This window comes from Dermochelys coriacea, chromosome 6 (assembly GCF_009764565.3).
Source record: "Dermochelys coriacea isolate rDerCor1 chromosome 6, rDerCor1.pri.v4, whole genome shotgun sequence".
Taxonomy (NCBI): Eukaryota; Metazoa; Chordata; order Testudines; family Dermochelyidae; genus Dermochelys; species Dermochelys coriacea.
This window is the reverse complement of record NC_050073.1, coordinates 8,823,932-8,955,785: the sequence shown is the minus strand read 5'-3', so window position 1 is coordinate 8,955,785 and position 131,854 is coordinate 8,823,932. Positions and strand designations below refer to the sequence as shown.

Here is a 131,854-nt window from a genome sequence, read left to right as displayed (position 1 = left end):
CCTCTGTGGTGCAGTGATGCATGGACAGCACATAAAGTTCAGGGCTAGCATCAAATCGCCCAGATCCAAGATCAAATGAAACATGGGCTGACAGCACAGATGGGGTGGGTAATGTGGGGAAAGGGGGACACAGCATTACTCATTTAATTCTATTAAAGCATCCACTTTTTCAAATCTTCATGCAGTTCCTGGGTAAAGCCCCAGACTTCTGCACAGGAGACAACCAGATCCAGGGGTCTCAGAGCATTGGTCCGGTTCCCCACAGAGTGCACATGCAATTTTCTGTGCTGTGCCAAGCAGCAGAAAAAAAAAAAAATCTGTGGCTGCACAATAAAGCAGCAGTTCCCAAATCTTAGGTGTACAGTTACTTGCAATATATGATTTAGCCACTAGAGGTCTCCATGTGCTGTGGAGATACCCAGGCAGGGTGTGGTGTCTGGTGAACAAGAGAGACAAAGCTGGGATGTGAGCTGCGGCGGGGGGGTGGGGGGGTGCGGAAGCCTGTTCCTGTCATTACCTGTTTCAATAAAAGTCTCCCTTTAAAGGTGGAATCGGGAGAGTAAGAAGGGAGGATGGGACCAATTTCAGAGTCCAGGCCCACAGCTGTTTCAGGGAAAAAGGTCCTTTGCCACCAACTCTGCTTCATTGCTTCTTTCAGACAATGGCCTTTTTTGCTCACACACGTGAGATTGCAGCCCCAGTGAGTATCAGATACTTCCTGAGGGCCCCCGCCTGTCCCTGAGCTGGCAGAGCTGGGGTGTTAAGAGGTTCCCCAACCACCTTGGTTCTTTCTGCTGAATGCTGGAGGTCCCGAGAGAACAGGAACCAGAGGATATTGGGGTGAAAGCAGAACAGGGCTCTGGGGGCACTGGCCAAAGCACATAAAGCCCAGAGCCTCAAAAGGTGTTTAGGTGCCCCTTTCTGACTGATTTCCCATCAATGGGAGTTAGGTGCCTAAATACCTTTGAGGCTCTTGGCTTAAGTGACCCAGAAGACTAAACCCTGGTCAAAGTCAGGCTGATAAGTCATGCTGGTGCATTGGCCAATGTCCCTTCAATGCTGAATCTAAGGCATTTCAGCAGGTGGGAGCAGCAGAGTCATTCCTGCCCACTGACCTCCCAAAGCTAACAGCCAGACAAGGACCCTCCTGAAGACCATGTTCCTCCTTGGCCCTTTGCATACACAGCCTCACCTCCCCCATGCAAGCCCTGAGGTTTGCAATGGCAGATGAGGGAGCTGATGCAGATGGAGCCCATTTCTGGAGGATGGCACAGGACAAATTTCATCTGTGTATGGCACCCATGTATTCCTTGGCATCAGGGGGATGCTGTCACCGCTACTAGGCACCTGGGGAACACGCATGCGGGCTGGGATCACTGCTGGATGGAAAGAAGGGTTCTTTGGGTGAGTGATTGCAAAAATCTGTGTCTTTTAGGGTGAGGAATCCAGAATCAGAATGTGGAACCTTGCAAATTTAGGAGTTTGCTCAAGGACATGCTCTTGCTCTACTGGAAGTTACTGCTCTGGGGGGGAAGGATCCTGTAAGATGGTGTCTGGCCTGGGTTATGTAGGAAGTCAGGTCTCCATGATCCCTTCTGACTTGAAAATCTGGGGAGATGTGAATGTCACCTGCTGGGAGGAAGGAGTGTCTCTCTGGAGCAGCTTTCCCCTCCAGGCAGCTGGCATCTCCTCTCCAGCACTCACCCTGAATGAGGAACTCAGAGCATCTGCTCTGAGCAGGGTGAGGGGAGGATTCCCTGAGAAAGGGCAGGCGAGAGGGCATGAGTGGGATCTGGATCAGGTCTCCAGACTGAATCAGTGGTCTGCAGAGGCCCCACATGTCAAGGAAAAAGACTGGAGAGCCTCCAAAAGGGAGAGGAAGGACAGGGGATGCAGAGTGGGACGGGGCTCCTGGACAACCCATCAGATCCAAGGATGGACCAGCAGGAGAATCAGGAGGCCAAAGCATCTCTCCCTGCCCTGTCTCCTCTACAGTTGGTGCAGCAGACGAGGCTGGAGGGGGCTGGCTCAAGATGCAAAGGAGCCAGAAGGAGGGTTTTGTTTCTGGAACCAAGAAGATCACCAGGATGGGTTCCTTCTCCTCTGGCTGGAAAACGGGCTGTGGCTCTGGGTAACCCTTACTGAAATCAGTTGGAGTTTTGCCATGGTCTTCAATGGGGCCAAGACTCCAGTCTCTACCCTCTTCTACTTTCTCCAGATCATCATCATCTGCTCTGCCCCCATGCAAACCTTCACCGAAGGGAGATGGGCCATCTGGCCCAAATCGTGGGTACAGCAGGCAGCTTCGAGCGGTGCAGCATAATGCCAGACACCACATCTCTACGTCATGCGTCTGCTGCAAGATCCAGAGCTTGGCAGGCAAACATGCACCCGTCCGTGGCCCTCGGGGTGGTGGATAACACCTCCGGGCAGAAGGTCTGTTTTAGAGATGGTGCAATTCCCTAAAAGGCAATAAGGTTGCACCCTCAGGAATCTGATGGGTGCTGAGCGTTTGCTAGGACGATGCATGGACCAGGCTGAGGGTCTGGGGCAGGCTCTCAAAGCCTGATGGCTGGACTCCAATCCTCCATCTAAGGACAACTATGTTTGTTGTATGCCCAGCACAGCAAGCGGTCTCTGGGCTTCCTTAGAAGCAACGGTGGGCAATTGTCAAGGTTCCTTCCCTACTCTGAACTCTAGGGTACAGATGTGGGGACCTGCATGCTTATTTTTACCAGCTTACGTTAAAAGCTGCCACCACCAGAGTGTTACACAAAGAACAGGGGAAGTGCCCACTTGGAAATGTCTCCCCCCCAAAATATCCCCCCAAGCACTACACCCCCTTTCCTGGGGAAGGCTTGATAAAAATCCTCACCAATTTTTCTAGGTGAACGCGGACCCAAACCCTTGGATCTTAAGAACAATGAAAAAAATAATCAGGTTCTTAAAATAAGAATTTTAATTGAAGAAAAAAGTAAAAGAATCACCTCTGTAAAATCAGGATGGTAAATACCTTACAGGGTAATCAGATTTAAAACACAGAGAATCCCTCTAGGCAAAACCTTAAGGTACAAAAAGAGACAAAAACAGGAATATACATTCCATTCAGCACAGCTTATTTTATCAGCCATTTAAACAAAACAGAATCTAACGCATATCTAACTAGATTGCTTACTAACTCTTTACAGGAGTTCTGACCTGCATTCCTGCTCTGGTCCCAGCAAAAGCATTACACAGACAGAGAGACCCTTTGTTTCTCCCCCATCCCCAGCTTTGAAAGCATCTTGTCTCCTCAGTGGTCATTTTGATCAGGTGCCAGCAAGGTTATCTTAGCTTCTTAACCCTTTACAGGTGAAAGGGTTTTTCCTCTGGCCAGGAGGGATTTAAAGGTGTTGAACCTTCCCTTTATATTTATGACACGCCCCCCCAAATCACAGATAGGGTGAAACGCTGGCTGGGATTTCTTTCTGGAGCTCTAGGAGAAAACAGAGTTAATAAGACACATGCATCTCTAAATATACCATCAAATATATAAAGACTAACAATATTTTCCACATCTCAAGGACGATTTTAACCAGTTGATTCTGGGAAACTTTCACAGGAGAGTGCATCAGCCACTTTGTTAGAAGCTCCTGAGATGTGTTGCATGTCAAAATCAAAATCTTGGAGAGCTAAACTCCACCGAATAAGTTTTTTGTTATTTCCCGTGGTGGTATGAAGCCACTGTCGCGCAGCATGGTCGGTTTGCAGGTGGAAACGCTGTCCCCAAATGTATGGGCATAGCTTTTCCAGAGCGTAGACAATGGTGTAACATTCTTTTTCCACTGACTGACCATTTGTTTTCCCTCTCAGACAGCTTCTTGCTGAGAAACACTACCGGGTGGAATTCTTGATCCAGTCCTTCCTGCATTAAAACTGCTCCCACACCACGCTTGGACACATCTGTGGTTACTAGGAACGGTTTGTTAAAGGCTGGGGCCCTTGGCACAGGGTCAGACCGAGTGTCGCTTTAAGCTAGTTAAAGGCCTGCTGACACTCTTCGGTCCACTGAACAGCATTTGGCTGTTTCTTTTTGGTTAGGTCTCTCAGTGGGGCGGCGATTTGGCTGTATTGTGGTACAAATCGCCCGTAATAATCGGCCAAGCCTAAGGAGGATTGGACCTGTTTCTTTGATTTTGGGACAGGCCACTTTTGGATAGCATCCACTTTGGCCTGTAGGGGGTTGATAGTTCCTTGACCCACCTGTTGTCCAAGGTAAGTCACTCTGTTTAGGTCTATTTGACACTTCTTAGCCTTAAGAGTTAGTCCTGCCTCCCTTATGCGCTTGAAGACTTTTTATAGATGTTCCAGGTGTTCTGCCCAGGAATCCGAAAATATGGCCACATCGTCAAGGCGACTGCATATTCTTCTAATCCCGCTAGGAGACCATCTACAAGTCTTTGGAAGGTGGCGGGTGCATTCCACAGCTCGAAAGGGAGTACATTAAATTCATACAGCCTGACATGTGTGATGAAGGCTGACTTTTCCTTGGCAGATTCTTCTAGTGTTACCTGCCAGTACCCCTTGGTTAAGTCCAAGGTAGAGATGAACTGGGCCCGTCCCAGTTTCTCTAATAGTTCATCTGTGCATGGCATTGGATAGTTGCCTGGGTGAGTTACAGCATTTAGCTTATGGTAGTACATGCAAAAACGTATCTCCCCATCTGTTTTGGGAACTAGAACCACTGGAGATGCCCATGCACTGCCAGAGGGGCGGATTACACCCATCTCTAGCATCCTGGATCTCCTGTTCTATAAAAGTTTGAGCTTGAGAAGACACCCAGTAAGGTTGGACTTTAATTGGGTGAGCATTACCTGTGTCAATGGAGTGGTATGCCCGTTCAGTCAGTCCTGCGGTGGCTGAGAATGTCTGTGTGTAGCTAGTGCACAGCTTCTGGATCTGCTGTCGCTGTATACGCCCGAGGGTCATGGAGAGGTTCACCTCTTCCATACCACCAGCACTTTTCCCTTCATAGTAGACACCTTCAGGCCACTCAGCGTCATCTCCTCCCTGGGCTGTAAACTGACAAACTTTTAATTCTCTGGAATAAAAGGGCTTTAGAGAATTAATAAGGTACACCTTAGACTTTCGGTTGGAGGTGGGGAATACTATGAGATAAGAGCTCCCAGGCACTCCTGGACCGTGAATGGCCCTTCTCATAACGCTTCCATGTTATGGGCCTGGAGCACTTTAAGACCATGACCTGGTCCCCTACTTTGAAGGAATGCTCTCTGGCATGTTTATCATGCTTTTTGCTCTTTTTGAGCATCCTCTAGGTTTTCTTTAGCAAGGGCTAAAGAGGTTTGGAGGGCATTTTGGAGGTTGGTTACAAAGTCCAGAATGTTAGTTCCTGGAGAAGGTGTAAACCCCTCCCATTGCTGCTTCACCAACTGTAATGGTCCCTTAACCTTGTGGCCATATACAAGTTCAAATGGTGAAAACCCTAAATTGGGATGTGGTACAGCTCTGTAGGCAAAGAGCAACTGTTGCAACACTAGGTCCCAATCACTGGAGTGCTCATTTACAAATTTACGTATCATGGCCCCCAAAGTTCCGTTAAACTTCTCCACTAGGCCATTTGTTTGATGGTGGTGAGGAGTGGCAACCAAGTGATTCACCCCATGAGCTTCCCAAAGGCTTTCCATGATTCCTGCCAGGAAATTAGTTCCTGCATCTGTAAGAATATTGGAGGGCCAACCTACCCTGGCAAAAATGTCTGTTAGTGCCTGGCATACACTTTTAGCCCTGGTGTTGCTTAGAGCTACTGCTTCCGGCCATAGGGTGGCAAAATCCAAGAAGGGAAGAACCCTTCCCTTTATATTTATGACAGCAATCTTCCCCTGAACTAACCCACCTCAACCCTTATGGCCCCAATCCAACAAGGCACTTAAGCACGTGCTTAACTTTAAGGACAGTGGAAGCCCATTGCTTTAAAGTTAAGCATGTTTTATCTGCATTGTGGTAGCACCTAGGAGACCCAGCAATGGAGCCGGATTTGTGCACAAACCCACACACAGAGAACTTGTTTGTATGCTTAAACTCTTGGCAGGGTGGAGGAATGGCGTCTGTGGGAATGTTTAATTTTCCTTTCCAAACAAGACCCATTGTCAGGTGCCTGGGCCTTTGCATGGTGTAGATCAGAATGATAAACACAAATACATGGGACGACATGGCTCATCAATGCTGGATTATTTTCATGAACCCAGACTCCAATAGTAGCGTCTTATCCAGCAATGAGGAAACAAAACTTGACGCGAGGATGTTTCCATTGAGAAGGACAGGCGATGTATCCAAACCGGAAACAAACTGGGCATGAGCCTAGCTGGAGGGATTACATCTGCTCAGGGCATGCCGGATATCACCAGGAGCTTTTAGGGGAAAAGCAGTTCTTTTCAGTTTAAGAATGGCTTATTGGAGATTAGTTTAAACTGGTTCCTTATTGATTTAAACTAAGATGATCTGAGCCTGGGTAAACCAGAAGGGAAAGCCTCTTCTTGTAGGGATTAGCCCTAGTTTAAATGGATGCTGTACGTTAAAAGGCTGCAATTTTCTCCTGAAGCCAAGTTCTAACTCTCAGGGGAGACTGATTCCCAAGGCACAGTTTTAAGGCTTCCACCAGGTCCAGATTACTTCTACCCAGAGGACTCAGTGCCCTCAAGGAATCCTGTCACCCTTCGAACATTTCCTCTTCTAGTCTCAGATTCCAAGGCCAAAAGGGACCATTAGATCTTCCAATGTGACATCCTCTAGAGCACATGTCAGAGACAGTCATAGAATATTAGGGTTGGAAGAGACCTCAGGAGGTCATCTAGTCCAATCCCCTGCTCAAAGTAGGACCAACACCAACTAAATCATTCCAGCCAGGGCTTTGTCAAGCCAGGCCTTAAAAAACCTCTAAGGATGGAGATTCCACCATCTCCCCAGGTAACCTATTCCAGTGCTTCACCACCCTCCTAGTGAAATAGTGTTTCCTAATATCCAACCTAGACCTCCCACACTGTAACTTGAGACCATTGCTTCTTGTTGAGTCATCTGCCGCCACTGAGAACAGCCGAGCTCCATCCTCTTTGGAACCCCCCTTCAGGTAGTTGAAGGCTGCTATCAAATCCCACCTCACTCTTCTCTTCTGTAGACTAAATAACCCCAGTTCCCTCAGCCTCTCCGCGTAAATCATGTGCCCCAGCCCCCTAATCATTTTCATTGCCCTCCATTGGACTCTACAAGTTTTCTCACATCCCTTTTGTAGTGGGGGGACCAAAACTGGACACAATACTCCAGGTGTGGCCTCACTAGGTCAAATAGAAGGGAATAATCGCTTCCCCCCCGATCTGCTGACAATGCTCCTACTTATACAGCCCAATATGCCATATGGCTTCTTGGCAACAAGGGCACACTGCTGACTCGTATCCAGATTCTAGTCCACTGTAATCCCCAAGTCCTTTTCTGAAGAACTGCTGCTTGGCCAGTCAGTCCCCAGCCTGTAGCGGTGCATGGGATTCTTCCTTCCTAAGTGCAGGACTCTGCACTTGTCCTTGTTGAACCTCATCAGATTTCTTTTCGCCCAACCCTCCAATTTGTCTAGGTTACTCTGGATCCTATCCCTACCCTCCAGCATATCTACCTCTTCCCCCCCAGCTTAGTGTCATCTGCGAACTTGCTGAGGGTGCAATTCATCCCATCCTCCAGATCATTAATAAAGATGAACAAAACTGGCCCCAGGACCGACCCCTGGGGCACTCCGCTTGATACCAGCTGCCAACTAGAGTTTGGGCCATTGATCACTACCCGTTGAGCCCGACAATCTAGCTAGCTTTCTGGCCACCTTATAGTCCATACTTCTTTAACTTGCTGGCAAGAATACTGTGGGAGACTTATCAAACACTTTGCTAAAGTCAAGATATATCACATCCACCACTTTCCCCATATCCACACAGCCAGTTATCTCATCATAGAAGGCAATCAGCTTGGTCAGGCATAACTTGCCCTTGGTGATTCCATGTTGACTGTTCATGATCACCTTCCTCTCCTCCAAGTGCTTCAAAATGGATTCCTTGAGGACCTGCTCCATGATTTTGCCAGGAACTGAAGTGAATCTGTAGTTCCCCTGGTTCTCTTTCTTCCCTTTTTAAAATATGGGCACTATATTAGCCTTTTCCCAATCATCTGGGACCTTTCCCGATTGCCACAAATTTTCAAAGATAATGGCCAATGGATCTGCAATCACATCAGCCAACTCCCTCAGCACCCAGTTACTCCTGTAATGACCCCAATAACTCAGGTTTGACTCTAGTGCAATTTCACCATCATCATCACTGTTGCAGTCATCTCCAGGTTGCTTTTTAAGCTGCAGCATTGCTCCATCACCTGGGAATTCGGTCTGTCCAGTCCTGCTGCGAACTCTTGACACCAGACATGTTGCTTTCTGCCATCCAGAGAGTCTGGCCATTTTGATTCTTTAGGTCACTTCTAGGATGGGGCTTTCGCTCTTCATAATCATCTGTCTGATCTAGCCAACTCACCTGTGCCACTTTTTGAGGTGCGGCTTCTGAGTGGCAGGGAACAGCTGGGCAGCACGTTGAATGACCTCATCTGCCTTTGTAGCCCTTCGCTCTTTGTTCTGAAGCCAGTGCACGTTTCAGAGGGTCTCCAGAAGTTGGTGAGGTCTCCAGGGCCCAGCTTCTTAAAGGTAAAGGTATTTAGGCTCCTATTCATTTCAGAGCAAGTTAGCAACCTAAATCTCTTCAAAGATCTGGTCTTAAATGACTCAGCTCCATTAAAGGCAAAGCAAAGAGCAAAGGAAAGAGCAGTGCGTTCTGTGGATAGAAAGGCAGGTCGTGACTCATCTCCGGCTGGGCCTGCCAAGACCCCATTGCTAGAGTCGGGTTGATGGCCAAAGGTTTGAAGGTGACTTGGGTTGACTTATTTGAGACACTTTCAAGGGACTAGGATTAATTTCAGATTCCCCTCCCCGCAGCTGAACACCCACAAATCAGGTTTCTTTAAAAGGGCACCCAGAAGAGTCACTTGGGGAAATCTCAGCCAGAAGGTAGGTGATAGGAGACTCCTGTGGCAGGCAGAGACCCCAGGAACGGGGGCAGGGGGAAAGGAACACCCATCAGGAACTGGGTTGTGGGGCAAACTAGGGAAGGTGGAGGAGAAATTAAAGGCGGCCAGGGTGGGACACAGTGCAGGCTGCTAAGTTGACTTTGGAGGGTAGAGAAAGTGAAAGGAAAAAAAAACTTTCCCTCTCACCCTTCCCTGCTCTGCAGGGGGAGGGATCAAAAGGAGGAACCAGGGCAGAGCCTGGCAGGATGTGAAGCTGAGGAGGTTGCATGAGTGAAGGACACCAGGGGAGAAGCTCCAGCAGGGCACAGACCACACGAAAGGGTGCAGGCAGCAAGACACGGCAGGGAGCAGGAACATGGCCTTGGTTTCTGAGCAGCGGAAAGCAGAAGCATGAAGGGCTGTGGCACAGCCGCCAGGGGATGGGGAAGAGCGCACACACCTCCAAAGGGACCACGTAGTAGGGGTGGGGAAATGGCATCCAAGGGGAAACTGGCAACCCCATAGGTGAGTCTCCTATGACCTGAAATTGTGCTGCACAGTGTGCAATCAGGCCACTAGCAGAAGCCGGAAGCCCAGCAGGGGTGGCCTGTTCCGGTCTGGCAGCCCCTGGGTTTAACTCCTTCATCTGCTGTTAGCTAGGCAGAAAAAGTTCCCCCATTCATCAGAGAGTGGGATTGCGACAGTTCTCAAAAAGGATCTACAGAGAGACCCTTTGTTTCTCCCCTACCCCTAGCTTTGAAAGTATCTTGTCTCCTCATTGGTCATTTTGGTCAGGTACCAGCAAGGTTATCTTAGCTTCTTAACCCTTTACAGGTGAAAGGGTTTTTCCTCTGGCCAAGAGGGATTTAAAGGTATTTACCCTTCCCATTATATTTCTCATTGCCCGGGTTACACTGCCATCACCTGGCCATTTTGGGAAAGAGCAGCTCCCATGCAGGAAGCCCATCAATTTCACTGATCAATTTCCTTATACCTATACCTTACCTATGGGGTGGAAAAAGGGCTACCTCCATTGACAGAGTAAATGTTTCTGCAGGGAAAGGTCTGAGCAATGGCAGTTTCATGAAGTGGATCCACTTTTAGCTCAGAGGTGGCTAGTGCCCACTGAGTTGTTTACAGCTGTCTCCTCTCTTCAAAATTCATGCACATCTTCCTAACTGTGTTTCTAGCAAGGCATCCGGACAGGTAGAGAATCCTATTTCCCCACTGGTTTGCACAGGGCCAGGAAGGACAGCTCCATTTCTATCATTCAGATAGCTTCACGGGATTCCCAAAAGGCCTTTTACTCCCCAGCTTCTATTCCCAGATTGCAATCAGCAGTCGAATAGTCAACGAGTGTCTTTGCATTTAGCACACTTGATTCTAAGGGGGGTGATCTGAAGCCCGCGGCAGGGGAATATGAAGAGTCACCGTGATCAAGGCACAGATGACAGCTTCCCCTGAAAAAGAATAAGGAACAGGACACGGAGTTCAAGTTACTGAGAGAGCGAGAGTGCAGATGATGCCATGGATTGGCAGTGCATACTGCCCTAGCGGATGATGCTGACCAAAGGCAATGTTTTCAGAAGTGGCAAGTGACTCCGGCCCCTGTCTCCTTTTCCAAGGTGATTTAAGTAATCCCATTGACTTTAGAAAAGCATTCCTTTGTCACTTGCCATTGCTGGGTCTGCTTTCCCTCTCTTGGCTTTGCCTATTCTGACTGAGCTCTTTGGGGAGGGACTGTCGCAGTGTGTATCTGCAGCTCATCATGCAACGGGGCCCCTTGGCCAAGGGCTCTTTGGGGCAGAAGCTGTCTGGAAAAGCATGTACAGCTAGATATTCACTATCTAGAACTATAACATTAAAACAGGTATTAAAAAGGGGGAGGGAGGAAGATGACTAAAACCATCCCCTGTACATTGGTATATGAGTGATGAGTTAGACTGTAAACTCTGGGGAAAGGAACATCTTTTTGGTTTTTTTGTAGAGCACCTAGCGCCCTGGGTCTTGTGGTCCATGACTGGGGTTTGTAAGACCTCAATAAATGATCATAACGTGAATGGGATGGGTTGAAGTGGGTTCTAGCCCATGAAAGCTTATCCTCAAATAAATCTGGTTTCAGAGTAGAAGCCGTGTTAGTCTGTATTCGCAAAAAGAAAAAGGAGTACTTGTGGCCCCTTAGAGACTAACAAATTTATTTGAGCATAAGCTTTCGTGAGCTACAGTTCACTTCATCGGATGCATTCGGTGGAAAATACAGTGGGGAGATTTTATACACACACACACAGAACATGAAACAATGGGTTTTATCATAGACACTAAGGAGAGTGATCACTTAAGATGAGCTATCACGGGGGGGGGAGGGAAGGAGAGGGGAGGAGAGGAAAACCTTTTATGGTGATAATCAAGGTGGGCCATTTCCAGCAGTTGACAAGAACATCTGAGGAACAGTGGGGGGTGGGGTGGGGGGGAGAAATAACATGGGGAAATAGTTTTACTTCGTGTAATGACCCATCCACTCCCAGTCTCTATTCAAGCCTAAGTTAATTGTATCCAGTTTGCAAATTAATTCCAATTCAGCAGTCTGTCGCAGTCTGTTTTTGAAGATTTTTTTTTTTTTGAAGAATAGCCACTCTCAGGTCTGTAATCGAGTGACCGGAGAGATTGAAGTGTTCTTTGACTGGTTTTTGAAGGTTAAAATTCTTGCTGTCTGATTTGTGTCCATTTATTCTTTTACGTAGAGACTGTCCACTGAGGGTTACCAAAAGAAACTACAGCATTTGCTCAAGAAACTCCCTGAAAAAGCACAAGAACAAATCCGCACAGACACACCCCTGGAAACCCGACCTGGGGTATCCTATCTGCTACCCAAGATCCATAAACCTGGAAATCCTGGACGCCCCATCATCTCAGGCATTGGCATCCTGACAGCAGGACTGTCTGGCTATGAAGACTCCCTCCTCAGGCCCTACGCTACCAGCCCTCCCAGCTATCTTCGAGACACCACTGATGTCCTGAGGAAACTACAATCCTAAAATCTTCCTAAAAACACCATCCTTGCCACTATGGATGTAGAAGCCCTCTACACCAACATTCCATACAAAGATGGACTACAAGCCATCAGGAACAATATCCCCGATAATGTCACGGCTAACCTGGTGGCTGAACTTTGTGACTTTGTCCTCACCCATAACTATTTCACATTTGGGGAGAATGTATACCTTCAAATCAGCGGCACTGCGATGGATACCCGCATGGCCCCAAAGTATGCCAACATTTTTATGGCTGACTTAGAACAATGCTTCCTCAGCTCTTGTCCCCTAATGCCCCTACTCTACTTGCGCTACATTGATGATATCTTCATCATCTGGACCCATGGGAAAGAAGCCCTTGAGGAATTCCACCATTTCAACAATTTCCATCCCACCATCAACTTCAGCCTGGACCAGTCCACACAAGAGATCCACTTCCTGGACACTACAGTGCTAATAAGCCATGGTCACATAAACACCCCCCTATATCGGAAACCTACTGACCGCTATTCCTACCTACATGCCTCTAGCTTTCATCCAGATCACACCACACGATCCATTGTCTACAGCCAAGCTCTACGATATAACCGCATTTGCTCCAACCCCTCAAACAGAGACAAACACCTACAAGATCTCTATCATGCATTCCTACAACTACAATACCCACCTGCTGAAGTGAAGGAACAGATTGACATAGTCAGAAGAGTACCCAGAAGTCACCTACTACAGGACAGGCCCAACAAAGAAAATAACAGAACGCCACTAGCCATCACCTTCAGCCCCCAACTAAAACCTCTCCAACGCATCATCAAGGATCTACAACCTATCCTGAAGGACGACCCATCACTCCCACAGATCTTGGGAGACAGGCCAGTCCTTGCTTACAGACAGCCCCCCAACCTGAAGCAAATACTCACCAGCAACCACACACCACACAACAGAACCACTAACCCAGGAACCTAACCTTGCAACAAAGCCCGTTGCCAACTCTATCCACATATCTATTCAGGGGACACCATCATAGGGCCTAATCACATCAGCCACACTATCAGAGGCTCGTTCACCTGAGCATCTACCAATGTGATATATGCCATCATGTGCCAGCAATGCCCCTCTGCCATGTACATTGGTCAAACTGGACAGTCTCTACATAAAAGAGTAAATGGACACAAATCAGACGTCAAGAATTGTAACATTCAAAAACCAGTCAGAGAACACTTCAATCTCTCTGGTCACTCGATTACAGACCTGAGAGTGGCTATCCTTCAACAAAAAATCTTCAAAAACAGACTCCAGCGAGAGACTGCTGAATTGGAATTAATTTGCAAACCGAATATAATTAACTTAGGCTTGAATAGAGACTGGGAGTGGATGGGTCATTACACAAAGTAAAACTATTTCCCCATGTTATTTCTCCCCCCCATCCCACCCCCCACTGTTCCTCAGACGTTCTTGTCAACTACTGGAAATGGCCCACCTTGATTATCACCATAAAAGGTTTTCCTTCCCCCCCCCCCCCCCGCTGGTAATAGCTCATCTTAAGTGATCACTCTCCTTACAGTGTGTATGATAAAACCCATTGTTTCATGTTCTCTGCGTGTGTATATAAATCTCCCCACTGTATTTTCCACTGAATGCATCTGATGAATTGAGCTGTAGCTCACGAAAGCTTATGCTCAAATAAATTGTTAGTCTCTAAGGTGCCACAAGTACTCCTTCAAATAAATCTGTTAGTCTTTAAGGTGCCACCGGACTCCTCGTTGTTTTTGGAATGAGTTGGTGAATTCTCATTTTTCAATCCCTCATTGAGGGGGCGGGGGAAATATAGGGAATCTAGGCCTGTAGCCATCACTAACATGTTTTGGTCCACTGTGCTGTTAGACAAGTCAGTCTTAACATACAGATGGGTGCAATGGACAGTGAGATTTCAAGCTAGCTTTCAAGTTAGCCCTGTCTAAGCCCAGGCAAGAAAGATTTCAAGGCAAAAAAGCTTGTTTTTCAGGATGTCAGGAGCATGGGAGACAAAGGGTTGGAAGGAAAGTTTGGACATGATCTTAGCCAGAAAGCTTGAATGAAACAGTTGTTAAGAGGATGGAAATAAATCTGTGACAAGCTCACGGAACCAAGCAGCAGCAGTCAGACACTGAGTCAAAGTCACTTGTTTGCTTTTTATATGCAAACCCCAAAGTGATTGAATGAAAGGAGGAGATGGAAAAGTTGGGTTTCAGTTGAGCGTAGGACATAGGAGTGGAAGGGCCACCCCAGGTCATCAATTCTGGTTCCCTGCAATCACAGGCAGCCATGTCATATAATCCATAAATCGATCAAGCTCAATTTTAAAAATAAGTCAAGTTGTTCCCCCTTTCCAACTCCCGCTAGTAGGAGGCCATCCCAGAATCTCACTGCTCTGATGGTTACAAAGCTCCTAATTTCCAGCCTAATTTTGTTCATGGCCAGTTTATCCCTATTTGTTTTTGTGCCATTAGCTTCAACAGCTCTTCTCCCTCATTGGTGTTTACAACCCTGATGTATTCAGAGAGAGCAATCAGATCCCCCTCCTCCGCCTTTGTTTTGTCAGGCAAAATAGCCAAGCTCTTCAGTCTCCTCTTGTAAGCCACACCCCAATCATGCTAGCAGGCCTGCACCTGGTCCAGTTTGAATTCATTGGTCTTGAACCTGGATGACCACATCTGGATGCAATATTCCAGAGGTCTTACCCTGCCTCCTAAAGTGGTATTAATACTTCCCTCTTTCTATTGGAAATACCTCTCCTGATTCATCCTACAATCGCATTTTCCTTTTTCACAACCACATCATACAGTTGGCTCAGTCATTCCATGGTCAGCTATACACCTAGGCCTTTCTCCTTCGGCCATTTCCAACGGAGAAGCCCTGAGCTTATAGCAATTTCATTAGTGTCTAAGTGCATGATCCTGAACTTTATACTATTACATTTCATCCCATTTCTATTGCTCCAGTCCTCAAAGTAATCCACTTCTTCCTGTATAATATTGCAGTCTTCTGTTGTATTGACAATGCCTCCCAACTGTGTCTCATCAGTATACTCCAGCTTTTTGTTCCAAGGTCATTATTTGAAAGTCATTCCAAATACTAGGGTATTAACATGATTGTATGGCCACACAATTAGGTCTGGTTTAAGTCCAGTCACAGATCTAAGGGCAGAAGGGACCACTGTTGTCATCTAGTCTGACCTCCTGTATAAGAGCCCAGAGAACTGCCCCAAAATAATTCCTCTTTGAACTAGAGCAGAGAAAAAACATCCAATCTTGATTTTAAAATGGCCAGTCATGGAGAATCCAGCACAGCCCTTGGTAAATTGTTAATGGTTAATTATACTCACTGTTAGACTCAATGGGCAGATGATGCTAAGTTGGTGCAATACACCAGCTAGGAAAGGCAAAGACAGTTGAGCAGTACATCATCAGCCAATAGGCCACCTCTCCAATGAGATGGAGAAACGAGGGCAATAGTACCTCTGAATGGTTTCATAGCAGCCGCCGTGTTAGTCTGTATTCGCAAAAAGAAAAGGAGTACTCGTGGCACCTTAGAGACTAATCGATTTATTTGAGCATAAGCTTTTGTGAACTACAGTGGAGTCCACTGAATGCATCCGATGAAGTGAGCTGTTGCTCACGAAAGCTTATGCTCAAATAAATGGGTTAGTCTCTGAGGTGCCACAAGTACTCCTTTTCTTTTTGCTAGTACCTCTGAATGATGCTCAGGGTGCAAGCCAAGAACTTAGATGGAGTTTGCAATATTGCATGGTAGCAGAGATCACTGCAGGATACGCAGAGGCACCATACCTGGATTCCAGAATAACTTCTGCATGCAGAGTGATTAAGACCAGAATGTACCACCCATATCATATAGTTTGACCTTCTGTATATCACAGGCTAAATAAATATCACCCAGCTCAACAACCAGAATTAAAATATTACAAGCCTTCAGAAAATGACACTACTATGCACCACAGGCAGAGAACAGGATAGAAGCCCTAAATTACAAACACCTAGGGAACCCAATGCCCACAAAGAGCATGAAGCGTGCAAGCTAAGTGGAGAGAAATTGAATTCTCTAGTTCCTTCCACCTGAGCCTCTCAAAGCACTTCCCTGCTTCAATGGCTGTTCATATATAGTGACTGCAGCTGGTTTGAAAAGCTTTTGCTTCTCTGCTAAAACCCCATCAAGCAAGTTTCAGAAAGGCTTTTCTTCAGTAAAACCCAAAGCTACGAAGGAACCTAGGAAAGGACACCGTGTACTGAGCCTCCCAACAGACTTACGGCATTAGAGGTGCCTACACGAGTCAAAAGATGACATCCAAACAGAACATGCATAATGGGAGCTTCATCTTTTACTTTACAAGAGCCTGAAGAGTTGCAGGATCTCAATAACATTGTTTTTTCCATAGAAAATATTGGTATGAAGACTGTCTAATCAGAGAACTAGCAAGGGTCTGACAAGGGAAACACCATTAACAGAAATAGGCAGAGCTAAATATGCACAATAAATTGCCTGGTAGGATTCACAAAAAGAAAAGGAGGACTTGTGGCACCTTAGAGACTAAACAAATTTATGTGAGCTACAGCTCACTTCATCAGATGCATGTGAGCTGTAGCTCATGAAAGTTTATGCTCAAATAAATTTGTTAGTCTCTAAGGTGCCACAAGTCCTCCTTTTCTTTTTGCGAATACAGACTAACACGGCTGCTACTCTGAAACCTGGTAGGATTGTTATACTCTTCTGGTCACTGGAGGGGTTGCATGATGACGGCAGTGAAACTAGGAATCTGAGTGGTACCATCGACTTGACTTCACCTCCCTCTCTTGGGACATCCAACTCCCACACAAAAAACATGCAGACCTGACAGTGTTTTCTTTAAACTTTTATTCCAAAAATCCACCCCCAAGAAACAAAATATTTCCCTTCAGAGGCTGGTATCTTCCCCTCCCTCCCCCACAAATGTCTCTCCTGTTCATGTGGTAATAGGTTATGAGCAAAGATTCTCTCTAAAACCAGTATTGGAGAATGCTTACAAGAGAAAATAAAAACAAAAAAATTCCAACTAGCTCCCCCTCCCTTTGCCCCCAAATAATAACCCCCAACCCAAACAGCATAAGACTTGTTTTCTTTTACCCTTAATGCTTACATTTAATTTTAAAGCACGAATGTTGGAGATGGACTCTAAATTGCCAACAAAAAATATATATTTACAATATTTCTCTGGGGGGAAAAAAAAACAAAAAAAACACAAAAAACACAACCAAAACCCTTTAAACCAAGTGACTTTCTTCAGGGAGTTTTATTTAGGGAGCAGGGTTGTTTTTTTTTAAATCACTAAGTGATTTCATATATATATATATTTTTTTTTCTTTCTTCTTTCCTTTGTGGATTTTCATCCCTTGCCCTCCAAGATGGTGGCCAGCTACAGGAACGAGTATCACACCTTTAATTTTTTAAGTCTCTGAAGCCACAGACTTAGTGGAAGGCTGTGTCTCAGAAGGCTGTGGCACAGCAAAGTTAAAAGACTGACCACTTCCTCCACCCAATCAACTCGACTCCTCCTCCTGCCTACCATGGACACCTGATCTGCTGTTGCTCAGCGCTGAATGCATATGTGACAGTAGCTAAGATGCTTTTGTTTTTCAAACTGAAAATGAAAAGCCAGCCCAAAAATCCTTGGGCCCAGAGCGTCCCCCAGGTCAGATGCACGTATGTCTCCTGTGTATAGCTTCCCCTGCCTTTCTTTAAAAAAAGAAAAAAAATAAGTAGTTTGATTCTTCTGTTTTCCACAGGAGTAACCAAAAACAAAAGGGCAGAAAGCTTCCACTCCTAGGTCAGATAAAGTGGGCTCCCCCACCCAAAACTCTAAGAATCCATTGTAGCAAAACTCCCACGTACCGAGGCACTGCGGAATTCATCACACTTGCACGTTCCAGTCAGCAAGCAAGCAGGCTCACGATATGGAGGCGGGGGAAGCACAGGACCTGAGCCCTCCACTGGGCGTTCAGTGGATCTAAACAAAGACACCCCCCCACCCCCAGCCAACACTGCAGCAGCAGAAGTCATTGGTGCCAGAGAATTCGGAGCCAGCAGGCTGTGGGGAGAGCTGGAGGGGTGACAGCTGCTTCTGCCTCCCTTATTGCTTTTGAAGCAGTGAGGGTGCATCTGGTCGATTCTCCTTTGAGGTTTCACAAACGCTCGTCCCTCCCCCTTTTCCCTGCTGCTTAGAGAGTTCCTTTTTCCCCTGTAAGGCTGGAGAGGGGCTGGGGGAACACGTGGCAGGCTGGTTTTGTGCTATCAGTATGCTTAGGAGGAGGGGATTTGGGGGGCAGAAAGAGAGCAGAGTGCAAACTGTGCATTAAACATCGACAAGCTCAGGCAGTCAGGGGAGCGTCCAGTCACTTTTGGGGGGAGGGGAAATAAATGACCCAAAATAAGATTCCAACCTTTCTTTTTAAAGTGCAAAAAGCTCTCTGCTGCCCAAGAGAGAGGGTTCTTTGGACCGACCATTCATTGCAAAGGAAAAGTGGCAGCTAAAGGGGTAGGGGGATGGGGACTTTCACACCCCCCTCCACGTCTCCCAGTTTGAGAGCAGACAGCTACACGCTGGGTGACAGGATGGAGAAGGATCCTCTCCTCTGGTCGCAGCATCCCAAGAGTGCTCAATGATACTAGCCTGTCCCGGGGGGGGGGAAGGGGGGGAAGAGCATGTAGCCCACCCTGTGCAGGATCTAGAAACCCCTCTGGAAACCTTTTGAGTTCTCCCTGAGCTCTGATGGACTTGGCCTCTGCAGACACCCACCTCCAGCCCTTCCAGAAGGGCTGAACACTCATCCTTATGGGGGTGTGGATAGATGGTGCTCTGAGCAGGCGAGCGCTGCTCTGGAGTGGAAGCTTGGCTAGCCATGGGAGATACCTAGCCTTGAAAACCCACTGCCATGGGGCTCTTGCCCTCTGCATACAAGCTGCAGGAGGCAAACCCTAGTCACTTTAGTGAGGCCAGGCCAAGAGGAGGAAAAGCTCAGGGGGCAGAGCTGTGGCACGTGTGCCAAGTATAACAAGCCATAGGTCCAATAGCCACACGTGATGGTGGTACTGGAGAGACCAGGCATGCTTGTTTCATACCATCCAGCTCCAATCTCTTTTCCAGGGGGAGGACACTCCCCTTGCCCATTCTGAGTAGGAAGTGAAATCTGTTTTGGGGTGCCAAGGCAGGGAGAAAAGAGGGGCACATTTCCCTGCACGGATACCTCTGCACAACCTCAGACTAACAGCAGCCAGGCTCCAGAACGAGCTCCCCTGGCCACAGCCCATTCCTCCTCAGCTATGGGTCAGTCTGGCAGGACCCCCTTCCCCTGCCGAAGTCCCAGGAAGAGGAGGAGGAGGAGACCCAGTGGAGTGGGGCTGGCCACTGCCCTGCCTGCAGAGGTGGGTGATGGAGGAGTGCATGATGTTGGCCTCACAGCAGGACAGGGCTGGGGAGGAGGAGCGCCTCTCCGAGAGGGGTGGGGTGGGATCTTTCCTTCTCTTCAGTCTGCCTGGGGTTGGTCTCTAGCTGATTTTCTGGATCAGCTTCTCGTCGGACAGGCAGTAGAGGCTGCTGATGGACAGGTCTGAGATGAAGTGCTCGCAGGCCTTGCGGGTAATCTGCTTGCAGCCTCGCAGGTCGATCAGGGTGAGGTTGGAGATGCGCCGCAGGTACAGCAGTGACTGGTCTGTCAACTTATTGCAACCTGAGCAGAAGAGGAGGAAGGGGTTACAGCAGAGCATGCAGGACCCCACCATGCCACGAATAGCTCTGCACACCCCATAGGAAGCTGGGACAAGTTTGGCAGGAGGCTGGGGCACCCAGCTGGGAACATGGGGTAGTTTAGAAGAAGGGAAAAATACACTGAGGTTTATATTCAACATGAAAACATCCCAGCCAGAGCAATATCCCCCAAATATCCCAGTCAGCACAGCAAGCTCCCCCCCCCCCCCGCTAACATCTGCCCCTGCCCCATAAATATCCAAACCAGCACCCCCTGGGGAATTTAATTTGATGTCAAACTCCATCTAAGCATCCCCTAAATTTTAATCTTTTCCACCTGCCATGGACTGGGTCTCTACCATTCACCCTGCAACTGTCAAGAGGAAGATGGTGAGTTCTGGTAGCTAAGGGAACCCTTGGGTCTGGAATGTAGAGCTGGCTGGAAATTGTCAGACAATGTTTGTCAGAAAAGGCTGATTTCACAAAATCAGAATGTTCCATGGGGATGTGTTCACTTTATCCACTGTTCCAGTGGAAGCCTGCCTGATTCCCAGCCATATCGCCTGCTTCCCCCACACCCGCTGGGTCAGCTACCACAGAACTGGGAGCCTGGCACAGCCCCGGCTCAAGCTGGGGGTCCTGGTTATTATATGCCAGGGAGCCTGGAAGCAGGGCTGACTGGCGTCTGGGCAGCTCGGAGAGTTTCAGTTATGAAACAGTTTTGATCTCATGTGGAATGAAGGTTTTCATCCACCTGAGCATTTCCTCACAGGATGGGAATTGTGGGTTCCAATCAGCCCTACTCGCCCTAAGGGCTATCAACTGAATGTGTTTAAAAGGCAAGGTGTTGATTTCAAAAGACAATCTTGGAGCAGATGCTGAGGAACATCTGGGGCACTGGAGATATGAGCCCATCCCCTTCATTTGGCCTTGGGAGCAAATTCCTAGCTGCCAGGTATTGTCCAAGACCCACAGCTCACTCATCCCTCTGGAGAAGGGCTGTGCTGAAGGCCATGACTGAGCCAACATGGAAACTGACCCCCACCCGCCACTGTCCCCCAGCAGCATGATACCCGCCCGAAGCGAGGTAAATGAAGGCAGAGCAGTGGCCCTGTCTAGCACCACACAAAGTGCCAGTGGAGGGGTGCAGAGGTTGCAGGCACCTGCCATGTTGATCTCAGTGAGCGAATTGCGTGTGGAAGACCCCACGGCCGTTAGGAGGTTGGCCGACTGGTCCGTAAGGTGGCTGCAGTGACTAAGGTCGAGTCGTGAGAGCAGGGGCATATGGCGGATGATGAGCCGGAGCGTGGCATCGGTGATGTCCAGACCAGCTAGCCGGAAGTCTGTCATGTTACGGAGTTTGCTGCGATTGTCTTGACCTGCCGAGGTGCGTGGGAAACAATCATGTCATGGCCACCCCTAGCTGCATTCCCGCCTGCTACATGCCAGTACCTCCCACTTCATCACATGCACCAAGATGTGAACTTTGAATAAATAAGTGCAGCCCAATCACCCTGCAACACTACCTGGAGACCACAGCCCTCATCTCGTTCCCAGATATACGGATCCCTGAGGAAATACCCCCATCCCATGGCAACCACAGCTTCCACCCCATTCCCTGAACACTGTCCCCTGGAGATTCTTCTTGGTAACTACAACCCCTGCCCACCTGAACACAGGCCTTCCTTGCACAACCACATCACCCACCCTTGTATGACCCAGGAACCAACATACTGGGTTTGTCTGTGGGAGGCGTGAGCAAGTCCCGGATCTGAGGGTCCTTGATTCCTACTGCCCACCGAAGATCGAGGGTCCTGAGAAGGGGGCAGCTGGAGGTACTGAGCGCACAGACTGCAGACCAGGAACAGCCTGCTAAGATGAGGTCTTTCAGGCCTGCCGGGAAGAGGGGGAACCAGTGAGTCAAGAGAGCCCTCAACTCCAAGACACCCCTGTAGCTTCCTTTCTGATCTGAGACCAACAGGACACTTTGTCCACACCCTCGCCAACACATTCCAATGACTTCACCTCTTGCCCACCTCTGGGAGAGAGAAGGCCAGGATGGGATGTACACAGACCCTGAATTCCTACCTCATCCTGGCAGGATAGGGGTGGGGAGGTCTACCTCTTCAATGCCGTGGAGACTGGGGACACAGGGAACTTACTGCTAGAGCCGGCTTCCCTGTGTGACTCAGGAAGATCCACAAGGACTCCTGGGAGTGGGTGGTACCATGAGATACCTTGAAGATACATGAACATGGCAACAATCCTAGATTACCTCTGACATCCACAAGGGGCACAGGGCTATGGCACCCACAGGCTGGCTGGCTATTCAGAGTGGCGGTGAGGCTACCAGACAAGGGGCAGTTCAGCATGTGAGTTTTAATGCCGAGGGCAAAGCAAAAGAGACAAGCCCCCTCACCCCACCCCAAGCACAAGGCCCACTGACCTGGCAGCCTGTTGACAAGCCAGGTGAGCTGTTTTTTGGAGATATTGGTCCAGCTAAGGTCGAGGCTGACTGGCTGCCTCTTGATGATGCCACTCAGGGCCTGGGGAGTGATGGACTTGCACCTGCTCAAATCAATCTTCGTCCACAATCTCTTGTCACAGCACCTGATGCACAGAGACATGCTGGTTGGACAGGAAGAGCCCATTGCCCCACCCGATACAGACTGCTGGATGCCAAGGGAATGAAGGAACTCCAGTGGTAACATGTTCCAAAAGACCCAGGGGCTTGCTGTACTAATCAGATTTCTGCAGGCTCTTCAGCTCCAGTCTGTCTCTGGACACACTCCAGATTGTGCTGGAGGAGCCATTTCAGATGCCAGTCACGCAGCTCATGCCCCAGAACAGGGGTTAGGCTGCCCCGGGAACCAGCAGCAGGGCAGTAGGTTATCTCAGCACTGCTGGTTACAATAAGAACTGGGGAATGCCTGGAAGAGAAACCATGCTGGGCCAGCAGCTAACAGAGTCTTGCAGGCCTGTAGGATCTAGTGTGCTTGTGCCTTCATGGGCACTGAAGTCGCTAAGGCTGAGGGGTTAGGGAAATATGGGTCCCTGCTTCCCACCTCACTAGCTAGGAGGCTGCATGTTCTACATGAGGGGCCAGCTCTCCTCACACAAGCTACAGGTAACTCAATTATCTTGATGAGAACCATCACGTAGCCTGAAGTGAGAGAAAAAGGCCTCTGGGTGGAATAGGTAACCACCACATGCCCATCACAACTGGGGACTGGAGGGGGCAAGAGATATTCAGGACCCCATGGGAGACATCACTGCAACAGTGCAGAGCCCAGAGACAGTCCCCAGCGCCTTCCACAGAGTTAGTTTGTACAGCCTGGAGACAGTTCTGCAATGCCACCAGGAGAGGACTGGTGGACACAGGACACTGTCAACCACAGGAAAGGTAAGGAGAGTGCAGGATTGGTCACCGTGGGCACTAGCAAGGATGGAAGTGGGGGACTGGAACTCAGGAAATGCTCTCTGATGGAGAGGACAACCCACTGGTCACGGCCCAATAGAGCCATTCAGAGAAGTGTATTTCTTGAAGGGACAACAGGTATGGCACAAATAGCAGCATGACAAGCTTCCAGCACCAACATACCTCACCTAAGAGCCAGAGGGACACGGCACCTCTGCCAGGGACCCAATACACACTAGCTTTGATGGGGCTGCAACTGACCCTGAAACAACCCTCCCAGCTCTAGTCATCTCCTATTTGGTACTGATCAGCTGGCGGGGGTCCACTGCCTTTGATGAGGGCGGGGGTGGCACCATGCCCCACTTACCATTTGTACCAAGTCTTGCACACCCGCATACACTCGCAGAGCTCTCTGCGGCTGAGGTAGCGGAAGACGGACATCCACACCTCGCGCTGCATCCAGCTCTCTTCGCCATCCTGCGCTCGGCCGCCTCTGCCATTCAACCGGGCCGCCCCACCCTCTTCCACGCTTTCCTCCTCCTCCTCCTCGTCTGCTGCCTCCTCCTCGTCTGCTGCCTCCTCCTCCCCAGCCCGCTGGGGCGTCCTGGCCGGGCAGTGGCGCACGACCACACGGGGAGAGTGCCGCAGATTAGTGGAGGAGGCGGTGATGGCCTGCAGCTTGGGCACGATGGAAGTGCTGTGCAGGTCTTTGGCGGGCCTCTGCAGCGTGACCGTAAGGTAGGAGCCATGCAGCTTGGCCTTCTCCACTTCTGACAGCTCCTTCTTGCCACTAGGGTTGTTCTCCTTCTCCCGCACCATAGTGCGCTCCGTGACCTGGAGCCGCAGCAGCTGCCGCCGCTTGAAACGCTCATCCCGGCTGGCGCTGTGGTGATCACTGGGGCCAGCCCCCGGGGATGAGCGCGTCACCACACCTCGCGGTGATGCCGGGTCATGAATCAGCTGCAGCATGGAGGTGGGTGAGTGCGGTGGGGGTGTCAGGGGCTCCTCGCAGCTCCGCAGGGGCCGCAGGACTTTGGCCTGCACTGTGTCCTCATCACTCTCCTCCATCTTCCGCTTCTGCAAAGCGACCAGAGAGGGGAGTTAACACCTCACCTATCAACAGTGTCAGGCCCAGACAGCATCCCCTGATGGCACAGCAGACAAAACCCCAGGGTTATCAATGTGCTGATACAGGGCCCCACTCACCTGGGCAAGACCACCTTTCTCTGGGCACTTTGAATAGTGGGGTCCGCACCAGCAGTGCCCAGTATGTGGAGGAGGGACTTAGGAGAGCGTGCCCAACACTGTCCATATGGCAGGTCTGCTCTCCCAATACTGAGCTGTAGTAACCAGGGTAGGTAGTGCAGGGTGTTATAACATAAAGGGCAGAGGGGCTCAAGCCAACCATCCAGGCTGCGGTCATCTTCTTTACAGTAACCTTGCATCCAGGCCATGGCAATCACCAGGCCTCACCCACAACTGGTTTCCAGGGTGGGGCCAGTGGCCCCTCCACCATTTGCAAACCCACCTGCACAGGGGACTCAGTCAAACTGTTGGGAGTCACACTGACTGGAGGGGCAGAGATTTGGAGGCTGGCTGGGAACAGCACCAGCTTTTAGGAGTTATGTGATCAGAGCTCAGCTCCTAAATCCACACCTGGCCACCTGAACAAGCATCCTGACTTTCAGGATGGCTAAGTACCCACTGAGGTCCTTTGCCTAAGGGAGTGGTGGTGGAAGGATGAAGCCACATGGCTTTGCTATGTCTTTGAGGCCAGTGGGAAACTTCTCCCTTCCCACTGCTGAGACCTGCACCCAGGCTGGCCACATTCATCTCCTCCCGAGTTGCAGGCCCACTCCCTGCAGGAGGGTCCCCCACCTTGCTTGCCTCTGCTGGGACACTGCTCTCTGGGGCAACAGGCACAGTTCTACGGATGAGCTGGTAACCGTAGTTCTGCCGCCTAGGCAGCGCTGCCAGCCTCCACTTGGCCAGCCGGTGCCGCACATAGTCTGCTCGCTGCTTGGTGGCAGGATCTGGGCGCCAGTGCCCTTTGAAGAGTCGTTTCTTCTGCAGGATTCTGGAGTTTGCTTGTTGACAGGCTCTCTGTGAACGTCGTGGGGGGTGGACATGGAAGAGCTATGAACCAGCTCCACTGGAAGTTAGCAACGCGCAGCTTGACCAGTGCCCACAAGCCACCTGGCCCCACCGAGGTGCCACAGATCCACCAGTGCCCACCTGCCTGATGTGGCATTCGCTGCCCTCAAGAGCTTCAGTTCCTGTTGACCCCATGTGGCCATGCATATACGTGCACATGTGCCTGGCTCCATGGCATGACGACCTCAACAGAGCCTCCTCAATTTTCCCTGCAACTCAGTGTCCAGAGTGAGTAGCATCCCACAACCAGCTGGGCTCCCCCTTTCCCCACATACCTCCCCACCTGAAAAGAACCGAGTGAGATGTATGTTTAGAGAGCAATCCAAGTGCTCCCATTCTCCCCACACTGGTGCTGTCCAGAAGAGTGGGTCTCCTCTTACCTGGCCCTTCTCCAACTCATCACCCTGGTAGCACTTTGGACACTCCCAGCAATTGGGCAATTCATCATTCAGCAGCCCTTCTCCGTCCATCTGCAGATGGGAGATGATATGTGGTTAAGCACCGCCCTTCAGCCACTCCCCTCCCTCCCCACACACGAGTGTGGACCAAGAACCCATGTCCCTGAGCCCACCTCACCTGCAGGCAGCCAGGGTGAACTATCTCATTGCAGATGCAGCATTCCATGAGCTTTTTCTCAAAGTCCTGCGAATCCTCATTCTGATCCACCTCCCCGCAAAGCGCGCACGTAACCGAGTGAGGCAGCCTAGGCTACAAAGGAAGCCAAGAGTGAAACCAGGGAGACATTCGCACCAAAGGAAGTACCCTCAAGCTTGGGGGATGGCTAGTTCCAGGAGCTCCCTTGTGTTGACCTAAATTCTGCTCTGACAAATTCAGATTTGGAGTGGAAGGCTCAAGCAAAATTCCCTGTCATCCTTTCCCCCAAGTGGCCAGCCACGGCTCCCCCACAATGTAACTTGCCACTGAACTCACCGCTAAGCACTGCCGGAGGACGCAGGACTGCTTCATGCGACCAGGCCCCCCAAACTTCTTCATGTCCCTGCAGTAGTGGCACATGCCACACTCGCCCTGCATGCAGGCCTTGCATTTACGGCACCGCACCCGCCTCCGTCGTGCTCCTGACACTATCGGAGACACTGTGGGTCTCACAGGTGCCGGGCGTGGGGCTGGCTTCATGGTGTGAGGCTTGGTGATGGGGATGGTGGGCAGGCGCACCTTCGGCCGGGCCTGGAGTTTTAGCTGGCAATAGAAGCACAAAGGAAAGGTCAAAGATTGGGAGGTTCATGGCTCACAGCTCTCTGTCATGCTCAAGCAGCAGGAGCATCTCAGCAAGCCTATGTCTCACACCTTTCATTTGGATCTCAAAGGACTGCACAGACTCAGCCCAGTCAGCATTTTCCCCATTTACAGAGCTGGGAACGGATGTATCCAAGGGAAGGCAGGATTAGATCCCTAGCCACTAGACTGCTACACCCCAGAGTCGGGTGTATACCATGAGCCAAGGAAGGGAAATGACTGTTTGCAGCACTTATCTTCTTTCCCAACCCATGCCCCAATCTCTTCCTCCAGTCGAGCTGGAGCTGCAAAGGGCCCCTACATCTCACTATGACCTTAGAAAGTGGCTCGCTCCCTTCCAGCCTTCCCCTGGTGAGACCTGTTTCCTCTGACCCAGGGCCAGCGGCTGGGAAAGTACACCAAATCTGAAACTGTTTATAACCAGCCCAGCTGCTAAGCACTTTCACAACAGTCTTCTCACACAATTGCAGAAAATTCTCCAACTGCCAGGGCTTTATACCACTGGGAAGCTGGGATCCAAGCTCAGCCTGTTAGGGCTGGTCAGCAGTCTTTTGATTTAGCAAGACTTTTTGGTCCACGCTTGAATACTGACATGCTGCCTCTTGGAGCAGTACAATTCCCAAATTCTCCTCTAAGAAACATCATATTCTGACATTTCTAAGAGCAACACCCATGGCGAGAGCAGCCAGAACAAAAGGGACAGACTATCAACCCTCACAGAGCTATGGGGCATAAACTAATCCTCAGTTTTGGGGTAAGCTGCAGACCCACCTGGCCAAAGGGCTTGGGTGGGGGGCTTATTATATCTCCCTTTCTCCAAGTCAAGAGGTAGGAAGGCAGAAAAACTACTTGGCCAACTGCCAACACAGTAATTTCTGTTAGAAGGAGCCCGTTATCCAGCACACTCACTCCCTTTTAGAGAACAAATTCTGACTTATGGATGTACAGGCAATTTTTTTTTTTTTTAAAGAAGTGTTTAGGTACCTAACTCCCACGTACCTTTTAAAATCTAGGCCTTACTGCTTATTCCTATATATTCACCGAATAGGTTAGGCAAACATTTCAGCCTATGAGACCTTTCACTAAGTTTTTCCTGTGACTATTCACCACTAGTGGCAAGTGATTGGACAAATAAATCACATGGCATCACTTCTGCTCCATGACTGGATGGCAAAGTATGGATGGAACTGGCGGAGAGTGGTGACTCCCGTTTGCATGTGAATGACTGGTATTCAGACCAACACACTTAGATTCATGGATAGGATATGAGGGCAGAGTCTGAGGCAGTCACTCTGGATCGCTAGCCAGCTGCCACCTCTGGGAAGCATTCCTTTGCAGGAAGGCAGGAGCGTAGCTGGGACTGATCCCCATGAGAGTGGGGAAGCTGCCTGCTTCGCCCTGCTGTGGGCTTGTTAAGAGAGCAGACATTAGATAAAGGCCGTATCTGTGGGAGGATCACACTTTGCTCCAAGACAGCCGCTTATGAAAAGTTCACTGGCTTAGAGTTGCTCGTCGGTGGGTGCCAACTCTTGTGCACAGAAGCGCAGTTGGGTTTATGTTTATCTTTCACTTCTGCACTTTGCATTTCACTTGAAGTGGGGCATGTAACAGCACCACTTTCTCGAATCCTGCATCTCGCTGCCTTCTCCCAACCACATTCCTGCATTTAAGCAGCTCTGGGAAGGGCTCCTGGGAACATGACTCCCCTCCCCTATGGAGGGTCACTAGGCAGTTAGGCTCCAGGGCTCTGCTCTCCACTTCCACCACTAGAATCTCTCCTCAGAAGCAGTAGGGAGGTGAGAAGCCAGATGAAACCAAAACTGCCAGCAGTTGGCTGGGCCATGGTATAGCCCCGTCTCTTACCTTGTCTCTCTTGGGCCACTGGATGATAGGGACTCCTGTAAGTGCCAGTTTTGGGTCGCTGTTCGCGTGCTCTTCCAGCAGCAGCTATTGGAGAGTCAGGAAGAGAAAAGGAAGGAGACAAACAGCAGCACAGGTACGTAAGCAAGGGAACAAGAAACTGCTGCCAGCCTGGATCTGTCCAGATGCCAGGGAGAGAACATTCCTTTCACATACTGCTGCAGTGGCTGGGGAAGAGATGTCCTCCACCCCCAGCAGAGACACCTGTTCATCATTAGCTCAGCTGAGCTACACAAGTGATAGTTATCTAGCCATTTCAGCCCAGCAGTCCCTGGCAGACCATGCTGAGAGGAGTGTGCACTTGTGCGGGGACTAGTTCTTTTGTAGAGGAGCAGAAGCCCAGCTCCTTTTCCAGAGGAGCCGAGTTGGGGCATGATGCTTCCCTGTAATTCGAACGCTCTAAGCAGCAGACAGAGTGCAGGACAGCCAGCCCCTGCTCTGGTGTAGGAGGCAGTCACTCTCACAAGGAAGCCACACAGCCCTGTGCTGGGTGCCAGGTAGCTAGAAGCGTCTTCCCATTCTGCCTTCCAGTTTGGATTTCACAGTAATGAACAGTTCCAAAAGGCGGCAGGGCTTCGAGGCTTCTGGGAGAACGTTCCCAGGGCTGACCCTCTTGCCTTTAACTCAAGGACATCCTACAGCCAGGTGTTAGCGACAAGCAACTGCATCCCCTGGAAGGCTCTTGGGCTACCAGTGCCAAGCCTGGCCTCTGCTCGCTACCCCACCCACCCAGATTGCCCTTGCAGATGTGCTTTATTTACTTGGCTGTTGCTATGGCTACGGTTTTCAGGAGCCTCCTGCTGGCACTCCCATGTGCCAGGCAAGCGCAGTGTTTCCTGCTGCCAGGAGGAAACAGGGCATGGGCTGGGCTCACATCCACCCCAGGGGATGCACGTCCCCCAAAGGGAGCTTCTGCTGGGGAAGGCTGCTTTCCAGTTACTCCCCGCCCTTCTAAGAAGGCTGCGGGCGCGGGCGGAAGTGGCTGTCTCCACTCCCAGAGCAGCACAGCGTGCTGTCCACAACCAGACTTTCCTCCCTCAGCCAGCCTTCACATGAGCACACACGGAAAAGAAAGGTCAGGGTCTAGGGACATTTAGACACACACACCCCAATGCATATCAGAGCAGGGAGGGGGAAAATGCCCACTCCCCCTGCCAGGGGTACTCCAGGGGGTGGGCTGGCTAGCTGTTCAGGCACGAACACCCTGCTCTGAGTGGGAGGGGGCACACCGTGATCCAACATCTAACCAAACAAGGCAATATGGGGCAATAAATGTGTCCCCTCTGTGCTCATCTCAGGAGGGAGAACGCCAACTCCCGGCCTTGAAACACCCCGCTGCGAGGATCGCTAGCACAAGCGGAAAATGCTCCCAGACAGGGAACGGGCGACGGGATTTCCACCCCCAGAACGCCCCCCCCTCAAAAAAAGAGGTGCAGGGACCCCACGTAAGCAAGCCAACCCCAGTCAGAGGAAAAGGGAAAGCCCGAGCCCCAGCAGGGAGCTGTTTCGAGAGGGCAGATCTCAGAAGGACGCCAATAGCATTGTTCTGCGGAAACGTGGAAGGCAGCTAAGTGCCCCCCCGGAGGTTCCCATCCAATCCCCCCAAGGAAGCTCTGCTCGCTGCCTGACCTTGCGTGCCACGTCCCTCTGGAGCTGCCGAGGCTGTGCGGAATGAAGTTTCCGAGCCCCTTTGTTCCGCTCCGTGCACTGCGAGCGGCGGGGCTCTCCCTGGCTCCGCTCCCTCCGAGTCACAGTGCGCAAATCAGCAAACGCCCCGCTCCTCGGGAGACATGTTCCCAAGAGCCGCCCCCCGAAGCCAGGCAGCCGCCCCGGCAGAAGCTCGCTCCTTTCCAGACCCCGTCCGCAGCTTCCTGTGCCTGCAGACAATGCTGCTGCGTCACCCACATGCGGCTCCCAGCAATGCTTTGCAGCGGAAGATGGCAGAAGAGAAAGAGCGAGCGAGCGAGCGAGGCGGGCAGCGCGTAGAGGGCAGCTCCGTTCTGCTGCAGAGTCGGAGGAGGCTGGGACAAGCGGCTGGCGGCTCGCTGATTGGCAGACAGGGCGGCCCGAAGAGCCCCCCCCCCTCCCCTGTCCCCTCCCCTCCCCACTGCAATCGGAGAACCCAGGGCCAGACCCCCGAGGGCTCCGGCAGTGTGGCTGGCTTCAGAGAGCAAGAGAAAAGCGTTAACCCCTTGCGTGCGCTGCGGCTGGCCTGCATTTGCCCCTTGTCCTACCCGCCCGGGCTAGCCACCGTCCCATTGTCTTAATCGGGCTGCTTTACGGGCTTCCTCTGAACGGACACCCAGGCCCTACACAGCATCTCACTGAGGGGCGTGGGGGGAGGGTTATATTCCTACGAGGAAGGAGGTGGTCAGAGTCGATTGCAGACTACTGAACACAAACTGAGTCTGCAGGCATTGAACCTGGGAACCTTGGGATCTAAAAACATGAACCTCCACTACTTCAGCTAAGAGACCTCATCTGATAACTTTTAGAGGCAGTTGCAGCCTCGAACCAATTTATATGTCCCCCTCTAGTGGCTACCTCAAAGAGCCATACTGGGTTTACCTGAGTTACACAAGGGGCTTACATTTTATAGCGCTCTAAATTGCTGGCTCAGGGGTGTGAAAAATCCCTCCCCCCCCCCACCGAGCGCAGCAAGTCTGAGTGTTTTAAAGCGCAAGTATAGACAGGCTCTGAGCTAATCCCCTTGTGGAGGTGGATTACCAGGAGCGCTGGGAGAGCTATCTCCCAGTGTTCATATGTGACCACACTCGCGCTTCAAAGTGCTGCCATGGGAGCACTCCCGCGACAACACTTTGAAGTTTCTAGTGTAGCCATGCCCAAGATATCTCAGTGCACCCATCCCGTTCCCAGCACTGGTGAATCTCAATACAATACATTGTGGGACAGCTTCAACTAAAAATGGATGATGTTATTAAAGTATGAAATATACAAGGAAAATGGTACTAATTAAGGTCTATTAAATTGTGTTATGCTGCCCCCAGATTAATGTATTACATACCACAGAACCTTCACTCTTGTAGAAGCTAGCAGGGAAAGCTAAAAGTCTGGCAGGTGAGCAGGGGACAGTTGGATTTTTTTTTTGCACCCAAGAGGCATGAGGAGCAGTTTGAGAAGGATGTGGCAGGGATGCACAGATTAGCTAGATGTTTCTGCTAAAATAATCCAGTAGCTAACAAGGCTGTGGTTTGAACTGCCATCGATATGGGGCATCAGTATTAACACCATGGTGAACTGACCCTATCAGGTCTACTGTTGCAGGCTGTCCGCAGACTCAGGAAGACATCTCTGCACTGATAAAGGTTAGAAGCTTTGTATAATAAAAAGCTGAGATGCTAGATCACAATTCTCCAAAAGTCTGCAAATCATGGAGTACATGGGGTCGTTCACCAACCAATCACATGCACCTCCTGTGAAACATGCCCTGCATTCCTGTCCCTCAAAGGGAAAGGTTTCTTCAGTCTCATTAGGTAATGATTCTGACATATTCAATACATATGCCTTCTTACTCATCTTGTGCTGTAGGAAGCTACCACCCCTCTCATCACATCCTGATATTTCAAGGTTGACAGTTTAGTTGGTTGTCTACTGCACTTTACAGGTGAATATGGAAGATTTAACCCTCCCTTTCACAGCAGGAGAGATGAGAAGTGGCTGTTTTTTCAGACCAAACACCTCTTTCAAGCTACATCCTTCGCAGATTTCATTTTAGGTTTCACTCTGCTCTGTGGCATGGGAACAACTTTCCATGTAGCCAGTGACCTCCCCTTTGCTGCAGAGGGTGCCTATTTTATGCTTCTGGGCAGCCTCCAGGACTGAGCAATGGCCAGCTCCCTCCAGACATGGATCCTCTATGTCCTAACTTTTTCTCCAACCATGGCTATCCTTGCTCCAGTATGAAAAAGGGAGGATGTGATGACCAGAGGTCTAGTTTAGCAATTTTGAAAGATGTGGGCTTCAGTGACTGAAGTCCTCGCCACCTCTTTAACAGAAACAGGAGAGAGCAGCTCTAGACACTCAGAACCTAGAGGGAGAATGGTGAGGCAGGAACCTAAGTGATCCTGATTTATTGCAGGGGGGGAGAAGACTGGGGTACAGGAGAACTATCCTGCTTTGAATGAATGGTGACCACCCTTGCATGGCAGACAGATGGCTGACAGATGGAGTGGACTACAGGCCCTGCAGGCAAGGGGAAGCAGTAGCAGCCCATCATGCAATGAAGGAGGATTTAATTAGTGACTGCAGAGGTAACAGAAAATAGATTGGTGAAGAGACTTAGAGCAGTTCTGGGCAGCAGTTAGACTCTGGAATGAATGATTAGCTCAGCTACACACTGGCGGCAGCCAGATCAGAGAGGAGATCCTGGATATGGGACCTTCAGATTGTTCACCTTTCAGGGTAGGGAGTCTCTCTGTGTTTGTACTGTACCGAGCTTAATGGGGTCCCAATCCCAGTTAGGCCTCTGGGCACTACCAGAATATAAAACATTTACTACTGCAATTACTAAGAGGTCCAGACTTAGGCTTATGAACCATTCAATGAGCAGGTAATAGATAGTTTCTCTGATGGCCCACTGAACAGCTACACTACTAAGAAACCACATCCCCACTAAGAGTTTGGGGAGCATTATGTGTGGGAAGACTGAGGACAAGGGTGATTGGAAAAAATGGGTGTGTGTGAAGTAGGTTTTAAGACCATAAAGCGGGGGGAGGGGGGGAAGGAGCCTCTATTATTGAGACCAGATGAGACAAACTAATGGCTGCTCTGTTAAAATCTCAATTGCCAGCTTAGGTTATGTATCTTAAGAGGAACCAGATATTAGCTATGCACCAGTAAGATGCCCAAGGCTTTGCATGATGGTCAGGAGGTAAGAGTGCTGCTGGATAAAGGGAGTTCTGAGAAGTTTGTTCTTTGCAAGAGATCTGGACCAAGCTACCATGCTCAGGTTGTATGTATGAGGGCTGAGGGATCTATGCAGTTCCTGAAGTACACATCACTGTTCTATGATGCAGGTTAAAGTAGGAACACTCCCTTCCAATAGGGTATGAGGACAAGGTTTTCCAGTTCTCATAGGCCTTCTAAGTGAAGCCATTACAGCTTGCGTAGTGATTCAATCACAAGACAAGAAAGGAAAGACCTGGAATCACACCAAGAGGTTTGTTGAGGAGCCAGGAAAAGCTAAAACACAAAGCCTTGGAGAAAAGGGTAGGGCATGATGAGGCAAGGTTAAGAGAAAGATGAAGGTGGATGTGGTACAATCCTCTCAGTATTGATGTTCTACAGTCAGATCTCACTCTTCAGCCTCTATACTCCCAAGTGGTGTAGAAGTCAGGGGTATACTAGTGAAGGTATAAACTATGTCCCAGTATGGGACCACAGATAAGTATGTATCAGAGTGGCCCATAAAGGGAAGAAGCCAGTAATCCCTAAAGCTTGTAGAGGAACGGTCCTAATGGTTTGACACAATTCCATAGGCAGGACCCCCTGCACCAACAAGAAGAAACCTAGAACAGGATAGCACTAAGATTTTATTGGCCTGATTTGTATCAACAAGTAGAGGAATGGATTCAAGCCTGGCCTGAAATTCCAGAAAGTTGCTTTCACTAAGAAAAAAAGGTGATTACACATCTTGTGACATTTCTACTTGTAGGAGGTGCCACTTTCCTCACATAATGATGGATGCCACAAGACCCCTAGAATGCAGTTATTTGGATAACCAGTATCTAGTGGATGTTAATGACTACGTACCCAGAAGCCTTTCCCAAAGAAGATATTAAAAAGCTGGCAGGTGGGGAGAGCATTCGTTCAATTGTTATCCAGGACACACCGCAAACACCAGAAATGTCATGTCCAGGGTTATGCAGCCACTGTACAGACAATTGGAAATAAAAGGGATTCAAATGTGAAAAGTGTGAATTGGGAGAGCTTTGTTCCAGGTGAGCCCTGAGTGGGCCTGACTGTTATGAAAAGCCAGTCAGTTGCGAACCAGCTGAGCGGCGAACAGCGGAGAGACTAATAGAAGGAGTTTGCCTGGGGAGAGCCCACTGAGGCTTTCATCTTGCAGGCTTCTCTGAGTAGTTACTACAGCACCTGAGGAAGCTCTTAGAAGGAAGGTAATATGGATAGTGAGCGTTCAGCTGTTACAAACATGGTACATCCTGTGCAGGTCTTTCTTCCACAGGACAGAGGCGACTTTGTCTGTACAAAGTGCAAGCTGTCTCCATAGTGGAAGAGAAGGTTCAAGGTCTGGAGAAACAAGTATCGACCCTGCGTTGCATAAGAGAAACTGAAGATTTCCTGGACAGACGTCAGGATATGCTTCTACGGGTACAACATTCTGAAGATTCAGAGCAGGCTGCGCAGCAGGGACAGGAGGACGGTGAAGAAATTTGGCAGCATGTGACCTCCAGAAGAAGAAAGGGGAGCGTCCATGTACCAGCAACGCAGATACAGGTAAGTAACAGTTTTCATGTTCTCTCCACAGGTACTAATGTGGAGAGTGGACTAGATGATACATCTGAGGGAAGGGAGCAGAAGGAGACCCCGCCGATTGAAAGGCATGAGATGCACTGTCCTAGGGATAGGGGTTCCACGACCCCGCTTCCCAGAGACGTCGCCCTGACCGGGAAAACCGAAAAGTCTGCTGCTTGCCAGGAACTAGGATTCACGATATGACAGAGAGACTACCGAAACTCATCAAGCCCTCGGATCGCTACCCCTTCCTCCTTCTCCACCTGGGCACCAATGATACTGCCAAGAATGACCTTGAGCATATGCAGACTACGTGGCTCTGGGAAGAAGGATAAAGGAGTTTGTGGCACAAGCGGTGGTCTCATACATCCTCCCTGTGGAAGGAAAAGGCTGGAGCAGAGACCATCGAATCGTGGAAGTCAATGAATGGCTACACAGGTGGTGTCGGAGAGAAGGCTTTGGATTCTTTGACCATGGGATGATGTTCCAAGGAGGAGGAGTGCTAGGCAGAGACGGGCTCCACCTAACGAAGAAAGGGAAGAGCATCTTCACAAGCAGGCTGGCTAACCTAGTAAGGAGGGCTTTAAACTAGGTTCACCGGGGGAAGGAGGCCAAAGCCCTGAGGTAAGTGGGGATGTGGAATACCAGGAGGAAGCACGAGCAGGAGAGCACGAGAGGGGAGGGCTCCTGCCTCATACTAAGAAAGCAGGACAAACAGCAAGTTCTCAAGTGCCTATACACAAATGCAAGAAGCCTGGGAAACAAGCAGGGAGAACTGGAAGTCCTGGCGCTGTCAAGGAATTATGATGTGACTGGAACAACAAACACTTGGTGGGACAACTCACATGACTGGAGTACTGTCATGGATGGATATAAAAACTGTTCAGGAAGGACAGGCAGGGCAGAAGAGGATGGGGAGTTGCACTGTATGTAAGAGCAGTATGACTAATCAAATCTCCGATAGTATGAAACTGCAGAAAAACCTGAGAGTCTCTGGATTAAGTTTAGAAGTGTGAGCAACAAGGGTGATGTCATGGTGGGAGTCTGCTATAGACTACCGGACTGGGGGATGAGGTGGACAAGGCTTTCTTCCGGCAACTAACAGAAGTTACTAGATCGCAGGCCCTGGTTCTCATGGGAGATTTCAATCACCCCGATATCTGCTAGGATAGCAATACAGTGGTGCACAGACAATCCAGGAAGTTTTTGGAAAGTGTAGGGGACAATTTCCTGGTGCAAGTGCTGGAGGAACCAACTAGGGGCAGAGCTCTTTTTGACCTGCTGCTCACAAACCAGGAAGAATTAGTAGGGGAAGCAAAAGTGGATGGGAACCTGGGAGGCAGTGACCATGAGATGGTCGAGTTCAGGATCCTGACAAAAGGAAGAAAGGAGAGCAGCAGAGTACGGACCCGGGACCTCAGAAAAGCAGACTGACTCCCTCCTCAGGGAACTGATGGGCAGGATCCCTTGGGAGAACAACATGAGGGGGAAAAGGAGTCCAGGAGAGCTGGCTGTATTTTAAAGAATCCTTATTGAGGTTACAGGAACAAACCATCCCAATGCGTAGAAAGAATAGTAAATATGGCAGGCAACCAGCTTAGCTTAACAGTGAAATCCTTGCTGATCTTAAACACAAAAAAGAAGCTTACAAGAAGTGGAAGATTGGACAAATGACCAGGGAGGAATATAAAAATATTGCTCAGGCATGCAGGAGTGAAATCAGGAACGCCAAATCACACCTGGAGTTGCAGCTAGCAAGAGATGTTAAGAGTAACAAGAAAGGTTTCTTCAGGTATGTTAGCAGCAAGAAGAAAGTCAAGGAAAGTGTGGGTTCCTTACTGAATGAGGGAGGCAACCTAGTGAAAGAGGATGTGGAAAAGGCTAATGTACTCAATGCTTTTTTTGCCTCTTCCTTCATGAACAAGGTCAGTTCCCAGACTACTGCACTGGGCAACACTGCATGGGGAGGAGGTGACCAGCCCTCTGTGGAGAAAGAAGTGGTTCAGGACTATTTAGAAAAGCTGGACGAGCACAAGTCCATGGGGCCAGATGTCCTGCATCCGAGAGTGATAAAGGAGTTGGCGGATGTGATTGCAGAGCCATTGGCCATTATCTTTGAAAACTCATGGCGATCGGGGGAGGTCCAGGATGACTGGAAAAAGGCTAATGTAGTGCCCATCTTTAAAAAAGGGAAGGAGGAGGATCCGGGGAACCACCAGCCAGTCAGCCTCACCTCAGTCCCTGGAAAAATCATGGAGCAGGTCCTCAAGGAATCAATTCTGAAGCACTTAGAGGAGAGGAAAGTGATCAGGAACAGTCTGCATGGATTCACCAAGGGCAAGTCATGCCTGACTAATCTAATTGCCTTCTATAACAAGGTAACTGGCTCTGTGGATTAAGGGAAAGCAGTGGACGTGTTCTTCCTTTAATTTAACAAAGCTTTTGACACGGTTTCCCACAGTATTCTTGCCAGCAAGTTAAAATAGTACGGGCTGGATGAATGAACTATAAGGTGGATAGAAAGCTGACTAGATCGTCAGGCTCAACAGGTAGTGATCAATGGCTCCATGTCTAGTTGGCAGCTGGTATCAAGTGGAGTGTCCCAAGGGTCGGTCCTGGGACTGGTTTTGTTCAATATCTTCACTAATGATCTGGAGGATGGCATGGACTGCACCCTCGGCAAGTTTGCAGATGACACTCAACTGGGAGGAGAGGTAGATATGCTGGAGGGTAGGGATCGGGTCCAGAGTGACCTAGACAAATTGGAGGATTGGGCCAAAAGAAATCTGATGAGGTTCATCAAAGACAAGTGCAGAGTCCTGCACTTAGGAAGGAAGAATCCCATGCACCGCTACAGGCTGCGGACTGACTGGCTAAGCAGCAGTTCTTGAGAAAAGGACCTGGGGTTACAGTGGACTAGAAGCTGGATATGAGTCAGCAGTGTGCCTTTGTTGCCAAGAAGGCCAATGGCATATTGGGCTGTATAAGTAGGAGCTTTGCCAGCAGATCGAGGGAAGCGATTATTCCCCTCTATTTGGCATTGGTGAGGCCACACCTGGAGTAGTGTGTCCAGTTTTGGTCCCCCCACTACAGAAGGGATGTGGAAAAAATTGGAGAGTCCAGCAGATGGCAACAAAAATGATTAGGGGACTGGAACAAATGACTTATGAGGAGAGGCTGAGGGAACTGGGATTGTTTAGTCTCCGGAAGAGAAGAATGAGGGGGGATTTGATAGCTGCTTTCAACTACCTGTGTCATAACTATAAAGGGAAGGGTAAAACACCTTTAAAATCCCTCCTGGCCAGAAGAAAAACCCTTTCACCTGTAAAGGGTTAAGAAGCTAGGATAACCTCGCTGGCACCTGACCAAAATGACCAATGAGGAAACAATGTACTTTCAAAGCTGGAGGGGGGGAGAAACAAAGGTTCTCTGTCTGTGTGATGCTTTTGCTGGGAACAGAACAGGAATGGAGTCTTAGAACTTGGTAAGAAATCTAGCTAGATATGCGTTAGATTCTGTTTTGTTTAAATGGCTGATAAAATAAGTTGTGCTGAATGGAATGTATATTCCTGTTTTTGTGTCTTTTTGTAACTTAAGATTTTGCCTAGAGGGATTCTCTATGTTTTGAATCTGATTACCCTGAAAGGTATTTACCATCCTGATTTTACAGATGTGATTCTTTTACTTTTTCTTCAATTAAAATTCTGCTTTTAAGAACCTGATTGTTTTTTCATTGTTCTTAAGATCCTAGGATTTGGGTCTGTGTTCACCTATGCAAACTGGTGAGGATTTTTATCAAGCCTTCCCCAGGAAAGGGGGTGTAGGGTTTGGGGAGGATTTTTTTGGGGGGAAAGACGCTTCCAAGTGGGCTCTTTCCCTGTTATATATTTGTTCGACGCTTGGTGGTGGCAGCAATGAAGTCCAAGGGCCAAAGGTAAAATAGTTTGTACCTTGGGAAAGTTTTAACCTAAGCTGGTAAAAATAAACTTAGAGGTTTTTTCATGCAAGTCCCCACATCTGTACCCTAGAGTTGAGAGTGGGGAAGGAATCTTGACAACCTGAAAGGGGGTTCCAATGAGGATGGATCTAGACTGTTCTCAGTGGTACCAGATGACAGAACAAGGAGTAATGGTCTCAAGTTGCAGTGGGGTAGGTTTAGGTTGGATATTAGGAAAAACTTTTCCACTAGGAGGGTGGTGAAGCACTGGAATGCGTTCCCTAGGGAGGTGGTGGAATCTCCATCCTTAGAGGTTTTTAAGGCCTGGCTTGACAAAGCCTTGGCTGGGATGATTTAGTTGGTGCTGGTCCTGCTTTGAGCAGCGGGTTGGACTAGATGACCTCCTGAGGTCCCTTCCAACCCTGATATTCTATGATCCTATGAAATGCATTCATTGGTTAATGGCCCTAGAGAAAGGTTTAAAAGATGCAGTGGGAATCTGTAAATGCTACATGGGCAGTTCGGGATAGGTGACTGCTCATGTGCAAAATACCTCAGGTATCTATGGCTTTTACTTTGTTCTATTCTGTCTGACAGATGTGAGGACTGCTACACATTCTTAAAGAAACCTGGGAACTGTAGCTAAGCCTGGAAAGTAAAGCAAGTCAAGACCTTCAGGTGAGAGATGGACTCTTCCAAATGAGCAAGCTGGCACAAGAACATTTTAAGGAAGCCCCCACTTCCAGCATAATGAGGAAGCAAAACCTACTAATACCAGGACAGAAGGTTTTATTTATTAATTAGTGTTGCAACCAGGGCTGACCTTACCATGAGGCGAACTCAGGTGGCTGCCTCAGGTGCCAGATTGGGCGGGGATAGGGTACGGCGCCACTAGGACCCAGAGTGTAGAAAATTGTGTCTGCTGCTGGTGCATATGTATTCTTTCTGATCTAGATGCAGAGATGGTGGAGTGCCGTGCTGGAGGAAGGAGGGCACAAGAGACATAACAGGAAGGCAGGAGAAAAGGTGAGAGGGAACAACAGAAAGTAGCAGGAGCTGCAGGGAGAGAGAGGAGGAGCCTCTTGTGTACCTCTCTAGCACCCCAAGGTGCCTGGACTAATTACCACCACTTTCTCAGGGACCTTCCTGTTTCCTGCTGCTTCCCTGAACCCACTTAAGGAGAACAGACAATCAACTGAAGTAGTAGGAGCCAGTTAGGTCCTTAAGACACTGATATCTTTCCTCACTCAGGCCCTGCTAACAGCCTGCTTTGTCCCCTTCAATTGAGTGTTGAGAGCCACTATAGCTGGCACAGAACAGCAGTCATGAGTGAAAGAAGAAAATGCCCCTCTGGGGCAGCATTCAGAAAAAGCAAGCAAGCAAGCAAGCAAGCAAAGGAAGCTTTTCTATCTAAGCAGGAAGGAGCTCTCCTGAGATACATAGACACAAATGTTCACGGTGAGCCTTCCGGCCCCAGTGAGGATGCGAGTGGTGAGGAGATGCCCGATCTTCCAGTTAGTCAGAGTGCAGGTGACCTGGCAGCTATTGCAGCATCCATATCTCCATCTCAAATGGATGTAACCATGCACATTCCTGAAGAAAAGTGTAGATCAGAGAAGAGTGTGGTGGAGGCTCAAGAAACAGCTGCTGCTGAGTTTAGCTCCTTAAGCCTAGATGATCCAGGACCATGGACCCACTTGAGCAGTAGCCTGAGGGACTTCCTTGTAGTGCATGGGCCACAGCAAGTGAAAAACTTCATGTTCCCCAAAGACAATGAAAATAGAAGTTTTCATCCAACATATTACTGGTGTGAAATCCCCAATGGTGACAAAGTGGAGGGGCCATAGCTTATGTACTCAAAACCCCAGAATGCTGCATACTGTTTTTGTTGCAAACTCTTCCAGTCTAATGTTCCAGCCACATTGGGTTTTACAGGAACAAAGGATTGGAAAAATCTGACTAGAAATCTGGCATGCCATGAGAAGGCAGCAAATCACCAGAGAGCATTCCATAGGTGGAAAGAGCTTGAGATGAGACTAAGGTTAAAGGCCACCATAGATGATCAGCATCAAAAGAAGATTGCATCAGAGTCTCTTTACTGGCAAAATGTTCTGAAAAGGCTCATTGCCATTGTGAGATGCTTGCTACCAAAAACCGAACACTGCATGGCACTTCAGATCAGCTGTATGTGCCAAACAATGGAAACTTCCTTAAAATTGTGGAGCTGATGGCTGAATTTGAAGCTGTATTCCAGGAGCATCTAAGAAGAGTCACCACGCAAGAAATGTACACACACTACTACCTTGGAAAAACAATTCAAAATGAGATCACACAGTTACTGGCAACAAAAGTCAAACAGAAGATTGTGGCAGATCTGAAGTTTGCAAAATGTTACTGTTATTCTGGACAGCACACCTGACATCAGCCATACGGAACAAGTTACTTTAATGGTGCGTTTTGTAACAACAACAGAACCTAGTGAAAATGTCCCTGCAATGGTGATTGTCAGAGAGCATTCTCTAGAATTTATTGACATTGATGATACTACAGGAGCTGGTATGACAAATTTGCTTCTTAAAAAACTGGAAGATACGGGAATTGCGATAGCTGCAATGAGAAGTCATGGCTATGATAATGGTGCCAACATGAGAGGAAAGAACAGAGGAGTGCAGATGCAGATCCGAGAGTTTAACCCTTGAGCTTTTATTGTCCCATGCAGTTCTCATTCATTGAACTTGGTGGTCAGTGGGGCTTCTAGTGAGGCTGCAGAATTTTTAAATGTAATTCAAAGCATATATGTATTTTCTTCTGCATCAACTCATCGATGACAAATTTTGAAGCAACATCTGGGAACATCCTCTCTGATACCGAAACCACTGAGTGCCACACGATGGGAAATGTTAGAATATAGATATTCAGGCCGGTCTGTAAAGGCCTATACTTTAAGAATTTAGGTGTATTCTTATCACTTAGCTAGTTATAGAGGTACAAAAGAGAATCAAAATCACTGGCTGTATAAGGCCTTTTCTCACTGTGACAGTCTGAGGCCCTGTTCTTAGGCTAAGGCCTTTGGCTAAGCAGCAGAGGCAGCCATAAGCTGAGAAGCGACCGGTCACATCCTTACATTCCCAACTCGTCACACTGAAATAAGGCAATCTGGAGCTGTTGGAAAGATGATCTGATCTATCACCTCCAGAGAAAGGGAAGTGCCTAGAAAATGTAAAAGGAAACTTAGTTTGATAGCATCCTGTCTGGCAAGAACTCACTTATCAATAGCTGGGATGTGAAATCCTCACTTCTGTATTGTTTTGTCATTATAGTTCCCACTTTGCTATTGTTTATTTGCATGGTCTCTGTCTGGTTCTGTTATTGTTTCTATCTGCTGTATAATTAATTTTGCTGGGCGTAAACTAATTAAGGTGGTGGGATACAATTGGTTAAATAATCACGTTACAATATGTTAGGATTGGCTAGTTAAATTTCAGTAAAACGATTGGTTAAGGTATAGCTAAGCAGAACTCAAGTTTTACTATATAGTCTGCAGTCAATCAGGAAGTGTGTGTGTGTGGGGGAGAATTGGAACAGGGTTGGGGAAATTGGAATCATGTTTTGCTAAGGGGGGGAAAATGGGAACAGGGACACAGGTAAGGCTCAATGGTGTCAGAGCTGGGAAGGTGGACACTAAGGAAGGAAACTGGAATCATGCCTGCTGAAAGTTCACCCCAACAAACATCAAATTGTTTGCACCTTTGGACTTTGGGTATTGTTGCTCTCTGTTCATGTGAGAAGGACCAGGGAAGTAAGCGGGTGAAGGAATAAGCCCCTAACAGGAAAGTCAAGTGAAGGTGATAAAGCCTATCAAACACCAAATTGGGAAGGTAGATGATAGTTGCCATTATAGAGGCTAATGCTATGACAGGAACTGTTTGTGGGAGAACAGTGGCAGAGGGAAATGGAATCAACGGAAACATACATGACTTCAAATTTCTGCATGGCTTAGTGTTGTGGCATGACATACTGTTTGAAATAAATGTCGTAAGCAAGAGACTCCAAGGTGTTGACCTTAATATATCTGGAGCAATGGAACAACTGGACAAAGCAAAGTCATACCTACAGTCTTACCGGTCAGATGAGGGATTTCAAAGCATTCTGAAGAGTGCACAGAAGTTGGCAGAGGAACTTCACACTGAAGCTATTTTCCCACCCATTCAAGAATACAAGAGTCACCAAAGAAGACTACATTTTGATTACGAGGTATGGGATAATCCTACAAGAGACCCCAAACAACAATTCAAAGTTGAATTCTTTAACCAGGTGCTAGATTGTGCAATACAGTCAGTTGAAGAACATTTCATGCAGTTCAAGGAACACAGCAGTATATTTGGGATGTTGTATGATATTTCAAAACTCACTATACCTGAAGACGACCTACACCAGCAATGCAGGGCACTAGAGACCAGGTTGACACATGATGACATGTGCGATATTGATGCGAGTGATTTAGGTGATGAACTGAAAGCCCTTTCAAGATACATTTCAACAGGATCAACTCCAAAGGATATTCTGAAATATATGTGCACAAATAAGATGACCAAGAAAGAAAGCAAGGCTGTTAAGTTATTAGGCAGCTATCCCAGACAAATGCCAAGTGTGGTGAGAATAGATCTTAACTTTTTGTGAGCAGAGCAATGAGCCAGACAAGGGTGGAGGATGGAGAAGATTTAGACAGGCTAGGGTTACACCAGGAAGAACCTCATTTGAGCCACATTTCACAGAACAAAGAACTGCAAGGGAAGACTAAGCATTACTAGCAGAAAGACCAGTCAGAACATATCACCACTGTAAGACTCCACTCAGATACAGCAATAGTATCACTATTTCTGAAAAGATGGCTGCAGTTCTGCAGGAAGAAATACAAACCATGCTGAATATGGGAGTTACTGAACCAACCAACTGTGAACAGGTAAGACTCACAGTACTAGTACCAGAGAGATGGGAAGATATTCAGGAATATTTGCAAATTAAACACAGTATCTAAGTCTCATTCATCTTTATGCCATGTATTGAATTATGGAGGCATCGACAGCAGCTCCAAAGTTAAGGTTTGGTTCAATTTTGCTACATAAGGCAAAACCCCTTTGTTTTCCATAAAGAATGGAGCGTATCTCGTCCAAGTTCTCAGCACATAATCTGAGAGTGAAGATTTAATGTTGAGGGTTCTACCAAATTGATCAAGAGATTTAATTATAATTTGTTAAAAATGGTCCCTTTAACTTTATTCAAGTCTCAAGCTTTTGGTAAAAAGTTACTCGCTTAAGATTAAAAGATGATTATCTTGTAGATTTTAAGTGCATCTAAGGGAAAGCTGACTTTAAAGTTTATTAGTCTGTTATTTTGATTTAACAATATTCATCCGAACTGTTTTTTCCTCCATGATGTTTGTTGATTAATATTTTTGACGACAAGTAGTTGCTCCAGAATCAAAGCTTTCATTTGAAGAAGTTTCTAACCCTCATGGCTGTGGAAAAAAGTTCTGAAAATATGGATTGAGTTTATATGCACACTTCAAAGAGGTTCTTTCACAAGAGGTAGGATCTCTGTTGAAGTTCACAATTGGCTCAGGAGTTCTACTGCATGTTCTGGCCAGTCGATACTCCTTTTCACCTGCAGTCCTTTCTGTTGATCTGCAAGGCATGATCGACCAGGTTGTTTTGTGGATTTAAAAACCTAGAAAAGTGGCCAAGAAGTTCCTATACTCCTTCTGGAGCGTCCATTTACTGACATTTAGAATGTGCCTGGTATGCCATGTAATTCACAAGATACAAAATCAATTGGTGCAATCTGCGAAAGGATCTAAAAGCAGCACTCCTATAATATTCAGACGGTAAGGATACGCAGTAAATCCCTTATTCAGGTCAAGAGTGCAGACACACTGCTTTCACAATTCTTATATCATACAACACTATACTGTGCATCGGTTAAGGTTGCGACACAACATACATGACAAAGCCACAAAAGCAAAATAAAGTTAAACCATCCACCAGTTCACTCTATGTAGACACCTCTCCACTAGCTAGTTACCATAAATCACAGCCTCGGCTCATTTCTCCAAACTGGAAGGACCATGTTTTTTCTAAATTTAGTACAGAAGGAATGGGTGGGAATCATACTTGTGCTGATGGTAGGAGTATGGGCAAAGCTTGGCTAGAAGGCTGACAGTGCTACCTGTGGAGAGGTAAGGCTAAGTTTGCCTCTTTATCTGCTTCAGAAGGGACAGAGAGCATAACATAGGAGTGGACAATGAGGAAGGGTGGGACAGAAACCCAGCCTTCTAACCTTGGTTTTAGGATTCAAAGCTGATATTTTCGGAAAAGGGTGGTCTGGAATTCCCTTCTTCCTTCAGTAATGCAAGGGTTAGAGACCTGGCTCATGGTGACCATCTTCATAGGCCTACCTATTGCAAAGCATGGTGGGATACAGGGTGAAAAGGAGAAACATGCATATAATAACCCACCTAGCGAAACCTGCAAGAGATCATATATCCTGGGCAAACAACCAAACAAAAATACAACCAAGTCCATCTGTAATGGGCAATGAGGAACAGAGGAGATTGTTCTGATGACCACTAAGGAGGATTAAGACTAGTATGGAGAATACATTGTGCCATGAACAATCTTGCAGTGGCACCTGAAAATGGACCAAATGGGTCCCAAGATTATTTTCAGAACTCGTGTCCATGATGGCACCAGAAAAAACTGCCTTGGTAGAGATGGTTAGGGGTGTAGAGATGCCAATGTGACTAAAGAAATCAAAATTAGGTTGGGTTCTGTTTTCCCCTTTGGGCCCAGATCCCCTCTAAACATCATTTGGTAGATTGAATACCTACATTTTATCTCTGAAATACGAGTAAAAACCATCAGTTCCCATCGGAAAAGGGGGGCACCAAGTTAGAGGTAGCACATTTAGAACTAACTGAGCCTTTGGGGGATATAGGACACTTTTGGGGCACCTCTCCCAGAAAGTCACCAAGACAGATTTGGACTCAGTAATGGAAGATGTAGTTTTATAAACACTGTAACTATGTGCCAGCTTAGATCATGTAGTCAGACCTCATGGTTTCAGGCACAAGCTCATCAGCTGCAGGAGAAATTCCTCCCTGAGCCTCTCTTGCACTGCCCCCAGCAAGCCAGGAGCATCCTGGTACTCCTTGCTTTTGTATACGAACAATGGCAGGCAGGGATATGGGACTCTGTGGAGCGGAGGTTCTCGGCTTCTACATACCTTAACGTCAGCAATGAGGGCGTCCTCATCCTCTATGCCCGTGGGGACACATTTCTTGTGCAGAGGCAGCGACTCCAGCTTGTCCACCAGGCAGCGTAGACCTTCCAGTTCGAACTGGGTCAGATGCACCTTCCTGTACTTGAAAGGACTGCTGCCATGGGGATCCCAGGCCTGACCATTGTGGGAGCCCCGGCTGGAGTCAGACGAATCCATAGACAGAGTTCTCTTGAGGCCTGGCAGGCTCCTGCAGCCTCTGCTTAGTTCATCATAGTCTAGGTTGGCACCGTTAGCCACAGGGCTTGTGAGAATTGATCGTCTGGTGACTGGGCGCCTGGGGTCCCTCCCTGCTGCATCATCCTCTTCATCCATGTTTCCCGGCTCCAAGCAGCTCAACTCCATATCTGCCACGAGGGTGAGGGGAAAGATTAGAGAGAGTGAGAGGAGCAGAATAGCAGGCCTGCCAAGCGGACCGCTTACAGGAGATTGAGGGTTTTCAGGCTAATCATCTGAAGGAGACAGGAAGGAATCTCCCTCAACCACCAGAGAGAACAGCATGTAAAGCCAGGAAAACAAGCAGCTGGACAGAGCAAGACACTGAATGGATACACCAGTGGGGCTGATCCAGAGTGACCGCTGTGCGGGAGTGGCAGAAGAGTAGCCTGATTTCCAATGACTGCCAAATGTAAAGCACCCCTCCACACCAAGGCGGAGAGAGGAGAAGGGCTGTGTATACTGCTGCTCCTACAGCTGTCTCATTAACGCCATCTCTCTGTTCATTATTTCACCACACTCCACTGCTGGGGGAAGCTAATCAAATAGATATGGAGCCAAGCTGTAGAAGAACAGGAGTTTGAGAGCAGCAGGCTGTGCTGAACTGACCATCTTAAGCTACTAAAGAAAAATGTTCTGAAATCTGCAGGGGAAAGAGGAGTCACAGGGCTTTGCCTTTGCTGGAGCCCTTTGGGTAGAAGTTCTAGCCCTGGAAATGCTACAGGTATGATAAGAGGGCATCCTGCAAATGATTTTCGGATCCCTTTTGAGAGCAAGGTCTCATACATCACCTTTTATTGGATTCCTGGCTCCAGCTATGTTGCAAGAGGCCCCTGCAACCCTCAATATAAAAACCCACAGACACAGCAACTTAATCTAACACACCATGAGGTTCTAGGCCACAGGAAACATTTTTCCCATGAACATAGCAGTAGGGACTGCATTGCCTCTTCCCCATTCACTAGAGGCTGCATGCCACTAACTGGGCACGTACACAGTGATATCTTGGGCTAGATTATCTGCAGCCCTTTTGAGCAGAGATGACTGGCCTAGCACTTCATGGGGGTAAAGGAAAGCTCCAGGACAAACTGCAGCTTTTGACTCATAGATCCTGTTTGCCCTCTCCCCGCGGATTCCCTTAAACATGACTAACAGGAAAGATAGAAAGTGTGAAATTTAAGGAAGTGAACCTCCTGAATGCCCCCCTGCCCTGCTGTATTAGCAGTGAGGGAACTGAAAGAAACCCCTTCAGTATGACAAGGAGGAGATGGGGGCCAAGCAGCTGCTCTTACCCATGCTGAGTGATTCCTTCTGGAAGTCCTTCGTCAGGTGGGAGTGACTGGTGATGCAGTAAACATAGCGTTCCAGCACATACCAACACATCTCATAGTAGAAGGGGTAGCGAAACTTATTTGGGACCTGTCATGTGGTGAAAGAGGCAAGACTGAGCCAAGGGAAGAGATCAGTTACACTCAAAAGGAAAGCACAGTGACGACACTCCAAGCACAGCTATCTTGGTCCCAGAGTGAGCCTCTTGTGGGGGTTGGGAATTGCAGGTACATGGAACAGTATATACAGGGAGTGCTTCCAGCATCCCAACATTTTATCTCACTTCAGGAAACTGCCCACAGGCAGTGCAGGCATACCTCACTCCCAGGCCATTAACATTTTATTCTTGTTTAGGGTCACAGATCTGTGCTACATTTAACATCGAACAAACCCTCCCTCATTGTTGCAGGGATAGTAGCAAGGCAAGCACGCTACACAACACCTTAGCTGCGAGTACCACAATTTGACCTCAAGCTAAAATCTAATATAAGTTACATGTTCTGAAGGATGCTTTAGAGAAGGGAAGGCTATTGCCAATAAGAGTCTGCGTAGTGCTTTTGCAGCTTCATGTTAGGAGCTGTGTGCTACACCTGGCAAATCCTCAATTCACAGCAGTTAACTGGTGGGGATGCATCAGCCTGCAGATCCAAGAACTCTCTCTCAAGGTCACAAGAGGCCTTTGGCCTCAATAACCCTCTCTGCCTGGTCAAAACTTAGCATAAGACTCCAAAACAGCAGAGGAAGGAAAAGGAAAATGCAGAAACACCACATTTGAGCGACTCCAGTAACAAGTAATCTTCCTTTTCCTACGAAGAAGGGCTTGGAGAGCCCCACTCAGATTCACTGTACCCAATTCCCTTCTCCCCCTGGTTCTCCCCAACCTGGAGTTGGATTAGAACCAGTGCCCTAGAAGTTAATACCCCATATCCCATCCTCCCCCGGCTCCAAACCAGCCAGTCTTCCCATTTTCTTTGACACAGTAAGCTGCAGACAGATCTTTTTGGAAGCTTGGTAGCCTGTATATGTTCTCTTGTGCTGAGGGAGGGTCTCTGATTCAGAGGTTGCCTTCAGGCCCTCCTGATGTTCCTTACCCTTGTGCGGTCTTCAATGTTGTAGATCCTTAGCTGCATGGGGATGTTGAAGCTGTGCAGGAAATTGCCCCCAAAAACCAAAGTGTCAGTGGGAGTATACACAGCATGGATCCAACCTGTCAGAGTAAGACAGTAAGCAATGATCTCAAGTTGCAGTGGGGGAGGTCTAGCTTGGATATTAGGAAAAACTATTTCACTAGGAGGGTGGTGAAGCACTAGAATGGGCTACCTAGAGGAGTGGTGAGGTTTTTACGGCCCATCTTGACAAAGCCCTGGCTGGGATGATTTAGTTGGGGTTGTTCCTGCTTTGAGCAGGGGGTTGGACTAGATGATCTCCCAAGGTCTCTTCCAATCCTAATCTTCTATGATTCTATGAAATAGAGAGTTCATAGACTAGCTCTAACAAATGCATGGTTGAAGCATCCACACAGACCACATTAATTTAAAATACCCCTCCAACTCTGAATCCAGCTGCCTGATCCCACCCCTTGGAAGGATGTGGACAGTGTGTGCCTTGCGGTGCTAATCCCAAGCTTAGTTACACCAGCCACCCCCACTCATGTATGTCTAAAAATTCTCATTTGTCACTCACTCCCTTACCTCCAGCAGCACCTTCTCTCCCTTTTCTACTTCTTCCTCGCATGTTCGGCAGATTAAACAGATTTGGGGCAGAGCCTGTCTGTATTTGCGTGGAACCTAGCACACTTATGGTCTCAAAGAAATAGCAGGCAGTCTACCTCACCCATCTAGAAATTAAAGCGTTTCTGATCACACTAGATTCTCCAGTAGGATGTGATCTTGGTCATGGGTTCCCTCAGCTTGGATAGTTCGATAGCTGACTTTAACCAATTCGCTCCAGTGAAAGTTTGCAGTTCTCTGTTTTGAATGCAGGCCAGCTATAATAGACCCTAAGTCAAACAGGTCAGTGCCTTGAGAAAAAGGAGATGGAGTATGCAGTGTTTACTAAACCAGAAGGTCTAGAATGCACAGATCTGCTCAGTAGCAATGCCTTCTAAAGAGTGGTCTAATTCCTGATCCTCCCATTTTTTTCACAGGTACATGTAATTCTCACTCTTTCATACCATTAGTACTCTTCACTCTCACAGCTCTGTCTCCTTGCTGAAGCCTTCCCACAAGCAGCAGGGAGGAATTTACTTCCTTCCAAGCTGCGGCAGCCATGGTTCAGGGAAGTAACTACCTCCAACTCCACTGATACCATCTCCTTCTTTCCCCCTACCTTTCTATCATCCAATCTCTTAGAAAAGCCACCTCTGCAACATTTGTCCCTAACACCCCATATTCCTACCACTCTGCTCTTTTATTCAGGTATCTTTCCGATCTGTTCTCTCCTTTAAAAACCTCTCTCACTTGCTACTTATTTGTAATCTTTGCTTTCACTGAAGAGATGTTAGCTTTCCTCATCTCTCCAACCACCTCTTACAAACCAAGCCCGAGGCAAATTTCAGCAACAAATTTCACTGCAACAAGAGCCCTTTGAGGCAACTTAGATGCTAGGCATTATGAGCACAGTTGAAAAATCCTGACACAGTATTCTCCATTCCTTGTCCCAGGAGGAAGCTGCATATGGTAATTTATATGCTTTTATTAGTGAAGGCAGGCTAGTGTGTGCCTAGCATTTGGGACAAAGTAGTGGCTCGCAGATCCTGCAGCAGTTCCATAGCCTTGGACCAGCTCTTGAGAAAGCTCTCTTGCTCAAACAAGCTTTGATTTGCAGTAGACCATTCTATTTGCCAGCACAGCCTAGTTGACTGTTAATTTTCAAGACATACCCGACTCAAATTATCAAGAGTCTTGAAGAGAAGTGTTCAGACCTATAGATTTCCACAAGGATCAACTCAACTTTCTGCTCTATCTACCTTTTCTCTCCGAGTTCTCATCTTCACCTTCTCTAACACTTACTTGGATCATACTCAGCAATATGTTTAAGAACTCAACACCTTTCTATTTACCCTCTGCATGCCCTGGCAAAGTCAGCCTGAAGCTTTGTTTCAGCTCCCTTTAGCTGAATGTCCCAACGTCTCAAAGGACAGAAGGGTTTCTCTTGGACAGATGGACCAACCTCAAAACCCACTTCTCATTTACCTTCTCATCTGTTTAGAGCTCCCAAATGCTTCCACAGCTCCTAGCCCTTGAACCATCCTTGGTTATGAACTCCCTTTTGCCACATGTTTGTTCTACAAGTCACTACACAGTTAGCCCTCAAAGTCTCAAGATCCTCTGACCTTCACTCCTGCAACTCCCATCTCGATGTTTCCAGCTCTCCAGATTCCAGCATCTGCCGGATGCTGCTGCCACCTTCTCACACACAAAGCAGTGCAGTCACATTACTCATTTCCTAAATACACACACTCTCCTCCCCCCAGCTTTTGTTACAGGACACAGGTCAAAACTATCCTTATTTTAGGAATGTCCACGGAGTTATTATAGCCAACCACACACCCTCTCCCCTATTACCCTACCTTGCTTCCTCTATCAGGACTAGCTTCCATTTTGCACCTCCTACCAAGCACCTTCTCTTCAGCTTCTGCCATCCGGAAGAGCCTCTCTTTGTCCAGCTCATTTCAAATATTCAGCTGAACACATCTTTCTCCTCTGCCTCTTAATTACTGACCCCTGCTTTGTTATTTAGATTTAGTATCTATTTAACTTGGTGATCCATTATGGGAGTTTGTATGAAAGATGCTAGAGAGAACAGAAGTGTATCATATTTTCCTCTCTCACAGAGGCTTGCTATCCAGGAAATTCAGGGAGAAATCATCCTGCTCTGAACTGCCCAAATTTTATGGGCGTGTCCCCCAGAGATTCTTTCCCCCCACTGCCTCAGACTTCCTGACTCCTAGAACAGATCATATTCCTTTCAAAGACAAGGACAAATGCACACTTCCAGGGTTCTCCCCACCCCCCAACGCCTTATACCTGAGGGGATGACGAACGTGTAGCCCTGCTTGAGCTCAATTCGTTGACAGTCTGACACTTTGTCACCAAGAAAGATGTCCCCCTGTTTTCCTGACAACAGCCAATTCTCGTATAGCTCCAGGTTCTGGGTCGTTGGCGGGATCAGCCAGAAGATCTGCAAGGTTCATTGGGTAAAGATCCTTCAACAGTTGTCAACAAAACCCTCTTCACTCCTTTTCTATTATTTCTTTCAAGCACTAAACATCCAGCTCTTTCCATCCACAATAGGATCCATACATAAAGGATGGCTCTAACAGAACCATCAACAGGTATTCGGTTAGAGATACCAGCAACTAACAAGAGACTTCATGTCAGAATGACATGCTGAGTACTGCAAGCATCCAGGGTATGTGGAAATTTATCACCTTACAGGCAAACCAAAAAGACAAGAAATACAAAACCCAATGGAAATTCTAGATCCTTAGACACACACAAGATGTATAGCAATCTTTTCTGAAGTGCAGTTCTACTATTGAAAATGTCTAAGATTAGTCTCTTATTAGCCTCTGTGTACCCTACAGTATGGAAATACAGTAATTCCTCACTTAACATTGTAGTTATATTTCTGAAAAATGCTACTTTATGTGAAACTATGTTAAGCGAATCCAATTTCCCCGTAAGAATTAATGTAAATGGGGGGGGGTTGTTAGGTTCCAGGGAAATTTTTCCAAAATGGCTCATATTTTTGTGCACCTCTAACAAACAGCAAGTTGCCTGTTACAACTGAACATCTTGGGATGACTTGCAAAGGCAAAGATGAGAGTTGTGTACCTTTCAATGGCAGACGGATGCCTTAGCTGCCTTGGGTGTTAGAAGACCTTCCCCTTCCTGTACATGTCAAACTCCATAAAATGTAGTGCATAATTAAAATAGTGTTTACAAAAATCTATCACAAATCTTTGGCATCCATGACACAGAGGCCTCACCTAAACTAGAAAGGGTTAAAAACTCCCAGACGAGACAGCTTATACCAGCAAAAAAAAAAAAAAAAAAAAAAAAAAAAAAGGTGAGCAAACTACAGTCCATGGCTGGATTAGTTTTAAGCTGGCCCGCGAGCCACACCACATGGCTCAGCCCTGCTCCGGTGCTCCGGCTGGGGTGCAGTGTCAGGGGCTGCACCATTAGGCTCCTGGAAGCTGCAGAATGGTCCCACTCTGGCTCCTACGCACTCCAATGGCCCCCTACAGCGCTCCAATGGGAGCTGCAGGGGCAGTGCCTGCAGATGGGGCAGCATGCAGAGCCGCCTGGCTGTGCCTTCACATAGGAGCTGGAGAAGAGACATGCCACTGCTTCCGGGAGCCGCTTGAGGTAAGCGCTGCTCTGAGCCTGCACCCCTGAGCCTCTCCCCACGCCCCAACCCCCTGCCCCAGCCCTGATCGCCTTCTCACACTCCAAACCCCTCAATCCCAGTCCAGAACACCCTCCTGCATTCCAAACCTCTCATCCCCAAGCCCACCCCAGAGCCCACACCCCCAGCCGGAACCTGTACTCCTTCCTGCACCCCTGCCCCAGCCCTGATCCCCCTCCCGCCATGCGAACCCCTCGATCCCAGCCCAGAGCACCCTCCCACACCCCAAACTCCTCATCCCCAGCCCCACCCCAGAGCCCTCACCTCCTCCTGCATCCCAGCCCCAATTTTGTGAACATTCATGGCCCGCCATACAATTTCTATTCCCTAATGTGGCCCTCAGGCCAAGAAGTTTGCCCACCCTTGGCCTATACCAAATTCCCTGAATGCAGTAAGCTATACTGGCAAAAGAACATCATTCTTGCGGGAGTGCTGTAAGCAAGACACAAGGAACAATTCTTCCACTCTACTCTGCACTGGTAAGGCCTCAACTGGAACAGAGTGTCCAGTTCTGGGTGCCACATTTCAGGAAAGATGGATAAATTGGAGTAAGTCCCAAGGAGAGCAACAGAAACTATTAAAGATCTAGTAAACATGAGGAAAGATTGAAAAACCTGGGTTTATTTAGTCTGGTGAAGAGAAGATGGAGGGGGGAATATAATAGTTTTCAAGTACATAAAACTCTGTTACAAGGAGGAGGGTGAAAAATTGTTCTCGTTAACCTCAGAGAATGGGCTTAAATTGCAGCAAGGGAGGTTTAGGTTTCACATTAGGAAATATTTCCTGTAAGGATAGTTAAGCACTGGACAAAATTGCCTAGGAATCTTCTGGAATCTCCATCACTGGAGGTTTTTAAGAACAAGTTTGACAAACAGCTGTCTAGTTATTATTTGGTCCTGCCTTGAGTACAGAATCTTGGACTAGATGACCTATCAAGGTCCCTTCCAGTCTTTAAAACATGGAATAACAAAAGTGTAAGTCCTAGTGTAGACAGAGCAACATGGTATTTAACGTATCAGGCAGGGTGCTGGGCCAGACGGATCCTGGGTTTGCCCAGTCTGACAATTCCTACATGAACCCACAAGGATTCAGCACAAGAAGTTAACACATGTTAAGGATTAAGACCAGGCCTGAATCAAGACAAAAACAAAGTATAGTTTCAGGACCAAACCCCCCCCCCCCGCCAAAAAAACCCACCCCACACATTTAAAAACACTTTCTATGCAAGGAGATCTATCATGCTAGGAAAATGTAGCAAATCTGTGGCTGCTTACTACACATTATGCAAGAGACTGCAGGAGCTGGGGGGATCCAGCTCTCTTTCAGGTGTGTCTGATTTCATCAGATGATATCTTAAGTCTGGGGTTCCAGACCTACAATTCCTCTAGATACTGGTGTTCATGTGGTCAGAGCTCTGTGCATTTTACCAAAGACTACATCCTCTGTGATGGAGTATAGACCAGGGATGAGACAATGATGTTTGTACAGGGAAGAATGCTTTGAATAATCCAGGTTTTATACGCAGGAGTCCATGCGATGCCTATGCGTCTTTCAGATATCAATAGCCCAGGACGGCTTTTCAACATTGAGTTTATACATATAAAATTTTATGCACTGAAGTTTGTTTATGCTTTATAGTATATCTTGAAGATTATGCTTGGGTAGTTTCATTATTATTGTGTTGCCTTGTACCTTTAAGTGTTACAAAAAGCTAACATTCTTGTTAATAAAGACAGTTCAGTAGAACCTCAGAGTTACGAACACCATAGTTACGAATTGACCAGTCAACCATGCATCTCATATGGAACCGAAAGTATGCAATCAGGCAGCAGCAGAGACAAGAAAAAGCAAATATAGTATTGTGTTAAATGTAAACTACTAAAAAAATAAAGGGAAAGTTGAAATTTTTTTGACAAGGTAAGGAAACTGTTTCTGTGCTTGTTTTATTTAAATTAAGATGGTGAAAAGCAACATTCTTCTTTTGCATAGTGAAGTTTCAAAGCTGTATTAAGTCAATCAATGTTCAGTTGTAAACTTTTGAAAGAATGGCCATAACGTTTTGTACACAGAGTTGCAAACATTTCAGAGTTATGAATAACCTTCATTCCCAAGGTGTTTAACTTCTGAGGTTCTACTGTAATACAATATCAACAAATATGAACTACACAGAAGTCTAAACCAGTGGAAAGTCACATTAGGCTTTCAAAGACATCCCACAACCTTAACTGTAAATCATGAGAAGTCTATTATACAAAGCTGAGAGACTTAATGCTAACCAATCAGAGATGAGCCAGAGAAATTTGCATCCAAATCCATCCAAGGCTTGATGAAGTTTGACAGAGTTGGGTTCAGCTATAAAAAATGAACTAAAGCTGAGAAGCTCAGAGTTGGATACTAGTTCAAAGGTTTCATATTCAAACCCATCACCACCCATCCTGAGCTCTGATCCTTATACTTTTAACCCATGTGTTACTTTAAGGGTACCTGTTTGCAATTTAAGTTCTTTAGTCAGCTGCAGGTTTGAAAGCACTCCAGCTAGTCTTTAGGAACCCCAGATCAGCGTTCTGGGACCAGCAGAAGAGACTATCATTATGTCACACCCACCCTGGAACAGCATCCCAGTTTAGAGATCAGATCTCCCCTGAAGCACATGGCTTTGTAAGTTTAGCTCTACTCTGGTTGCTTTCTAAAGACCAACATAAAACATCTTTAGCAGTCCCCACAGGGGCTGCCCTCATACCTTTCCCCCTCGGTGGATGTGGTACCAAACGGAGGTGCCGCCAAAGTCCACATGGAAATCTGTGTAGCAGCCCTTAACACTCATCAGACAATACCTAGCCAGAGACAGGAAGAAGAGATGAGCAGGATGAAAGTGAGTAGCACATACCTCTGTTTTAAAGAGTCACTTGTGAAACCCCAACAGCTGTAGGGTGGCAAGGGGCAAGATGGGGTGGGCGGGCACAGGGACAAATAGTAGCGTTAGGCTCCAGGGAAATGCAGACGAAGCAGCAGTTCAGGCTAAATCAGGGGTTGGCAAACTTTTTGACCGTAGGGTCACATTGGGGTTGCGAAACTGTATGGGGGGCCGGGTAGGGTAGGCTGGGCTCCACAAACAGCCTGGCCCCTGCCCCCTCCCACTTCCCCCCCCTCAGAACCTCCAACCCATCCACCACCCCCGCTCCTTGTCCCCTGGACTATCCCCTCCCAGGACCCCTGCCCCTAACTGCCCCCTGGAACCCCACCCCCTATCCAACCCACCCTGCTCCCCATCCCTTGACCACCCCACCTCATCCAACTGCTCCCTGTTCCCCGACTGCCCCTTATTCAACCCCCCCCCCCCGCTCCCTTATGCCGCTCAGAGCAGCAGGAACTCGCAGCCACACCACCATGCTCCCCAGCAGGAGCAGTGGGCAAGAATGCTGGCAGCACAGCAAGCTGAGGCTGCGGGGGGGCGGGGTGGGGCAGCAGGGGAGGGGCTGGGGGCTAGCCTCCACGACTGGGAGCTCAAGGGCCAGGCAGGATGGGCCCATGGGCCATAGTTTTCCCACCTCTGGGCTAAATACTACAGTGATTCCTACCATTGCCAGCAATCTGTTGAGTTAATTTACATCAAGAAATTAAATAAACAGGAGGAGCTTTAGCCCAGACAGGAGAAGGAAGAGCTTCCCTCCTCATCTTCCTAAAAGCTCTGGGATTCTAAAAGATCACTTAAGTCTGTCATTGCCTAGTCTTGCTTGCTATGGCAGGACAGTAAATACTTGGCAACTTGTCCAATTCAACATGCTGTATTAGAATGACAAGCCATGCAAGTTTTACCAAATGCAATGAAGAAAGGAACATGTGCAACTGCCCAGAGGCTGGAGGAGTTAACAGCTCTGCTATTTTAACGATATATGCAGACAGTACCTGGGGGCAGGTATAGAGGGACACAGACTCCCACATCTCTCCTCAATACCAGGCTGCCTGCCACATTCAGTTTTCCTTGAATGATTGCCTCACCCCCTAGATTCACCAGAAGGAGAAGGAGCTGGGTACATGTGCTTCATGAGGTCACTTACTTTTGCACCTTGGGATACTGCATCTCCAGAATGGCATTTGTAGACTCTGTTTGACTCTCCTTTAGGTGTCTTGGCCACATGTTGTCGACCCAGTCGATCAAATCCACCTGCAACCAGAGAGGAATTAGGCCCAAGCCTCGGTAAGATGGTCCCTGGCTCTCTTCGCATGCTCGAGTATTTCTAGGAGGTCCTGTGGCCAATCTGACATCTGCAATGGCCAGGTAACAAACACAGGGCTACTAAAGTAGAAATACTATCTATGGCTGTAGTGAGACCGCCTCCCAGGTATGATCACAGTTGCAAGGATGAACAGGTGTCACAGTTCCTAGCCACTTTGCTGCACACTGCTACTTCAGGCTTGGGACTGGAATCCAGGATTTCATGCATTTCACAACTCTGCAGAATCCAGTGTGTAGATCACCCTTGCCACAGAACTGTGCTCTGAAATCTAACTTATTTAAACAAACTGCTGTAATTCTTATGGTTGCATAAGATACCTTCCAAATGTGAATGAAAAGTACATAATACAGCAGTGTCCGAGTCCGCAGAGAACCTGACACTATAGCTGAGGTATGAACCACTCTGCATTTATCTCAATGGGACCTTGTTCTTAGGTTTAAGAGTTAATTTAGTTGTCAAAATTCACTACTCCATTATATTAACAATATCCTGCTTGTGTGCTTCTCTCACATTCCCAACTGTTTTTTACACATTCTCAAGACACCCCCTGCCCCCCAATGCCTTTATCCAAGCTGCAGAAATCTCCAGCTCCCCTGCCCCCCACTGCAACCTCTACATAGCAATGTGCATTTGTAACACAAGATTCTGAAGCATAAATAATCTGAACACAGGGGATGCCGCCCTGTCTGGGTTATTTTCATATGTCATGCAACAGACGTAATACTTTGCAGCTTTGCTGGTATTCCCACCTTCCATTTGGCTGCTTGTGCTTTCACTAACAATGGGATTGAGGCTTCCTCCAAGATGCAGGAAGGGGTTCTACCAAGCTTCATAGCAGTTCAGTGCACACAACTGAATGCGGAAGCAGGCACTGATTGGAAGACGGCCACAGTCTTGTCAGGCAGTGGAACCAGCTTAACAGGATGAGGTTGGGAGTCAGTGACCCAGTCCATGGACTAAAACTTGGACTAGCCCAAATGTATCCTTTATTCAGACCTGAATGTGTTCTATCGTGTATCTGTACTTGAACGCCTTCCAGCAGAGCAGGTTACTCCGCTGTCTAGTTAACCATCCTCATTCATCGGAATGCATCCGATGAAGCGAGCTGTAGCTCACAAAAGCTTTTGCTCAAATAAATTTGTTAGTCTCTAAGGTGCCACAAGTACTCCTTTTCTTTTTGTCCTCTTTAGGAACGGCTTACATTTCTCTCACCTGCAGGCCATCACTCCTCACTGTGGCTTTGTCCCCGACCTGCCTCATTAGCTACAAATAATTCTGCCTCCACAATGACTGTCTTGAGGATTTAAATAGGATTACTGTGGCCTCCTCTGACAGACCAGCCTACCCATTCCTTTCTGCACTTCTCACCAGTTTAGCAAGGTCTGCAATGGCACAGGCGCTCAAAACTTACATATTGCTCCAGCTGCTCTTTGGGTTGGAGAAGCAGCAGCAATCCTATCTGACCCCATAAGTATTATAGGGAGGCCTCTGGCTGCTCTCTTCTTCAGTACGGAGGGGCCAGGCTCAGAGCTCTACATCTACCAAGATGAAAGGAAAAAGGGGAGACGACGACAACTTTACTGACCGTAGCAGGTCTCTGCACCAGGTTCTCCAGCCTTGTGTGACTGAACTCCAAGCTGATGACATTATACAATTTCTCCCGCTCCTCCTCTGGGGTCTCATAGTAGCGTGCCCACTGTGCCATGGACATCTCAATGTCCCTTTGCGTGTTCACATCCATGACATCCACCATCCGCCGGCTCCCTGCCAGAGCAAAACAGACATCACTGCTGTGCACAAGGGCCCACTAAGAACAGACAAGCCAGGGCACAAGAGGACAGCCCCTTTCTGAGGGATGAACTTGTTAGCCCCACCCATCTATGTGTAAGGCCAATCCCTCTCCTGCAGGAGTACACCTAGGCCCTCATCCACGCCAGGGCAACCAGAAGCTGTTTAGAGTTTCCTGAACAAAGCCCATGGCTCAGCTACTCCTGGTCACAGATTAGATTCCTTCTCAGGCAGTAAAAATCCTTGATTATTTGGACTGGAGGGGCTGTTAGAGCCCAGCTAACAATGTGCTAAGGGAGCCATAAAGTTGTAGCTCATGGATTCAACAGCCTGAACTACTACTCCCACCCCTTCTGAAAGTCACCGCGGCCAGTTACTACCATGCCACAAGGCAGCAGGAGAGACACTTACCTACATACAGTCGCACGTCATTCACACTGAAGTCAGGATCTGGCATCCTGCAAGACAGACGACACTTAACTAAAACAAACTAGGGTCTCCGCCACAGGCCTCTCCCCCTGTAGCCCTTGGCTTCATAGAGGCATCTCAAAGGCTCCATCCCTCCACAATTGCCTTCCTCTCCCCTTTAGAATGCTACACGCTTCCCCCTCCCTCTTTGAGGGCAGCCAAGAGAGCCATGATAGTAGCACACAAACCGATGTGTGCAAACAGATTCTTCTGCAAACAATAAATCCACTCAGGTGCCTCAACAGACAAATGCTGGGCACAACTGTCACAAGGGGAGTAGTGGTAGTTTAGGAATAGGAGAAATTGTCACCAGCAAGTACATGCATTGTATAGTGGCTCTAGGAAAAGGTCAGCCTATACTTGAGAATCACTGGGCATGTCTACACTATAGACACTAGCCGCACAGCTCCACTTATGCCACTGTCACATAGATGCTTCCTATAGCAACCCAAGGGGTTTTCCAGGTGATGTACATAATCTGTCTCCCAGAGAGGCAGCAGCTAGATTGACAGAAGAATTCTGCCGTTAACCTAGGGGTTAGGTTGGCTTAACTACAGTGCTTAGAGGTGTGATTTTTTTCATACCCCTGAGTAACGTAACTAGGTCAAACTGCAGCAGCCGAGCCCTGGGCCCTTTAAAGCATCGCCAGAGCCCTGCCGCCACTACCCCAGGGGCTCCAGCAGAGGGGCTCAGGCAACGCTTTAAAGGGCCCAGGGTGGGGCCCCTGGGGTAGCGGCAGCAGGGCTCCAGCAGTGATTTAAAGGGCCAGGAGCTCCAGCCGCTGTGGGGAGCCCCAGGCCCTTTAATGCGCCAGCCTGGGGAAGGCAGTCCAATATGGCGTACTGGCTCTTGCCGGTACAGCGTACCGGTTTACTTTCACCTCTGGGTAATTCCCTCCACCCAAGTCAGGAAAGAGCCATACCCAAGGAACCTACCAGAGCTGAGAGCAGGACATTTGAACCCCACTAAGGGAGAGCCAAACCCAAGACCTATAGTGTGCTCGTTATCATATTCTGAATGGTCCTAAGCTATCGACTGGCCTCTCCCTTTAGCAACTCAGGCAGGCAAGAGCATCTTCACTCCACTGATTAAGCCATTCTTGTAACTCTCGCCCAACTCATACTCTCTCAGACAAGGCTCATAAGCCAAGCTACTGTCTTCATTCTGTGCTGATACAGAGCCTCGCACAATGTGGTCTGGCCCACAACTGGGGATCCTAGGCACTGCAGTGATACAAATAAAACCACCACCCCAGATGGGCATCCAGTTAGAATGGGCACGCATGTCAAAAGCACGGTAAAAACAAGTTGGACACCGCACTGGGGCAGCTACCAGAATCTTCTTTCCCAGCGTTGGATGTGTGGGGGACAGTGGGACTAGATTCTGAACTGGGCACTTTTAGGAGAGCATCCACAGAAAACAACTTAGAATAGAAAGACCACCCTCAGATGGAAAGGCCCCGTCAGACTGCTAGGTTATTTCTCTAGTACAGTCAGCGGCCAGCTAGGCTAGAGTCACCCATCCTTCCCTATCCTCAACACTTACTTTATTCCAAGCCCATCGGAGTTCTTGAAAATCAGAGGGTCTCTCAGGCCACCCCGCTGGATGTACTCAACATTGAAGTCTGTCATGAGGTGAGAGAGAAGAGGGGATGTATTAAGGGGAGGTTGCCAGCCACAGAGATACTGGGGATATTAACCAGGGAAGGGGCAGGTAGCATGAGGAGTGGAAAGAAGAACTGGGTTTAGCCATCCTCTCCAACAGAATTTAATCTCCAGGCACTATTCTAATCAGCTGTAGGCAGCCTGCCATAAGCACAGGCCAGACAGGCACAAGCAGGGCAGGGCATGTGGGGTCTTATAGCTGAGTCAGACAAACAGGAAAATAGAGTTTATCATTTTCCAAACAAATTCAGTCAAGCAAAAGAGGCCTTAAAGAAACCAGTTAGACTTCTTCCCCCCCTGAGGGCTCTGCATCTAGAGCCTAGCTCACATGAGCTGAGTGAGGATCAGGGATCCTAGTTTTCCATGATTAAAAACCCACCAAAATTCTCTGATAAAAGACACAAAAGTCCATGTTTTTCCATGATTAAAATGAAATGCTGAACTTAGTTTCCTTAGCCACAATATATTTAGGTATCAGTTGAACACAAGCTTTTATTGATGTATTTAAAATTTTTAAGCTGACAGCCCGAATCCCGCCCATTCTCCTGATTATCTGAATTTGATTATCCGATCTGGCTCTGGTCCCAGTTAGATCAGATAACTGGAGTTCCACTATATATGTTTTTATTTTTTCACAAAATGTGAAAATTAAAGATTCTCTGTAAAAATGCAAATCCAACATTTTCCCACAGCAAACCGATTTCTAGGATCCCCAGTGATCATAGGTAAGGCTAAGATTTTGTCATGGTTATTTTTAGTAAAATCACGGACAGGTCAGGGGCAATAAACAAAAATTTGCGGAAGCCATGACCTGTCTGTGACTTTTGCTGTTGCAGCTCCATGGTTTCCCCTGCCACTGGGTAGCTGGGAGCTGTGGGGTTCCTCTCCCCCCACCTCCCCGCAAGGCTGTCCCCAGTCACTGGAACCCTGAGGAGGCTGTCACCTGTCGCTGGAACCCTGCGGGGGGACCCTGAAGAGGCTGTTGCCTGATCCCTGCCGGGGCCCACACTGGCTGCCAGCTCCTGGGGCTGAAGCGGAAAATGTCACAGAGGTCTCTGGAAGTCATGGTTTGTGACTTCGTGACCTCTGTGACAATAACGTAGCCTTAATTATTGGTGTCACATGCAAGCTTATATTTGCCCCTCACTCTCCCTTTACCCCACCCCACCCGGGTATGCAAAATTAGGGACCTGGCTCTACTCTTACTCAGTATGTTTCAGGTAGAGGTTTGCTAGGGAGCAGCTTCAAAAAGCCATTCTTAGGAATGGACTCCCAGCTGCTGGCTCATTAGCCAGAGAGCTGTGTGGGGTAGAGCTGAGATTTCACTTAGCATGTTCCATTCCATGCCACTTAACAGTAGCTACAGGAGGGCTTTTTTGCAGCGGTGGGGCAGAAAAGCCACATTTACTCTGCTGCATGTGCTAGGAAAGCAGAGCAGCTCAGAGAGGAGAAAGAATCAAAACAGAAAGGGTGAAGGGAGGAGCTGGAAAATATAAATAGAGGCAAATCTCTGGATTTAAATACCAGTAGTTGTGTCACCACTGATCCAACTGGTAGCTAAAGAACTCAGCAGTGAGTTTTGTCCTCTATGGCCCTAAGCACTCAGGGGGGGGGGGGGGAGGAAGAGCTCCTCTCCTCCCAGAGATTATATACATGACCTACTAGAGAAGAGGTTCTCCTCCCTCACACAGGAACAAGGACTGTGGAGGACACACAATGACAGACAGTTTGTTCACAGGGGCACTTTTCCCCAGTATTTCTCTCTAGGAACTTTGCAATAGTATGGGTGTGGGCAGCAGAGGGGACACAGACCTTTGCCTTCCATAAAGAGGACGAAGTTGGCATTGAATTTGTTGGTGGAGAGTTTCTCCTCCAGGTCAAATGTCCTCTTTCCTTCAATTTCATCATCCGAGATGCCATCATCTTCATAGCGCCGCCTCATTGTGCCACGCTGTGGAGAGAACGAAGAGGAGGATGAGAACAGCTGTAGACGTGCCAAGCACCCAGCTGACTTCCTTTTCCAACTGTCACAATAACCCCAAATTAGACACCTTGCTTGAAGATGCTTTCCAGATTCACTTAAAAAAAAAATCTAGCCTGTGTTTTCAGAGGGCCTCACATCACCTGATTGGTATTACATTGGAAATGAGCACCCACCCTCTCAGAAAGGAGGAACAGCTATGTTAGCATGTCAACATGTCATCCCGGTATTATTCTGGGATATCTATCACTGGCTCACTGGTGCACACATTTATTACCCAGTTCCTTTTGCTCAGGGAAAATCATCAGCTATTGTGGTCAGTTCCCTGGATGCAGGTCATGCAACAGCAAGAACAGATAAGCAGTCTCTGCCCCCACTACCAGAAAGCACACAGCTGTAACTCCATATTTGTTCCCCCTGTTGCCTATAAACTCCCGCACTTTAGGCAAGATGGGGGACAGATGGGATTAGAATCTTCACTGGCCCCAAGTGTTGACCACACCTCAACTCACAAGGAAGGGATGGGAGAGTGGTTCATGTGCTGTGAGGCTAGTGCCCCCCAGTCTTTGCCAATTTTCACCAAGAACATTAGCTGGGCTTTACAAGCTCATCAATATTTTGTATTGAGATGGGAAACAGAATTTTGTCTTTTGTACATTTAGGTTCCAGCACGTCTACCATGTTATTGATTAAAACGTGCCTGAATTCTGTATGCCCAATGTAATCTTCAACCTTGTTGGCACAAAAAAGTAGTAACAGACAGGGAATCATAGAATCATAGAACCATAGAATATCAGGGTTGGAAGGGACCCCAGAAGGTCATCTAGTCCAACCCCCTGCTCAAAGCAGGACCAAGTCCCAGTTAAATCATCCTAGCCAGGGCTTTGTCAAGCCTGACCTTAAAAACCTCTAAGGAAGGAGATTCTACCACCTCCCTAGGTAACGCATTCCAGTGTTTCACCACCCTCTTAGTGAAAAAGTTTTTCCTAATATCCAATCTAAACCTCCCCCATTGCAACTTGAGACCATTACTCCTCGTTCTGTCATCTGCTACCATTGAGAACAGTCTAGAGCCATCCTCTTTGAAACCCCCTTTCAGGTAGTTGAAAGCAGCTATCAAATCCCCCCTCATTCTTCTCTTCTGCAGACTAAACAATCCCAGCTCCCTCAGCCTCTCCTCGTAAGTCATGTGCTCTAGACCCCTAATCATTTTTGTTGCCCTTCGCTGTACTCTTTCCAATTTATCCACATCCTTCTTGTAGTGTGGGGCCCAAAACTGGACACAGTACTCCAGATGAGGCCTCACCAGTGTCGAATAGAGGGGAACGATCACGTCCCTCGATCTGCTCGCTATGCCCCTACTTATACATCCCAAAATGCCATTGGCCTTCTTGGCAACAAGGGCACACTGCTGACTCATATCCAGCTTCTCGTCCACTGTCACCCCTAGGTCCTTTTCCGCAGAACTGCTGCCGAGCCATTCGGTCCCTAGTCTGTAGCGGTGCATTGGATTCTTCCATCCTAAGTGCAGGACCCTGCACTTATCCTTATTGAACCTCATTAGATTTCTTTTGGCCCAATCTTCCAATTTGTCTAGGTCCTTCTGTATCCTATCCCTCCCCTCCAGCGTATCTACCACTCCTCCCAGTTTAGTATCATCCGCAAATTTGCTGAGAGTGCAATCCACACCATCCTCCAGATCATTTATGAAGATATTGAACAAAACGGGCCCCAGGACCGACCCCTGGGGCACTCCACTTGACACCGGCTGCCAACTAGACATGGAGCCATTGATCACTACCCGTTGAGCCCGACAATCTAGCCAGCTTTCTACCCACCTTATAGTGCATTCATCCAGCCCATACTTCCTTAACTTGCTGACAAGAATGCTGTGGGAGACCGTGTCAAAAGCTTTGCTAAAGTCAAGAAACAATACATCCACTGCTTTCCCTTCATCCACAGAACCAGTAATCTCATCATAAAAGGCGATTAGATTAGTCAGGCATGACCTTCCCTTGGTGAATCCATGCTGACTGTTCCTGATCACTTTCCTCTCCTCTAAGTGCTTCAGGATTGATTCTTTGAGGACCTGCTCCATGATTTTTCCAGGGACTGAGGTGAGGCTGACCGGCCTGTAGTTCCCAGGATCCTCCTTCTTCCCTTTTTTAAAGATGGGCACTACATTAGCCTTTTTCCAGTCATCCGGGACTTCCCCCGTTCGCCACGAGTTTTCAAAGATAATGGCCAAGGGCTCTGCAATCACAGCCGCCAATTCCCTCAGCACTCTCGGATGCAATTCGTCCGGCCCCATGGACTTGTGCACGTCCAGCTTTTCTAAATAGTCCCTAACCACCTCTATCTCTACAGAGGGCTGGCCATCTCTTCCCCATTTTGTGATGCCCAGCACAGCAGTCTGGGAGCTGACCTTGTTAGTGAAAACAGAGGCAAAAAAAGCATTGAGTACATTAGCTTTTTCCACATCCTCTGTCACTAGCTTGCCTCCCTCATTCAGTAAGGGGCCCACACTTTCCTTGGCTTTCTTCTTGTTGCCAACATACCTGAAGAAACCCTTCTTGTTACTCTTGACATCTCTTGCTAGCTGCAGCTCCAGGTGCGATTTGGCCCTCCTGATATCTTTCCTACATGCCCGAGCAATATTTTTATACTCTTCCCTGGTCATATGTCCAACCTTCCACTTCTTGTAAGCTTCTTTTTTATGTTTAAGATCCGCTAAGATTTCACCATTAAGCCAAGCTGGTCGCCTGCCATATTTACTATTCTTTCGACTCATCGGGATGGTTTGTCCCTGTAACCTCAACAGGGATTCCTTGAAATACAGCCAGCTCTCCTGGACTCCCTTCCCTTTCATGTTAGTCCCCCAGGGGATCCTGGCCATCTGTTCCCTGAGGGAGTCAAAGTCTGCTTTCCTGAAGTCCAGGGTCCGTATCCTGCTGCTTACCTTTCTTCCCTGCGTCAGGATCCTGAACTCAACCAACTCATGGTCACTGCCTCCCAGATTCCCATCCACTTTTGCTTCCCCCACTAATTCTACCCGGTTTGTGAGCAGCAGGTCAAGAAAAGCGCTCCCCCTAGTTGGCTCCCCTAGCACTTGCACCAGGAAATTGTCCCCTACGCTTTCCAAAAACTTCCTGGATTGTCTATGCACCGCTGTATTGCTCTCCCAGCAGATATCAGGAAAATTAAAGTCACCCATGAGAATCAGGGCATGCGATCTAGTAGCTTCCGTGAGTTGCCGGAAGAAAGCCTCATCCACCTCATCCCCCTGGTCCGGTGGTCTATAGCAGACTCCCACCATGACATCACTCTTGTTGCACACACTTCTAAACTTAATCCAGAGACACTCAGGTTTTTCCACAGTTTCGTACCGGAGCTCTGAGCAGTCATACTGCTCCCTTACATACAGTGCTACTCCCCCACCTTTTCTGCCCTGCCTGTCCTTCCTGAACAGTTTATAACCATCCATGACTGTACTCCAGTCATGTGAGTTATCCCACCAAGTCTCTGTTATTCCAATCACGTCATAATTCCTTGACATCACCAGGACCTCCAGTTCTCCCTGCTTGTTTCCAAGGCTTTGTGCATTTGTATATAAGCACTTGAGATAACCTGTTGATCGCCCCTCATTCCCAGTATGAGGCAGGAGCCCTCCCCTCACTCAGGGAATAGGGGATACCAGTATAAAGATGCTTCTGAGACCACAGTGCTCTGCAAGCAGGTTTATAGCACTTGGAGCAAAGGAAGTGGGATAGGTGGCAGGTGTTGAGGCTCATCCATAGGCCCTCTCTACAGGTTCAGATCTGAATCTCCACCCCAGCCAAGTGAGCTGGGAAATGAGGGAGTAAAAGCAGCAACTTGCATGGGAAGAGCAAATCCCAGGAGACACAAATCCCCCAGCAGGAGGCACTACCACCTCTGGACATAGAGATGATGATCAGAATAACTAGCTTAGATTCTGGACTCAATTTGCCATTTGAATTGACCTCCTTCCCCATCCTTCACACTCTCTCTGCTGCCAGCTTCACTCTCCCCAGATCCCATGATGCATTATAAAGCCAGATCACAAACACAAAACCAGAACATTTAAAGAAGCTACAATTAACTTGCCAACCATCACCCTGATCACTGTACGGTGTATCTTTCATCCTTATCGTCCTTCAGTCTTGTCTATTTAGACAATGCTCTTTGGTACAAGGAGAATCTTAAGGCCATATTCACATGAGAAAGTTGCACTGGTTTAGCTTAAGGTGCACTTCTTAAACCAATTTGGCTAAAATGATGCAAAAGGATGTGGTTTAAGAGTGGATTACAGTAAAAGCTTTGTTATTCAGCATGTTGGGGGAATGGGGGGATGCAGTAACTCAAAAATTCCAGTTAACTAAAAGGGAGGGAGTTTGGGTGTGGGAGGAGACTTGGGGCTGGGGTGCAGGAGGGAATGTGGGACACTGGCTCTGGGAGGGGGCTTGGGGTAGGGGGTGGGGTATGGGAGGGGTTTCAGGGTGCCAGATCCAAGCGGCACTCACCTCAGGTAGCTCCTTGAAAGCGGTGACATATCTCTGCTGCTCCTAAGCGGAGGCACAGCCAGGCAGCTCTGCACACTGTCTCCACCTGCAAGCGTCGCCCCGCAATTCCCATTGGTCGCGATTCCCTGCCAATGGGAGCTGCAGAGCCAGTGCTCAGGGCAGAGCGGGGGCAGCACAAAGAGTCCACATGGCCATTCCTCTGCCTAGGAGCAGCAGGGACATGTCACTTCCACACAGCCATGCAGAATGCCTGTTGGCCCCAGACCAACCAGACTTTTAATGGCCCGGTCAGCAGTGCTGACCAGAGCTGCAAGGGTTCCTTTTCGACCGGTCATTCTGGTCAAAAACTGGACACCTGACAACCCTATTGAAGATCAAAAATGCCGATTTATAGAGTTTTCTGCTTGGTAAACTGCCAGATAACACTTAACTGTATTTTGACTACCTCAACTTGCAAGTAATTTACAAGTTTGATCTAACAGCATCTTCAAAATCACCGATCAATTTATAAAGTATTTTCTACCATCCAGCCAGAGAAATTTACCCACTGATAACACCTCATTAACTGAGCTTCGCTTTCATGAAAGCCAACACAGTTTGAACAATAAGGTTGGAGCCACCTTATCAGCAAGACATGCAACAACATGCAAATTATGAATGATGGTTTTAAAAATTACCTAGCTAAATATTCTACAACAATTTTTTTGGTTTTCAAACTTGTTTGCATAGTTTGTTGATGGTTAAGCGTTCAACTCCAGTGAAAGGTAATGTCAGTCTGAGAAGCCACATTTCAAGAACAGATTGCAAACATGAATAGTATTCTTAATTCAACAAAAGTTTGTTTTTTAATAAAATACAGTAAGATAAAGCTAGTTTACATTTAAGGCCATCTTAGGACAAATTAAGACTTTAGGAAGTCTATTTTTATTATATAGTTAACAGTGTACAAACATGGCCAAATTATGGTCTCAATACTAACAGTTATAAATGAAGATTTCATATTGAATAATTTTAATGTGGCAGTTTCAGAGCCATATTTTGCACACTAGCCACTGGGAATAGCACTTACTATTATTAGCCCCAGTAAGAATACTCTCAGTAGTTCTGCTATTGTTTTTAATAATAATACACCTAGATGTATTTGTAGGACAAGACCAATAGGCTCAATTCCCAATCTCATTGTTGGATTCTTGATCACCTGAAATCTTTAAAAGGCCGGGTATCTTTCCAAGAGATATGCTATACGTCAACAGAAGCTATGAGCTTAATGCAGATGTTAATGGGTGAGCTTCTAAGGCCTATGTTATACAGATCAGACTAGATGATCATAATTGACCCTTCCGGCCTTAACGTTTTTTTTTTTTTGGTCATCCACACATACCTAACAGTTAAACACAGCAATTAAGAGTTTAATTCTATGCAACTTTGGTCCAGAATTTTGAGCTGTAGTGGTACAACATCTGTGGTCTTAAGTTCAAGGCTTGGTAACCAACAGCATTTCAGGAGGCAAGAAACATTAGTGCCCGTATGCTGATTCAGGAAAGGTTTGTTTCAAGCCTAGATCTTCTGATCACACTAGCAGTTAATGTACTTTAGGAAGTTGTGCACCAGTGTAGCTGTACCACAGCTGAAAAAACAGGTAAGAAGCTCCTTAGTGAAGTTAAGGCCAGAGCTACACTACTGCACAGCAAAGTGCTGTGCTTTTTGCGTAAGTCTTCAAATATTTAGAAATGCAAATCTCCTGTAAGTGAGAAGCCCTGTGATCCCACCTCCCAGCTGCAGTAAGCCTCCCATCAGGAGGGAATGCTAGGATTTGACAGGAGTCAGAAGAAGCAATAGTGACTGGCTTACCACATTGTTCATTGCAAGATGCACACTTGCAGCGTGCCACCTCCTGCAAGATGGGAGTGAAAGAGACCAGCTCCTTTTAACCCCTTGGGATCTGGCTCTTGTCCCCTGGGAGGGTCAAAAAGAGGAAAGCCCCAGATCAAGAAGTGAAGCATATCCTAGTCTGTAACTGTATCACTGGAAAACAAGTTGAGACTATACACCCTCCCCATCTCCAGTGCACATATGATACATTTCTACAATGTAAGTCTGGATCCTGCCACTGAATCAGGACTGGCACAGCATCTCATTTTCCCTAGAAAGAAAAGAAAAGGATTTCTTTTACAGTTCTGCCCCTATCCCCGCCCTTTGCACAAGCTAAGGGAGGGAATGATTTGACAGGATTCTTACAAAATTGGGACTTTCCTGAAAAACCAGAATGTTAGTCACTCTACATAGCGGGGTGAAGCAGGCCAAGGGAAGTATCTATAGTCTGGCAGCCACACAGAACCAAAACTCAGTCCAGACACTGGAAGTTTCATTTCTGCTCACTTTCTGGGAAAGCTGCATAGCTGTAGATTTTAAGGACACTGACTGGGGCACACCCAGCCCAAAACAAAGTGAAAAAATTGAGACAGCTTTATTCGTTGGGCGACCACATTGGAGATCTGGAGCGCTATTTTAAAATAATTCCTAGGCGGAAGAGAAAGTGTGAGGGTGTTAAGGAAGCCTTTCACAGTTATATTTAAAGGTTCTTTGTGCCAGCAGGCAAGTCAGTTAGGCTTGATGTTTTCCCCTTCTTTATGATATTAAAGAAAACCCAAAGGTTCTCTTCTGGTTGTTACATTAGAAATTAAGGTCCTATCTATAGTAGGAATTTTAAGAAATAGCTCCCTGTGGCAGTCAACAGTTCAGCTGCACCAGTGGAAACGAAGCAAACAATGCTTCAGCGACTTCTGGTGATTTTACCACTGTGTTGGAATGAACCTGCGTGTGAGAAGGTTTAACTAAGGGTATTTTTGTGTTCATGGTTTCTCCCTTATTAATAGACTACAGGGAAGCGGACTACATACAAAAGTACTGTCAAATGTCCTATCAGAAAACAGAGCCTCCCCCCCAGCATTACTTTTTACTTACATGTAACACATAAGGTTACTATAACAATAGTGGACAGTATCTCTTTAAATACAGAGACTGAAGAGACTACCAGTCCCAGGGTGCAATGCTCTATCTGAACAGAAGATGAGCATATTGAAGCATAACAGCATGCTAGGCTCGATAGTCTACGGGCAACACCCACATATAGAACAGGAGGGTGGAGGCAAACTGCAGTGTCAGACTGTGGGCGGCATTGGGCTTGCACTCTGCCCAACTCCAGATACATCACTAGTCCCAGATTACTGAAATGCTCACTTCAAATGCTTTGGAAAGCGATCTCACTTTTGCAATGCAGTTTCTGGTACAAACTGACAATCATTAAAAAGGCACAGGGGCATCTGTGTTGGGAGAAACAGGCTTCTTGCAAACTAGTCCCAACAGAAGGAAAATCTGCTTGCCATGCCAGAATCAAGAAGGGTGTTTCAGGGCTTCGAAGATGAAGCTATACAAAGGTAGGTAATAAAATGGACTTGACCTGAGGCATATCAAGTCAGATCATGAGTATTTTGCCTCAAGAGGCCAAGGCTGAAATTCAACTTTCGTTGCAAGTGACATGACTGGCTACATAAGTTTAGTTTCTGAAGCAGTCTGCAGCAACAAGCACAGCTATTCAAGATAACTAGCAACCTCTGCTCAAGGATGGCAAAAGATTGGAATAGCAGGGAGTGTACAGTACAACAGGAGAGCTACATGTGAGTAAATAAATGGAAGTTACTTCTAACTGGAAGTTCTTTGAGATTTGTAGCCCCATCTGTACTCTATATGTGGATATGCAAGCACAACAAGTACCCGAGACCGAAAAAATCTAGCAAATAGTGTCTGTTGGTTCACATCTGTGCCCTGGATCTCCTCATGCTCAGCACTGAGAGCACAAGGGAAGGTGCAGACCAACCACCTCTCCAGGTCCTCCTCTACCATGAATCCAGTCATGATCTGAAGCAGAGGGAAAGGAGGATGGGTAGCAGAATACAGAGAGAGACCACACACCTCTAAGCACTTCCAGTTACAGGCACTTAAAGAAGAAATGGAGGTTAAGTGCTGGTCCCTCTAGTTATTCCATGTGTGGGTGGCTGGCAAGCTGTACTCAAATAGGAGGAGGGGAGTGCAAGGATGCCAGCCATATAGATGTTTGAAACACTGCCATTCCAAAGGCTGCATCAGGAGAAGAGGCTTGAACCAAAGTGCAGTGCTTAGTGAAAGCATGGATGAAATTCAAGATTGCTGCTGTACAAATGTCCAGCATAGACACTTCCTGAAGAGTTGCTACTGAGGTCGCCTGTGCTCTAGTGGGATTCTGCAGACTATGTCTAAGATTTCCGAAGTGGTCCACACCTCCATTCAAAATTATTTTTTTAGGGGTCCACAAATGAAGAGGTTGAAAACTACTGCTCTAGTGGTCCAAGGGAGGGAGATAACCCAACTGATAGCAAATGAACATACAGTCAACAACCAACTTAGTCTCTGAGCAGATATTACTTGTTCCACTGCTCGCTCTCCCATAGCAACAAATAAGCCAGATGATTTTCTAAACAGTTTTGTTCTTTGCAGGTAGAATGCGAATGCTCATCTGATGCCGAGAGAATGAAATCTCTTCTCCTGACTTGAGGCATGAGGCTTCAGCGTAGATACCAGTGAGTTGACTGATTTATGTGGAACTCGGAAGTTACCTTCAGGATGAATTTCAGGTGGAGGCAAATGGATTCCTTCTCTTTATGAAAAGCAGTGTATGTCACGTCAGCCACGAGGGGATCCAGCTCACCCACCCTCCTGGCTGATGTAATGTTGACCAAGAAGGTGACCTTCAGAAACAGGTGGGACATGGAGCACATGGGCAATGGTTTGAAAGTATGAGATTGAGGTTCCACTATAGCAGTGGTTTCACTACTGGTATGAAGGCAGTCACGCTCTTCAGGAATCTGGTTATTACTGGATGAGTAAAAGTAGAATAGCCATCTACTGGAAGAGGGAATATACTAACTGTTGCTAGGTGAAGCTGCAGTGACCTAATAAGACGCAACATCTTGAGAGTGAGGAGGTAGTCTAAAATAGCAGGAATACCTACTGCCCTTGATAACTGGTTCTGTTGCAACAGAAACACACACCTCAATTTGACTAGATAACATTTTCTGGCAGAGAGAAAAGGTAGGTGAAGTAATATCTTCTATTGGACCTACTTCTGTTGGTGAAAGGGGCAGGTTTTTGAACTACATAGAGCTCTTCTTCAGATCTGGGAAACCTAAGTACCTTTCTCAGACCTGAAGAATAGCTCCGTGTAGCTCAAAAGCTTTCAGAAAGCTTCAAAAGCAACAGAAGTTGGTCCAACAGAAGCTATTACCTCACCCACCTTGTCTCCCTAACACCCTAGGACCAGTACAGCTACAACATTGCAAACAAAATTTTCTGGTAGTTTTTCCTGCTGTAATTAAGAAGAGTTTGAATGGCCATGAACACTCTTGATATTAGGATGGGAGTCAGACCTAGCTGTGAGTGAAGAGAGTTTGGGTTGGGATGTCTGATTCCACAGCTCGAGTTAGCAGGTCTGATAAGGACAGAATGCGGATGGGTTGACAGGTTGACATTTGTAGAAGGTCTGGAAATTAGCATGGTCTGTGCCAATAGGGTGCACTGAGAATGACTCATTCTTCATGGTGACGAATCATCCATAGAACCTGGGGTTGTAGTGGGATGGAAAGAAAAGCATGCTTCAAGTGGCTAGTCCAGTACAGTAGAAGAACATTGCCCCTGGAATCCTGACCCCATGCTGCTCTGAAATAATACAAGTGAACTTCTTGTTCATGAACAGGGTCCAAGATGGCATACTACACTGAGTGAATATATTGTTCAAAAATGAATTCTGCAACTCCCACTAATGATCCATGGCAAAATGCCTGATGAGGTTATCTGACAACAAGTTCTGAGTGCCTGGGAGGTACGTCAAAGAAATTGAGGTGGCTCTGGATACACCAGTGCCATAAGTTGCTCATCTCTATGTGCAGTGGGAGGGATTTTCCCCTTGTTTACATAGAAGATGATTGCCGGATATTATCCGGACATGACAGGATCATGTGAATGGGAGGAATGCACTGTAGGCCTGTCTGACTGCTCTTAGTTTCAGGAGATTGATGTGCATCATGGCCTCCAAAAGTATTCAAGTACTTTGTGCCGTGTGACTGCCCATGCAGGTTCCCCAGTCTGTGAAGGATGCATCTGTGATTATTGTCATATCACATGTGGGAACTAGGACAGGAACTCCAATGCCCAAGTGTTCTGGGTTGTCCATCTGGTGAGTGAAGCCTTGACACTGGACAAGGATTGTCACAACGAAGTTCATGCTGTGTCTGGCATATACACCAACCGGAGACAAGGCTGCAGACAAAGGAGATAAAGCCTGGTGAATGGCTTTATGTAGGTTCAGGTGGCCATGTGGCATAGCCAAGAAAGACAGACCAGACTGTTATCCACAGTCGTGATGACTTTGGTTTATCAGGTTTCAGAGTAGCAGCCAAGTTAGTTTGTATCCGCAAAAAGAACAGAAGTACTTGTGGCACCTTAGAGACTAAAAAATTTGAGCGTAAGCTTTCGTGAGTTACCTCCCACTTCATCGGATGCATAGAATGGAACATATAGTAAGAAGATTGCGTATGCATATGTACACACACACACACACACACACACACACACACACACACACACACAACATGAAAAGGTGGAAGCAGCCATACCAACTGTAAGAGGCTAATTAATTAAGATGAGCTATTATCAGCTGGAGAAAAACACTTTTGTAGTGATAATCAAGATGGCCCATTTAGACAGTTGACAAGAAGGTGCGAGGATACTTAACATGGGGAAATAGATTCAATATGTGTAATGACCCAGCCACTCCCAGTCTCTATTCAAACCCAAGTTAATGGTATCTAGTTTGCATATTAATTCAAGCTCAGCAGTTTCTTGCTGGAGTCTGTTTTTGAAGCTTTTCTGTTGCAAAATTGCCACTTTTACGTCTGTTACTGAGTGACCAGAGAGGTTGAAGTGTTCTCCTACCAGTTTCTGAATTTTAGGATTCCTGATGTCAGATTTGTGTCAATTTATTCTTTTGCATAGAGACTGTCCGGATTGGCCAATGTACATGGCAGAGTGGCATTGCTGGCACATGATGGCATATATCACATTGGTAGATGTGCAGGTGAACGAACCCCTGATGGCGTGGCTAATGTGATTAGGTCCTATGATGGCGTCACTTGAATAAATATGTGGACAGAGTTGGCATCGGGCTTTGTTGCAAGGCTAGGTTCTGGGTTAGTGTTTCTGTATATTGGCTGACCCAACATGATTTAGATAGAGTGAACTAAAGTCTAGTCCAAACTATGATTTAAAAGATGTGATGTTAGATTGAGTTACCTACTTTGATCTAAATTACATGTTCTAAAACTATAGTCAAACAAATGTAATAACGTTTTACAGGTTGTCAACACACTCAAGTTATACACTTTATACTGGTGTAGTCCAATTGATACAACTCCTAGTGTAGATGCAGTTGTACCACTACAAAGGTGCTTATGTTGGTACAGCTTATTCCCATGAAGAAAGTGGAATAAGTTATATTGATAGAAAGGTGCCTTATACCAATGTAACTGCATCCACACCAGGTGCTGGACCCGTATAACTATTTTGATAAAAAAGTCTCACTCAACTAAAGTAGTTATGCTGCTACAAGAACTGTATTTAGACCATGCCACAGACCATGCTAAAGATATTAAAAAGCCTAAACTCAACCAGTTTTATGTATTCTAGAATACAATTGCTTTGTGTTGACTAGAGTTTTAGGTGTTAATTACACTGAGTTAAGTAACTCCATCACACCTTTAAATCTTAATCTAGACAAGGTCTAAGTGTTTATATCTCATCAAACAGGGTCAACTACAAAGGGCTCAGACTCCATTTACCAGGATAACGAAGCAGAACAAAGTATTTTTCTTCAAATAGGCAATTTCCCCCACTCCTGTTTTCACACCAATATAGACTCTTCAGGAGAATGCTCCTCCCCACTGGCACAGTCTCTTCCCAGATCATAGAAAAGCCCTCCTGTTTTTACTTTAACTAGTAAGGGATCTAGTTCTTTCAAAATGGTCTGAAGCAATTCACAGAACATTTGAGGGAAATAATTGTTTTTCTTTGACAGACTGGAATTGTACATAGTCCAATTCTACTATTTTGTTAACAAATAATCTTACAAACCCTGAGATTCACTTTGCCTATAAACTCTTTGAGGCAGGAACAGTGTTTGTTATGGGTTTGTACAACATCTAGCACAATGGGGTCCTCACCCATGACTGAAGCTCCTAATCACTAACACAATACAAACACTGTCAAGTTAAAAGAAGCCTCTCATGCACACAGTAGGACAACACCACAGCACTTTCACTTCATTGTCATCTCATGAGTAAGGAAGAGGAAGACACTTAGGTGCATTTGTGGAGGGGGAGCAAGGAAAGAATCGACTGCTAAGACAACTATGGTCATTAATTGCAGCGATAATCAGAATTACCTCAAATATAACCTGAATCTTAGTTATTTTTAGGTGTCTATCACAGTAATATCTAGTGGATGCACTGAATTATTTACAGCAGACTTCTCTCCTAGAGTTTGCAGTATTCCTCTGTGCAACTAAACAATGTTATTGTCTTCTCTTCTCCCTCTGGGATTTTTTTCAGTTGACAACAATCTGGGATATTTATTGATCCCCCTCCCCGGATCAGGTCTGCAGAGTGGAATTGTTGCTTAGTCAGCTTCTAACTTGCTCCTGGTAAGCCTGGAAGACTCTGTGCAGTGACTTTTATGCAAAAACTATTTTCACCCTGATACTATTCTGATCCTCACCTGCCTAACCAGATAATGACTATACACTTACATAACTGAACAACAGTTAATCATTGCAAGGGAATTTTAAAAGTGGGAGGGGCAAGAAAAGAAGAAAAGGCAGGTACACAAGATACTGACAGACCAAAACCATAGCCAAACCTCTGTTCTAGCATGCATTTAGTATTAATTGTACAGACCCTTTTTCAAGGGGAAGGAGGCTGCCCAGATGTTGTTTATTTGCAGGACCAGCCTGCACTGTACACCCTGCACCCCAAACCAAGACATGGCAGGCAGTGAATAAGGAGACATCAGGCTGTGACCTGATCTGTTTTTGAATACACCCTAGCAGATTTCTCCATTTTAAACTGAAGTTTGTGGCCCAGCTGCCTTGCTGTGGGCATCTGTGTATGGTTTGACAGCCCCAAGGTGGATAAAAATCAATGATTTTATAAAAAAGAATTTTTTTTTTAATTTAAAATTGGATTTTTTTTATAAAATGCTTTTTGAGCAAAAAAGCTAAAGATAAAAATACATTATAGCTCAAAGATATCTCATCATGGAATAAGGATTATAAATTCTATAGTATGAGATAATATATTCATTTAATGTTTAAAAAAAGTTTTGTAAATGTGTTCCAGTAGTTTATGGATTAGGGACCCAATCTTCTGAGGTTCCAGGGGTCTCTGTATAGATTATTTAGGTTAATCTGTCTATCTACCCAATGGGACTCAGTGGTCAGTCTAGAAGATACCATCAGAGATGCTTAGTTTTGCAATTCTCAAACTGTGGATTTGTATCTCCAGAGATAACATGCTTGTTAACAGCAAAAATGTTTTAAAATAAATAAATATATAGAGAGAGGTGAGAAACAACAGACCTCAGCCCTATTGTCCCTCTGCAAATCTGTGTACACAGAGACAATCCCTTACCTCTCTCTGAAAGTGCAAAGTTTCAAAAAGTTCAATGAATAGAAGATTGTTAGGGACGGAATAGATCTGGACAAGGAGAAGTAGTCTGGAGATAAATGTGAGAAGGGAGGGACAGGCAGTAGAAACAAAAGTGAAACTGTTTGCGCAGTATATTTCAGAAGTCTTGAGGTCTTTCTGAGTGTAGCCTTCATTGATTTGAGATCTATCATATCATTCTCTCACCAGAAGGGAAAAACCTATAATGGCAGCAGGCGGTAAGAGAGACCCAGTTTGGGAATATTTTAATGAAGTTAATCAACTTGTGCAAAATGCATGCGTGCAAAATACAAACAGTGCAACAAAGAAATGCAAGGCCTTGTTGCCTGAATGAAACATCATGAGAAGTGTTCCTTCTCAGGAGGAAGCTGCTTTGAAGATGATGAAAGGAACATGTCAAAGCATGCAGGATCTTCAGGTTGGTAAACTTTTTTATTTCATACTTCTTTCTTAAGGACTGCCTTCCTTCCTTCTGGACTATTCTTGAATTCTCAGGTTTGAGCAAAAAATATAGTTGTTACTCTATGGTACTACCATTTTAGATGCAGTTGTGATTAAAAAAATAGCTGAAATAGGCAGATCTTCCTTTTACAATTTCACCTTTAAAGTAGTACTGAGTGTCAATGAATGCAATGAGTAATACTAAATGAGCAATATGGTGGTAATAGTTAAATAACTGCATTGACTTATTTTGTTTAGGAGATTCCATCCTCAACACACAGGATTCTGAAGACTATCCACCTTCAAGATCACCATCATTTTCTACAGTTTCAGAGTTATCTGCCAATGATAGTATTTCAAATCACATCATGTATGTCACATAGCCACAGTTTATAACCTGGAGCAAAAAGAAAAAAAAATCTCCATCATCCAGAAAAAAACAAAACAAAACAAAAAACACAAGATAAGTTTGCGATAAGAACCAGCAGATTACAAAAAGAGGTAATTGATGAAAAAATTGCCCTGTTTGTTTATACAACAAACTCTCCTTTCTTTATGATTGAGAACCCACACTTCATTAACATGGTACAGTCAATAAGACCAGGATACAGTCCACCCAATAGAGCAGATGTCACAGGCAAATTGCTGGATAAAGTGTACGAAAGAGAAATTGAGCAGTGTGCAAAAGGTCTAGAGGGTGAAATTGTTAACCTGAGTCTTGATAGATGGAGCAATGTCCACAATGATCCTGTTGTATGTGCTTGTGTGACAACAGAAGAAGGGAATCTCTTCCTTACAGAAACAATTGATACATCAGGAAATGCATGCACAACAGAATACTTACAAGTAGCAGCAGTAAAAGCTATAACAAACTAAAAACAATTTCAAAATGTCTAGTATGCAGCTTGGTCAGACACAATGCTGCAAATGTATCCAAGATGAGAAGAAATTTAGAAGAGTGAGAAGAGAGTCCCAAGCTAACAACATACGGTTGCAGCGCTCATTTGATGCACCTCCAAGCCAAAAAGACTTCAGTGTTCCAGAAATAAAGGCTAATGTTGTTGAAATTGCAAAATACTTCCGTAACAACCACTTTGCAGCAGCTGCTCTGAAAAAAGTCGGAGGAACCCACAAGACGTGCGATGGAACTAAGTAATGAAATGTTCTGAGCACTATATCAAGAACTGGCCTAATCTGATAACAGTTTGTGAACAAAATTGTGAAAAAATAGATGGCACTGTCACATCCAAAGTTCTCAACATTGGGCTTAAGAGAAATGTTGAACACATGCTGAGTACCCTGAAGCCTATTTCTGTAGCCTTGAACAAAATGCAGGGAAACAGCTGTTTTATTGCTGACACTTTTGAAATTTGGAAGGAACTGAGTGAGATCTTAAAAAGAGAAATATGCAATGACAGAGTTAAATTACAAGCACTATCTGCAGCCCATTTTCTTGCAGTTATTCTCAATACTCAGTACCAGAGTCAAACCTTAGCTGCTGAAGAAGAGGAGCTGGCTATGACATGGACATCCAGCAATCATCCCTCCATAATGCCAACTATAATAAACTTCAGAGCTAAGGGTGAACCATTCAAGAAATAGATGTTTGCTGATGTTTTAAAGAAAGTCACACCAGTGAACTGGTGGAAGTCACTTAAACAGTTGGATTCAGAGACTGTTAAAGTGATAATCTCACTTTTAATAGCAGTAGCTTCTTCTGCCGGTGTAGGAGGAGTTTTTTCTTCTTTTGGACTAATTCATTCCAAATTGAGAAACTGTTTGGGACCTGAAAAAGCAGGAAAGCTTGTTTTTCTTTTCCAGATTATGAACAAACAGGAAAATGAAGGTGAAGATGACTGAGTTAGCTGCAGAAGCCAATATTTTAAGTTTCACATGTTGATTTAATTTTTTTAAAAAAAATATTTAACTATTTTATTTAAAAAAACTTGAATGTTTAAATTCAAAAATTCATATGCTTATTTTGTTAATATATTATATGTTTGCTGTTGAAGAAAAAAATCCAGAATACATAATGTTGTTTTAGTTAAATAAAACAAATTAAATGTCTGTCTGGTGATGTTCTCCTCCTAAAACAGCATGGCAAGAAAATCCTCCAAATATTAGTGATTAACCTGTTGAATTGGAGATATTTATGAAGTCATTGGGAGGTGAACTATCTGCTTCAATTACCTTTCATAAATGAAATAAACAATCATTCTTTTTCCGATATAGCTGTAAAACTAATCTGAAAAGATTTCAAAATAAATCACTTTAAAAATCACTTTAAAAATGTTGTGAGTTGTAAAGAATATGTATTAAGGTTAGAACCACCAACAAGAATGCACTTTTATGTAGAAATCCATGATTAAATTGAGTCTTCCTGACCAGTGATTTAAATCAAATCCACCCTGGCCAGCCCACTTCTTTGCTTGAGCATAACGGAGCATAGCAGAGACTGGAAGCTCCAAATCTTGAAGCAGATAAAACTCTCCTACACATTTGGTGCTCTGCTGTTTGGAGTATTTGACTCCATTGGCAGTCAGAATCCTCACAATTTACTAGGGAGGCCAATTTTTTAATGGGACAAAGATGCATAGTTTATGGTACAATGGTGGACAGGCACACTGGAAGCTATTGCATAAAAAGGGCAAACCTAGGGAATTCAGGAACCTCTCATGACATACCCCCTCAATCCAATCTTCTAATCACCTTCCCACACTGAGCAACCCAGCTAAATCCACCCAGCCATTAAAATTATGTCCTATTGTCACTCCCTCTCCATGTCTATTGAACTCTCTCCAGCCCCCTGCCTTACATAGATGACTCACTTCTTCACACCTCAACACACTTCTCCACACACTTCTCAACACACTTCTCCAGCAGTGGCAAGATCCCTGCTCTCCTCACCCACCAAGTTGTCAGTTATTCCATTTCCCATCCCACAATATTACTCACAACAGGCAGCTTGGGATCCCATGTGCATATTTTTGCATAAGGTGCCCCAAATCTAAGACACTCTACATATATAGATTGTAGAAACCACACACCAAAGAGCTCTCAATGACTAGGGAGCAAGAGAACTTCACTGGTTAGGCATGTTGCCTATGGCTGCCACATTACCTTGACATTTAACAGATCTCAGCCCCAAGTGAGGATAGCTGTAAAAGTATTTCAGTTATGTTAGCACAATAGTATCTGAGTGTTCTTCAAACTAATGAGCGCTCATGTAAGGAGGGGCTGGATTGAAGCCCAACAAAGCAGCTGTCACTGCATTAGAGTCCAAGCTTGAACCAGTTAGAGAAGGATAAATAATGGCAATTACACATTCTCCATTCATCCCAACACTCAGAAGCCAGTGGTCACCTCTTAGATACCTTCTGCACATCCCTTCCCCATTTATTCCTAGAGGTAACATACTCTAAGGAAATGGAAGGCATGGATCATACTTCTACACAGATAACACAACTCTGCAGTACTCCCTACTCACGCTGATCCTTCCACCTCCCATCTAATCTCCTTAAGGATGGCATGGCTGAGGCTTACACCTGTCTGAACAATGGAATTCTTCAGACACTACTTCCTTTAATACCCACATCACCCCTCTGCAGGTTACTTCTGCCTTCCAAGAGTCAGACCCATCTCTAATATGGAAGAAAATTAAAAATCCAGATTTTGAAACAAACTATGAATTGTGTTCTTTTAAATACAAGGTCACATTTAAAAACAGATCAAGCTTGCCCAACCCACCTCATGTTTTAGGAATGAAGCCAGTCAACACGACAATGCTTTAGTCGCTTCCTGCCTTATTTGTTGCAATTTCCTCCACGACATTCCTAAATCTCTGCTCTTGAAACTTCAGGGGGCCCAGAATGCTGCCCCCAAGTTCTCTCCATCATAGGAAGCAGGAGCACAACATGCATCTCTCCCCCACTTCTCTCCCCGCCCCTTCCCTAGCTTATCTTTTGCTTTCAGTTGAGAACTGCTCTCCTGGTTTGAAACTCTACACAAAGTGTTCCATGAACTTCCATACTCTCTCCCTTCCCTATACATTCACACAGTCTGCATTTCTCTAATCTTCATATCTCCTTTCCACAAAAGGAATTTTTCATTCATTTGTGCATATTTTTCTGAACTCTCTCCTTCAAAACTAAACTACACACACATATATTATATATACATACACACACACACACACACACACACCCCCCTCTACATCACACGTCTACCGTCACATGATATTTACAGGTAAACATGCATGAAAACTAGTAGCTGTTTCTTTGCTCATAAGCAACATCCTCATTAGCCACGCACACCCCATTCACCTTTTTCCATTTTCACCTCTCTAACTAAATTTGGATCTTTCTAATGTACTTTGGCATCCATACATCCCCTAAATATTTGAAGATTTAAACTCAAGGCCTCTGATGAGGCAAAGTAGTATTATCTATAAAAATAGGAAACTGAGGCAGAGATTAAGCAACTTGCTCAAGATTGAAATGCCACAGAATTTTTGTGCAAAAATTAAACCCAGATCTCCCAAGTCTTAATTAACCTTAACCACAAGACCATTTTTACTCATCTCTAACCCTTCCCTCAGCTCCTCCCCAATTTACCTCCACCCACTGTTCCTTGATGACAATGACCTGCATTCTAGAGCCTAACCAACACTATATCATGTGTTGCCAGCTTTGGTGGGGGACAGTATAGTGGTCTTAGCACTCTTTATTCTTTCCAGCATTAGTGCTTTTATAGTTTCAGCTCTGCTTTTCCTGAACTCCATTTCTGTTCATCTTCTCCCTCCTTAGCTGTAGGAATAGTTGCACCCAATTCTGCAAGGCATGTACTACTACGTCTCTTGCTGCAAAAGGGTGCGTGAAGGACCTTACACAGCTGAATTTTGTGTTGTAAGGTTAATAATATCCTGATTCCCTGTGGCAATTTGGCTCAACCAAAACTGCTGGACCCTTGAGGGAATTTATTAATACAGCAGTGTTGTGTTATCTACTGTCGAACTTGAAGTTTCAAACCTTAGCATAATAAATCATGCAACCCTCCATACAAGTGACCCTAGATACACTCTGCCAACTACTGCATAGATCTGAATGCTGACCTTAATCTGGAGTGCAGCCTGACACTGGGAGAGACAGGTGGCTAATTTTAGTAGCACAACCCATCCTCCAAAGAAGGGTTTCTGGAGAGAAAGCCGTATTAAACTAACCCTGACACTGGCTGGTTTCACATGAAGAAACCTTGAACTAATCCAGTAGATTTTTTCCCCCAAGGTCTAATATTACTACTTATTGCTTTATGCTTTCAAAGCCCTATACAAGCTAACTAGCATTTCATATATTAGGTGTTTATCCAGAATAGGATAGCCTCAAGTACCAGGCTCATGATTTTGCAGGAATCTAGTCAGAACCTGGAGACCTTCCAGTGTTTAAAGTTCCAGGATGGATTCCTATCACAAGCAGGGCTGGCACAGGTTCAGAGCAAGTGGGAAGGAGAGCGTGTGGTTTGTATGTCTTCTGGGCGACTGATAGTTGATAGTGCCAAGGAGGAGCTAGACAATTCAGTGGGAGGGGCATACAGTCAGGCTCTTCAACACCCACAGGCTGAAGAAGACTTTAGCAGCTGTTTACACAATGTGTACTGATGGGCAACACTGTTTAACTCTAGGACCCATGATGAGTTTGGCCAGGTCAAAGACAGATTCTTGGCAGCTGCCCCGGATACAGGAATGCTGTTCCCAACAAGGAACGTGGCAGTGCCATCCTCTGCACAAGCTGTTGGTTACATTGTACTTTACACACTCTTCCATAATGTTGCCCAGTTTCTGATTGGCTTTTCACTTCAAAAACAACATTCTGCCTATGGAAATGAGAAGAACAGTCACTCACTCACTAAAACCTGCTCCCTTTACTGTGAAGTTTTTTTTTTGCTTTTGCTTACATTTGACAGCTTAAGTTTAAGTGAACCATGAAAGACTTCCCTGGAGATGATATCCTCTAGTAATAGGACAGGTAACAAAACCTTATTCCATAATACCCCACCAATATGCCTCAGCCTACCATAGTAGTTAAATATTAAATTGGCAGCGCTACCAAACAAGGGCTGAGAAACCAGACTGCCAAACAACGAGTGACAGCATACTGGAGTTGAGACAGAAATTCAGCATGGAGGCTATCAGAGCTAGACGAGGACTCACTGAGGCTTTGTCTACAATGGAAGCTGAACAACAAAACTTTTGGCATTCAATGGTGTGAAAAAAGAAAACAAACCCACACGCACCCCCCAAGCAACAAAAGTTTTGCTGACGAAAAGCGCCAGTGCGAACAGCGCTTTGTTGGCAGGCGTGCTCACCTACTAACAAAGCTACCGCCGCTGTAGTTGTACAGCCGTGCCGCTACAAGGCGCAGTGTAGACAAAGCCTAAGGCTATGAATCATAGAATATCAGGGTTGGAAGGCACCTCAGAAGGTCCTCTAGCCCAACCCCCTGCTCAAAGCAGATCCCCAGATCCCTAAATGGCCCCCTCAAGGATTGAACTCATAACCCTGGGTTTAGCAGGCCAATGCTCAAACCACTGAGCTATCCCTCCCCTAAGTCTGTACTACAGAAAAACAACACCCCCAACTGACAAAAGTTTTGCCGACAAAAGTGCTAGTGTAGATAAAGCCTCAGTCTCTGTGGTATAAGTTTTGGATATAGTATCCTTCTGATTGCTCTGTGTATGTTAAAGGCGTCGCTTTGATTCAGTCTTCTTCATTCTTCTGTAGTAGATGGAACACAATCCATTTCATGCCATCACACCCCAACCAGAAAGAGTCCAAGAGTCCACATTACCCACTAGACCTAACCAATAGCATGTTGGCTCTTATTCTATACTGGTGACAAAGCACCTTAAGAGTGGACAGACTTCTCCAAATAAACCAGAAGGTAAGTAAAAATGTGTAAGCTTAAATTACTCTGCCTGTCCTCTCTCATGACACCTTGATAATTTTAAGTTGCAATGCTCGCAAATCTCACAATCTAGACAAGGCTGGACCAGGACAGTATTTGTGGAAAGATGTCAACAGCATGGGAAAATTTGGGTTGCCATTACCTCCAAATCAATGCCATCCATGAAACAAGACATCCCAAGGCCCTTACCACTTTTGCTTCAAGGGCCCATCCATGGTGCTTTTTAACTGAAGTAGGGGAACTAACTTCAGTGTCCTTTTCAAATTCAAATTGCATGAATATGGCCAGTTGGAGCCCTTCATATTCCCCCCACGTGGAATGAGAATCTCACTCTCATTGCCTTATGCGCAGTGTTAGCATGTAGCTGTCATGTTCCATTCCAGAAGTAGCTGCATTTTATCTTTAGGTGAAGCATTCAATATACATCCCTTTGTTACTTCACAAGGTATTAAGCAGATTAGTGAGCATTTACAAAGCACTTGGAAACACTCAGATGAAACATGATAGAGAAGTTATGGTAGTTAAATACACAAGCTACACACTTCTCAGCCCTCTCCTCTCCACTCACAGCTACTAAAACCTTCTAGTGCTAGCTTCTATACCTGACTCCCAGAAGCACATCCATCCTGTGGCTGGCCCATGTCAGCTGACTCAGGCTCATGGAACTTGGGCTATGGGGCTGTAATACTGCAGTGTAGATGCTTAGGCTTGAGCCCAAGCCCTGGGATCCCCCTCCCCTCTCAAGGGGCCCCAGAGCCCAGGCTCAAGCCCAAGCCTAGACATCTACACTGAAGTTTTACAGCCTCAAGAGCCCAAGTCAGCTGATCTGGGCCAGCTGCAGGTGTTTAATTGTAGGTGTTTAATTGCAGTGTAGACATACCCCTTTTGGCTGTCTCTTCACCACCAAAAAAGGGTGTAAGCTACCCTGCTGCAAAATCCTAGTGGAGATAAGACACAGATAGTTTTTATTGTGATACAGCTGGGTGAAGTGTTAGTACTGACCTTGCTTAACTATGTCACAGTAAAACCTGCCTGCATCTCGTCTCCATTAGTATTTTATAGTGGGATAGCTAACACGTTTGTTTTTTAACAACATGATATCTACCTATTTTGGCAGTGAAGAGGCAGCCTGAAGGATGCAGAATCCTTCCCGGTGCACAACTTGTGCAGATGTGAAACAAAGAAAGACACCTCTCCGTAAAACTTCTATTCAGTTTAAAGAACCTGTGTCTGACAGAACTGAGTGAAGGAGGATCAACACCCATTATTTACTACCATACTGTAACCTGTTGCACATTTCACAACTCCGTACTTCAATCCAGTTTGTTTTAGTTAAGCTCCTGGTGTCTCCACCGAGATTCAGAGTCCCTGCATAGAGAGCTCAACACTGTTTACTGCAAGTACTGTTGCTACAGCAATAGAGACAAGCAGAGCATAAAGGCACCAACACTGCCCTTATTCAGTTCTCTTTTAGGGAGCATCTGCACAAAATTTGAACAGGTATAGTCCTCTCTAAGAGAGGTCTTCAGAGCTGAAGGCGAGAGAAATCCAATCAAGTGGACTCAATCTTTTCCTGCTGCCTATACACATTACTCCCTCTCTCCTTGATGATCAAGTCACATGCTAGGTTTCATTCAGGTTTCTCAGAACCATCTAAAATATTGACAAAAGTGCTATGAGCAATGTGTGCTGGTAGCCTGTGGGCTGCTATGGAGTCTCTCCCTTTTCCACCACTGTTTTCAAAGGTCTCCTTGTTCACAGTTGCAGGTATAGAGCTAAAAGGTAGATCTGGAGTAGATACCAACCTAAAGGAATTTCTATGAGCCTACCTTTTCCCCTTCTGTATGCCCTGGATTAAGCCATACCAGAGTAAACCCTCATTTGATTACAGCATGTGAATTGCCTTAATGTAGACATGGCTTAAGTGTTTCCCCCATTGGCTTCCACAAGAGGTGTCAGCCTGAGCAGAGTGTTGAGGTTTCCCACCACAGCAAGGTGAGAGACTGGGAACCTCCATCAACAGAACAAATACAAACTTGGAAGCATCAAAGCATGCTTATGAGTGAACACATGCCACCCAGCAACTACACCTCTACCCTGAATCAGCCAGAGCACGTCTAGGGTGAAGGGTGCTCTCAGTTCCTAAGGACGATCTAGATCTTGGCATCTCTGCTGAGATGGAACCCAATTGTGGCGGTAGTTTTAGGTTTCATTTATAGACACACTCATTGTGCGAGTGCCTCATATAGAGGTGTTTAGGACAAATCCATTAGTATTCCCATTTTCCAGATGGTAAGATTGAGGTACAAAGAAATTCAGTAACTTGCCTATAGTCAAACAAGAGGTCTCTGGCAGAAGTTATCAACAGAACTAGATCTCCAATGTTGCAGACCAGTGCCTTAACCAGCCATCTTTCCTCTCAATATAACTATTACTTCACTAGGAACTGGACTAAGACTGACTCATGTCTCAGACCATTGAACAGTTGTGGGAGGTAACCACTTTCAGACACTACCAAGTTGGGCCATATTGGAACTGAAAGACATGAGAAAAAAGTTCCATATCCCATTTCCAAATACTTGTGCCATTCTCTGAATGCTCCCCACAAAGGCCGACAACAGTCCACATTTGTTCATTATGTGCATCACCTTTTGACTCCAGCTGATTCTCTTGATCAATTTGAACTCATTCTCCCTCAAACCTATTTAGCATTAGGATGCCTGTCTCCTATTCCCATCTTGCTTCTCTGAAGTATTGAGAATGGGTAAATATCAGAGGCTGGAGAGACTCCAGCCAGCAGGGGCAGAAGCAGCCAAAGCAGCGACCTTTGGACTTTCAGAGAACTGTCTACAGTTTTGACTGGACTTTCTCTACCCTGTGCTGATTGGCTGTTTGCTCCAACCTTTCCACTCCTGCTCCCTCAGTCTCTTCCCCTCAGCTTCACCTCCAGTGTCCTCTTTTCTTCTCTCCTGCCCTGTCCCCCTCTGCCCTTTTTGTTTTCTTTAACCCCAGAGTTAGTTTTTTGGGCACATCTTTAACCAAACCTCATATCCACAGAAATGATCCCCCTTCTAGTTAAACCCACCCCCAAAATAATCATGGAAAAAACCTGTCATTTGCTGTCATTACATTGCATGCTCTGCTTGTGTGTTGTACCCCTTCTCCCATCATCTATTTAGATTGTAAGCTCTTCAGTGCAGGGGCCATCTGCTACTTTCTATGCATAATACCTAGCACAATGGGTCCCTACACTGAGTTGCCCGTAGGCACTACCATAATAAACATGTTAAATACATTAGCTAGACCAAAGATCTGACCTACTATGGAATTTCTTATACTGCTAGAAGGGAGAACTGGCTAATAGTGCTGTATTAATATACTAGAGACCACAAATAAGAGCAGAGCTCAATATTGCACATATACAATACTGATTATGGCAGGTCTCTCAGATCCTTAACTTCCTTCTCTTTCACGGTGATGAGTATCTCTGGGCATTTTCATATGATCATAGGATTTAACTACAAATCCAAACAAAACAATGACTGCATAATTCTGAAAGCCAATGAACTGAAAGGTCAACAATGGCCATTGAATTAACTTTCAGAGTTCATACTAGCCATTTAAAGCCCTCCACTAAGCTCATCCTTGTCCTCTCCTTCCCTAGGATCAGCAAATCTGGTCTGTGCATCAGGAGTGCTAACAGCTTTCCCCAATGGCAGGGAGCAATTGCCCCAAATGTTTGCACAGACAATGACCTAATTCAGACTGAGGTAAGAGCTTTTGTTTTTCCTCTAAACACAGTGCCACTGCCCCATCACACGAAGTATCTGTCCCAAAGGACTACCTGCTGAACTGCAGACCCAGAGCTGGGACTAACAAATAAGGATTAGTGAACAATAAAAAGCCAGTGGGGAGGAACAGGTATCCTAAGGAGTTAGTACAACCTCCAGCAGGGATAACCCCGTAAAACCTGTTCGAGCTCATTAAGAGGAAACACTGATGCTACTTGCAAACTTTGTTTAGTATCTGACAGGCAACTGAAAGTGCTCATCTGCGTCTCTTCAGCTCAGTCAGCACTGCAGCTTACAAATCATGTTAAAGGGACAGTCAGTTTTTAAAAACAGCTGTGTTAAATAGTAAAGAGCAAATCAGCCTTTTAAATGTTTGTTTAAAGCATTATCTCCTGCACATCTCAGAGAGAAAATGAACACAACAGTCAAATTTTAGTCTTTTTTCTTCAGATTCTGTCATGGGCTAGCACAAGGCTGCAATGTTTAGGATGCAAATGCTGCAGGGAAGTGCTTTTTTAAACATACTGTAACTGTTCCACTGACATTTCAGAGCATTCCAAGTAATCATTTCTACTGAAATTAGGTTCCATTAAAAATATGTCCATAAACCAAGTTTGGGGCTAAATATGAGTAGAGTCTTTACAAGACAAGATAGTTTTCTACTCACACATTGTTAGCGAAGTGAGCCTGACACCCATTTTTTGAGGCCAAGGGGAGGAGTGAGTTGGTTGAAGTAATTAGTCTCACAAGTCCTGTCTAGACTAGGAAAGTAAGGTGTGTTTAGCAGCTATGATCACATTACAGCTGAAGAGCATTCAGCCACACAAGGTTTCACCTAATGTGCTTGAGAACCACTTTGGTTGGTCCTCTTAGGTGATTTAACAAAGTATAGCCTGTCAAGGTAGGTGCTCACAGAGCATCTGTTCCAAAACTGGGAGGGAGACAGTCCTAGAATATGAATATGGGGTGAATGTAACCCCTCCAGATTCACATGCAAGTATATTTGGCACCTCTCGCCCCCCCCCCAAACATCCACAGCTGCATGCATTTGGCAATCCAAGCCACCTCCCACCTCCCACCCCCACCCTGCCACCCCAAGCAGCCATAGTTGTAAGCACTTGAATAACTGGGATCAGGACTAGATGTGCTACTACACATGACACTGATCTCTTTTGTAAAGCACTTTGAGATCTAAAGTCAATTGCTAGCTATTACTACTTGGTACAGGCCAATACAAGAGACCCTAAGGCCAACAGAAGCCAGAGAAATCATTCTGATGATCACCCCAACATCCCCCACTGCTAGGAAGCCAAAAGCTACTTGGCTTCCTACCACTGGGGCTTATATTTTGATGCTAGCCTAGGTATGATCAATTTAGAGGTGGCAGATGACAGAGTGGAAGACCCTGCCCAATCTTAACTCCCTATATCTATGATTGCTGTAGAGCAGTGGTTCTCAACCACGGGTCTGGGACCCCTTGAGGGGCCACAAGCAGATTTCAGTGTAAGATTTTCTGGGCCCAGGGCAGAAAGCCTAAGTCCCAATGCATGGGGCTGAAGCCTGGGGCCCTGATCCCCACCACCTGAAGTGGAAGCCTGAGCAGCTTAGCTTTGCAGTGCCCCCTATGGTATGGGGCCCTGGGCAGTTGCCCTGCTTGCTACCCCCTAATACCAGCTCTGGCTTTTATATGCAGAAAACCAGTTATTGTGGCACAGGTGAGCTGTGGAGTTTTTGTTTGAGGGGCCTCAGAAAGAAAGGTTGAGAACCCCTGCTGTAGAGGATGGGGATGTGCCCACTCTTCCATTTCTGTTACTCCCCCCCATCCCCACCGCAGTGCTTTGGGGTGCACTGATTTTGCCCTTTTTCCTGTTCCTAACTCCCAGCATAGCATTGTAACTCAGGTTACAATAGTCTAGCCACTGCTACTCAAAAACAGGAAGTATAAAACATACTGTACTTGTTTTACTCTGCTGCAAAGGGCATTTTTCCTAAAGAAAAGTCGGTCTCTCATCCCTGCCTTGAGTGCTTCCCCAAAACACAGACAGTGATCCTTTGTACAGCATAATGGAGGTCAGTGTCAGGAACTGTGGTTGAGCACCTTCCCTTATCCTATGACTCCACACACTGTAAAGCATATCTGAACTAGTGCCTGGGGGGGATACTGCGGACATCAAACATGTCTAAGCCGGTTCACGATTAGTATGGAAGAGCTCTCACTTTGTGCTGGTGGGGACAGTTTCTCTCATACAGAGCATCTGCAGATTTCACACATGGATCTAGTCAGAGGTCAGGCCAAACCAGTACTTAAATGGGAGACCTCCAAGAACACCTAGGGTCAGGGGGAGGAGAGTTGGTGGAAAGCAGCATCGGCGATTCAATAGGAGGCATTTTCTACTATGACAAAACAGCCATCATGGGATGTGTGCAATGTACAAACGGAGACGCAGCCTTTCAGATTAAGTATTGCCGTAGGACCCAGAGGCCCCAATCAGCAATCAAAGCACCCATCGTGTCTGACTATGTACAAACACAAAGAGATAGTCTGAGACAAAGACCCTTTGCCTTGATGATTTGACAACATAAAAGACCCAGTGGCCTGCAGAATTTCCAGTTAAGGTAATGACACTTTATTGCTCTACATTCTAGTCAAACTGCTTTGATTAGATACAATGTTATTGCTCTTTATTTCCTAATTTAAACTACATTACTGAACAGTTGTGGAACAATTTCAGTGGTGAGTGAAACAATCCCTAATTTCTCTCCCAAGGGTCTTGCAAGTCTTAATTCGTGTGTATATGGATAATGCTTTAAGTTCCACTGAGTAACGGAGAAGGTGAGATTTCTTATTCCTGTGATTCAAATATTCACCACCACCACCCACCCCCATGGTGTCCCTAGATTTCTGAAGGGATTAAAAATATGGAGTCTTTCACACATTGGTTCTAATCCACCCCTCTAGTGCCAACTGCATATAGCTCCCACCAATGACTATTTGGCAACTGACAGTATACGAAAGGCAATGCTTGTTTTTCCAGTGGAACATTTTTACGCTATTAAAACTACTCACAATTATCATCCCATGCTCTTACTGACATCAGAGAAGACAAGGTTTGAGTAGGCCTTGAAGACTGAATTCTCTTTTCACTGCTATAAATCATTAGCCAGAACGGAAATTCTTTTTTATACCAATACTCTTTAAAAGTCTGGTTGAATCCACCCAAACTGATCTGGGAAGCTGGGATTATTTTGCTCTTGTGCACTGAAACCAATGATGCTCCACTGACAGGAAAAGAATCTCCAGAACTAACAATACCTTGGCTCCATAATACAAGAGTAAGGGGCAGTAACTTTTCAAACTACAGACCCATTTCTCTCCAGGATAGACTGTAGAACTCACTACTAGAAGGGACCACGGAGACAAATACAACACTGGGAGGGCACAACATGATAACTAAACACATTTGTGGCTCTGTGAACTCAGATAGTGATGAAAGAGTAATAAAGTATCACGTTTCAGCCAATAAGATGGTCATAGAGGAATCTTCCTCTTGTACAGCACTCTACAAGTGGCCAAGTGCAATATGGAAAGGGTTTTAATTTCTGTCTGAAGCATCAGATACTGGTTGCTGTTGAAGATATGATCCTCAACTAGCTGGACCAGTATTCTGATGCAGTATGACAAATCAGACTCTTCAAAATGGCCAGATGACTAACCGGAAAGCCTTAACTCTTGTATTCCCTACAATGTCCATCTGTACATGTCTGCATGAAAACGGAATTAAGTGGTGTCTTTGAGTGTGAAAAGTATTGGATTGACAGCCCCAGGAGAATGAATTTCTCAGTTCATTCTTCATAGGTAGAGCCTAAACATCTGCAGTTCATGCTTCCTACTCACACTATCATTCCTGCCAGCATAGCCCTGCAGGCGCTAAGTGGGAAGTTCAGTCTCCAAAGTGGTCAAATGCCTAACCCATAGACTTGATGTCCAATTGGTGTCATGCTGCTCACTCAAATACATTTAGGCCTGGTCTACACCTAAAAACTAGAGGGACTTACCTACACCGCTCAGGGTTGTGAAAAATTGTGTGTCCTGTGCAATGTAGTTATGTTGACCTACCCGCACCACTCAGGACTGTGAAAAATTGTGTGCCCTGTGATGTAGTTAAGTCAACCTACCCACACTATATACACAGCTAGATTAAAGAAGCGTTCTTCCATCGATCTAGGTACTGATTCCCGGAGAAGTGGATTAACTACAGCAATGGAAAAACCCCTTACATCAACGTAGGAAGCATTTGCACTATGGTGCTCCAGCACTACAACTATGTCCCTGTAGCAGACATGCTCTTTGACTCCTCAGACTCAAAGCTTGCATTTAGAAGAGTTTCTAGCCTTCTTTGCAGCCATGATAACTTTACAGATAAAACCAGAATGTAAACTGATGAAGTGCAGTCTTCTTGACTCTGCTACAGCCCAACGCATTACCTAGGACAGAGGCTCTCAAACTTTTTTTTGCTCAGACCCCCTTTGAAAATATTTCAGGCTGTGATGACTGGCCCAAAAAAGTGACTCCTCCTCCCCTTCATACCATGCTACCTTTACTGCTGGGCAGCGCTGCCGTTAGAGCTGGGTGTGTGGCCAGCAGCTGCCGCTCTCCGGCCACCCAGCTCTGAAGGGCTTAGACTGTCAGCTCCGCACATGGCTCACAGCAAAAGCCCTGGCATGCAGGGGGCTGACACCTCAGGAGCCCCTGAAAGGTTGCAACTCCCAGTTTGAGAACCCCTGGGCTAGGAGAATTACTTTTCCATCCCATTCATCTCAACAAGATGTTAAATAGTTAATGCTGGTACTTCAGAGTTAACCCCAACAGATCTTCAACCATTGATCACTTTTAGCAGAGGAGATTAGGAAGGGGATGGCAGTGAAGTCCATATAAAGTGGTTGCATGATAAATTCGAAGTCAATACAGAGAAGAAAGCAGCAGACATTTACAAAACATTAATAAATTAAACGTCATGATCCCCATGTGACAGATCTCCCTATGAGACAAAGGGTTTGCCAGTACAGATATACCAGTAGAGCTATACAAGCCACCCCCTCCAGTGGAGAAAGCTCATGCTGGCAAAATAACTCTTTGTTTACATCAGTTAACGCTATCAGAATAAGCCATTTTGATGTTATAGCTGCATCTACACTAGGGTTTTTACTCACCTAGCTATGTTAGTTGTGGGTGTGATTTTTCTGGCAAAACTTTCACTGAGGTTTACTGCTACACTTACTTACCCAAGACCACAGGAAGACCTACAAAACCAGGTAGAGAACCAATCTAGGTCTCTGTCCTCTGCTCTAATCCCCAACCATGCTCCTTCTCCTGTGGTCTGAACTTAGTTCAACACTGCTATTTATTCAGCTCATATTGGCGATAAATCACCAACACTACTACAGATATAGATAAAAGAACCCAAAGTTCTTGGTAATTTTAAGTTTGATGACTACAGCCATTTTTAACAGGCATGGCTGGCAAACGCGACTTAACTATACAACCTGTAGGAGTTACTTCAGAGTTTCCCACAGAAGTCACAAGGGGCTGGAAGTATGAAGAATTTGTGTCTTTCACGAAGATGTTTTCTGCACCAGATGTTTAGCCTGAAGATTATATCCACAACATTTAAGATGCAACAGACACTATCCCCTGCCATACACAGTTCTCAAACTAGAGCTTTATCATTAAGTCAAGATGAAACATGGCCCTACTAACTTCTCCTTCCTCTAAGGAACAAATTCTTTAGTGGGAGTGAAACCAATTACCCTACAGAATACAATTGCTACCTCACCCTTACAAGGTGAACACTAGTTACAACTCTCCAGCATGCTCTCTGCAGGCAGTTAAGGCACAGAAGTAGCGATTGACTAGATGACAAGGAAAGTGACCTCTCCGGGAAACCTAATCCTAGAGACCAGTGCACCACTTCACTAGACTTCATGCCAACTGATTTTATTTTGAAGAGTTAAAGGATAAAGATTTAATTGCAGCAGTCACAAGCTTGAGGGTTAGGGCAAAAAGACCAAGCTGACCATGCAGCTTAGCACAACTTCTCCAAGAAGTGGGAATGAAAAAACACCAGCTTTTCTTCTTCTCTCTTAATGGGAACGCTGTCCCAGACACAGACACCATTAATAAAATCTCAGACTCTCTAAGGGAAGGTCTAAACTTAAAATGCTGCAGTAGTGCAGATGCATTGCTGCAGCTGCGCTGCTGTGGCACTACAGAGAAGATGCTACCTACACCAATGGAAGGGATTCTCCTATCAGTGTAGGTACTCCACCTGCACAGGAGCTGGGAGCTATGCTGATGGGAGAATTCTCCCATCAATTTAGCACTCTCTATATTGGGAGTTGGGTCAATTTATCTGTGTCGCTCACGGGTGAAGGGTTTTCACACTTAAGCTACGTAGTTATAGTGACCTACTTTCCTAGTGTAGATCTGGCCTCTGGAGTGCGAATACTAAAATAAGACAGACACACACAACCAGTTCAAACTAACTTCAGCGTAAAGCCTATTTCCTTCGGGCTGGTCTACACTGAAAAAGTACGCCGGCATAGCTGCGTTTCTCAGAGCAGTAACTATGCCAACCTAAGCCTGGTGTAGACAGTGCTAAATTGACAGAAGAATTCTTCTGTCGACTCAAGGAGGTGGATAACTAAACGACAGGAGAAGCACCTCCTGTTGTTGTACAGTGCCTACAATGAAGCTCTATAGTGCTACTATAGTGTTTTAAATGTTGACAGTCTCAGGTTAAAAAGTATACTCAAGTCAGATCTGGGCCAATGTAATGCCAACAGAAAGCCACCCCAGTTTAAGGTACACAGCATCCCAACTCCTCCTCTCCCCATCTGCCCCAAATACTAAGAGATGCCTGTTTTGTCACAAGTAACAACTATACCAGTTTCTTATCATAGAATATCAAGGTTGGAAGGGACCTCAAGAGGTCATCTAGTCCAACTCCTGGCTCAAAGCAGGACCAGTCCCCAATTTTTGCCCCAGATCCCTAAATGGCCCCCTCAAGGATTGAACTCACAAGCCTGGCTTTAGCAGGCCAATGCTCAAACCACTGAGCTATCCCTATGTCTGAAAGCATATTCTTTGACCTGTGACTTTTCCATTTTTGAAGATTAAATAGTCATAGAATCATAGAATATTAGGGTTGGAAGAGACCTCAGGAGGTCATCTAGTCCAACCTGCTGCTCAAAGCGGGACCAGCACCAACTAAATCATTCCAGCCAGGGCTTTGTCAAGCCAGGTTTTAAAAACCTCCAAGGATGGAGATTCCACCACCTCCCTAGGGAGCCCATTCCAGTGCTTCAACAAGTTCCTAGTGAAATAGTGTTTCCTAATATCCAACCTAGACCTCTCCCACTGCAACCTGAGACCATTGCTCCTTGTTCTGTCATCTGCAATCACTGAACAGCTTAACTCCATCCTCTTTGAAACCCTACCTTTCAGGTAGTTGAAGGCTGCTATCAAATCCCCCCTCACTCTTCTCTTCTGCAGACTAAACAAGCCCAGTTCCCTCAGCCTCTCCATGCAAGTCATGTGCCCCAGCCCGCTAATTATTTTCGTTGCCCTCCACTGGACTCTCTCCTATTTGTCCACAACACTTCTGTAGTGAAGGGACCAAAACTGGACACAATACTCCAGGTGTGGCCTCATCAGTGCCAAATAGAGGGGAATAATCACTTGCCTCGATCTGCTGGCAATGCTCCTACTTATACAGCCCAATATGCTGTTGGCCTTCTTGGCAACAAGGGCACACTGCTGACTCTCATCCGGCTTCTCGTCCACTGTTATCCCCAGGTCCTTTTCTGAAGAACTGCTGCTTAGCCAGTCAGTCCCCAGCCTGTAGCAGTGCATGGGATTCTTCCTTCCTAAGTGCAGGACGCTGCACTTGTCGTTGTTGAACTTCATCAGATCTCCTGTGGCCCAATCCTCCAATTTGTCTAGGTCATTCTGCACCCTCTCCTTACCCTCCAGCATATCTACCTCTCCCCGCAGCTTAGTGTCATCTACGAACTTGTTGAGGGTGCAATTCATCCCATCATCCAGATCATTAATAAAGATGTTGAACAAAACCAGCCCCAGGACCGACCCCTGGGGAATTCCACTTGATACTGGCTGCCAACTAGACATCGAGCCATTGATCACTACCCGTTGAGCCTGACAATCTAGCCAGCCTTCTAACCACCTTATAGTCCATTCATCCAATCCATACTTTTTTAACTTGCTGGCAAGAATATTGTGGGAGACCGTATCAAAAGCTTTGCTAAAGTCAAGATATATCCACTACTTTCCCCATATCCACAGAGCCAGTTATCTCAGCATAGAAGGCAATGAGGCTGGTCAGGCATGACTTGCCCTTCGTGAATCCATGTTGACTGTTCCTGATTGCATTCATCTCCTCCCAGTGCTTCAAAATGGATTCCTTGAGGACCTGCTCCATGATTTTCCTGGGGACTGAAGGGAGGCTGACTGTGCGGTAGTTTCCCGGGTTCTCTTTCTTCCCTTTTTAAAATATGGGCACTATATTTGCCTTTTTCCAATCGTCCAGGCCATGTATTGGGCTGGTACCAACCATGATTATAATGTTCCCCCACAATAAGACACTTGTATGATGTGAATTGGAGGCCTCAAATGATCTGATTGACTGCCCACCTAAGTGGTTATATGTTTCAATGGATAAGCTGGAGATGCTAGTCTCATTGCTACATGGGGTGGTAACGAGCCTGCTCCCACTATAAAGCCAGGGAGTTTTTTGGGGGTCAAAAGGCAAATAAAGAGACTAACAGTGAGAGTTTGATGGGCAAAAGTGAATACTGACCAATCTTTGGCTGTAACGGATCCTCTCTTCCTCAGGCTCCATCTCTGACTCTTCTGAAGAGAGTGAGAAGGACACTCCGGGGCTACTGTCTTCCTCCTCTTCCTCCTTAGTAACCAAAATGAAATAGTGAAAGATTGCACACATATTAGAAACTCTCCTTTAAGCCTTCATTTCTTCATTCGTAAGTGACTGTAACATTGTGCAATAAAATGTACAGAGGCCACAGAAGAGCAATGGGCTAACTCCTGAAAAGAGTTACAAAGGGATCTCATTGAACTGGGCAACTGGGCAACAAAATGGGAAGTGAAATTCAATGCTGATAAATGCAAAGTAATGAACGTTGGAAAACAATCCCAACTATACATGCAAAATGATGGGGTATAAATTAACTGTTATTACTTTAGAAAGATCTTGGAGTCATCACGGATAGTTTTCTGAAAACACCCACTCAATATGCAGCAGCAATCAAAAAAGTTAACACATTAGGAACTATTACAAAAGGGATACGTAATAAAATAGATGATATCATAATGCCACTATATAAATCCATGGTATGCCCACACCTTAAATACTGCATGCAGTTCTAGTCACTGCATCTCAAAAAACTGTATTAGAACTGGAAAAAAAGTACAGAGAAGGGCAACAACAATTATTAGCTTCCACACGAGGAGACATTAAAAAGACTAGCACAGCTCATCTTAGAAAAGAGACAACAAAGTGGGGATATACTCATGGTCGATAAAATCATGGTGTGGAGAAAGCTAATATTTACTCCTTCATAAAACAAAAACTAGGGGTCACCTGATGAAATTAATAGGCAGCAGGTTCAAAACAAAAGGAAGTATTTCTTCTCACAATGCACGGTCAACCTCTGGAACTCATTGCAAGGGGATGTTGTGAAGGAAAGAAGTATAACTGGGCTCAGAAAAGAATTAGAAAAGTTCATAGAGGCTAGGTCCATTGATGGCTATTAGTCAAGATGGCCAGGGATGCAATCCCATTCTCCGAGTATCCATAAACCTCCAACTTCCAGAAGCTGGAACTGGATGACAGAGGATGGATCACTTGAAATTGCTCTGCTCTGTTCATTCCTTCTGAAGCAGCTGCACTGGCCACTGTCATTTAGAAGGATAAAGGGACCATTGGTCTGACCCAGCGTGGCCATTCTTATGTTCTCCTTTCTCCATTAACTCCTTGGGGTTCTAGCTTGGCTCCAGGTGACTAGTAATTTGGAGTCATTACCATTTTCTGATCTATGTGAAGTGAGTTCGTATTCTCAGTTCAGGAAGATGCCTCCACATTAGAGTCATCAGTAAGCCATTCGACTTTGGCATCAGAATCATGCTGGCTTCAAACGTATACTTAAACATAGTGGCAGCAGGGTTGTAGCATGGTTTTCTTAGAGAATCAAATGTGTGTCTCTGAGAAGCATGTCTCCTAAATCATGCTGTAGACTCCTCCTCTTGATAGTTTGTAATGTGGTTCTCTGCAGCTCCCCCACTACCCTTCAACAACAACAAATCTACATGGATGTTTGTCAGGGAAAATGCGCAGAAACTCTTCTAACAGTAGTTCAACATACTTGCAGGTAGCATGACTAGGGTGACCAGATGTCCTGATTTTATAGGGAGAGTCCCAATTCTGGAGGCTCTCTCTTATATAGGTACCTATTACCCCCTACCCACTGTCCCGACTTTTTACACTTGTTATCTGCTCACCCTAAGAGTGACCAGTGTGGACAGATTCCTCAGCTCAGAATTTGCCTCATTGTAGCACTATTATCACATGGAGGTGCTCTGATATAATATTGTTTGATCTTTTCTATATGGACAAGATAATGCTGTATTATAACTAAGTCAAAGAGCCTGATTTTTATGGCCTTGTCTTTCCTAGGCTGTTTAGGGAAATCTCCCATGGTTGGTAGTAATAGGAGTGATAGCATAAAAAAAAAGCTCAAGTAGCAACTGGTGTTTTCACCACCAAGTCATATCTACCCATTATGAGCAAGATCAGACAACACAGTGGTTAAAGTGCCAATGCCCTGTTTATACTAACACTTCCGCCAGTGCTACCACCAGTAACTTAAAGTTTATTATAGACCAGGAATTCTCAAACTTCCTTGCACCACGACCCCCTTCTGACAACAAAAATTACTACATGACACCAGAAGGGAGGACAAAGCCTAAGCCCGCCCAAGCCCCGCCACCCTGGATGGGCCAAAGCCTGAGCTCCACTGGCCCAGGTGGGGGGGCCAAAGCTGAAACTCAGGGGGCCTGTAACCTGAGCTCTGTTACCCAGGGCAGAAGCCCTCGGACTTTCACTTCAGCCCTGGGCAATGGGGCTCAAACTTTGGCTTCGGCCCAAAAAATTTAAGGCAGCACTGGCGACCCCATTAAAATGGGGTTGCAACCCACTTTGGGGTCCCAACCCACAGTTTAAGAACCGCTGTTATGGACAGTTTACATGGCTTGAGCATGGTCTAACAACAGTCAAACTGTTTTTTCTCATGTGCACAGTCAAGCTATGGTATCACAAGGGCGCTAGTACATCATAACAGTGCCACAACACATGGTAAATTACATAGTGTAGTTGTGGTCTAACAGGCCCCCAACCCTAGCAGTCTCATCAGAGAAGGCCAATTCAGATATTGGCCTACAGAATTAACTCTCCATCCCTCATCTTTAGAAGTGATCTTAGGCCTGGGCAGAGAGGCAGCTGGTTGGGATAGTGAAAGGAGATAGCATGGCTGCTGCCGTGGTTTGGCTGTGCTGGGAAGACATTCAGGATGTCAGTCTCTGTGGAACTGTCAATCCAGCATCCTTCAGTAACACAGAACTCACTTTAAATTGCACAACTTATTAAAAGAGAAGTTTCACAGATATCAGATGACTTGTCAATAACAAGAAATCTTAACCTACTCTCCCTCTTCAGGAGTCAGGGAAAAACTCCTTACAAAGTTTTGAATTTAAGAGTAGTAAGAGACAAGAGGGAAGGAAATCCCACCAACTCTTTCTCCCTGCCTCAGGAATAAAACCACCCTCTTCCCCATCTCCACCCAGTGCCCTGCTCTCTTTCTTCAAAAATGTTTTTTAAAGCCATGAAACAAATGAGAACGGTGCAATACAATAAAGAGATTAAACAATCCTCACATACAAATCCCAGCTCATCTCTGAGGAGAAAGGCAAAGAAGAGATAATGCCAGTGACTGGCTGCGCCTAAGAAGCCAGAATAAAACGCGTGGTTCACCGAGTTACATAAAGTTAGAGGGGTCGAGGAGGAGGGAGACCATGGGTATTGGAGAGGTCACTAGACTCATCACTGTTGGCAAAAACAGGGGGATATGAAGAAAATCAAGTCTCTCACCAGGTCTCTTCTTCTCCTTTGTCCTTTTCTAAGGATGAAAAAAGATTCAGAAAAATAAAGAGAGGAGAAATTAAATCCCACGCATGGCTGTCTTCATCTTGGGTGCTCAGAGGATCCTAGTATCCAGAAGGGATGGCAAGTCCCAGGAAAACAGCTCTGCTCGTAGAAGGGGGTCAGGACGGTCTCGGGGTGCCTGCAACACTCACCCTTCTAAGCATGGCTGAGAGCAGCCACACGGACATTCCCCCCCCCCATAAATAAACCCTCACACACCCAGTGAACAGACTCACAGCCAGTTACAGGCAATGCCCCTAAAGGAAAGTCACCTCACCCCCAAATCAACTCACCCCAGCCCCCCCACCTCAAATCTCCACCCACCCCCTAACTCACCCCAGCCCACGGCCCCAAATCCCCTGCCTCACCCCCAGTCACCCCACCTCCAATCTCCACGCACGCCACCCTCTAACTCATTCCACACCCATCTCAAGTCCCCTGCCCCACCCCCTCAATCGCTCCACCTCAGATCTCCCCCCAACTCACCCCAAGGGAGCTCGCACTGGGGGTGCCCCAGGGTTATGAGGGAGTCACTCTGGGGGGTGTCCCTCCCCTAACTCGCCCCCAATCCCATCTCCCTACCCCCTAACTCGCCCCCCGGCCGCCGCCGCCGCCGCCTCCCCCCCCCACCCGGCACCCCAAGGCCAAGCGTCCCCAGCCCCCCGCTCTCACCCCAGCGCCCCACTGCCCTGCCCGGCTCTGCCTCAGCGCCAGCAGGCTCGGCACCCCGCTGCCATCCCCACCCCCTGCCCGGACTCGTTTCCCCTCCTCACACAGGAGCAGCCGCCGCCATTTTGAACCCGTCAGACTCTCACATACACACACACACAGGATCGGCCCGGCCGCCACACTGCGCCTGCGCGGCCGCGACCCCCTCCCCAGCGGCTTCCTCCCTCCCGTTCCAAGCAGGCTCCCCTGGCCGCGCACGCGCAGTGACCTCCCTCCCCCCGCCACCCAGAGAGCGACGGGCATTCCCATGCGGCGCACGCGCACGAACCTCACGTCCTCTTGTCGAGAACGCCGGCGCAGGCGCTTTGGCTCAACCTCGCGCAATACTTTGGCGCATGCGCAAAAGCCGCGCCACGAGTCCAACTCCGGTCTTCGGCCTATCAACTTAATCCGCCCTGGGACCCGTGCGCATGTGTAGTAGCAAACTCCAAAAGGCTCAGAAAACGCACAGCGGGTGACAGCGGAGGGAGAGTGGACTAGAGCTAGGCGCTCCCCCAGTGTGACTCCCCACCCCTCCCAACGCAGACCTGGGGCACCCCCAGGGTGACGCCCTATGCAGCCATGGGGCTCCCCTAGTGTGACCCTCCACGCCTTCCCACAGTCCTGGGGCACCCCCAGAGTGACCCCCACAGTAACCCTCCCCCTCCCCACATAGCTGTGGGGCTCCCCCAGTGTGGCCCCATTGCTCCCCACATAGCCATGTGACCTCCCCACACAGCTTGGGCGCTCCCCAGTGTGACCCACACAGCCCTGGGGACACACACTGTAACCCTTCAGTCACCTACTTGTACAGATCTCTGAGGGTAAAGGGGGTATATCCATCCCAAAGACCCATTCCCACAGAACCCTAGGTGGCCCTGAGACCCCTCCCTACAAAGCCCTGGGGGCATACAGCATATCACTGCCAAGACCCCTCACCACACAGCCCTGGGGGTGCCCACAGTATAATCCCCCCTAAAGACCTCTCCCCACAAAGCCCTGGGGTGCTCACAGTATAATCTGTGCAGATACCCGCTCCCTGTACAGTTATGGGGGCACACACAGTAGAACACCTCTGAGACCCTTCTCCCTAGAGCCCTGGGGATAAACCCAGTATCACTCCTCCTCCCCAGATGCTGGCGTGGAGGTCACGCTGTATCATTCCCTCTGCCCTCTCGGGTGTCTCCAATCCCACACCCTGAAGGCACTCATGTAGGAATAGTTTCCCCATCCCACTCCTTGCCTAGGGAGCTGGGACAGGAAACTAGTACATCTCCCAATCTGCTTTCTTGTTCATCAGAATCTCAGCTCATGAAAAAATAACAGAACTAGAGTTTCTAGCTGTTGCAAATAAACCTTGAAAACATGACCATGTGTAACTGGGGCAGAGAGGCCATGAGCAGAGCATTGATCTGGGGCTTGGGGTTTATTCCTAGCTCTGTCACTGGCCTGCTGGATGACCTTGGACAAATTGTGCTGTTTCTCTGGGCCTCAGTTTCCCCATATGTGAAAGGGGGATGATGCTGACCTCCTTTGTAAAGTGCTTTGAGATCTATGGATGAAAAGTGCTACAAAAGAGCCAGGTATCCTGAAGATTTCTTTAAGATAACAGAGTAACTGCTCTGCTTTAGCTAAAGCTGAGACTTGCTGTTTATAAGATGGTTTTTCAAAGTGTCCTAAAATCCACGTGCTTGCTCAGATTGTCTTGAAAATGCCCTAGCCTCATAGGGCTCCAGGGTAGGCTAAGTGAGCCAAATTTGGGGTTGTTATACAAAGATACAGTGCCCCTGAAATTCAATGCCCCTAAAATATGTGCCATCGACATTTTCCAGCCCTTGTAACATTTTGTTTGCATCTAGATCAAGCTGTATCAGGGAACTGACTTGGAAGGAAGAAGCAGGTGGTTGAGTCCCCAAGCCGCCTGGATTCCCTGATGGCTATGCAGACCCCAAGCCAAGGAGTCTGCTAGGGATGTGGTACCAAATGTCAGAGCCCCCTTCTGTGTGGAAGGGTGTAAATCCGCATTAAGAATTTGGCAGATCCTGGGGTGCTCCACAGGCTTCAGTGTTGGAGATTAGAAGGCGAGAGTTGAGCTTGTGCCAGGCGGGTGAGGCAGGCTGGACTGTGTATCTCTTATTGCCAGTGTGGTTCCCTGCCAGGCATAGTGGTTTTTGTGGATTGCTTTCTAAGGCACTTATTTCTCCCCATTCATCGTACGGGGAGCCTAGGTACCCCACTTGGGCTTTGTGGATCACAGCGTTGTTCCTGTGACTTTCTAAGTGTCTGTACACACTTAAAAGTTAGGTTGACATAACTACAGTGCTCGAGGGTGTGAAAAATCTGTACCCTGAGTGCTGTAGTCATGCCGACCTCATCCCCAATGTATACACAGCTACTGGACAGAAAAATGTTTCCAGCCTCCTAGCTCCTGTCTCCCAGGGAGGTGGAATTCCTACAGGGATGGAAAAACCCCTTCTGTCGATGTAGGAAGTGTCTATGCTATGGCGCTACAGCACCCATAGTGTAGACATGACCTGAGTCCCTTTGTGAATCTGGGCCTATGCTCCCAACTTACATTAATTTCAACAGAAGGTAGGACCCTAAATGCCTTTGATGATCTGGGCCTGACCATTTTTAGTCTGGAACAAAAGGGTGGAGAGTGTTCACACTAGCAGCTACAAATGGGCTGTTTAGTTAATTGGCAATTAAGGTACAAAAATCCAGTGAAAACAAACCCATATGAAAAGCAATAGGGGTGCTTCTTCCTATCTATGGATTGTGGGATCTGCATTGTGGGATTGCTGGATATTTCTGCTCTACTTCTCCCCTGGCCTGCAAGGATAGTGAATCCCCCTCTGCTGCCTTTATGAATGGCAAGAATGGGAGTACCTGGGGTCTGGCAGCAATGACAGCTTCCTGTCCGAACACACTGATAACAGTGAAATATTTCCCACTTCCAAACTGCAACCTTGTTCTGAGCTCCATCCTGCCAAACCATAGCATTGTATCTACCTGAATTCATAGAGTCATGGAGTTTAGTGCCAGAAGGGACCATTTGGTTATCGGCAAAACACAAGTCCCTAAATCTTCCTTCCAGTCTGCATGTGGAGCTATTGCCCTTTCACTGTATCTTGTAGCTCTTCCTGATAATGAGTTTTCTCCTCTTTAGATGCAGTTTTCTCTATCAGTCTGTTTGGGAACAACTAGTTTCCATTCTGATTGGGGAGGACAGGGCTATCCACTATGATGCACCAAGTTATTATTAATTAATGAGCAATGTCTGTTTAATCTTCAAACTGCGCGACTGGGAGTCAGGACTCCTGGGTTTGTTGTTTTATTTTTACAAGCTCTGGGTGGGGCGTAAGGTCTAGTTGGGTTAGAGCAGGAGGGGCTGGAGGCTGGGTTCTAGCCCTGGCTCTGGAAGGGGAGGGAAGTTTAGTGGTCAGAGCAATGGTGCCCAGATGTCAGTCAGGGCTCTGTGCAATGCCAAGCACAATGGGCCCAGATATCAGGGGCCTGTGCAGTGCTTGGAACAATGGGCCCAGATGTCAGTCAGGGATCTGTGCAGTGTCTGGCACAATGGGCCTAGATCTTGGTCAGGAGCCTTTAGGCACTACTGTAGTTACATATAATAAATCTGCTCTAGAAGAAGGAAGCAAGTATAGTCACAGTGTGTAGGTAGCGACGATCCCTTGTTCCTCCCTCAACCTGTTCCCTATGGGTATTGGAGTCAGAGCTAGTTGCAGCCAGGTTTGACTGCTTTTCTGCTGCTGTCCCTGCAGAGCCAGCACAGCGACAGGCGAGAGAGTTGGATTGCTGTCTGCCTTGAGCATTGCTAGCAGAACCATGAACCTGCTTGCTGCCCACTGCAAACTCTTCATTCTGGCTGCTGCTTGAGAGGGAAGGAGCCTTCTGGACCCCAGGTGGTGATTGTAGGGCTGGTAGGTGGTTAGGGAAAGCAACTTCATTTTGCTTCTAAATTGGGCATGTAGTTTGTCTCTGAGCTGGTGAGCTGCGATAAATGAAGCCCACTAAGCCACAATGTCCCCAATTCTCCTCTGAGCACTAAAATGGGAGGGAAGGGGGCAGTTCGGGCCATGGGAAGCAGAGAATGGCTGGAATATAGGAGCTCCCCCTGGGCTGAGATGCTAGAGGTGAACAGGGGGATCAGTATCAAGACCTTGTGCTGGCTCTGTGCGGCTCAGGTAGGCCCTCTGCCAGTGGGTTATTCCCTGGGGGCTGTCTCCACCCACTTTCACCACGTCCCCTGCCGTACAGGGGCTGGATCACAACAGAGAATAGGGCTATAGAGTAGAACAGCACTTTAAGGCTAGATCTCAGAGGGTGGACGGGGGGGGGGGGGAGGGGTGGCAAGAGCTCTGAGAGCCACTGTGCCCTCCAGCTACAGGGAGCCAACTCCCAGCCACATGAAGCTCTTGCTGCCAGCTGCCCCGGAATGTCCTGTGGAGCCATTGTTCCATTGCCCAGGGTGATTGACTCCCCACAGCATCCAGCTGCCCATGGGAGCAGCAGCTGCGAGGGGTAGAACATCCATCACCCTGCTGAACGTGCAGCATCATCTCCTGCTCCTACTCTGTGGGGGGAATCTCTACGGCCAGTGGTTGGATCATCTGCTAAGCGCAAGATTGATTCAGCCAGCATGAGCTCTGTGAGGCATCAGGAAAGAGCTCCCTGCGAGCCACAGAGGAGTTCTGAGGGGGGCCAGACCCAGGGCACATCCTGCACATCCAGGATGCCCAGGACCCAGGCTCTGTGTGGGAATGGCAGAAGGTGAGGCAGCCTATGCATCAGGGCTATGGGCAGTGCAGTCACTTCATCCCGGCCCCTGAGCTCTAGTGCTATCGTCATTGGGGGCGGGGATCACACATAGTTTGGGGGAGGCAGAGCCTAGATGGTGGGGCTCCCCTTGGGGCACGGGGCCCTCAATGCTGGACTAGTGAGTGAGTAAGCCTGGATTGCCACAGGGAGCATAAAATGGCTCCTGAGTACAGATCCTCCTAGCCTTGTGGGGAGGGTGGTTGTGGAGCTAGGTTTTCCTTGAACTCCTCCCACTGATCCTGCTCTATGACTGGCAGCAACAATGGCAGCCTCCAATGTGGACAGGTCCTCAGGTGGTCACTGATAGAATAATGACCTCTCACAGGGTGGTTGGCCCATTAAGGGGAGCTGGGCCCAGCCTCACCTGTTACCCATCAGCTATCTCCCAGGTGAGAGTGATGAAGTGATTCTAAAAGCCAGTGTCATTATCATACTCAGCCTAGACAGGGGAAGGGGATGTGCAGTGGGGTCAGGGTTGGATGGGAACTGTAGTTTCCTGCTTAGCAGGTTCATCATACAAGCATAGTTGTTGGGAAGGGGAACTACGGGAAACCAATGACTTGCTGGGGCTGGAGCAGGGGAGAAGAGACACAAGCAAAAGGTCTCTGAGTTCCAGCAACCTGCTCTGAGCAGGGAATAGCTTTGTTTTGCATCTGAGTAATAAAGGAAGCCCTGAGAAAGCAAGTCTGATCCAGATTCGGACATGGTGTCAATCCTGCTCAGGCTGGGGAGACAAATCAGCAGTGTTTACTGTATTCTATCCTGACTCAGAGTATGGGTATGTCTGTACTGCTAAAAAAGGTTTGATCTTAACCTGGGTGAAAATAGCAGTGAAGATGCGGCAACTTGGCTTTTAACTTGGGTTAGCCTCAGGCTCTCCTGCAGGCTTTAACTTGCACTATTAACCCAAGTTAAAAGCTCAGTTCATAGATTCCAAGGCCAGAAGGGCCCTTTGTGATCATGCAGGCCGATCCCCTGTGTAACACAGGTCATAGGACTTCCTAGTAATCATTCCTGTCTGCACTAGAGTTGATCTTTCAGGAAAAGATCCATTCTTGATTTAACAATTGCCAGTGATGGAGAATCCACTGCACCCCTTGGTTCCAATGACTGCCATGTCTTCCGTGCTATTGTAACCTGGATTAGCTAACTGAATTAGCAATACACCTCTTTATGCAGTGTAGACACACTCTATGAGCTACAGATCTTAAAAGTGCCAGCAGAGGCCAGTTCTTGCACCACACCAGAGCTCCCAATTTTGCCACTATTAGTGGGGCTGAACAGAGGGAGCAACAGGGGGAGACCTAGGGAAAGCTCCTCAGGGAGTTTCCTGTTTCATCACCAGTGAAGAGGAGGGTGAAGCCTCAGTCCCCTACTACAAGGGAAAAAGCATTCCCACATGTTTGGCGTCTCCATGCAGAGGTAGCTGACGGCCCATGGGACACACCAGGCAGCGGTGCCACAATGTGTCTGGACATACAGTGAGACTCCACTCCCTGTGGGCTGTTGGGGGTGGGCAGTGATAATGAAATGCTGCCCCCTGTGGGATTTGAGGGGGTGGGGCAGTGATGGTCAGATGCTGCCTCTCTGACTGTTCTTGGGGTACCCAGGACTGTGAGTCATCTGGTTACTTCCTGCCTCTGCAAGAGGAAGCTCTGCCCGTGGTGGCTGGGTGTTAACTCCCTACCACCACCGGCCTATTAGCCACTCAAGCATTCTCTTCTGGGATATGCCAATCCTGTCTTTGCCCTGCAGGTTAGTAATAGGTGCACCTCAATCCCTGAAGCCCTTTGAAGCGTTCCCCTGCAATATCCATCCCCTGACACTGGCTACTCGCAGAAATCCCAGATTCTCTGCCCCCAAAGTAGCAGGGTACCCCCAGTTTAACCTTAAATCACCCCTGGTGTATAACAGACAGTACTTGTAAGCACTTACAATAAAACGAAAGAACGTTTATGTCAGAACTAATAAAGATTCAACTAGAAACAAGAGAGAGTGGTGGAAACAACTGGTTACAAGGCCAAACAAAAATCAAAAAAGCAAACTAGGGCTACAATTAATAGTTCCCTTTCCTAGCTAATAAAGTAGGTTTCTTCCCCAAAGTTCAGTCTGTTGCAGAGCTGGCTGGCTTCACAGGAACCAGGATCCCAACATTCATGAACAGAGCCTGCTCTACCACATGTATCCTCAGGGAAGCGATCCAAGGGGCCTCTCCCCACTCTGAGTTATACTGTGTCATGGAGCCACAGGATTGGTGCTACAACCTCAGCTTTGGGGTAGTCTCTTGGAGGAAGCCCTTTGATATGCCAAGGGGTCTCACTCTTCCTTCAGGGCAGGTCATACAGCCTCACAACCTCCTGAGACTGAATCTCTGAGGCTTCAGCTCTCCTGCTTCACACCGTGAGCTCTGTCCAGTGGGTCCAACTGAGACAGATTCTTGGTAGGACTTGGCTACTCTTCAGGCATTAATGCACCTTTGCAAGTATTTGCAGTGACATTCACACAGCATTGTGAAAACAGTTGGATTTATTAGTCAGCTGCAATAGAGCATAGGAAGTCTTAGGTGAGCACAGAGAAAGGAAGGTTAAATCCCAACCCAAGTCCATTCTGGCTAACCCAGGGCCCCAGCCAAGCTGTAGTGAATCTCTGTGACAGACTGTACTCTTATGTCCACCACTTTTACAAAACTATGATAAATCTTGTACAAAGTATACCTTGTGAGGTATTACTTGAAAACTCATAATCTGTTGAACATTATTGTCATGGTAAACGTGTAACATTGTTAAGGTAAGTTATAAAATTCTTCTGTATAAGACATGTTCCAAGTCTGTGGAAGCAGCTCAAACTAGTTCCTCAGAGACAAAAGGCAAACTGATGCCTCAGCCAGGTATCAACAAAATCAAATGGACTACCACCGAGTTAAAAGGCCATTCTTTGGCAGGAAGAAGAGTGTGAATGAGAAATTTACATCTTGGCAATGGAACAGACTGGCTGTCTCCTGAACCGCAGCTGGAGAGGAGTCTCAGAGAGGAGGAAAGGATATGAAAATGAGGAACAGAGGCCCCAAATCACCTCTCCCCTCATCTGTACTCATGGCATCAACAATGTTTGAAAGACAAAAGAAGCATCATTGAACTAGGGGAAGGGTCCTGGCTGAAAAATCCACCCAGACTGCTGTAAGCATATGGTGAGAGAAACCTTTTTGCTTTAAATTCACTTAGCTTATTAAGTTAGGTATTAGTTTGCATTTTACCTTTTATTTCTTTGTAAACCAGTTCTGACTTTTATGTCTCATCACTTGTAATCACTTAAAATCTATCTTTCTGTAGTTAATAAATTTGTTTTAACTGAACCAGTGTGTGTTTGGATTGAAGTGTTTGGGAACCTCCACTTGAGATAATGGAGTTTGTGCATATCATTTTCTATTAATGAAATGACAGACTTTCTATGAGCTTGTATTGTCCAGGAGGGTGTTGGGCAGTACAAGATGCACATTTGTGGGAACAAGTCTGGGACTAGGAATTTTCTGGTGTCATTCTGCAATATAATTCAGGAGCAGCTGGCTTAGAGCACTCATATAACTCAACTGGGAGTAATTTACATGCTGGAGACTGTGAGTGAGCAGTCTGGGAGTGGCTGCTCTCACAGCAAAGCAGTGTAAAAGGCACCCCAGGTTGGAGAATTGAGGGGATACAGCTGTTCAACAGGCCAGATTGTACCCTGGGGAACATCACAACCTCATTGTTTAGTTTTTGTCTCTGTCCGTCTGACCTCTTGGTCAATTCCCAGGTGACAGCCCCTGACTTTCTCAGCAGCCAACCTTTATCACCCCCACCTCCTCAGTTTTTAGTCTTTTGTTCTTCAGCCTGTGTTTTTGCTTAGCTTCCCTGCTGAGAGGTGGGGAAACCCTTCTTCCTCTGGGTCCTTGGTTGCTAGGTGTCAGTGTGTTGGTGACTGGGTTTTCTATTGTCTTTTTGGACTTTCCATTTATATGGTGCTGGCCTCGGCCACTCTTTTTTAAAAGGACCCTGTAATGGAGTGTATGTACCCCACTCTAGCCCAGCAACTAAACAGTTAACACAGGCACTGCCTGCCCTCGTTGATTGGCTGCCTCAGCGCAGCTGGGAGGATAAAAGGACTGGGAGGGGGTGGTGTGGTTCGTAGAGGAGTAAGCAGGCCTGGAGGAGGGAACTCTTCCCAGCAAGTTGCTGAAGAACTGCTCAGGGACACCACCTTGGAAGGAGACAGCCTGCAGAACCTGGGGGAGGTGTGCAGGATACAGCTGGAGATGATGAATCCTGATCCAGCTTACTTAGCTTGAGGGCCCTGAGTTGGAACCTATTTGAGTGGGTGGGTCTGGGTTCCTCTACTAACCCCCTAATCATAGGGGTGGAAAATAGGGGTGTGGGGTGCTGCAGCACCCCCAGGTTTTATGCAGGGCTACTTGCCCTGCACCCAGGCCTCCACTCTCCAGCTTGGGTCCTGGCTGCTGGCGTGGACCTGGGGCTATCGCCCTGAGGCCCCACTCATGGCCCTCTGCCTGGAACTCCACTCTCTGGCTCTGTGCCCCAGCTATTGGCCCCATGTCTGGGGTCCTGCATCTGGTCCCCTGCTCCCAGGGCTCTGCTGTTGGGGTCCCAACTGCTGGCACTGTGGCTGGGGCTCTGCTACTGCCCCTGTGCCCACCCCAGCCTTTGTCCCCTTATCCCTGTCTGGGTCCCCCTGCCCAGAGACATGGCACTGCTCCCGGTCCCAGCTGGGGGAGGGGTGTGGAAAGAGATAAGGGGGCTGGCTTTCAGCACCCCCACTGTTAAAAGGGTTGCAGCGCCACTGCCTGCCAGGCTGAGTTCAGCTGTTATGCCCTAATCTGGCCAGAGGGGGCACCATTGCACTGACACCAACTCACAAACCCATCCAGGCTCAGACAGTTAGGTGACATTCATACTTGTGTGTCTTGACCTGCCCTGAGAGCAAACAGTCCTTCCCACCCCTCCAATGGCTAACAATGCAATACAGGGGAAACTGAGGCTTATAGAAGGACTCATAAAAATATTACAGAAAAGTCCCACTTTGTCACATACCAAAACAATCGTTTGTCCCTTCATAGCTAGGGTGACTCCTTGCCTGTTGTACTGTCTCTTTTATCTCTGTGTTTTCAGGTATTTGCAGTGCTCTCTGATGGTTTTCTATTGATGATCTGGGGATGGAGCACGGCTAGACAATTGAGCCTTGCATTACATCACTAGCTAATGAGGGAGGCATGACAACTCCTGCTTGAATGGGTTATCGCCAGACATGCTATCCCTGGGAGACTATCTTCTATTCCGAGTCCATAAAGTATACTTTCAACGTAGTTATGTTTCTTAAATTATTACCTGTAACAACTACTTGCAATAATTAGGAGTCTTGATAAGTCACAAACTTTCTGTAGCTACCTTCCATGTTACCCTTTATGGATAAATGCCTGGCAAGATATGTTTGATGTAGTGAGTTTATCAGGTCTGAGGCAAGAGTTACTTGCAAAGAACAGGGGACCTTTTGCCAAGGGACCTTTGTGTCACTCTTGTGGTTAACTCAGTTAATCCCCAGTAGGATGGTTCATCCCTTTCCCTACAACTAGTATGTATGCCCGCCTCCCCCCACCCCATGGGGGTGATCGGCATCACTCCATTGGAATCAAGGAGGCCGGGTACCCAGTGGGTATAAACTGGTTGTAGCTCTGTTAGAGTCAGTAGAGCCAGATTCCCAAATGGTGTAAATCAACCCATCCCCATTGGAATCAATGGGCCAGATCCCCTGCTGGCCCAAATCAGCTGGAGCTGCAAGGGGGCTAAATCCCCAGCTGGTGTAAATTTGGCATTACTCAATTGGAGTCTGGGCTAGATCCCCAGCTGGTGTAAATGGGTGCAGCACTACTGGAGTCAATGGAGTGATGCCAATTTACTCCAGTTGGGGTTCTGTCCTGTTGTGCTGAGCTCTGGGTACCACATCACCAGAGTGAGATCAGCACACTGGTAGCTGCTCAGACAAAAGCTCAAGTGGCTGATTTAGGAGGATCCAGCTAACTTAGGGATGGTGCAATGAAGGGTAGTGGTGACACAGGATCTCTGATGGGTTAACCCACCCACCCCCAAGGAGGGAGGAGCTTAGTTTCACAAACAGGAGAATAACTGGAGTCCTAGGATGGAACCTGAGTGAGGGACAAGGGAGCGAGGAGATATTCCGGGAGGTGAGATGACTTAGGCCATGGGATTGGCCGCCGGGGGAGGGGATGGGAGCCCCAATGGCATTGAACATGACTGGCCAAGACAATGGGAAATGTCCTGTAGGGAACAATCCTGCCCTGGCTTCGTGGTGATATGCTGGGTGGTCTAGTTGGTCCTTCCCATCTCTCACACCAAGGGGTCTTTGATGGGCGTTCCCTTACTCAGATCTTCCAGATGGGAGAGGAGCCTCACTCTTGGCCCTTCGCTCAGCCTTAACTGTTATACATAATAAATACTAACCAGGAGAATTATCGCAGCATCCAGGAATCCCAGCCATGGTCCAGGACCTTACTTTGCGAGGTGCTGTACAAACACAGAACAAAGACAACCCCACGGTCCCTCCTCGGGCTTATGTCCTGCAGAGACTAGTGGCTGTGGAGTCTTGTGGATGGGTTCAGGGAATTGGTCACTGGACATGGATGGGGCCACCGTGGGCCACAGTGGTGGGAGTCGTACAGGAGCTGGGCTGTGCTATTAGGAGCTGCGTGGGCTGGTAGTTGCCAGATGGAGCCAGGCAAATCTGGGAGGAATTAGGGCTATCGGACATGAACTCGTGATCTGTTACAGAGCTGAGGGAGTGAATCGTGAGCTGGAATGTGGCTCCTTCTCCACTCTGGTCTCATTCTGTGTCAGACTGTGAGGGAGGTATTTGCCCTTCCTGTGGCATCATTCATCCCCAGTGATGCCTGCTGCGAGGAGGGCAAGATCTGCCCTGTCAGTTCCTGCTGAGTTGGACCCGATGCCCATGGAGATGCTGGAGAGCGGAACTGGCCCTGGGATGGGTGCAGGGCACTGGGGTGTCCCCTGGAGGAGTATGGAGGTGACTAGGAGAGCAGGCAGCTCCTCTTCGTTTTTTGTTTGCGCTGGCTCTTCCGCATGGCGCTCAAGGCGGCGCTGGAGGCCTCCATGAAGATGTTGGTGATGTTCTCCTGGTACTTGGCGGAGCACTCGAGGTAAGTGACAGCGTGCACCTCCCGGGCCATGGCCTCTGCCTGCAACAGGGGAGTGGCGTGAGACCCGCAGAAGGCATAGGGCTGGGCAGGGGGTGGGGTCCCTGCTGAAGGCATGTTGTGCCCATTGTACAGCCTGGGGCCTCCAGGATTCATTCCCATTGGGTATCACCTCCCCAGCAACCATCTCTGGCAGGGCCCAGGACATGCCCTGCTTCAGCTGACTGAATCGCTGCCTTGCCACAACCTCATCCCAGCATGGCGTCTAGGAGCTTGGCTGAACCCTGGCCCGTTATCTCTGGGAGGGACTATTTTTCCTTCCTGAGGATTCAGGATGGAGTGTGTTGGCCAAGGGGGGGAGGGGCTTTGTCACCTTATGGTAGGTGATGGGCTCCAGCTGGTCCTTGTGGAGCTGCCTTAGAAGGACCTTGTCCTTCCTCAGGTCAGTCTTGCAGCCCACCAGCACGATGGGGACGCCCTTGCAGAAGTGATTCACCTCCGGGTACCACTATGCAGAGAGAGAGATGAAGATGGAGATGGGGCCTGAGCACTGGGGCGGGAGACCCCACATGTCCTCAGAGGCTTTGGGGGAGGGTCTGAGCCCCATGTTCATCCCCATTATATCAGAGAATGGGATGTACCCCTAAGGAACACAATAGAGGCCAGCAGAACAGAGCTAGAGCAGCGGTGGGCGAACTTTTTGGCCGGAGGGCCACATCTGGGTATGGAAATTGTATGGCAGGTCATGAATACTCACGAAATTGGGGTTGGCTGTGGGGGAGCTCCCGACTACTCCAGTCCCAGCCTGGCACTTCAGGGAGCGGGGTGGGAGCAGTGGCTGTGTGGGGGGAGCTCCCGGCTACTCCAGTTCCAGCCTCTTCCATTTGATCTATAGAAGTTTTGTTACCTTTGTGAGAATGTTGTCGAAGCTGTTGGGACTGGTGACATCGAAGCACATGAGAATCACGTGGGCTCCTGTGTAGGAGAGGGGACGGAGCCTGTCATAATCTTCCTGCCCTATGAGGAGGAGATGTAGGTCACTAAGTACCCCTCCCCTTCAAGTGCAGGGTCCCAAACCCCTCCCCATCCTCTGTATGTGAGAGGGGATCCAGCCCCCAGGGACAGCCAACCATGTGTGTGTATTCAGCCACCCACTGGTGCACTCACACATACACATGTATATTGACACACTAACATGTGCTGATGCATATGCACGGGTGCATGTACATGTGTACACATGTAAACTCTAACACACGTATGAACTCACACAAACTTACTCTTTGCCACTCTAAATAGGCCCCAGCCCGGCCCTGCCCTGCAGAGAGCCCCCCAATAGCTGGCACAGGTTCGAGGAGTGGTGATCCATAGCTACTTCTAAGTGCCAGGGGAATCCCCTCTTGGCTCTTTTCTCCTTGGCCTGCCTGGCATTGTCCTTGCTGAGCTGGGTTCAAGTCCCTGCTGTGCCACAGACTTCCTGTGTAACTTGGGGTAAGTCTGGTAGCTATGCCATGCCTCAGTTTCCCCATCTGTACAATGGGGATTATAGCAGTTCCCTACCTCACAGGGGCCTTGCGAGGATAAATGTACTAAAGATTGAAAGGAGGTCAGATACTGTGGATACGGGAGCCAGATAAGTATCTAAGATCGACAAATAGCCTTCCGCCCCCCTATTCACCTATGCCTGGAGTCCCCATCCTTCTGCACACCCATTATCTGAATGATAGCCCTGCTTTTGCAATGTAGCTGTGATGCATCTCATGATTTTATCACGACAGCTGGTATTTCCCCAAAAGCTCCAGCTCCTGATTTGGGGTGACTCTCAGCTACATTTAAATAAAGAGGAAGGTTGTAGCCCTTGTGGAGTGGAGGAAAGTCTGACAAGGTAATGGCTCAGAAAACAAAGAGAGAAAACTCCCAGTTTATTACAGATCTCATGAATTTGAGGACTGGCTCCTGTTGGAAGGGATGGGGGGCCAGCAGTCCTGAGCTGTGTCACTTTAAGATCAGGGTAGGGGATAAAGCTCAGGATGCCAACAGCAGAACCCAGAAAGAACTTTGATCCCAGGGTGTTAATGTGGGCCTGTGGGAAAGGGGCCCTTCTGTTTCCAGGGAAGTGTTTTAAGAAAAGGAAGGCTAAAAATATATATTTTTTTTTTCTGAACATGAGGAAAATCTGCTTTTTTAAAAAAAAACTTGTAAGAAATGTCACTTCCTTTCAAAAACCATTGTGGTAAAAATTGGCTTGTTTGAAAGTGTCTCTTTTTCCACCCCAAATTTGCATGCTAATAAAAGCCACCCACTGATTTGCATAATATGCCACACCCCAACACACATGTATCGTGTACACAATCGAGATCCCACTATGATTTGCATAGCAAGCCATGCCCCAAGCCTTATCCCTGTGACCTTTCCTGACTACTTTACCCCTTTTAGGAGTCTGATTTGTCTTGCATATCCCAAGTTTCACCTCACATAAAATTACTTGCTTACAAAATCCGACATAAACCTACAAGTGTCACAACACACTATTAGTGGAAAATTGCTTACTTTCTCATTTTTACCATAAGATTATAAAATAAATAGTACAATATTTGTATTCTGAACATGTCAGTGTATAGTATACAGAGTAGTATAAAGAAGTCATTGTATGTATGAAATTTTAGTTTGTACCAACTTTGCTAGTGAACATAATGGACATACTGGGTCAGACCAAAGGTCCATCTAGCCCAGTATCTTGTCTTCCGACAGTGGCCAGTGCCAGGTGCCCAAGAAGGAATGAACATAACAGGTAATCATCAACTGAGCCATTCCCTGTCGCTCATTCCTAGCTTCTGGCAAACAGAGGCTAGAGACACCATTCCTGCCCATCCTGGCTAATAGCCATTGATGGACCTATCCTCCTTGAATTTATCTAGTTCTTTTTAAATGCTGTTATAGTCTTGGCCTTTACAACATCTTCTGGCAAAGAGTTCCACAAGTTGACTCTGCATTGTGTGAAGAAATACCTCCTTCTGCTCGTTTTAAACCTGCTTCTTATTAATTTCAGTTCAGTTTGAGTTCAGGATCCTGACACAAGGAAGAAAGGAGAGCAGCAGAATACAGACCCTGGACTTCCAAAGATCAGACTTTGACTCCTTCAGGAAACTGATGGGCAGGATCCCCTGAGAGAATAACATGGAAAGGAGTCCAGGAGAGCTGGCTGTATTTTAAAGAATCCTTATTGAGGTTACAGGGACAAACCATCCCAATGTGTAGAAAGAATAGTAAATATGGCAGGCGACCAGCTTGGCTTAACAGTGAAATCCTTGCTGATCTTAAACACAAAAAAGAAGCTTACGAGAAGTGGAAGATTGGACAAATGACCAGGGAGGAGTATAAAAATATTGCTCAGGCATGCAGGAGTAAAATCAGGAAGGCCAAATAACACTTGGAGTTGCAGCTAGCAAGAAATGTTAAGAGTAACAGGAAGGGTTTCTTCAAGTATGTTAGCAAGAAGAAGAAAGTCAAGGAAAGTGGGGGCCCCTTACTGAATGAGGGAGGCAACCTAGTGAAAGAGGATGTGGAAAAAGCTAATGTACTCAGTGCTTTTTTTGCCTCTGTCTTCATGAACAAGGTCAGCTCCCAGAATACTGCACTGGGCAGCACAGCATGGGGAGGAGGTGACCAGCCCTCTGTGGAGAAAGAAGTGGTTCAGGACTATTTAGAAAAGCTGGACAAGCACAAGTCCATGGGGCCGGATGAGCTGCATCCAAGAGTGCTAAAGGAGTTGGTGGATGTGATTGCAGAGCCACTGGCCATTATCTTTGAAAACTCATGGCGAACAGGGGAAGTCCCTGACGACTGGAAAAAGGCTAATGTTGTGCCCATCTTTAAAAAAAGGGAAGAAGGAGGATCCGGGGAACTACAGGCCAGTCAGCCTCACCTCAGTCCCTGGAAAAATCATGGAGCAGGTCCTCAAGGAATCAATTCTGAAGCACTTAGAGGAGAGGAAAGTGATCAGGAACAGTCAGCATGGATTCACCAAGGGCAAGTCATGCCTGACTAATCTAATTGCCTTCCATAACGAGATAACTGGCTCTGTGGATGAGGGGAAAGCAGTGTACGTGTTATTCCTTGACTTTAGCAAAGCTTTAGACGCTGTCTCCTACAGTATTCTTACCAGCAAGTTAAAGAAGTATGGGCTGGATGAATGGACTGTAAGGTGGATAGAAAGCTGGTTAGATCATCGGGCTCAATGGGTAGTGATCAATGGCTCCATGTCTAGTTGGCAGCCGGTATCAAGCAGAGTGCCCTACACTACACTAAAAATCCTTCTTTTTGTAGTGTTGGCAGGAAGGTCTCTGTGGGTTAATATGTTGGTCAGAGGTGTGTTGGAAATATTCCTTGACACACCTCTGACCAACATATTAACCCACAGAGACCTTCCTGCCAACACTACAAAAAGAAGGATTCTGGGTGGACTCCTCCTGAAGGTCGAAACAGCAGCCTGGATTTCTACATAGACTGCTTCCGCCGACGTGCACGAGCTGAAATTGTGGAAAAGCAGCATCGCTTACCCCATAACCTCAGCCATGCAGAACACAGTGCCATCCACAGCCTCAAAAACAACTCTGACATCATAATCAAAAAGGCTGACAAAGGAGGTGCTGTCGTCATCATGAATAGGTCGGAGTATGAACAAGAGGCTACTAGGCAGCTCTCCAACACCACTTTCTACAAGCCATTACCCTCTGATCCCACTGAGAGTTACCAAAAGAAACTACAGCATTTGCTCAAGAAACTCCCTGAAAAAGCACAAGAACAAATCCGCACAGACACACCCCTGGAGCCCCGACCTGGGGTATTCTATCTGCTACCCAAGATCCATAAACCTGGAAATCCTGGACGCCCCATCATCTCAGGCATTGGCACCCTGACAGCAGGATTGTCTGGCTATGTAGACTCCCTCCTCAGGCCCTTCGTTACCAGCACTCCCAGCTATCTTCGAGACACCCCGATTTCCTGAGGAAACTACAGTCCATTGGTAATCTTCCTAAAAACACCATCCTAGCCACTATGGATGTAGAAGCCCTCTACACCAACATTCCACACAAAGATGGACTACGAGCCGTCAGGAACAGTATCCCCGATACTGTCACGGCTAACCTGGTGGCTGAACTTTGTGACTTTGTCCTGACCCATAACTATTTCACATTTGGTGACAATGTATACCTTCAAATCAGCGGCACTGCGATGGGTACCCGCATGGCCCCACAGTATGCCAACATTTTTATGGCTGACTTAGAACAACGCTTCCTCAGCTCTCGTCCCCTAATGCCCCTACTCTACTTGCGCTACATTGATGACATCTTCATCCTCTGGACCCATGGAAAAGAAGCTCTTGAGGAATTCCACCATGATTTCAACAATTTCCATCCCACCATCAACCTCAGCCTGGACCAGTCCACACAAGAGATCCACTTCCTGGACACTACGGTGCTAATAAGCGATGGTCACATAACCACCACCCTATATCGGAAACCTACTGACCGCTATTCCTACCTACATGCCTCTAGCTTTCATCCAGATCATACCACTCGATCCATTGTCTACAGCCAAGCGCTACAATATAACTGCATTTGCTCCAACCCCTCAGACAGAGACAAATACCTACAAGATCTCTATCATGCATTCCTACAACTACAATACCCGCCTGCTGAAGTGAAGAAACAGATTGACAGAGCCAGAAGAGTACCCAGAAGTCACCTACTACAGGACAGGCCCAACAAAGAAAACAACAGAACGCCACTAGCCATCACCTTCAGCCCCCAACTAAAACCTCTCCAACGCATCATCAAGGATCTACAACCTATCCTGAAGGACGACCCATCACTCTCACAGATCTTGGGAGACAGACCAGTCCTTGCTTACAGACAGCCCCCCAATCTGAAGCAAATACTCACCAGCAACCACACACCACACAACAGAACCACTAACCCAGGAACCTATCCTTGCAACAAAGCCCGTTGCCAACTCTGTCCACATATCTATCAGGGGATACCATCATAGGGCCTAATCACATCAGCCACACTATCAGAGGCTCGTTCACCTGCGCATCTACCAATGTGATATATGCCATCATGTGCCAGCAATGCCCCTCTGCCATGTACATTGGCCAAACTGGACAGTCTCTACGTAAAAGAATGAATGGACATAAATCAGACGTCAAGAATTATAACATTCAAAAACCAGTTGGAGAACACTTCAATCTCTCTGGTCACTCGATCACAGATCTTAGAGTGGCTATACTTCAACAAAAAAGCTTCAAAAACAGACTCCAACTAGAGACTGCTGAATTGGAATTAATTTGCAAACTGGATACAATTAACTTAGGCTTGAATAGAGACTGGGAATGGATGAGTCATTACACAAAGTAAAACTATTTCCCCATGGTATTTCTCCCTCCCACCCCACCCCCCACTGTTCCTCTGATATTCTTGTTAACTGCTGGAATTAGCCTACCTTGCTTGTCACCATGAAAGGTTTTCCTCCTTTCCCCCCCCTGCTGCTGGTGATGGCTTATCTTAAGTGATCACTCTCCTTACAGTGTGTATGATAAACCCATTGTTTCATGTTCTCTGTGTGTGTGTATATAAATCTCTCCTCTGTTTTTTCCACCAAATGCATCCGATGAAGTGAGCTGTAGCTCACGAAAGCTTATGCTCTAATAAATTTGTTAGTCTCTAAGGTGCCACCGGTACTCCTTTTCTTCCCACCTTAGTTGTTTCCTTTCCAAGCTGAAAAGTCCCAGTCTTATTAACCTCTCCTCATACAGCAGCTGATCCATACCCATAATCATTGTTTCCCTTTTCTGAACCTTTTCCAAGTCCAATATAATATATATAATTTTTTTTGAGATGGGGTGACCACATCTGCATGCAGATGTGGGCATACCATGCATTTATATAAAAGCAATAGGATATTTTCTGTCTATCCCTTTCTTAATGATTCCCAACATTGTTTGCGCTTTTGACTGCCTCTGTACATTGAGTGGTTGTTTTCAGACAACTATCCACAATGACTCCAAGATCTTTCTTGAGAGAGTGCTTTTTATGTAGCCTGTTGTAAAATGAGACACATCTAGATGAGTTGATGTACCTCCAGAAGACCTGTATACCCCTGGTACACCCCATCCTCTCCCTGTACATACCCGCTGTGTCCCACAGATTGATTTGCACCGGCTTGCCGCCAATCTGGAAAGAGGCAGAGTACTTCTCAAACACTGTGGGGACATAGACCTAGGAGGAGAAAGGAGGGGAGAGTCACTGCATCCGATGAAGTGAGCTGTAGCTCACGAAAGCTTATGCTCTAATAAATTTGTTAGTCTCTAAGGTGCCACAAGTACTCCTTTTCTTTTTGCGAATACAGACTAACACGGCTGCTACTCTGAAACCTGTGCTGGAAGGAAATACAGACAGCCATCACTACTGCTCAGCAGGCTGGCCCACGGGGAGCTAGCATTAATTCCTCCTTAAACGCTTCTCTATCAGTCAATCTAAAGTACTCATATGACCTCCATCACCGTAATAACTGAGTGTCTCACAATCTGTAATGTGTTTATCCTCACAACACCCCTGTGAGGTAAGGAAGTAGTACCTCCGTTGTAGGGATGGGGAAACTGAGGCACTGAGCAGAGCAAGGTCACACAGGAAGCTCTTTGAAAGAGCAGGGACTTGAATGGAGGTTTCTCAAGGATGGCCCTAACCACTGACTGTACCATCCGTTCACTGCAACAGTGTGTTTTCTTCCCCCCTCCCCACCCTTGTGATTTTTCTAGGGTGCTTGTACTGTGTCTCCTCCTGGGATTTATTAATTGTTTTATTTATATGTGGAGCTGAACCAATATTGGTTTTTCAGTTCGGGGCTGAACTGAAAAGAAAAAAAAATCAGTTTGAACCAAAATGGATTTTTTCGGGGCTTTTCTCACTGAAACACAAACCCCAAAACACCCACAACCGTGACCCTCCCCACCCCAGAAACAAAATTCATTTTGGATCAAATGGAATGTTTCATTTGAGCAGAGACTTTTCCCTCCCAGTGTTTTGTTTCATGTTGGATTGTTTTGGGGTGTGTTTCACCCTTTTTCATTTTTAAAAAACCTGACTAAATTTCTGAATGAAACACTGTTTTGAAATGAAATGTTTCATTTTGAAACAGTGAAATGCAACATTTTCTTTTATTAAAAACCTTTTTGCCCCCAATTTTTTGGAGGGAGTCAAACTATTCACTGACTTTGACCCAAGTTTGTGAATATTTTTGGTGCTCTAAAAAATGCATTTTGTGGGCAAATTTAGTATTCACCGAAAAATTGTTTCCCAGATCTATTTGCTTACCAGAGGCGCCACCCCATTGTGCTTGGCCCTGTACATGTAGAACAAGGCAGTGGTTCTGGCCCCAGAGGGTTTACATGCCAAGCATGAAGTCAGAGGATGGGTAGCTGCCACAAACACAGTAAGAGGGCCATGGTGAGTGGAACCCACAGTGACCAGAGCTCCCCAGTTGCGTGGAGGTTGGCATCGCTTGCAGGCCATGCAGCAGAGGTGGGTTTGAAGGAGAAGAACGTGTTGGCTTTGTGCGCTTCTTCCCAGCTGCCCCTCCACCATGCGAGAGGTGCAACCTGAGAGCAAGCACCAAGGTGCTAGTAGGGAGATGCGAGCAGCGGGCAGTTGTTCAGGTGGAAGGGCAGCCAATATAGAGTGCCCCATGCATGCTCCAAAGAAGAGTTCTGTGTGAGCTTGGAAGATTTTCTCTTTAAAAGAGATTCCCTCACCCACCTTGTGTGTCTAATACCCTGGGAGCAATATGGCTGCAACAACCTTTCATATGGTTTTTTTTGAATTGCCCTATAGCATTGAATAGGGCATGATACCCTGCTAGAGAATTATATAAAACACGTCACAAAAGCCTTTAGAAAATGTTTCATTCTCCATTGCTTTCTATAGTAGGTTTGTAGAGGAATTCCTACAGAGCCCCCTAGTTTCCCATCCCACTAAATTCCATAGGATTTGCCCTGAAAGATTAAGATCACCTTTGATTTTTCACCGAAGAAACCTGAAGTAGCTCGGTGTCCTTCTGACTGGGCTCCATTTATGAAACCACTGTGCTAGATCTGATGGCCATACTGGTATATGCATGCTTCAGCAAACTGCCTGGGCTAGGTCAGGTCTGGGCTAGACCAACTTTCTGTTTCAAGCTCAACTCTTTTCAATGCTAGAAAAGCCTCCCAGTTACTTGGGTTGCTTTGACATTTTGTGTGGCGCATGGAGGTGTGGGTACAGTTAGTGAGCAAAATTTGGGGTCATTTCCCCAAGGGGTTACTGAGTTTATACTAGTGCAGCAGTTCTCAAACTGTGGGTCAGGACCCTGTTTTAATGGGGTTGCCAGGGCTGGTGTTAGGCTTGCTGTGCCAGGTGGTGGAGCTCAGGTGGGCTCAGGCTTCTGTCCCCCCCCCCCCCCCCGGGGTTGTGTTGTAGTAATTTTTGTTGTCAGAGGGGGGCTTGCAGTGCAATGAAGTTGGAGAACCGGTGTACTAGTAAAAAGACCGAGGAGCACTTGTGGCACCTTAGACTAGTACAGCATGCCCAAATAAATTGGTTAGTGTAATTCTGTCACCACTAGGGGGTTATACAGCATGCTCTGTATGTGTACAGCCAGACCTGCACAGCTACAACTTGTGTGTGCGGCCAGTGCCTTACAGCACCTCAGCGTATAGCTGGGAAGTCCGGAAATGCCCCGGTTCACTGCTGCAGGTGACCCGGAGCCGGGATCTCTCTCGCCACCACCAGCTGCCAGGACGATCCTGTCTGGGTGAGCTCCTGCCGGCTCCTTGGGGAGGGTGTTTGCTGGTGGCCTTAGCAGAGCAGGCTCCCTGGGCAGGGAGAATGTGACAAGGCCAGGACTCTCCCCACAGCAATCACTTTCACTTCCCTTGGCCAGCTGGGCTCCCAAAGTTCACTGATGGGGGGGATGGGGGGGGAAGTTTCCCTCCACTCCCAGAGGTTCCTGTCTGGCTTTGCTCCACAGAGGGCTTACTCAGAGCACCTGGCAGCGGGGAGTGGGGCAGGGAGCTTGTGTCAAGGAGGGGCTGCTCTATGGACCCGGGCTTTGACCCAGTGAGGGCAGAGGTTACCTTGGAAACAGAACCGGTGGGCCAAGCATGGCTGGTTCAGGGTTCCAAGAGGGGAGCAGTGGGGGGGGGGGGTTCTCTCTAGGTTGGGGTCCCCCAGGGGAAGCTGTGTGTGTCTGGACTGGGACACAGTCTGTGTCCCATGCAGGGGGAAGAACCCTGTGAGGGGAGGGGGGGGGGTCTAGGGCAGCGTCCCACAGAGAAGCAGTGTGAGGGGAGGAGGGGGATGTCTCTGGGGTTGGGGCAGGGACAGGGTCCCATTGGGAAGCAGTGAGGGGTTCTCTGGGGCAGGGTCCCCTAGATGGAGCAGTGTGAGGGGAGGGGCATCTCTCTTGGGCAGAAACAGGGTCCAATGGGGGAGCAGTGTGTGTGTGTGGGGGTCTCTCCCCAGGTCATTCTGGCTGAGGGGTGTTCTTACCTTGGGGAAATCCCCCTTGGCGAAGACCATGAGCAGGGAAGTCTTTCCGCAGCCACCGTCCCCCGTGATCACAGCTTTGATCTCTGTGAGCTCCATCTCCATGCCCCCTGTTGTCCAGCTGTGTCCTGTCTCCTCGCTGTATCTCCAGCGCCCTGTGCCTAACAGCCCATCCAGGGGGGCTCTGCCTGTCTCCGTTACTCAGCTGCCCTGAACTGCCACCTGCCAGCAGGCACCATCCCTGAGACCTGGACAGGGCAGGATTCCTTTCCCCCCAGGCTCAGATCACTCCTGAGCCTGCCCTCTGTACAGTGAGTTGGTGACCTCCGCTCTCCAGGCCTCCTCCTCCCCAAGAGTAACTCCTCTGAGTTACTCTTGGCTCTGAGACGGCAGGTGACGCTGGCTTCCGTCCTACACCCAGCTCTGGCAGGAGGGTGCGGCTGGGAGCCAGAGGGGTCCACACCCTGCATGTGCCTCCCGTGGGGTGCGGAGATTGGGGGCAGGTGTGGCCAGGAATGTGACTAAGGCCAAGGGAACAGGTTGGCACAGGAGAGAGTAAATAGTGACACACACATGCACACATTCTCACTCTATCTGGACTCAGGTGTTGCAGATTTCAATCTTTGACCTTTTTATAATTTCACTGGATAATATTGATGTTGATATTTTAGCATTTTGCCCCTTGATTTGTATAGATTTAAATTTTCACAAGTTGCAGGAAATCCTCGGGCCTATGTGTCACACAGTGGGGGAGAGGGCCAGGCAATCATTTAATGGCAGTAGATGCTGAGATTCAAAACTGTAAAGCTTTATAACTGTTAAATCACAAATTGTCAACCTCATGTATCAGAATATACCAACTCAAATCAGTTCGCAAGCAGCCTTTTTTTTTTTTTTTACCTTGCCTTGCTGTACATTTAGCTGGTTAGTGAAGGAAACAGTTAGTTTTTGTCAACTGCTGGAAATGGCTCACCTTGATGATCACAACTAAAGGTTTTCTTCTGCCCGCCTGCCCTCCCCCTCCCCCTCCCCCCTCCGTTCTCCGGCTGGTAATAGCTCATCTTAAGTGACCATTCTCCTTCCAGTGTATGGTAACACCCATTGTTTCATGTTCTCTGTGTATATAAATCTCCCCACTGTACTTTCCACTGAATGCATCTGATGAAGTGAGCTGTAGCTCACAAAAGCTTATGCTTAAATAAATTTGTTAGTCTCTAAGGTGCCACAAGTACTCCAGTTCTTCTTGGGGGGGGGGGGTGAAATTGACATTTATCCATCTTCACCAATAAAAATTGAATCCTATCTACACTGCAGGTGCAAGGTGTGAGTCCCAGTCCATGTTGACCTGGTTAACCTGTGGAACACATTGCCAAGGAGGGGTTGTCAAGGCTAAAAATCTTCAAAAAGAATTGGATAAGTTCATAGAGGTCCAGCAATGGCTGTTACCTAAGATATTTGGAGACAGAACCCATGCTCTGGGTGTCCCTAAGCCTCTGACTGCCAGATGCTGGGACTGGATGACAGGGGATCAATCTCTTGATAATTGCCCTGTTCTGTTCATTCCCTCTGAAGCATTTGGCATTGGGCACTGTTGGAAAACTGGATAGGGGACTGGATGGACCACTGATGTGGCCATTCTTATGTTCTTAGGCAGACTAGTACTAGGTCAGCTCGAGCTAGTGCCATAAAAGTAGCGCTGTGGATGGAGTGGCCCAGATGGTGGCTTGGCTTAGCCAAGCCAATGGAGTTGAGACCCAGAGGGTGTGGTTGGCTCCACACTATTTTTGCTGCACCAGCTTGAGCAGAGCTAGTGCGAGTCTGTATATTCGGCCTGGGTATCACAGCTCCTGCCTGCTGTGCAGCCATATCCTGACGTATGCTCCTAGTCCACATATGCATGCACCAAGTCATCAACTCCGAAAGTTACACCAACCATGAGTCAGGCCCACAAGAATCAGGAGAGCCACTTAGAAAACTGGAGACTGGCCCTAAACCAGGATTTTTTTTTTAAAAAGATTAAATTGTGTCTTTCGTCTCGTTGTTGTGGAGTTTTTGTTAAACACTGCCTGCCCCACCGTGTGTGTGTGTGTGTGAGAGAGAGAGAGAATATCACAGCATGCTGAGAAAGGGGATTCTGGCCAGGCTGCAGGAGCTCTCAGGGCACAGCTTCTCCCTGAGCCCCAAAAGTGTAATAGATTAATTCTGACATCCACCTGCTAGCCACACACCTGCCCCTCCCTCTGACTCCATATCCACTTCCCCTGCAGCTCCCAGGCCTTGGTTCTTCACCCCCTTCTCTTAGACCTGATGTTGCAAGGATGCAGAGGGGTGTGAGGAATGAATGGGGCCAGATCCCCGGCTGGTGTGAATTGGCCATAGCTCCTCTGGAGTTGATGGGACTGGTGGAATCTGAAGGCTGTGAGGCCCAGGGAAGGAGGAGGAATCCAGAGAGGGTGTAACGAGTCAGGAAGCTATAAGCCTTGTGCCCTGAAGTTCTACACTAGGGAGCTCGTTACTGTCATCTACTGGTGAGTTGCGGGGAGCCTTCCAGAGCTGCTTCATGACCCCAGATGGGCAGATCCTCCCCACAGGGAGGAGCTTTCCACTGCCTTCTATTAGTGGGTCATTTTGGTAAAAATTTAGTGAAGGTTTGTCTTGAGGGGTAATGAGACATTATTATCTCTTTGCAGTTCTCTTGCCCTTTGCTCACCCAACAGAATGTACCCTGGGAAAGAGGTCATCCTAACCAAAAACTCAGCTTGGTATGGCTGGGTACTGGCATAGGGTACAGGCAATATAGAGAGGCACTTGATGTTTAGTGGGAATCTAATGTGGAAAAGACTGTATTTAGAATCTTTTATGTCATTGATCTCTTTCTATAGAAGGCTTTGAGAAGAAGTGTTGCTGTAGGAGCTTTGTGACCAGGGTTGGGTCAGAGTGGCTATCAGCAGAAGTTGCAGAGTGGACTGGAGAGACTATGGGGAACATTGCCAAATAATCCATATCTGGTGAGTTAAAGTGGTGGAACCTCAAGACTCAACCACATAGCCCTTTCCTTAGGGGCTGGAGACTGATCTGTCTGAACTCTAGACTGTATGACCCATAGACAGCAAATTGAGTGGCATGCTTAGTGGGGAAGGGGGAAATGAGTGCTAAGGGTGGGGAGCTGAGCTAAAGGACTTTGACCAAAGATGACATGGAGTGGGTGCCTTACTTAGTAGTCTTATATAGTTGATTGATTGTTACTGTACTTTCCAGAGTGGATTCTGTGTCCTGCCCTATCATACGGTTCTTTGTTTCATACCTGCTCACTGCTTGTGGGTGGGATATGGATGTCTGTTAAGGTCACCTGGGGAAGGTATTTAGGTTTTGTTTTTTTTTCCTTTTCTTTTTTCTTCTTCATGTTTCTGAGTGGGGGCTCAAAGTGTGGTGTGTGGGGTTTTTTTTGTTTGTTTTTTTGCTTTTTTTTTTAAAAAGGAACCCTAGATATTTGAATCCAGCACTCTTAGCTGCCCACCACGCCTGGCAGAAGACTTGGTTAGATCTCAGGACCTGGGCTGGGTGGTGGAGTTGTGTCCCCAAGGGAAAGTGTGGGAGCTGGGTAGACTGGGCCACGTAGTAAGTAAATGATCAAGAAGTTGTTTGAGATGTGTAAATCCATATTAACTCTGGATGGGGTGCTGCTTCTCTCTGGTGGCTGGATTGTACATAGCAGTTAATAAGCCTGGTCCAGCCTCATTGCTCATACAGCTGCTTCTTTAACTTAAGTAGCAGAGGCTCCTCCTTTTCATATATTCATAGATACTAAGGTCAGAAGGGACCATTCTGATCATCTAGTCTGACCTCCTACACAGTGCAGGCCACAGAATCTCACCCACCCACTCCTACGAAAAACCTCACCCATGTCTGAGCTATTGAAGTCCTTAAATCATGGTTTGAAGACTTCAAGGAGCAGAGAAGCCTCCCTCAAGTCAACCATGTCCCATGCTACAGAGGAAGGCGAAAAACCTCCAGGGCCTCTCCAATCTGCCCTGGAGGAAAATTCCTTCCCGACCCCAAATATGGCAATCAGCTAAACCCTGAGCATATGGGCAAGATTCACCATCCAGATACTACAGAAAATTCTTTCCTGGGTAACTCAGATCCCATCCATCTAATATCCCATCTCAGGGGATTTGGCCTATTTACCCTGAATATTTAAAGATCAATTACTTACCAAAATCCCATTATCCCATCATACCATCTCCTCCATAAACTTATCAAGTAGAATCTTAAAACCAGATAGATCTTTTGCCCCCACTGCTTCCCTTGGAAGGTTATTCCAAAACTTCACTCCTCTGATGGTTAAAAACCTTCGTCTGATTTCAAGTCTAAACTTCCTGGTGGCCAGTTTATACCCATTTGTTCTTGTGTCCACATTGGTGCTGAGCTTAAATAATTCCTCTCCCTCTCCTATATTTATCCCTCTGATATATTTATAGAGAGCAATCATATCTCCCCTCAACCTTCTTTTAGTTAGGCTAAACAAGCCAAGCTCCTTAAGTCTCCTTTCATAAGACAAGTTTTCCATTCCTCGGATCATCCTAGTAGCCCTTCTCTGTACCTGCTCCAGTTTGAATTCATCCTTTTTAAACATGGGAGACCAGAACTGCACACAGTATTCTAGGTGAGGTCTCACCAGTGCCTTGTATAACGGTACTAAAACCTCCTTATCCCTACTGGAAATGCCTCTCCTGATGCATCCCAAAACCGCATTAGCTTTTTTCACAGCCATATCACATTGGCAGCTCATAGTCATCCTATGATCAACCAATACTCCAAGGTCCTTCTCCTCTTCCGTTACTTCTAATTGATGCGTCCCCAACTTATAACTAAAATTCTTGTTATTAATCCCTAAATGCATAACCTTACACTTCTCACTATTAAATTTCATCCTATTACTATTACTCCAGTTTACAAGGTCATCCAGATCCTCCTGTATAATATCCCGATCCTTCTCCGAATTGGCAATACCTCCCAGCTTTGTATCATCTGCAAACTTTATGAGCACACTCCCACTTTTTGTGCCAAGGTCAGTAACAAAAAGATTAAATAAGATTGGTCCCAAAACCGATCCCTGAGGAACTCCACTGGTAACCTCCCTCCAACCTGACAGTTCGCCTTTCAGTAGGACCCGTTGCAGTCTCCCCTTTAACCAATTCCTTATCCACCTTCTGATGTTCATATTGATCCCCATCTTCTCCAATTTAACTAATAATTCCCCATGTGGCACGGTATCAAATGCCTTACTGAAATCTAGGTAAATTAGATCCACTGCATTTCCTTTATCTAAAAAATCTGTTACTTTTTCAAAAAAGGAGATTAGGTTGGTTTGGCACGATCTACCTTTTGTAAAACCATGTTGTATTTTGTCCCATTTACCATTGACTTCAATGTCCTTAACTAATTTCTCCTTCAAAATTTTTTCCAGGACCTTGCATACTACAGATGTCAAACTAACTGGCCTGTAGTTACCCGGATCACTTTTTTTTTCCTTTCTTAAAAATAGGAACTATATTAGCAATTGTCCAATCATTCGGTACTATTCCTGAGTTTACAGATTCATTAAAAATTCTTGCTAATGGGCTTGCAATTTCAGGTGCCAATTCCTTTAATATTCTTGGATGAAGATTATCTGGGCCCCCCGATTTAGTCCCATTAAGCTGTTTCAGTTTCGCTTCTACCTCTGATATGGTAATATCTACCTCTATATCCTATATAGTCATCCTATGATCTACCAATACTCCAAGGTCCTTCTCCTCTTCCGTTACTTCTAATTGATGCGTCCCCAATTTATAACTAAAATTCTTGTTATTAATCCCTAAATGCATAACCTTACACTTCTCACTATTAAATTTCATCCTATTACTATTACTCCAGTTTACAAGGTCATCCAGATCCTCCTGTATAATATCCCGATCCTTCTCCGAATTGGCAATCCTCCCAGCTTTGTATCGTCTGCAAACTAATAAAGTTAGCACACTCCCACTTTTTGTGCCAAGGTCAGTAATAAAAAGATTAAATAAGATTGGTCCCAAAACCGATCCCTGAGGAACTCCACTGGTAACCTCCCTCCAACCTGACAGTTCGCCTTTCAGTAGGACCCGTTGCAGTCTCCCCTTTAACCAATTTCAGATCCAGAGGTTGTGGGTTTGATCTAGAGGATTGTCACACCCACGTTGTTTCATTATCTCTGACTTCCTTGCATTCACCAGGGAACAGCAGGGGCATCCAAAGTCCAGGGTGTAGGGAGGGTACCTGAGTCAGAGCCTTTAGCCGGGCTTATCAGCACTGGTACTGTTTTCATGGGAGGGCAGGTCCCATAGAGTTTCACCTTGGGGCTGAATGCCACCCAACCCCTAAATGCCCCTCCAGGGTAAACCCAGGCCTTTCTGGGCTAGTCTGTCTCTGGGGCAATGTCCTACCCTGGCAACATATCACAGTGACTGGATGGCTCTGGGCTTGTTCAGCTGCTAGGTTAGTCTAGGCTGGGGGTGGGTAGGCGGAGTGGAGTGCCTGATAGGGCATGACCTAAGCACCATCCATTTGCAGCATCCACCCCATCATCAGCCCTGCTCCCCAGAGGAATCCTGTGGCCATCCATCACCAGTCCTAGCCCCAGGGCTTCTGCTTTATGGGGGGGGGATTCCATTTCCTGCACTGCTTGGCAGCTCTGGGGTGTGCTGGGGGACAAGTCATAGGAGCCCTGTGGATACAGCCTCCCATACTCACCCAACTCCTCCCCTTAGAGGGGGATTCAGATCCAGCCAATCTTGTACCCCTGGAATAAACAGTGTTCCCCTCTACAGCGGGTAGCATGTGCCAAGTGAGCTGGCCTTGCTGGAGCCCTTGGTCTGCCAGGCAGCTCCTACCCCTTTTCCTGGGGTCACATCACAGCTAGGGTTGCCACCCCTCCAGGATTGTCTTGGAGTCTGCAGGAATTTAAAGATTAATCTGTAAAGATTATGTCATGATGAAACCTCCAGGAATATGTCCAACCAAAATTGGCAACCCTAATTCACAGAGAGCCTATGGGCTGACAAGAAGGTGCCATGAGCCTGAGGTGTGTGGCTGCGTGAGGAGAGGCCTACCCCATACAAGGTCTGAGGAGAGAGGAAGGGCCAATTAACTCTGACAGG

The 131,854-nt window shown here is 47.0% G+C and overlaps 2 protein-coding genes and 1 long non-coding RNA gene across 11 annotated transcripts; 1 reads left to right on the top strand and 2 right to left on the bottom strand.

Annotated features, from left to right (window-relative positions):
* Positions 1–17,006: 17,006 nt before the first annotated feature.
* On the bottom strand, positions 17,007–102,376 carry KDM2A (lysine demethylase 2A). 8 transcript variants are annotated; one of them, XM_043516854.1, is made up of 24 exons: positions 102,107–102,245; positions 101,280–101,307; positions 97,917–98,021; positions 69,892–69,996; positions 63,331–63,469; positions 61,400–61,478; positions 59,798–59,844; positions 59,184–59,362; positions 57,419–57,525; positions 56,101–56,194; positions 51,974–52,127; positions 49,037–49,152; positions 47,909–48,035; positions 46,347–46,747; positions 28,577–28,660; positions 26,390–26,656; positions 26,036–26,167; positions 25,840–25,929; positions 25,184–25,408; positions 23,673–24,382; positions 22,334–22,497; positions 21,622–21,780; positions 21,051–21,266; positions 17,007–19,870 (listed from the first exon to the last, which is right to left on the bottom strand). In XM_043516854.1, the coding sequence occupies exons 1-24, from the start codon at positions 102,124–102,126 to the stop codon at positions 19,689–19,691; spliced, it is 3,930 nt and encodes a 1,309-aa protein (XP_043372789.1). In that variant the 5' UTR covers positions 102,127–102,245; the 3' UTR covers positions 17,007–19,688. The 8 variants fall into 8 exon arrangements, with proteins under 8 accessions (XP_043372789.1, XP_043372791.1, XP_043372790.1 ...); XM_043516856.1 differs by lacking the exon at positions 69,892–69,996 and having other exon boundaries at positions 102,153–102,310; XM_043516855.1 differs by lacking the exon at positions 69,892–69,996 and having other exon boundaries at positions 102,107–102,307.
* On the top strand, positions 71,189–78,257 carry LOC119857033. 2 transcript variants are annotated; one of them, XR_005293486.2, is made up of 4 exons: positions 71,189–71,477; positions 72,578–72,836; positions 76,737–76,828; positions 78,039–78,257. It is a non-coding gene; the product is annotated as an uncharacterized LOC119857033 (long non-coding RNA). The 2 variants fall into 2 exon arrangements; XR_005293485.2 differs by having other exon boundaries at positions 72,574–72,836.
* Positions 102,377–113,781: 11,405 nt separating the features above from the next.
* RHOD (ras homolog family member D) lies at positions 113,782–125,078 on the bottom strand. Its single transcript, XM_038405009.2, has 5 exons — positions 124,680–125,078; positions 121,286–121,373; positions 115,004–115,113; positions 114,470–114,604; positions 113,782–114,138 (listed from the first exon to the last, which is right to left on the bottom strand). Exons 1-5 carry the CDS (start codon positions 124,779–124,781, stop codon positions 113,971–113,973), a joined length of 603 nt encoding a protein of 200 aa, XP_038260937.2. The 5' UTR covers positions 124,782–125,078; the 3' UTR covers positions 113,782–113,970.
* Positions 125,079–131,854: the final 6,776 nt, after the last annotated feature.

Coding starts and splice junctions, on each gene's coding strand:
- KDM2A (XM_043516854.1), bottom strand. CDS start 102,126: ATGGCGGCGGCTGCTCCTGT. Junction 98,022..101,279: donor AAAGGAGAAGAAGAGACCTG/GTGAGAGACTTG, acceptor TTGGTTACTAAG/GAGGAAGAGGAGGAAGACAG. Junction 59,363..59,797: donor TGACGTGCGACTGTATGTAG/GTAAGTGTCTCT, acceptor TTGCTCTGGCAG/GGAGCCGGCGGATGGTGGAT.
- RHOD (XM_038405009.2), bottom strand. CDS start 124,781: ATGGAGATGGAGCTCACAGAGATCAAAGCTGTGATCACGGGGGACGGT. Junction 121,374..124,679: donor CCAAGGGGGATTTCCCCAAG/GTAAGAACACCC, acceptor TTCTCCTCCTAG/GTCTATGTCCCCACAGTGTT. Junction 115,114..121,285: donor CAATCTGTGGGACACAGCGG/GTATGTACAGGG, acceptor TCCTCCTCATAG/GGCAGGAAGATTATGACAGG.